The 144,179-nt window shown below is 37.6% G+C and overlaps 4 protein-coding genes and 2 long non-coding RNA genes across 10 annotated transcripts; 5 read left to right on the top strand and 1 right to left on the bottom strand.

The window, feature by feature from the left end:
• The first annotated feature begins 9,002 nt into the window (after nt 1–9,002).
• On the top strand, nt 9,003–10,301 carry otulina (OTU deubiquitinase with linear linkage specificity a). The gene is made up of 3 exons (XM_056737632.1): nt 9,003–9,113; nt 9,340–9,461; nt 9,881–10,301. The coding sequence occupies exons 1-3, from the start codon at nt 9,003–9,005 to the stop codon at nt 10,299–10,301; spliced, it is 654 nt and encodes a 217-aa protein (XP_056593610.1).
• LOC130413360 (fibrous sheath CABYR-binding protein) lies at nt 9,012–22,317 on the top strand. Of its 3 annotated transcripts, none has more exons than XM_056738500.1 (11): nt 9,012–9,113; nt 13,405–13,810; nt 13,906–14,928; nt 15,799–15,975; nt 17,336–17,704; nt 18,011–18,096; nt 18,199–18,305; nt 19,252–19,395; nt 19,929–20,057; nt 20,155–20,424; nt 21,101–22,317. In XM_056738500.1, the coding sequence occupies exons 2-11, from the start codon at nt 13,656–13,658 to the stop codon at nt 21,293–21,295; spliced, it is 2,655 nt and encodes an 884-aa protein (XP_056594478.1). In that variant the 5' UTR covers nt 9,012–9,113; nt 13,405–13,655; the 3' UTR covers nt 21,296–22,317. The 3 variants fall into 3 exon arrangements, with proteins under 3 accessions (XP_056594478.1, XP_056594479.1, XP_056594477.1); XM_056738501.1 differs by lacking the exon at nt 9,012–9,113 and adding an exon at nt 11,460–11,800 and having other exon boundaries at nt 18,014–18,096; XM_056738499.1 differs by lacking the exon at nt 9,012–9,113 and adding an exon at nt 11,461–11,800.
• A 1,964-nt stretch (nt 22,318–24,281) lies between these two features.
• ankha (ANKH inorganic pyrophosphate transport regulator a) lies at nt 24,282–37,223 on the bottom strand. Of its 2 annotated transcripts, none has more exons than XM_056738435.1 (12): nt 36,853–37,223; nt 34,674–34,890; nt 34,344–34,462; nt 33,807–33,890; nt 32,079–32,249; nt 31,804–31,938; nt 31,620–31,712; nt 30,715–30,804; nt 28,525–28,654; nt 28,322–28,445; nt 25,691–25,790; nt 24,282–25,317 (listed from the first exon to the last, which is right to left on the bottom strand). In XM_056738435.1, the coding sequence occupies exons 1-12, from the start codon at nt 36,952–36,954 to the stop codon at nt 25,126–25,128; spliced, it is 1,557 nt and encodes a 518-aa protein (XP_056594413.1). In that variant the 5' UTR covers nt 36,955–37,223; the 3' UTR covers nt 24,282–25,125. The 2 variants fall into 2 exon arrangements, with proteins under 2 accessions (XP_056594413.1, XP_056594412.1); XM_056738434.1 differs by having other exon boundaries at nt 30,715–30,807.
• Nucleotides 37,224–39,759: 2,536 nt separating this feature from the next.
• Nucleotides 39,760–42,815, top strand: myca (MYC proto-oncogene, bHLH transcription factor a). The gene is made up of 3 exons (XM_056739100.1): nt 39,760–40,258; nt 40,660–41,294; nt 41,814–42,815. Exons 2-3 carry the CDS (start codon nt 40,667–40,669, stop codon nt 42,401–42,403), a joined length of 1,218 nt encoding a protein of 405 aa, XP_056595078.1. The 5' UTR covers nt 39,760–40,258; nt 40,660–40,666; the 3' UTR covers nt 42,404–42,815.
• Nucleotides 42,816–43,458: 643 nt separating this feature from the next.
• LOC130413631 (uncharacterized) lies at nt 43,459–66,261 on the top strand. 2 transcript variants are annotated; one of them, XR_008905517.1, is made up of 3 exons: nt 43,474–43,843; nt 61,994–62,226; nt 66,199–66,261. It is a non-coding gene; the product is annotated as an uncharacterized LOC130413631 (long non-coding RNA). The 2 variants fall into 2 exon arrangements; XR_008905516.1 differs by lacking the exon at nt 66,199–66,261 and having other exon boundaries at nt 43,459–43,843; nt 61,994–63,585.
• Nucleotides 66,262–80,019: 13,758 nt separating this feature from the next.
• On the top strand, nt 80,020–87,124 carry LOC130413632 (uncharacterized). Its single transcript, XR_008905518.1, has 3 exons — nt 80,020–80,303; nt 86,709–86,755; nt 86,974–87,124. It is a non-coding gene; the product is annotated as an uncharacterized LOC130413632 (long non-coding RNA).
• The last annotated feature ends 57,055 nt before the right edge of the window (nt 87,125–144,179 follow it).

A 144,179-nucleotide genomic window follows, 5' to 3' on the forward strand; every position in this document is an offset into this window, starting at 1 on the left:
CATTTTATACCTGAAGGGGGAAACGCAAATATGTACTAATAAGCTTACCAAGCAAGTATAGTAATAATGTTTTATAATAATATACAGCCGGAGACAAAATGAAGAGACCATTCCAAATTTTCATTTACCCAGCATTCCTAGATGTACTGTGGCCATTCCTGTCCAGTGTCTGTTGAATTTCAACAAAATCAAAGCTCAGGAGTGGCATAAAGCAATGTGAAAGACTGACTGCATGACAAGACACGTGGAAACTTCTTCTTTGCAGTATTTGAGGTCTGAAAAAATACACAGCATCTTTTCTCTTATTTCAACCTTTTCTCCTGTTGTCATTTTCTGCAAAGAAATGCAAGTACAAACAATATTTTAAAATTTGAGAAATATTATTTAACTAACAATATTTAAGAAATATTGTCAGTAGTTCACAGAATGAAACGAAAATTTGACCTAAACACATACATATATATATATTGTCAACAAGTTTTTAATTAGTTAATACTTAAAAACATTATATACAGTATCAACTTTCTTCAATGACAAAAAACTTGTCATTTATATGTTTTTTTTTCGAGACAGATCAGTACACTATGGTTTCATAAGAGTTGCTTTTAAGAGCATAACTTTTTTATATGCCTATACATTATCTCACTTTTTAAGCAATTCAAAGCCACTTTATTAAGTGATTTGACTCCTGCTCAGAACGTTTGCCTTTAAATTCTCTCCTCTGTAATGTGCCGTCTTTCCACGTAATCGCCGATTCAAAGTATAAGGAGTCACACAGACAACCTTTTCTATTTTGCCGAACAAGCTTTCAATACAGAACTCGCACCGTAAAGCAAAGCGACGGCCCACGGGCTTCCAGGGTCAGCAGCAATTCATTTAGATTTCCATAGGGTCAATAGAGAGAAATCCACGCCAGGGTTATTTCACATCAATATTTCATCTCTTCACTGCAACAGATAACAATAATGAGCCGTCTCTCCAAGAGAAAGAGAGCGAAGCGAGAGCACATTCTCTTCTGAAAGCCTTTTGAAAGTAAACTCTGAAGTTTGAGACGGTTTCTCTTGTCCGTGAAGCCTTTGAAAGCTTGACTGGCTGGCAAATTGAAGAGAGGTAAATAAATAAATATTAATCATAAAGAAGCACACACAACATAAATTATTAATATTAGGCTGAGGACTGATGTTGAAGATGTTTGTGCTGTCCTCTTTTATTCCATCCCACTCTTTGTCGCCTCAAAAGTAGCAGATGTATTTTTAAGTTGCCAGCTAAAAGTTGCCGCATTTGATATTCTTTTGTTTTGTCGTCCCATTTCATCATTTTTTCCATTAGCTCTGTAATGAACGCGCAGAGACGTGCTATTTTTGCAACCATTGTCTTCGGCGTTCAGCCTGAAGCCTTTCAAAAACGATGCCGTGTAAAGCAGCAGGATAACAGAGTACAACAGCTCCGTTTTTTGAGCCAATTACAGGATTCAAGTCAAGTTGTGTTGTTGGGGTATTGAGAGAATGTGTAAAAGATGTAGTTTTGTTTAACCATAGGCTACTACACACAAGCAACATTTTTTTGTCCAAACCTGTTTGCATAACGTTATTAACGCTGCTACAGTATGTATGGAATCTTGCCGAATTATAACTGGCAAACTTGCGTCAATGCACACAAACACCAAAATTGTGTAGACCTGCAGTTCAAGGATGTGAACACCGGTCCAGAAGCACTTTCGTTCCAGTTTCATTTTTTTTCTTTACCTTATGTATATAATTAAATCTAAAATATATTTGTTTAACATTTTGATTAAACCAGCGTTGTTTACATCCTCCCAATAAGTACCGTAACTTTTTAACCTGTTAACTGTTGGAGCCTTTTTTGAGCCTACACATGAAAACGCATGTCGGTACTAAAATGGCGGTAACTCATGAATTCTTTGGAATACAGACTTAGGATGGTCTCCTTTGAAAAAATAAAAGTAGCTAATTATTGCTTAAGAAAACCTCACACACACACACACAAAGTAAAGGTATGTTGTTAGGTTTATTGTAAAAAAATAAATAAAAAAAGTTTATGATTTTCTTTGATTAAAAAATACATTAAGAAAATACGGGTCGCAAGAGGATAACAAAAGCACACTCATTTTAAAAAAGAATCAATTACTCTCCCTACATAAATTATTTTAAAAAACACCAAAGAAATGTGTACAAAGGTTTGTCGTGATTCGATTTGAAATTAAATGCACAATATTGACGCAAACTTAGGTGTCCCGTATACGGAACAGATGACAGTTAACAGGCTACGTAGGTAAATTTGATTACATCAAAATGTAATTTTCCGCATAATCCAAGCTGACATTAATAAAATGTACCGCTTTCAAGATTAGGAGACGTTTTGAACAGTTTTATGTACTTTTGATGTTTTACCTAATTGTTCAATAACAGACGTTTGTTTATGTTTAACCAACAAATACTACAGACTGCAGCTTAAGTCAATAAGCTTTAGTTATATTTTGTATATTTACGACAACGCTGCCGTTTTATTGACCTAAAAAGGCACACAACTATCATTTGAATTCCATTGGGCTTCAAAAAGCAACTTATGTCGTTCTGTCGACAAATCTATTTGGATGGGTTTGTTTTCTCGCCATGCTCCTTCAGCACAAGATGTTTTTCAATCTGCTTTCCTCGATTAAACTTCACTGTTATGAAAAACAGAGGCTTTCTTAAAAGCAGAAGTTCTCGATAATGCAGCATATCTGGATCGATGTGTTGTGGGCAGTGAAAGCAATAATCATCCTCACGCTAGACTTCACGCTGCTTCTCAAAAGCAGAATCCCCTCATATTCAACGGAACACGTTTCTGCTCAACATCCAAGTGTCAGAAATGGCCCTGAGAGAAGAGCCAGGAGGAGAAACATTATGAGATGTCAGCAGCTCAAATGGATTACCGTTCAATTTCATTCAGGACACTCGCGAAAGTGAGCGAGAATTTCGACTGTGTGTACGCGTGCGTGTTCGCGCGATGCAGATGGTTTTAAATTGTCCGTTTTGTTTTTCCATCAGTGGAGAGGTGCTTTCTCGCCTTATCTCCTCAGCAGAAGACGGGCGGCGAGACGATGTTCTTGGAAAATTAACTGTCGCCGTATCCTTCAAACGCGTCCACCGTATCTTGCGCTCAACACGACACAGATTTTTTTCTCGCGCCCGTTGCTTTCCTGCGCATCACGCACGTACACACACTCCGAAGCGCGTTCACAAATATATAGGCACTCAGGCATCTCGGCTGTTTGCGCACACCTTGTTGCCTCCGGAGGGGCAATTACCGATGCTCACAGCCTGTCTGAGGTGTCAGTGGATGGGCTCCCGTCCCAATCCTCTCCCCTTGTCCATCTCTCCTCTCCATTATCAGCAGGGTAAATAATGCCCCCGCGTCTGATGCTGATGGAGATGTGACTGGGACAACAGATCCAATTGCCCTACGCTCCATTTATCTTTAGAGGCGTTTTAGTGTTCAGCGCGTGCCAGAGAAGTCTGATGTGAGGCCAACTGCAGGCCTATATGCGGGATGTGCGACGCAATGCAGAACGGATATTTAATAACCAAGTAATCATAAAAAACAGTGAGATGAGAGATGGTCATCCAAAGAGTTCATTTGACCTACAGTCAAAATTCCCTTGAAATTACTGATAGATGGGTAACTTGTTTTGAACATCTATAAATGGATAAATAGCCCTAAATATTCAATTACTTGGTATTCTTCGGAGCAATATGGGCCAAAAAATGTCAGAAAGGCCCGTGTACAATAGTTAAGGCCCACAGGTGAGATGAAACCATCAAAATATGGTACAAAAAGTCAAAATCATGCAAATAATAATTCATTTAATGTTGCATTACACAAACTTACAAAACAAAGATGAGTCATATTAAGAGTTACTTTCACCAGTCTAATACTTTAGAGTAACGAAACATAAAATAAATGTCAAATTTAGAATGTAATTGAGACTATTTTCTTCATAAATTTACTCCAATGTTGTAGGGTACACTTTTAAATTCAGGTAAAAAAAAATGACATTTACCGTCATTAAATCATCTTTAATAATATGTTTAAATAATTTGAAATATAACCTAATATAAACTCATTTTCCAACAACTTTTTACCAAGAAAAAATTATCAAATAATAAGAATAATAGTGAAAACGGAAATTATACTATGTTTCAGGCTGAATGGTTCCATAAGAAAGCCTTAGCATCCAAATTTTGTTCCACAAAAGGTTCTTTGTTTTGGAAAAAAAAGGTGATTATAAAAAAGAAAGAAACGATTCATATCAGATCTTTCAAATAAATGATTCTTTGGGTAACCAAAGATGTTTTTTCTGTGGCATCGCTGTAAACGACGGTTCGTACCACTTTTTACATGAAGAGTGTATTTTATTGAATATGAATGTAAATGAAAGCATTTGTTGTTTTAAAACAGAATCCATAAGATCCGGGGTAAAGTCTGACATGAGGGAAACTATAATAAAAGATAAGTGGCCATATGACCTGAAGCACAGTGTCTAATGAATCACTTTAAAAGGTCACATGACAAAACATCATATAAAAACATGACATCATGTGACTGAACTCTTTACCTATTCGCTGTTCTAGTTGTTCTAAGTATAAATATGTTTGGATAAAACAGAGACACAATTGTTTGTTTGGACATGATGCTAGCTGAACAGACATGACAGAGTATTGCCTATAGATACAAAGTTTTTCTCCCACACAAACCTTCGCAAATATTCACGGGACAACATTTTTACACATCCACTTCTCCCCTGGGCACATGTGAATAAAACAGAGGACTTTACTATGCCCTGTGTGTTAAAGGGCCCTGCTCCTGTGTTAATGCAGCCATGCCTCCTATGATCTTGTCTTGTGACAGAATGAATAGTTTGTAATGTCTAAGAGGCCGACTTCACATTCATGTTTTCCTATGTGAGACAACAAATGGCCCAAACCCTCCTCCAGAGAGACAGGTTGATAGGAAGTCCTTTCATGGGGGTCCAGCGCTCATTATCGTCCGGCCGCACCCAGCACCTCCAGACTCTCCCGTACCCCTCCGTTCCTCTTCAAACCTTGATGAAACCTTTTTCACACACTCAGGAGAAGAAAATGGCTGCAGGGGAGGAGGAAATCTCCGAGGTGCATTGCACAGAGAGTCCTGGATGTCAACAGGCCCATAATGACACCTGATAGCCCCTGGAAAACACTTATCTCTCTTTCCTCCTTTTTCTTAATTCCCCTCTTTTCCCTTTAGTAGAGTCCTTCTTGGCTCTGCATGCCTCAGACACGGTGCACTCGAAAACATAATTAGAGGTAAAACAGCGACTTTATCCCCATCATCCCTACACGTATTGCCATGCGCTAAGTCCTTTGTTTTTAAAACATCTCTCCTTAAAATTCTCCTTCTCTACCTCCCTTTCGAAAAGCCACTTTAAGGGGGGGGGGGTTGCGAAGGAACGGAGGGAGGAAGAGAGAGAGAAAGTGGAAGCGAGAGAGAAAGAGAAAACGCCAGAGAGTTCCCTCTGCGAGTCGCCAAGGTGCTCTCTAGTCCATTGTGCAGTATGCTGTCAGGTTAAATTAGGGAGTACAGGCTCTGTGAGTGTAAAAAAATCAATACTTGATGGAAGATTGCTCCCCGGAAAATCTGTTTTGATTCCAGGATTAATTCTTGACCAAAGGCTCCGCTGAAATGACATGCCATTAGGCCCGAAAATGAACACATTCGGCAGTGGAAATTGGATGGAAATGTGTCAGGTGATTGCCCCGGCTGCTTGTTTTGTTCTCCTGGAGAGCGAGAGAGGAAGAGAGAGTGCGATGCTGGGGGAAGGTGTGGCGGCAGAAAGCCTCAGATCCGCAGGCCCCTCGGAATCCATTTTCAGGCCCTCGCCTCGGCCCTCCGGAGTATTCTCCCGACCATTGTTGTCCGGTCCTGCAAATGCATTCTGTGCGAGGTGAAATGCATTTGTCCACCGGCTGTGACTCTCCTGTGTGTTCCCTTAAAGCACTAGATGAAGAATAGCCCATCTTAAAATAAAGCAGGGACGTCTTTTCTTTGTCTCTGTGGTGCGGAGGAAAGAAGGGGGAAATGCAATATTGATGAGGGTAATGTGTTTGTCATCGCTTGTAACGGATTTCCAGCACCTGAGTACAAGAAACAACAAACAAGAGCCCGACCCGTGTGTAAAGACAATCCGCTTTGAAAAGTGTGCTTGGGAATTTAAATATAAAATGTAAAAGTTGTATTTATTTAATGCCTAAAAACTTGACAATAAGTGGCTAGACGGTTTAATCGGACACATGTGCCTGGCCCTAAATTAACTTCCGGTTTGTGTTTATAAAATTGTTATACCATTTATTTTATTTTTAATTTATATTAATATTTTATTGTATATTAATTGTATTAAAATAAAACTACTCAACAGTTCTTTGCGGAGATCTACCGGAAGTAAAGTTTGCGCCGCATAACTCTTATTGGCATGATAGGCTACATTTTAATTCATGCATAAAAGATATATGTTACAAAATGGACGACCACAGGGAAAAATTATTAACTAAATAAATGCTCATGAGGTATCACTCATTGTTAACTAATAGCAATATTAACAACCAATAACATATTCACTTTACAAATAAATAGGCCAAGTACAATTTATTTATGAATTTCATTTTTAAGCACTTTAATGTGGTTGTAAATATTGCCATATATAAATAAAAACTATTTTAGTTAAATAAGACATAAATAAATTCTCCAAATGTCTAGAAGTATGAACGTGTGAGTATTCTCTCAGCTATGAAAGTCTACAGTAAGCTTAACCCGCGTGACTTTCCCATTCAGACCCTCTTCACATCACTTGTACTTGGTGGTTTTTCAATTAAGTTTCATCATAGATTCCTGAGAGTTTCGGGCACATGTGATAAATTGGGATTTTCCACACTGATATCACCACTGAATAAAGTGCTTACGCTGGAGAAAAGAACCTTAAATGGGTAGATTTCTACCCACTGAGAAATAGAGGATGATTCTCTTCTCATAAAAGTCTCACCTGCTGAGCCACTTCACTGTTTGAACCATCTTGTAAAATTGGGTCCATTACTAGACATAATTTGTGACAGGAACCAGCACTATTCATTGTTGTGCAGAACGTCATGATGATGACATATGACTCAAGTAGGCTTCTTTTAAAAAGTTGCAAACCTGAGAATGATTTCTGCAACAGTGAAGATAAATTAGAGGTTTTAATTAGCATAATTCTAAAGGTCACAGTAGATTATAGCCCACTCTTTTATTTTGCGTATGTAACATCATTCTTCTCATTCCAGCAGCCAGACGAATTAAGCTTTTCATTTAACGTGACACTTTTTGAATAAATAAAGCTGCTTTCTTAAGTGATGTTGACACTTTAATTAATGTATTGATCTCATAAGGCTTTTGCTAATCTGAAAATTGTTCTATCTTTCAATTTGTCTAATTGGCCTCAGCAGGAGAAAAAGGCAATTACTGTCCGCGCTTTGAATGTGTAATTACTTGTTTACTCTAAATGTTATTATCGGCTATGTTAATATTGATCTGCAATGCCCAGTATCCCTTATTTATTTTTATTGAAATACTTGTATCTAGATAACATTGCATATGCTGTTTTGTATTAGAAAATTATGACATAAACTATATGATTTATTGGACACTGTAGGTAGCTTGGGACTTGAAAGTGCTGAATACTTTCTAGTCTGCAGACGAAACTCAAAACAGTTTGTGTGGATTTAGCGGCATCTAGCGGCAGTGTACTGTAAGAACATACAATGGCGCACAATGGCATGGTCTAACAACTGCAATAAATATACTTGACAGAAATGTAAGGTATACATTTTAATTGTATTTCTGTTTATCAGGAATCCGCTTTGCATTTATTTTGAAATAATAGGCCCTACGTATTTAGTGATATTGTGGTGTAAAATTTTTTTTTTTTAATGAAAATCAAATAAAACGAAGTGTGCCTTTTTTCTTTTGTGGAAAAATGATTGGCGTCAAATATTATCCTGAAGAATGTGAACAGTGCTAAATTTCATATTAGTAAACTTATTGATAAATTTAAAACTTCTGATACAAACAAAACTAATGATCCCAACTATATAATTTTGTTGTTTGGTTACCACAATACTTCAAAATATATTATTTCGTGTTCTGCAGAAGAAAGTCATACAGGTTTGGAATGACACAAATTATTAATAAATTAGTCAATGTCATAATTCTTTGGTGAACTATTCCTTTAAAAAGTATTAGAGAGTCACTGAAAGAAAGCTATCAATTTATTCATCAAAATGATATTCATATCCAAAATGTTTTCCTTGTTTTCTCCTCTTTTGTGAATATTAATACTTAATGCATTTTTTACAAAAGAGTATGCTTATTATTGCTTAAATAAAGTTAATAATTCAAATAATAGTAATAATAATTCCTTGCAAAACTGCAAAATAATTCCATATAATAGAATACCTATTGTGTGGGCTGTTGAAAAATATAATCCTCCTGGTCCAATAGGGGGCATTTATCAATCCTTTTGCATGTTACATTTTTTGGGAGGGGTTGCAAAAATACTTAATTTAAAGGATAAATAACCAACACTTTTGTTGCTAGATAAATAAATACAGAACTTTACATAAAGTTAAGTACTTTTGAAACATTACACAGTACTTTTAGATTTGTTTCATGCTCATCACGTCTCACGTCACAGCATGAATGATATATCCAGCAGGTGGCGATGTGAGGCTTTGATGCGCTCGGGAACTGACAAGAAGAAGAAAACGCATTCATATGCACTCTGATGACGTCAGTCATATGACCATGTGGATGTGAATATGTTTCATGGACCCTGTCAAAGGCCGAAACGAGCATCTTTTACCCATCGGATGCTTTTTGACGTTTAGTTGACGCTTAGCGGGATTTAGCGTTGCGAGCAGTAAATTGTAAACATCATGTCGTGGGTCAAATCAGTGGCATCTAGCGAGGATGTGTTCGACGAGGATGTGGATGATATTAGTCTACTGAACAAAGAATGGAAATGCAACATGGAAAAACGCGCAAAGGTATGTGGACGGTTATTTATCTGGGATGCACATTTCGCAACATGCTGTGGCGAGAGATGTTTTATCAGTCGTTTCCTATTCAAAATGTGTCCATCGTACGTTTGGCAATGTAAGGGTTTTAAAGCCACCCGTGACACACAAAGGGCAACAGTCGGGTTAAAAACTGTGTGTATAGCGAGTGAAAGCAACGCAGTCTAGAAACGACTGCCATGTGGTTTTCTGTCAGGATGGTTTCAGAGATGGCACTGATGCCGGGAAAGCAGCGTCACTGCAGGTTGGTTTCAACATGGGATACAGAGAAGGTGCCACAAAAATGAGAGCCTTCGGTCAGCTCAAAGGAATCATGAGGTAAGCGATTTTATTTTCGTCATGACATTGTTTTGTGAAATATTTGAAATATTTTCACATTTGGAAATGCATTGCATAGGTTAATGCACATTTGGATATGCATTGTGTAGGTTAATGCACATTTTAAAATGCATCGGATAGGTTAATGCACATTTGGAAATGCATTGGATAGGTTAATGCACTTTTGGAAATGCATTGGATAGGTTAATGCACTTTTGGAAATGCATTGGATAGGTTAATGCACATTTGGAAATGCATTGTATAGGTTAATGCAATGTAAGTCGCTTTTGGATAAGCGTCTGCCAAATGCATAAATGTAAATGCATTACACTTATGTGTTGGCTTTTATGTGAATGAACTTTAATTTGGACATTTCATTCATTTTGGACCACGATCACACGTTATTATTTCTTTCGCAGTGCTGTGCGGTGCTGGTGTCATTCCCAGCTCCCCGGAAGCCCGGCTTTGGCATCCGTCACCGATCTGCTCCAGAAACTGGAGATACACGAGGAAGGATTGGTGGAGGTCATGAGGAAAACCCAGGAAAAGCCTCCACCTAGTGTGACTGAAATGATGGATGACATGGAAGACCTAAACGTTGAGCAGAAGAACCATAGTGGACATTCGGACACCTATACCAAAGATGGAGACTTATGTGGGAATGATGGGGGGACAGCTTGCTGTGGCATGGTTGAAGACTCATCAAGGATTGTTTCACAGAAGTCTTCCTCTCTAGCAGACAGTTTTGAGCAGCTACTGAAGTGCTGCTTGGACTTAGTCACAGAATTGGGGCTGCCCGAAGAGCTAAAATGTCACATTCAGCAGATAATAGACAAATGAAGATCTGAGGCAGTTGATGGTGGTGATGATTTCAGCAGTGTCTGTGCTTTACATCCTGTCTGGGCAGGAAACGGGCTACAGTGAGCCTGTGATCAAATAATAAACTGATGGATGACCCAAATTGAGGTGATTTTTATTTTATTTTAGTGCTGTGATTTTGTAGAGTTACACAGTTTTAGTGGAATGGTATCAGTTTGCATACTTTTGCCTCTCCGTGTAATATCAGTAACCTATCGAATTCGCTGAGAGCGTAAAGAGCCTATTAAAAGGGAGGGTTTGCCAAAAATAGAAATTCCTTCATTTATTCACTCGTAAAAATGTCATTCCAAACCTTTATGACTTAATTTCTTTTGCTGAACACACACACAAAAAGTATTCTTCAGTGGCCCTCATTGACTTGCATTGTGAGCACAAAACTACGGAGACATTTCTCAAAATATCCACAGAGGGAAAAAGTCATAAACAGGTTTTGAACGACGCGATGGCGAAATGATGACATCATTTCTATTTTTGTTTGAACTATTCCTTTAGAAGGGTTAGCAGGATATTTAAAAACCAATGCACAAACAACTCAAACTTCAGTTTCTCAAAATAAAGATTCATTACAGTCTAACTCCCTTTGTTTGTATTGTCAAGCACATAAGTGATTAAACAACAATTGTCAATACCTTTGTGGTGAATTATATAAACATTGTATTGATAACACTGTACATATATATTGAGTTACAATGAAAGCATGTTTTACTGAAAATTAAAGCTGTTTATGTAACATTATTATTGCCTCAACGTTGTCTAAAGTTAAGCTTGACACATGATTCAGATATTGTGTAACTATCCTTCTGACAAATAACTTCAGAATAGAACATTTACAGCATTCAGATGGGATTTAATGGTTACAATAGGAACTATAATGGCCTCTGGGGGTTTCCACTTGTTATGTGATGGGTTCTAACAGAACGTGTTAGGAACCAACAGGTCAAACCTCGAATACTTCTGGAATAAGGTGCAAAACACTACATGCATGGATTTGGTTTCCATTGTTGATTCCTAAATTTATTAATAATGGAGTTGCAGTAGGTATTGGGAAATGTCATCACATTTATGAATAAACATTCATCCACAGCCTTTGAATTGGACTAACTCCTAAAGTACACCGGCTGTTTATGCAAGTCCAAGCTGTGTACTGTGTTTGAAATGGGACCTTTAGACTCATATTTCACTTCATTGCTTTAATCTGAGACCCTTTTTTTGTAAAGAATATAGTGAATTAATACACCAAACAAGCCTGGCTCTCTGTTCACCGATTTATTTTTGTTGACACGCATGAATATAACTATCACGAATCTGTGTGGAACCATGAAGTTCTCAGTGTTTGCTAGGAGAGTTTATTCATAGACGGAAACTGAAACAACACACGGTCCATTAATACACGTCAAGCTTCCTGGAGGCGAAAATGGTGGTTTGTCTCGACAAGCAAAGTCGAAAGTCTCCACATTTAGGTAGGAATGATGATTGTTGAGAAACTTACGATGACTTCCGCTCATGATTTGTCGATATGAAGTATCGATTCATTTAACAGAGAATGTTTCGTATGACGATCACGCGCTGCAGTGTCATCATGTTGACAGTTGTGCTTATGGTGTCTTATTAAAATGAATCGGCGTGCTGATTTGCATGTTAAATGTCTTCGTCTTTCTTATAGAGTTGACGTTTAGTGTCTGCTGTTGTAAAGTAAGTTTGTGAATCGACTTCAGATGTGCAACTTTTGCAACATGTCAGCGGTAAACAATGTCTTCAAATCTGTGCCATGCAGCGCAACACTCCCCCGTTCTCAATGTATAACTATACAAACAGCACGTTACAAATACTCAAAAGATTAAATATTGCACCCACAAAACTAACGACGGGAATTACATGTTTATCAATTTACTAGTTAAAGGTCAATGTATGAGTGAAAATCATCATTCAGAAAACATTTGAAATATTTATGAACGCTTGTCATTATAGAGTGCTCGTGACCAGTGTTGGGTGTAACTCGTTACTTAGTAATTAGTTACTGTAATTCAATTACTTTTGTCTTCGTTGTAAAGTTAGGGATTACTCTTATTTTTTCTGTAATTTAATTGGTTACTTTGATGTAATTGAACTTAATACTGTGTAATATATTCAATAGTGGAAATGACATTAGAAGTCTAACTTTTAAATGTATGCTTTGATGTATGCTTCTCACATTTGTATACGTTGATAAGTTAATAAAAATCATTTATGTGGTTATTTATTTATTTTTTAAATTAATTATATAAGCCATTTCATGTCTTTCCTGAATCAATACTAATCAAGGTTGATGTAGGATATAGAAAGTAATTAGTAGTAAGTAATTAAATTATTTTTGGAGGGAGTCATTTGTACAATAATCTAATAACTCTATTGAATATGTAATTAGTAACTAGTCATTGATTACTTTAATAGAGTAACTTTTTAACAGAGTAACCCAACACTGCTCGTGACGTAAGCAACTTTTAGGTTTATCGTCTCTGAATTATTTCGAAATTGAATTATTGTACATATTTACTTAAATGGTCTGTTTTTAGCTAATAACTTTTTCATATACTTTTAATTTGGGTTGTTTTTATCTCAAATGAAAAAACAATACTATTTACTTAAAAAAATAAGTAAAATTCTTCGAACTATAGTGTACGTTTTTTAATCTTACTGTTGTAAATATAGTATACTAGAATTTACTACAGTTTATTAACTTTTCACTGTAGTTAATACTACAGAATACTGTAATATTCTATAGTAATTTAATAATTTTAATGTGTAGTTACTTATAATTTAGTTTAGTTCACTTAATACTACTGTACGTAAATATATATATGACAGATTTTCTACAGTTAATTGACTTTTCCCTGTAGTTAATACTAAGAAATACTGCGATATATTATAGTAATAATATGCTTTTATTGTGTATTTACCATAATTAACAACAGTTTACTAAACACTTTAGTAAATACTACAGTATTTTTTCGTGTTGATTGTATACTTGAACATATTCTGCATAATGTAATATTAATGTTCAGCTTTGTCTGTTTTGTCTCAACAGGTTTGAACAGAAGACCATATACTGCTGTTTAGACTAGCCTTACTCATGCATTTTATTTACAGACACTGCTCAAATGTATCGGTTCGAGATACATAAGATCTTGTCTGGAGACATATTTGTATATGGCTAGTCCCCTGGACGGCTAGTCTTCTTTTTGTCGGCAAGCAGCTTGCACCAGATAACCGGACATCCCTCAGTCTGAACCTAGATAAGTGGATTTATTGCGAGGTATCCTTACATCCTGAGACAATATGGGGAACTGTTGCACGAAATTCTGTGGACAAAAAAACCCGTGTGACCATACGGAGGATGAGACGAAGGGCTTGTTGCACAGCTCTGAGTCAAAGACATCAACCAAGGCAGAAACAGAACCTTGCACCAGTCCCATCTCAGACGAAGAGAAAGGGTAATGTAAAGATTTGGGCATTTTGAAGTTGCTTAAGTGTATTTTTCATAATATGTTTCTCGAAACAATGACATGCGTTTCAAATATTTTAACAGGAATGAGGAAGAAACTAAACCGGAGCTGGATGAATCGGTTACGATTACCAAGCAGCCTGTGGTGGCTGTAACTCTTAAAGCACAAAGTTGTTACTCTTCGCAGATAGTTGTCTTACAAACTGAACATTCTCAGTCATCTGAAGGTCATCCGAATGCTTCGGTCGAAACGACAGAAGCACCTGGAGAAGCCGAATGCTTAGCTAAAGAAACAAAGACTGAAGCTGGGCAAGAAATCCCAAATACTGCAGCTGAAGCCTCAGCGGATGCACCTGCGCAGGCCGTTGTCTCGCAAGCAAAAATGGAACCGGAGGGTCAGCCTGAGTCGCCTGAAAGAGAAGACAACGCACCTGCGGGTGTTTCTGCAACAAGTCCGGACTCAACACCTGCACCTGTTAAAGAGGCACCTGCCGCGGAAACACCTGTTGAGGAGGCGACCTTGCTTGCTCAAACAGAAGCCGAGAAATCTCCTGAGTTAAAAGCACATGTTACAGATGAGAAGAACACACTTCAAACAGTGGAACAACCTTTGAGTGACATCACTGATGTGAAACATGAAGATGTGCAGAACGCAGGAGACGTTTCTGTGACAAACAGCAGCACACGACCTGACTCGCTCACTTCAGGTCAGTCGAATGATTTGGATGCTATTGAGAAAAGCTTTACTACAGTGACTAGTGAAGACATCCCCATAGAATCAGCAGCTATAGTGAAGAAACCTTCAGAAGAAGCCCGTTCTGAAATGGACAAAGTTCTGCAGGAATCCTCTGAAGGTTCTGAAACTCAGGAATATATAGAGCAAGTTTCTTCTCCTGTAGTGGATGTTACTAATGGACTCTCTCCTGATGTTGAGAACGGTCTCGTGAAGGAGTCTGGCAACCTCGGCAATGAGAACGAAACGCATGCGGATGTCACAGTGGTGGAAGAGGTGCCTCAAAAAGAGGACGCAGTCCAGAAACCCAATGATGAACCAGGAGATATTGAGAGTGAAGATCTGCTTTATAAACCATCTACAAATACTGACAGGTAATAAAGAGGAATGAAAACTAGGGTGCATTTTTCCCGGACACGTCCTGGTGTCCGCATGTCAAGTTAAAAAATAGTATAAAATTAACACTTATTTCTCTTGAGACGTATAATCATTGTAGTTTCATTCTTACATTGTAACATAACGGTTGCTTTTCTGAAATAAAACCTGAAGTAATAAACCTCAATGACGTATGTGGTGGACAAATGCGATCTCCGCGAAATCCTGGCCAGGACGTGTCCAGGAAAAAGAGAACGTATGGTATGTATGTAAACAAAGGAAGCAAAACGTGTTAGAATATCTTTAAGGAGCATTTTCGAGGTGTCAGGCAATTTGATTTGTGCTTGTGCACAATATCAATCAAAATCGAGTTATGTGATTAATTCTTCTGCGGACACAAAATAAGATATTTTGAGAAATGTCTCTGTACTTTTGTGTCTATACAATGGAAGTCAACTGGCCATTATTATTCGGTTATCAACATTCTTCAAAATATCTTTGTGTCCTTCAGATGATAAAAAAGTCATACATGTTTAAAATGACATGAGGGTTAATAAATGATGAAAGAATTTTCATTTTTGGGTGATCTATCCCCTAAGACTGAGAGGTCCGTTTCTCTTTAGGAGCCAAACTGTCTAGCATAGTTTTTCTTGATCAAACACACCTGAACCAAACTTATCAAGGTCTACAGGATCACTTGAAAATTACACGCAGGTGTGGTTTATTTGGGTCATTTGTCCCTTCAGGAGCAGGATTGGACAACCATGACCTAACATGACAACAGTATTAACTATTTGCTTTGTTTATAGAAGATTCTCTTACACGTATGAAGTTGATTGGTTTTAATTTAGTTTGTCTTCTGTTACAAGCACTATTGAGGTGGATGTACCTGAAGTTATGAACTCGGTCAAAAACAAAGAGAAGAACGAAAAGATTGCACAGCAGGTTCAAGAGGCCGCAGAACCCACTCAAAATGGCCTGAACTCCACAAGTGCCTCAGAGGCATCCACTCCAGTTGAGAAGACCATATCCTTTGAGCAAAAAAGGTTAGTACAGCATTTAATTCTGGGATTGTCACCACTAGATGGCGCAAAACACTCAGTTTTAAAGTTCTAATGGTGTTTATTGTAGATGTTAGCTTCCTGCGTCAACTCTTTAGGATTATCTTATTTCCATCATTATTTCATTTGTATTGATATTGATATTGATAGCAGAATGATGAATTTACAAAAGGGAAAGTGTTTGTCAAGCCAAGCGAGACACATGTCAAGTTCAAGTAGCACCATTGTGTCACCATTACTTCCAGTTATCACATTGTTGTCTGCTTTGGTGAATGAGTCACTGGAAACAGTATACGTTAGTTGTCTTTATGCTTTGGTCTTCTTCTTGTAGTTACGGTAATGCTGTTTGTAACTTGTATCTTGGTGTGTTATGCCTAAGCTTTGTTTGTTAGGATGTTTTTACAGTTCTCAAGAAAGTTGCTGTCTAAACAACATTCCTGTCATTCCTACTTAAAGAAAAACCTGTATTTGCGGTCGAGAGAGTTTGCAACCCTTAAATATAGTTTAAGGTTAAAGATGAAATGCCCACATGTAGACTTTGTCATTATTTTGTAAATTTGTTTGCAATGTCTGAAAATAATTTAAAATAAAAAATTTATTTCTAGTTTTAACGGTAAGCCTATTGCATCAATTTAAAGAAACACTAAAGAACTTTTGCTCATGATTTCCCCCATGTGGTTGATAAGCGCAATTGTGTGTTACCTGTGTCGTAAGTAATGTCGCTGTATAAGCTTCCACGTGGGCAGTGCAATACACGTGAATTTGTAGAAGTAAGCTGGTGGAACCGCCAAATGCAGAAACATCATTTGGAAACCATGTCACACTCCTTCGCAGGCAGGAAATGAGCGGGGATGTGTGTGCCGACCCGAACACAGAACTTACAGAGAGTGGTTGTAGCCGCTATGAGGCTGCTCAGGTAGCAGTGGCAGTAGAATTTGTCTGGTTAAAAGTTTGTTCTACCTCTGAAATATTTTTTTAAGGTCATTATTTTAAGGATCGTAAAACTACAAAGTATTGCTTTAAATGAAAAGGTGAAAATAAACACCCATGCTCCAAAATGCAAGTTACAGTACTGTTAATGCACACTAGTTTGGGACTTTGTAGGTTGGGTCATTGGTTTAAAGTAATTATACATGTTTGATTATGTTTTCTACAATAAATGTGTATGTTGAAACCTATACCTATTTTAAGGGTGATAAAGATACATATTTTTAAGATATTTGGTGCATACGATATACATGGACCCTTTCCAGATATCATAAGTTACTGCTCATCCAACTGTTTTTAAATTTATGTGCAATTTATGTAAAACAGTTTGTAACCACAGCAAAACGTTTATTTACAGCGAGTCTGTAGCGGTTGAAGCCCCTGAGGTCAAAGGTGAAGTTATTGCACTGAAGGAGGAGATATCACCAGAGCCACACGATGGTAAAGAGCCTGAACCTCAGCAAAGAGAAGAAGAAACGGAAAAGCAGGAGGTGGACATAGAGAAGCAGGATCAGGAAAAGCAAGAAAGGGAAAAGCAAGAACGGGAAGAGGAACAGAAGGAAGATGAAAAGCAGAAAGAGCAAGCTAATGTTGCCGAAGAAAAAGAAGGTGCAGAAAACACTGAGACGCAGAAAGCAGAGATCCTCTTCAGCAGTGAGAAAGTGGAGGTTCGATTGATACCTGTGACCTCGGAGGGGAGCGTGGATGATGTGCACAAGTTGGATGAGTATGAATCACCCTTTCATACAGATGTTCCTACATGCTTCAACAGACTGAAATGCTGTATAAGTTGCTGTTTACATAACTAGACTTTATCATGTTTAGTTTCCGAGAGAACTGAAATCATACCAAACCAAACCCTCATATCACTGAAAACCATTTAGACATGTCTTGCTAAATAATTATAATCCAGAAGTGTTTTGTACGTGTTGCAGCGCATGGTTCTTATTATAGCTCTTCCAAGTAGACTTCTCATGCCCATTTGTCATCTGTGAATATATCGTATGAATAATAGTTCCCCTTTATGTGTCAGAAGTGCAGACCTGTATCTGGGAGAGGAGGAAACTGAATTGGGAGCCAGTAAAGACAAGCCATCCAAAGCAGTGCTGGAGCTCACAAGTATAAATGATTTACTAGTTTGAATCACTGTGTATATTTCCCATTACAATCTCATTGATTGAATGCATTAAAGACAATAAATGGGGGTTCCTTCTCATCTAGTTCCTGGTGTTGAAAGCAGATGTAGTTTAGGTCCAGCAGTGGATATATTGGCCTACAGTGAGAGAGAATGGAAGGGCAACACGGCCAAAAGCACTCTGATCAGGAAGGTGAGAGGAAATCATAATTAGGGATGCATGATAAATAATAAATAAATCAAATAAAATGTTAGCCGATATATTATGCCGATAAATTATGAATGTAGTATGTAGATATTAATGGATCTGTATTAAAAAGGAACAAAACAATGGTGTTTGAAGCAGACTGCCGTCTTGAGACCTGCTAGACAGTTGTGGCTATTTAGAACACCGTTCTGGGTTGCTCTGGAAGAACATAATTATTTTGTTTATTTAATATTTAAGCATTATACCAGAAAATTTTAAAGTTAAAAAATCTTTAATTAGTTCAAAGTTTGCTTGGTAAATGATTTTCAGGGGGGAAAAACATTTCAGTCCCAAAAATCTAATCTAATATTTAGATACTGTAAATCGGCCAATGTATCGGTTATCGGCTTCCAATGTTAAAGAATTATCGGTCAAAATTAACATATCCGTGCATCCCTAATCATAATACGTCAATTTATTATATTATAATATGAAATAGTAAATTAATGTTTTAGTCATGGTGTAAGTAGATGCATATTGTACCCTTAAAGGGACAGTTCACCCAAAAATGAAAATCTACTCACCCTCGAGTTGATCCAAATCTGTATAAATAACATTTTTTTCTGATGAACACATATAAAGATATTTGAAAGAAGAGTACCAAAAAAGTTACCCCAGAACTGTTTGCTGTCCTACATTCTTCAAAATATCTTCTTTTGTGTTCAACAGAACAAAGAAATGTATGAAGCAATTTTTACGACTAAGGTAGTCAATGGTGTCCAAGAACTGTTGGTTACAAGCATTCGTCAAAATATCTTTCTCTGTGTTGATCAGAACAAAGAAATTTAAACAGATTTGGAACTCGAGGGTGAGGAAAGAATTTTCATTTTTGGGTGAACTGTTCCTTTAAATAAAACCTGAAGTATGATTTACTTTCATGTTTGTGATTCAGGGCTATACTGAGATGTCCCGTAGCTTCAACGCTCTGAAGCAGGTGAGAGGTGATAACTACTGTGCCCTACGAGCCACGCTGTACCAGGTGCTGGCAACCAGCACAAAAACGCCCACCTGGCTGCAGGATGAAGACTTCTTGTCGGTAAGCATAACTATGTACTCTTATCGTGGTTGTGTACAGACCATCATGTGAAGGATTGTGTCTTGTTCAATGTCCAACTGTGGTTTATAATCGCTTGGTAGACAAAACATTGGAAAGAAAAAGTTCCAGTGAAAAGAAAAACTAACCGTGAGGTTTTTGTTGGAACAGTTATGTGGTAAATAGACCTTCAATAGTCCACAACTCATTATTAAAGGAACAGTTCTCCCAAAAATGAAAATTCTGTCTCTATTTGCTCAACCTCAAGTCTAAATCTGCATAAATGTCTTTTTTGTGATGAACACAGAGAAAGATATTTGGATGATGCCTCTAAGCAAACAGTTCATATCCACCTTTGACTACCATAATAGGAAAAATTACTTTATAAATGTATTTGTTCTGTTGAACACAAAAGAAGATATTTTGAAGAATATCACTTGACACTTGACTACCATTTTCATTTTTCCTAGTATGGTAGCAATTGATTTGGTCCTGCGCTTTCCAACTCAGTTTAACAAACACTTGGTCCATCTCAGTTGCCAGATATCATTGAAGCTCAGAAGCATCTGATTGGTGGATGGGTGTTTCCCCCAGTATGCACATGGGGAAGCGAAAAGAATTCTGTTGAGAGGCTGAAACATTATCTGGACCTCCTGAAGAAAAAAGTAAGCGTCTTTCATGTTGTTTATTAAGAATTCATGATTACAGTGTGTTTATTCGCTAGATTGTATTTCGTGTATCATATGATGTGTGTTGATTCAGTGGGAGGCAGCAGCAGCCTGTGAGAGTCCGGAGGAGAGGCAGAGTGTGTGCGATCGTGTGTTTCAGGGTGGAGAGGAAGAATATGGTCTTCTGGAAGCGCTGAAGTTTCTGATGCTGGCCAAAGCCATCGAGCTTCACGGCAACATGACGGAGGATCAAGAAGTGCCTGTGTTCTGCTGGCTCCTTTTCGCCCGCGACACGTCAGAAAACCCGCAGACCCTCCTTGCCAATCACTTGAGCCAGATTGGATTCACTGGAGGGGTTGAACAGGTATAATAAACATTCAATCTTGTTTCTTTACTTAAACATGACTTCTTAGAGAACAGAAATTGAAATAAGACAAATATGTAGCTACAGTCACAGTCTGGCAGTTTTCATACAAACACATTTGACTGCAAATTTACTGATTGGTCAATCACAATCAAGCAACGTGTTAAAGTGAGGAAAACAGTGCATCCAACCGAGACAATAGCATCACATGCTTAAATGACAAAATTACATTGTTAAAGGAACAGTTCGCCCCCCAAAAATAAATTTTGCTATCATTTGTCCCAAATCTGTATAAATTTCTTGTTTTGATGAGCACAGAGAAAGATATTTGGAAGAATGCTTATTACCAAACAGTTGTTGGACACCATTGACTACCATAGTAGGAAAATTACTACAATTTTTTTGTTCTGTTGAACACAAGACATTTTGAAGAATGTAGGAAAGCAAACAGTTCTGGGTCACTTTTGACTACAATTGTCATTTTTTCTACTTTGATAGTCAATGGTGGCCAAGAACTGTTTAGTTTCAAGCATTATTCCAAATATCTTTTTCTGTGTTCAACCAAACAAATAGATGTTTACAGGCTTGGAACACGTAGAGAGTATGTTATTCATGACAGAATTTTCATTTGTGGGTGAACTATTCCTTTAAATGTACACATTATTCTGCATTGCAGGTAGAGATGTTTCTATTGGGCTATGCCTTACAGCACACCATCCAAGCCTTTCGTCTGTACATGACCGAAACGGTCGAGTTCGTCACACATTACCCGGACGACCACAAGCAGGAGTGGCCCTGCGTGTGCATTGTAACAGAGGACGACCGCCATTACAACGTCCCTGTCAGGAGGACTGTACAACACCAGCAATGAAGCATCACCGTGACCTAACAACAGAGACCTCGGAGAACACATCTGATCTACGGAGCGGCATGATTTTTTGTTTGTATTTGTTTAGTGGATGAACAGGTTAATGAAGGGAATTTACAGCGCTCGTGTTGAAAGCAGAAGTGCTCAGGTTTTTTCACTTCCAAAAGAATCACACAACTAACACGCTGCCTGTTTGGAAATACTGTGACGCTGGTTTAGAAAGAAAGACGCTTCTTTATTTAACCGTGGGGTTTTTTGTTTATTATGAACTGTTGGAAAACAGTTGGAAATGTGACTTTATCTGTTGTTGCTAAAAATACTAAAACGTTTACAACAATTTTAAAGAATATTAATTCAGAAGAATGTTAGTATGTTGTATGCCAAGGGAATTGAGATGGTGGTCTTATGAAGTCCATTTGATACGTATTTAGTCAAATTTGTATAAAATACCTTGTACAAAATTTCTGAAGATTGGAGGAAATCGTTGGTCATTTCGCTCTTGGAAAATGCCCTGTTTTAAACAGTAAGAGTTTGTTTTCCGTGATTTTGATGTTCACTGCCATGACATGTTTTTCTGTGTAGGCTTTGTGATTATGATTTTAATATCAAATCAGGCTCTATGGAAATGAGCATCAACAGCTACGGTAGTTAGACTGTTATAAAACAATTATGTCATCATGTTATACGTTTACATTGAAGTTCTTAAATGCTGGAAGTGACTTACGGTAACGTTTACAGGCAGCAGCCTCAGACACCAAGGAGTGTTTTAAATGTTAACGTTTAGCTCTTTATGGAGTTAAGCTACAACTACTTGCACAATAAGCCAGAATAAAGTCACAGTATGGCCATTATTTGTATTTGTGCCGTTTTAGTTTTGCTTTTAATTTTCATATTTATAAGCGACAAATTTCAACTTTTGTTGCCTAAAACTTGCTTTGTGATATAGTATTGGTTATGTAAAATGGACACTATTCGAGACCTGAAAGACAAGATCATTTATGGAAATAAAAATAAAATATGACTCACTTCAGTGTTGCAGACTGATTTAAAATAAACAGAAAGGAAGGAACAGCTTGTAAAACATTTATTTTAGAAGCACGTTAATGGTTTTATGATGGACGTTTGCTTACTTGCTAAAATACATCTTGAGGTTTGGCCAATAACACCTAATGATGACTAAAACAAGAGAACAGACAGAAATACGCTACATCCCTTCAAAAGATGTTAGAGCGCTTTGAACACAGAGGTACGTATGCTCAGGCTTATTTCATTGATTATAGTGCCGCCTTCAATACCATTACACCAGACATACTCATCAGGAAACTTCTTCACTTAGTACATCTCTGTACTTGGATTATGGACTTTCTCACAAACCGCCCCCAGTCTGTGAGCCTTGGCCCTCATCTCTCCTCCACCCTCAGTCTCGGGACCGGTTCTCCACAGGGATGTGTACTGGGTCCATTAATTGCTCTAATGCCTCTTTACATACGACTGTACCCCTATACATTCCAACAATAACATTATCAAATTTGCAGATGACACTACACTGATCGGACTCATTGCTGAGGATGAGTCGGTCTATATGGACAAGGTCCGGAAACTGAGGCTGTGGTGCTCTGAAAACAATCTGACACTAAACACAGCAATGTCTCCACTTCCTCCGAGTCCTAAAGAAGAAACATCTGTGTCCACAGCTTCTGGCAACCTATACCGCTCCTCAATAGAGAGATAGTTTTAACATACTGCCTCACAGTGTGGTGAGGTAGAGAATTGCAACCAACGGCTGACTCCTCCCTTTCGAAGCGCGACGGTGACTGACACAGGACTTAAATGTTTTCAAGTTTTCTCTTCTTTGGCAAGGAGATAACATATTTACAAAACAAACTCTGAGCAGTTTGTCTGTTTAGGGCTCCTGTAGAAACAACATGGTGAACTGCATGTAAGAGGACCCGCTGTATGTATAGATAAAAACAGATCATTCTAAGGTAATAAAAACATAACGCTTCAATATATAAGGTCTTTATACACCTCTGAGGACATAGTTGTTTATATCATATTGCATTTCTGTCAATAGATCCTCCAACAAATGACGCACAGCACCTTTAACATTTATCAATGAATTAACTAACATCAACTCAACAATGAGCAATATAGTTCTTGAGCATGTATATCCCGTCAGTATAATTATTTATGTTAATTGCATTAACGTAAAACTAATTAACTAATAGTGATTTATAAAAAATATAAGTAAATGCTGAAATTAACATGAACTGAATTTAATAAACGCTGTAAGTATTGTTCAATGATAACTCACGTTAGCTAATGCATTTACAAATTTTAACAAATACAACCTTATTTAAATGTACCATTAATTCAAAGAGGTCATAAGACACCGCTTAAACAAATATTATTGTTTGTTTTAGATGTATTGCAATGTATCCACACGATTTAAGGTTAAAAACAGTGTATTTTCCACATACCGCGCAAGTTTGTATCTAATCTTTGCCCAGCCTCTCTGTAATGCGCAGATTTTTTCAAAGTGTGGTGTGCTATGATTGGGCCGTTAACTAGTGCGTAGTGATTGGTCCAATACTGCAAGCGTGTGACGGAAATGTAAAGCCTCTTACCATATTTGGAACATCAGGTTCCAAAGCAATTGTACTGACAGGTACGCACACATTACTTGCGTATACATTTGGACGGTCTCACTAACTGACGTAGATTTGTGGGGGTGTGGTTACACAAGGTGTTTCAGGCAGGTCTGGGTGAGCATTCGCTTTTAGATAGAATGCATCTTTTGTTCCGACACTTACATTTTTTAAATTTTACGTGTCATATATATTACAGTAATACATGCATGGGCAACTTATTACACACTAAAGACACAGAAAAACACGTTTTTGCGCCATATGACCCCTTTAATGTTCAATCAATAACCAATTTACATTGATTCAACATTAATGTGAATCAATTATCTTTGTTATCTGGGTACATCTGGGTACGGTCTGAAGATGCAGTCCATGTACAACGCAAATACCTACTGTGCCACCGAAACAAATGAAAATTGTGAATATATATTATGGTCCCAGTAAGTTGAAAAACAAACATACAATTTGGCTAATTCTACAGTAGACAGCATTAGCAGAAACTTTTATTAGATTGGGGCTAACGCTTTCTAAAACCCCCAATAAATACTCCATTCAGAAGAGCATCATCTCTAGCAAAGAGCATTTTGACACATTTGCAAAGTATACAAAACTCTGACTTGAATGGTTTCATGTATAATGAATACAAAAATAAATCATTTGCAATATATAAATCCTTAAAGTCTGTGCCCAGATCAGTACGACAGCTCATAGTAGACTTGTGTATTGTACACTTCAAGGCCAAGGAAAAGTGACATCTTAGGGGGTCAAAGTTCACCAGAGAACAGTTCTGTCACCAAAACATCTTGATGAATACAACAATACATACATTTGGCAAAAAGATGTACAGGCTGCAGAAATTCTGGAAGGCTCCTGTGTAAAGTTGCCTCAGTGCAAACAGATAAGTGCAGGAGTGCATTTTATGTAGACATGTAGTGCATGTGTCATTTTTGGTTATTCTTCCCCATTCGAAAGGTCTGTCGACTGACAGTTCCACTGGAATTCGGGTGTTAAGCAGAGTGTAGAAAGGTAGAAATGTTAATCCTATTAAATAAACGAAACCGCACGACATACTTTATGACCCATTAATAGTCATATCCAGTGTGGACATTCCACCGCTCCAGATATACACTTCTTTGTCCTCTCCGATGAAAAATAGATGTTTATTCTGTTCTCATGTGATCCCTTTTACTTTTCATCCTTCGAATCATTCACCTTCACTTTTATCCTCTCGCTCTCATCTTCTTCTTCCATCATGTTGTTTTCCTCTTCTCCTGCTTCCCTATCATTCCCATCAGCCGCATCTAACCGGGAAGTGACCTCATTCATAGGAATGGAGTTATCTTCCTCTACAACCCTCTCTGCATCTGGGGTTTTCTTCTGCAAAAATAGACAGCAATAAAATACAAACAAATATGCAGAGACTATTATAAGCTTTTGGCATAGATCGTTCTTTTGACTTGCAGAAAATCCCCCCTTTATTCTTTTTAATAGTAAAAATGTAACCCCACGATTATTGTGCTGTTCTTAAATGTTTTATAAATCAAGTAACATTTTTAGTATGAAAACATTTGGAAAGTCTGTATGCTTTGTTAATGACATTTTCAGCATATTGACCAAACAGTCATCAAGGTCAACAATTGGAAGACGGACAAATTTCATCTGCCAAGACTAGTGCTGCAGAAATGACACATTTCACCTTTAAATGTGTGATAGTAGTTTTGATATTTGTAACCGTCAGATGGGTCCTCACCTGTTTTCTGTAGACAAAAAAGGCACCCACTGCGACCATGGTTGACTCTCCTACAAATCCTGCCAGTAAAGACCCAACTCCAAGTGTGGCACCATGTACCCTGAACAATGAAAAAAGCATTTAAGGGATAGTTCAACTGAAATTTTTCATTTCATTCCAAACCTGTATGACTTTTTCCCTTTGAAGAACACAAAAGAAGATATTTTGAAGAATGTTTGTAACCGAACAATACCGACCCCCATTGACACATAACCACAGAGACATTTCTCAAAATATCTTCTTTTGTGTTCCCCTGAGAACACCATATACTGTACAAGTTTTGATTGACATGAGGGTAAAAAATAATGACACATTTCTATTTTTGGGTAAACTGCCACTCTGAGTCATACAAATAGATTGATACAAAATGCATCATTGTTTGTTTTCATCAAAAGAAAACCAGATGATCATCAAAACCATGTAGAACTAACTGTTTGCATTAGTTTTGGAGCTCTGGGTCATAATTCATTCAACAGATGCAGACGGTGAATCACATTTGCATATTTTTTTACTTTCTCTAATATCGATTTGCAGCATGACAGCTAATGAGTTCACACACGTGATCAGAGAATACAGCACACTGATATCTAGCTTGTCTGAATTTCTGATGTATATCCCAGCAGGAGTTTTTTCAGATGGTTTTTGAAAGAGAAAGATATAAAAGAACCACAAGTAATATCATATAAGTAAGATAACCACAAAGTGGCGGAGCTGTAATGTATTTGAGCCTTTTTACACGTGTACATTTATCAAGTGTTTTTCTTTATATTACACTTTTAACTCCACATTAACATTTCATAAAATATTGTTTACGTGTTTTTTCACATTAAATACTTCAAGGTCTAATGTGTACTTTTTTGGAGGAACTATTGACAGAAATGCAATATAATATACATGACTAGATGTTCAGAGGTGACCTTACACAATGAAGCATAGACACCTTACATAATTATGTTTTTATTCACATCACGTCTTGATTACTGTATTGCTTTGTATCTGGCTGTTAACCAGTCTTCATGTCACGCCTTCAAAAAGTACAAAATGTTGCAGCAAAAACAAAAAAGAGGGATCATACATCCCATATTTTAGTCTCCTTACACTCCTTAATGAGCTTATAAACTTAAGTAGCTCACAGAGGCCTTTGAGATCCCAAACCAGTTGATCCTTGAGGCCGTTTTCAGATTGGGATATCATCAACACTATCATCTCTTACACGTGACCCTGGACAACAAAACCATTCTTAAGTAGCATGGGAACATTTCTAGTAGTCGCCAAAAATACAATGTATGGGTGAAAATTACCGATTTATCTTTTATGCAAAAAATCATTAGGATATTAAGTAAAGATTATGTTCCATTAAGATATTTGATAAATTTCCTAGTGTAAGTGTATAAAAACTTTACGTTGGTGAGTGGATGGCCTGATACAGTGCCTCAGATTAACAACTTCAAAGGCGATTTTCTCAATATTTATCTTTCTTTGCACCCTCAGATTCCAGCTTTGTAAACAGTTGTTGTTCCACCAGAAAGTGTCCTATCCTGACAAACCATATATCAATAGACAGCTTATTTCTTTAGCTTTCAGATGACGTAGACATTTAAAAAAATTGACCCTTAAGACTGGTTCTGTCGTCCAAGGTCACACCTGTTTTATTGAAGGAAATATATCATAATCAGCTAAAATGCATGCGAAGGTCACTTTACTTCCTCATCAAGTGTGCACCCGGGTCCGTCTTGCTTTCATATTCAGTTCGAACTCATACCAACTCCTTCAAGTAGTCTCGGGTTCGGTAGACAGGTGCGCAGACGGGTTAGCTTGAAACCTATCAGATTAGCGATTTTCCATGCGATCCGCGCACCGTTCCGAATTAAACTTTAAGTGTGTAAGACACCAGAAACTCCTCAGTCACGCTTAAAAGCAAATGAGATTATGCTTTTTCAGTCACTGCTCCAAAATTGTGTAATGGTTTACCTATGTCTATTGGAATGTCTACCTCTGTAATCATGTTTAAAACTGGCCTGAAGACATATTTGTTTGATGAGACTTTTACTAATATGTTAATTCGTTTTCAGGACTTGATGTTTTATACTTTTACAATCATTTTATTTGGCTTACATAGTTGAGTATTTTTTTCTCTTGTTTTCATTTGTTCGCTTCGATTTTATATTATATTACTTTATGGAATTATACAGCACATTATTACACTCTGTGGCTTTGAAGGTGCTATATAAATAACACTTTGATCGATTGATTTCCTTAGAATGAGCTTTTCTATCTACATACACCGCGGGCCCCCTTCATGGAGTTCGCCATATTTCTTCTACAGTAGCCCTAAACGGACAAACTGCCGTTCAGAACACGATTTCGCAAATACTTTATCTTCGGCAAATAAGCGAAAATGTGACAACAATTTAGTACTATGTCAGCCACCTTAGTGCTTCGAAAGGGAGGAGGGAGGGGTGGATCCTTGAGAGTAAAAATACTCAAGTACTACACCTCTGCAATGGTGTAATCTGCGTGCTTTGTTTAGCATCAGATGTGAACCTCGACAGGGAATGATGTCATATACAGTGAAGAGTGGTGTGTACTTACCCCAAATAAGGTAGAACCAGAAGGCTTGTGATGAGCACAATAATGCGCAGGACAGAACTGGGCGCCAACACAAAGGTTTTCTTCAATGTCATTAACCAGCCTGTCAGCTGAGCTCGAACCGTCACTGCATAACACAAACAAAACATCACATCATATGATAGGCAATGAAATGAACATTAGATCAAACAATAATCTAATGGTACCTGGAAAAGGGAAGAAGGAAAATATTCTTAGTGGAATGATGCAGAGTTGTGCAAACTCCAGGTCGACTCCAATGACATAAACCAAGATGAGCTCCGAGAGACGAGGGGTCCAGAATATAATGAAACAAAGCTGAGAATCAGACAACAAAACATTATTTTAAAACCAGAACTGTGCATTTAAATTGAAACGCAAATGTGCACGTCACATGCATAATGTCAAGAGCTTATTTTTTCCGCTCTTTTGTAATGTGGATTGTTATTTTGGATGTGCGTGTTTGTGCCTTGTTGAAAGAGATTCCAGTATGATCGGATTATACAATTCTCTCACGCCAAGTCTGTTTGACGCCCTCCCAATGGGCATGCCCCGCTTTTGGCACAAGAATTGAATCTGCCGCAGGCCTGATGTACTTGTTTACAGTGTGGTATCCTCCACCTTTGATCAGGTTAACTCAGGTTAACTCTGTCTTTCCTGACCCCCGGTCCTGGCCACAAATATTGAGCTAGTAAAATTTGTTCTTTTCACACGCCCCACAAACCAAAACAAACACCCTGAACAAGCTTTATCTACGGGTGTGTAGTTTGGCATGTATTTCCAGCCTTAAAATGCTTAACATAGAAACAGAACAACAATGCAAACTGAACCTGGCTTATAAAGCCAAACTATGAAGTTTGAGGGTTTTTGAGGTTGGACCTGGGCATTTGAAGCATTTTTGTATTTTGGTTTACAAACCCAACTAAGGCAATCTGTTGTTTGTTGGTTTGTTAACAAAAATGATATACTATTATATGTCAGATAACTTGTTTTTCTTCACTATCATCTTGAAACAAGAGAGCAGCCAGGAGAGCAGCCAAACATCTTCAGGTTGTTTTTAACATCGTCTTCACTGGAGGTGCAGGTGTGAGATTATCATTCTGTAGAGAGCGTGTGAAACATCTGCCAACATGTCCTGTTCATTTCCATTTAATTGAATCCTCCATCTCATAATTACCAAACAAGCATCTACAAGTCACTCCATTGAAAAAAAATGCCATGGACAGCATTAAAATCAGGTTTATGATGTTTGCCTGTTCACAGCATGGATAAACAGTTTGTCTGCAAATCTCAGAAAATAGTTTTATTTGATTTCACACAATGTTCTTGTGTGATCAAAAAAGCTTTACCATGTGTGCAACATCTGTGACCAGTTGAACTTAAATGATATTTCACTACCAAATCTAAATTTCCCCATGTCTTATTCACCCTCAAAGTCATACGGAACTGAATATGGTTTTCTTCTTGTAGAATAATGCAGTCGGATTTATAATACCATGTATCATTTTGCTTCCAAGAGGTAGAATGGGAGTGAGCGGGTGTTGATTTTTTGAAGCTCCAAAAAGTGCATCTATCGATCAAAGAACTGCTAAACATGGCTCTGTGGTCTTAACACGGTCTTCTGAAGCGAATCCATGTGTTTGTTTAAGGGAAATATCCATATTGACAGCGCTATTAACGTTCATGTCTAGCATGGGAATAATTTATAATTTATGTTATGTACTTTAGTTCCCATGTTTTCAGTAAACCAACCAAAAACTGACAGTGGAAAATGTATTGTGGAACTGATTAATCACGATTAATCGATTTGACAGCCCTTGCAAATTAACAGAAATAAATACTGTCAAATATGTAATCGCGATTAATCGCATCCAGAATAAAAGTAAGTGTCTACATTACTTTTATGTCTGTGTACTGTGCATATTATTTTCTATTTATAAACACAAACACATACATGTATATATTTACAAAAAATAAAGATGAATGAAGGTTTATATATAATTTAAATTATTGGTAAATATAAATAAATACATAAAATTGTGTATATTTTTGTGTTTATAAATACAAAATTATTATGCACAGTACACAGACATATTATGTAAACACAAACTTTTGTTCTGAATGTGATTAATCACGATTAATCGTTTGGCAGGCCTTCATGCTGTACAAGAAATGCTGACCAGTCATAGGATAAAAAAAGCAATTTTCATGGATGTTATGCACCACACAGCAATGAGCACATCAAATTAATACATTTCTTTATAGAGATATGTAAATGTACAATGTTTAACCCAAAATCTTGAGTTTGAAAAGACATGATATTTGTCACCTAGCAAGCCATATTATACATTATCATTGAAATGGTTTGTAAATCTTACCGTTAAAGAAATAAGAAAGCAGCCGAGAGTAAATCTCTTGATGTGGGATTTGGTGACCTGCTGACCCGCGGCTATCTTGTTGTTTGGAGTCTTCTGTTAAACAAGTACAAATTCAGATCTAGCCACCGACAAACAAATAAAAGAAATACAGACAATGTATCCTCCTTGTGTGGAAAAACCGGTTTTAAAATAGATAAAAACAAAAAGCAAAGCAATGCTTTTAATTCAATACCACCTGACATGAATCTAAACAACAAAGAACAAAAACCAAGCAGTCAGAAGAACAAAGAGCACTAAATCCTTCACTTAAACTCGGTGAAAACATGACGGCTCTTGCAGCCACAAAGAGGTGACATTGGTTATGTCTACAAGCAATAGGAAGCAAAACCCAAACAAGTTAAATCCGATTTGGTAAGACTTTTAAAACCACTAGCACCGAATTTTCGACTAGTATGTAATTACAGATGTGAAGGACGCATCATCTTACGTGGAACTCTTTTTTTGGGTGTTGACTAAAGAACGTTCCAAAGCCTCAAACCAAAATGTGTTGCTGTGGTCGGTATTAAAATGAAAGATACAAATTCTTTATATAAAAAGACAGTGATACAGCAGGTTAGACAACATTCTTGAGAAAGTGTGTGGTGCTTGCCTGTGCAAAACTCGCTGTGGCAATGCTTGGACGTCCATGGTGCTTGCCAAGCCACTGCTATGCAATTGCTAACATGTTCTAAATGGTTGTTTAGCTCCTCAACAGGCTTCACGATTTGAAGAATCATTCATGCCCGCTGCACCAAAAAAACAGGTTTCGCTGCCTTACAATAAAAAAAACCCTTTCTGGTAAGTAACAAAATGACATGTCATGATCTCGCCCATATTGAATAGCCTGAGATTAACAGATTACCCACCTTATCAAAAGCTGGATAGACGGCTCGTAGCTCTGTTAACCAGCCGTAGGGCATGTGACCAACTGGATATGTGGCTGTGAGGACAGCAACCGCCTAGAAACACACACCAACATTTTTTATAGTTTAAACAGTTTGTCTTGTGTTATGATGACTGTCCCACGTACCGACGCCCATCGTTGCTCACTTCAATCGATGCTGCACTGCCATTAAGGTCCCGAGAGACGAACAGGTTGACGATTGGTCTACTGATGCGCTGGGTGGCCAAAATGAGGGCAAGCGGCCACCAGAAACTGAGCATCCCTCTTACTGTGGCATCTCCCTGGAAATGACAACCACACATTCATTACTGTAGCAAAAATGTATGAAAATCATGTTTTAAAAACCAGCTGTTGTTCTTTTATAAGTTATATAAAGTATCTGAATGGTGGCTTGTGGAGCATAGGTGTTTGACAAATGTACCCCTTGATCGACGCTGATTGTTTCAGGGATGCTGTTGTGGACGTTACAGTAGTAGCCCAGTCCAACGATAATGAAGCGCACTAGAGTTCCCATATACAGAGAGACGATGGGAATAAGAAGAGGTTCTAAACACTCCAGGTTACTTTGGAGAAGGATTGCCACAAATATTATCTGCAGGAAGAGAGATCAAAGAAATGTTAAAAAAATCAGTCTTACACATGCAATGTACCTGTTCTTTTAATTTTCATTTATTTATTTCATTTAAGGTAAATGCTACCATTTTTATTTATCAGACCACCATCCGATTTAAGGTTTGTTCCACAAGAGTGCTAAACTAATAGTACTGGTGATTACCAAAAAGGTCTTATGTTCCTGTAAAGGTTAACCCACCAGAATTTGTAAGCTCTATAGACAGTTTCAAAGCAACAACATTAACGAACGTTACTGCATATGCATGCGAATCCAGTACACATATGCAAAGAGTGTCTGTAGATTATTTCTGATAACAGGTAAAGGAAACCCAGAAAAAACGTTACTTGGAAAAATTGCCTCTCTAATATTTTGAATGTAGGCTGCGATACCAAGCTCAACAGCTAGATGTCAATGTCCCATGCGTTTTCTTTAACTCTTTCGCCGCCATTGACGAGTTATCTCGTAATTAAAAAAAAACGCTTCCCGCCAAAGACGAGTAATTATGGCAATCAGTGTTTGTAGTGTTGTACAGCAGGTGGCGCTTTTACACACCACTGGGAAAAAGTACAGAATCCCAGAACCTAGAACGTATATATTTTAGCGGTTTTTAATGATTGTTCTGAGTGTAATCTGGGCGGAATCTTTGACAAAAAACGTCAATTTTCTCAGCTGTTTAATCAAAATGATGCATTTTTGAAGAAACCTAGCCACATCTACGGAGTGATAAAAAACGAACAAATTAATTAGTTAAAGGGGTGATTCGCCGGAAACACGTGTTTTTCTTTGTCTTTGGTATGTTTTTTTACGTTGCCCATGCATGTATTCGAGACGTAAAATTGCAAAAATGTAATTGTCGGAACAAAAGAGCAAAGAGGAGATACAAACATGCACGGTATGTGGAAAATACAGCGTTTTTAACCTTCAATCATGTACACACATTGTATTACATCTAAAGCAAACATTAATATTAGTTTTAGCCACGTCAAATGACCCCTTTAAATGCGACAAAAAATACAGGACCCATTCAACAAATTGTTTATTTAATAAAATTAAGATTTAAAAAAACTTGTATTTAATACAATTATTATAGAATAAAATAATAAGATATATTAAATTTTAACATAAATTAAAATAAATATATATATATATATATTATTAGACACTAGCCAAGTAGACCGGAAGTTAAGTGAGCTCCAGGCGCGCGACTGGTGAAAAAGTCTAAAGTCAAAGTAGTATTTTTAATGCTTCCAATTTTTTTTGATTTAGCTGTGCTTTCCTTCTAAAAACCTTGTATGCCCATATTTTGTCAACTTACTTTTACTGAAATTTTACAATAAAACTTTTATTGAAAAACGAAATAAGACGGACAACAAACATTATAACACAAATAAATAAAAGATCTTTGGATTTTCCCTTACTTTCAAAATTTTTAGTTTGTGGTTCATGTGGTTCAACAAACATTCTTTGGCAGTCTTGACTCTTGAAGTCTTGATGTTTTATGTTTTTTTAGATACCAGAGAACATTGTTATTGTTACCTGTGCAACAACATCAGAAATGGAGGCAGACCCCACCAGCAGGCTGTACTTGTGCTTTAACAGGATGCCAGCGTGAATCCACGCCTTTGAGGAAATAAAAAACAGGACACAATCAAAAGTCAAACCCAAGAAACCACAAGTATCAACTAAACCTACTATTGAGAATACCATGCTTCCATAATGCAAGGTAGCCTTAACTTTTCCTTTCAGTGTGATGAACCAGACACACAGTAATATAAGACACAATTAAAAATGGAATAAACATAATAAAAAAGCAAACATTTTGAATGCATTTTATGACTAAAATAATTGGATATCGCTCATTGGGAGGTCATGTCATACAACTTTATGGTTTCAATTCATATTGTGGCATTAAAAATGTAGAGTAATATGTGTACAGTATATGCTGTTGTGTGCAGTAAGCAACATTCATAGTGTACGCTGCAGTAAAGTGTTATGTGATACCTGTAATCGTCTGGTCAGACATTTTTAGCCTCCCTCACCCTGTACAGGTTATTAATAGAGCTTCTGACTTACCATTGCATCTAATATGGGAAATACTGCCAGGTACAAAAAAGCCCTTCTCGTCTTGCTTCCCACTGATTCATCCACATGATGGAGCTTATTGATAATGTAGTAGCCCAGATCCGTGTAAGCTAGGGAAAATATGTCAATTATTTTTTGTTTGTGTGGTTTTTGATTACAGTTCAAATAGTGTTTTATTTTATTTTCTTATAACGCAACTGAATTTCCAAATTCGCTAAGTGTGAAAATAAATTCTTGTACATTTTGGGAATCAAAAAGATTTGATTATTTGATTATTAATTATGTTTGAATCATGAACATTTTCTTTAAAAACAGACACACCTATAAGGACATGAAGCACTACAGCAATGATTCCTGCCACGACCATGCACAGGATGGCCTTCATTCTGTCTTTTCTGCTGTTGACAAACACGAGTCCCACATTTTTGAAGTCGCTCATGGGTCCCGTGAAGAACTTCATGAGTGAGTACGCCAGACCATAGCTGGCCAACATCTCCACTTTGTCCTCCTTCACAGCAGCTATACCTCTGTTCAGAGCCTGCAAACATAACCAGGTTAAGTATTATTGTCGGATTTTAATCTGAAAGTACAGAGTAACTAGAGTTTTCAACCTAAAGCACGAGATACTGTATTAGTAATGCTTTCCTCAGAAAGAACCTTTAAATGCTTACTATTATTAAATGCATTATGACTCAATTCGGTGGAAAAAGCTGACAAAATGTCTAAAAAGAGTTTGCAGTCCATTACCTCAAAAAAATAAAATGATGTGTTTGTGAGGATGTGTGTTGTTTGTTATAGAAGTACATAAGTTATACAATGAACAGATAGTAAGATGACAAAACAAATATGAACATTGAAATTCCATTTTTAGCTATTTGTGTAAAGGTCTATAAGAGCAAGCACCAGAAAAATAATAAATTCGCTCCTATAAATACACTTACATGAAACTAATCCTTACCACTCTCCTCTCATTATATGCACACATACCTAATAAGCCTGTCACTGTCACCTTGACACATGTAGAGGACACAGACCACTGTTCATGGCTGAATGTAAAAAGCTACAAACTAATGTTAACTAATGTTACAACCGTCTTTCTGCACAGCTGAATTAACTACAACAACATAATTCAGTCGAACCTGACATGCAAATTGTTAACTATTAGCGGCTAGATTCTGTACAGCCAGACCTGACCCACTGGTCAAGCCGGATTTCTGACAAGCCACTACTTCACCTTTTGAAACGTTCAGATTCTTGCCAGACGTCTCTTTAAGGTCCAGTTTGTGAAATTTAGTGGCATCTAGGGCTGAGGTTGCTAATTGCAACCAATGCCTCACTCCACCGCTCAAAGCTCCCTACGGTGGCTGACACAGAACTAAGATGTCATCACATTTTTGCTTCTTTGCTTAAGGAGACGATGTATTTAAGAAACGCCCTCTATAGAGCAGTTTGACAATTTAGGGCTACTGTAGAAACAACATGGGGAATTCCATGCAACCCACGATGTATGTAGATAGAAATAGCTCATTCTAAGGTAATAAAAACATAACGCTTCATTATGTAAGGTCTTTATACACTTCTGAAGATTATATAAATGATGTATATTATATTGCATTTCTGATCCTCCAATAAATGTAGGCCTATTTTTCAGTATAAAAGCATATTGATGAGTCAGACGTACCGTATGGAGATATAATCAAATGAACAATTCTAAAAAAAGCTCCTATTGTGTCTAGATTTGCATTTATTACCGCAGTAAACAGTGCTAATTTCAGTGCTTACATTGCATGTGCAGTATAATGGTTTTTGGGCACGTCTGTAGCCTAAATTTACCCTCAATTCATAACTGTATAAATATTTCACTGCATGCATCACGTTTCACTGACACACTGGCATTCGAATTATCCTCTGACTCAACCGCAAAATCTCAGCCTGTAATTCACTTCACCTTTTTTCATTAGAAAGGAGTGGCAGTCATTGTGTAAGTTATGTAAGGGACATATTCATATACACTTTAGAAATTACACAGAAATGATTTTCTTTATTTTGCAGTCTGAAAAATCAACCTTTTGCGTTTAATTATTGTAAATCTAGTATGATGAGACGCCAGAGATTGAACCAAAATTTCCTCACGCAATGCTAAAGAAGACAAACATCTGAAAAACAAGATAAAACGGGCACATACCTCATTGGAAATCATTTTACCCCAAGTGACCTTTTCACCCCAAGTGAACAAGGGCAATCTTATTTAAGTATAGTTACAAGTTATTTACCTAAGGATACTATGATAGTTCATGGTTCCTTGCTGGATCTGAACCTATTCTGAAAACCAACACAGGTGTCCAACACACCACCTAATATTACTCATTACAATCTTTATGGTCAGATATTATCCGTGCTTTTGAATTCTACCACAACATCGCCTACTGTTCCTCCAGTACAAATCAAGTCGTTTGCCAACATATGTGATACCTCCAAAATCTGAATAATTTAATCTTACCTGTTCTCCGAAATCAATGGCTATATTAGTAATGGCCAGTGGCAGCAGAAAGCGCATAAGTGGCCAGTACGCAGTTCGGGTAAGACAGTCCATACTGATCATATGTTATCAAGGCATTCGCTGAAGAGTAACAGTGATCGGCACCAGTCTCATCGCTGTCTGAAGTTAAACTGGAAAGAGTGGAGTCATTGTCATCTGTACTGTCATTCCCAGCGTGCCCGTGCAGGAGGAGACATACGAAGGTCACCTAATCATTTCATCATGCCATGTCACAAAAGGCGGATGTCTGACACTGCCATAGTTCTGCGTTTTATTATAAGACTTGAAACATGCCAGACAGAAGGACTTTGTCGGCTGTGCGAGTATCTCTGTGTTATTTATTCTCGAGCCGACTCAGAGCGCAGACACACGTGGGGCGTCACAACACATTCCTTCTCCAGATGTTTACGTCATACGCTTTTTAAATCAAACGAGATTATTATTTATTATAATACTTTACTGTGTGTACTAATACATTTCAGATAGAACTACATGTCAAAAATGTTTTAATAATATGTTTAAATGCTTTGCCGCAGGTCTACTTAATGAATCTCTGCTGCCCTCTGCCGGACGTTTGTCTAGGAGACCGGTGACAGATTAAACTTTCTCATCTAAGAAACTTGCCATGTTGTTATATGAAACACAGATTTATTACTTTTTTTTAATAAAACACAAACATAGGCAGAATAAAATAAATAAAAACTCAATGTGAGTATTTCATTTACTTTTTATTGAGCAGGCTATTTTATATTGTATTTAAATCAGTGTAGCGAATTAGATTAGATTCGATTAGATTCAATTTTATTGTCATTACACATATACAAGTACAGTGTAACGAAATGTAGTTTAGGTCTAACCAGAAGTGCAATTAGCAAGTGCAGGATATACAGTGTGAATAAATACAGAATACAATATTAGGGAAATACTATACAGTGGGCATGTACTATGAAAAAAAACTTTACAGAAGGAATGTTCTATGAAAATATGACAGTCGGTATGTACCATGAACAATATATAAAGAAGGCTATATACTGTGAACATTAATGTGCAGGTGGTTATGAACAGATAACAATTAGACTATACAATAGTGCAAGTGATTTAAGTGTGCATTAATTATAGACATAGCTATTAAAGTTGCAGTTGCAGTAGATGAGTTGATGCGGTTATTAAAGGTACGGTGCAGAATATGAGTAAATGCGGTTATTAAGGTTACAGGGCAGTATATGAGTTAATGCAGTTAATAGAGTTACAGTGCAGTAGATAAGTTAGTGCAGTTATTGAAGTTACAGTGCAGTAGATGAGTTAATGCAGTTAATGCATTATTGAAGTTATAGTGCAGTAGATGAGTAGATACAGTTAATAGAGTTACAGTGCAGTAGATAAGTTAGTGCAGTTATTGAATTTACAGTGCAGTAGATGAGTTAATGCAGTTAGTGCAGTTATTGCAGTTATAGTGCAGTAGATGAGTAGATGCAGTTAATAGAGTTACAGTGCAGTAGATAAGTTAGTGCAGTTATTGAAGTTACAGTGCAGTAGATGAGTTAATGCAGTTATTGCAGTTATAGTGCAGTAAATGAGTAGATGCTGTTAATAGAGTTACAGTGCAGTAGATGAGTTAATGCAGTTAATAGAGTTACAGTGCAGTAGATGATTTAATGCAGTTATTGAAGTTATAGTGCAGTAGATGAGTAGATGCAGTTAATAGAGTTACAGTGCAGTAGCTAAGTTAATGCAGTTATTGAAGTTACAGTGCAGTAGATGAGTTAATAACGCTATTGAAGTTCCATTCCATTCCATTTTCTACCGCTTATCCGAACTACCTCGGGTCACGGGGAGCCTGCGCCTATCTCAGGAGTCATCGGGCATCAAGGCAGGATACACCCTGGATGGAGTGCCAACCCATTGGCCACCCTACGGACAATTTTTTCCAGAGATGCCAATGCTATTGAAGTTATAGTGCAGTAATTAAATGATTTATATTTGCATTAAACCGTTTCTTTTTCAGGAAGCTCATTGCCATAGAATGTTAAAATGCGACACAAGTATTGTTTCGTATTTTTTATACTCAACTATATCTAAAAACATTGATATTTAATAATAATAATAATAATAAATTTACTAATCAAGAATAGTATTTTATTAAAAAAATGACAATTTTACAATGTAAAAAATACATTATTTTATTTATCACGGTATTGATCACATGTAACAGCAGATGGCGCAACACACCAATGCATCTTTAAAATCTATTCTGCATGCATAAAATCCTTTGAAGTCCTGTCTTCAGTGGTCTCAGGGACCACAGGGGCACAAGTTCTCTGTTCACGTGTCTTTAAATACAATACAGGGCGAAATGCAGTAACATTTGACAGTATAACTACAGTGTTGTGTTTTTCGGACTGCTTCTGAAGTACAGCCCAGAATATTTAGTCCCAGCCGGGAGAAGTGTGGATATTTAAGTGGAAGACTTGTAACTAGGTTCAATAACATTTCCCCCTAAATGACATGAATGAATGATTTCGGAAAGCTTTTAAAAACAGCCTATTCATGGAAAAGAAATCCCCCGTGCATAAATCACACGGACATCAAAATTCGTGAATTTAATTGTATTGTTTGCATTATTAGCTCACTGACGTTAAAGCACCACTACTTTCCGTTGCATTGTACACTATACTGTGCCTGCAACTTATTTTTGACCAATATTATAATAGCGGTATTACAACAGTGGTTTCTATTGTTTTATTCTTGTTTTCCAACAGCATGAACTCTTATACACGACGGTTCCTAAACCTACTTATGTTTCCACTAACCATGTGTCACTCCTTAAGCATAAAATGCTCCACCACTCCCCAACGTCAATGAGGTTTAGACCATGCCCACAATCCTTGTTCCGCTGACATATTTGATCCTCCGCGACAAAATAGTCCCTCATTTAACGAATTCAGACATTAAAATCGCTAACTTATTAAACAGTTATGTTTACTCAGAAAACATTGTTTATTTTTCTTACAATCGACCTACGGTCCCAAAAATGCGTTTTACGCTTTAACTCGTGAAACTAGTTTGTTTGCGTTTGGCGGGAAAACTACGCAGCCATACGTCAGTGGGCGCTATTCGAGCTGCTGAACTTATTCATCCTGCAACTGTCACACAGCCTATCAGTCTGTCCTGCATGTGAGAGGCGAACGAGCGCGTACTGTTCATCACATTGTACACCCCCTGGCATTTGACCACAACTCTGACTTCACTTATGCTGCAAGGGAACGGAGGAAATTATTGGATTTTACTTGCGCCTTGTATTTTTGCATCTTTTCCTTGCGTCGAGTCTACAACTCAGCCATTCCGAAACTGCATTTTTTAATACACGGTAAGAATCCAGCATGTTCTATTTTGCAAGTCTCTTGAAGACTTCAAGCACATTTTTGGTTTTTAGAGGTTAATATTACAGACATTGGTTATTCAAGAAGTGATAGCCTGCCAAGGTTTTAAGAGTTAACGTTACTGCTTTGTGAAAGCAAAGATGCGTTTAAATGTTTAGTTGTAACACACCGGCTTCGACGTGCAACGTCAGTCGCTCCCATTTCTACACATGTTGACATTCATGTGCGTTTGATGTCTGCTGTGTCTATTCATATCTACAAACGTATTTAATTTTGTACATATTATGCACAAACCAAACCTGTGCACTTCGTAATGTGCGTTGGTGATGATGTCGTTGAACGCTGTCACTCGCGCGTTATAATAATTTTATCTCGTTTTCTTCACCAGTGTCAAAATGCCGGTGAGCGCGAGTTTGGCGTATAAAAACTACGATTACGACTACGACTCCATCCAGCCCTATTTCTACTTCGACAACGACGATGAGGATTTCTATCATCAGCAGCAAGGACAGACTCAACCTCCGGCTCCCAGCGAGGACATTTGGAAGAAATTCGAGCTGCTGCCCACGCCGCCCCTCTCGCCCAGCCGGAGACAGTCGCTCTCCACCGCGGACCAGCTGGAGATGGTCAGCGAGTTTTTGGGGGACGACGTGGTGAACCAGAGCTTCATCTGCGACGCGGACTACTCCCAGTCCTTCATCAAGTCCATCATCATCCAGGATTGCATGTGGAGCGGCTTTTCTGCCGCCGCCAAGTTGGAGAAAGTGGTTTCGGAGAGACTGGCGTCCCTGCACGCTGCCAGAAAGGAATTATTGTCGGACAGTACGGATAGCGCCTCAAATCGTCTCAATGCGAGTTACTTGCAGGATCTGAGCACATCTGCATCAGAATGCATTGACCCGTCGGTGGTATTCCCGTATCCTCTAACCGAGTCACCTAAATCGTGCAAGGTTACCCCATCACAGCCCATGCTGGTATTGGACACCCCACCGAACAGCTCGAGCAGTAGTGGGAGCGATTCAGGTGTGTTTTGCATTCGTGACCTTATTGTCATTATTCATATTTTATATAGAAATACCAAATGCATGATCGTGGTTTGTTTAGTGGGTTACTGCATGCACGGGTTAGATTTGCCCTCCAAATTTCTCAATTTACTATCCACGACCTTGTAATGGCAGTTATGGGAGGTGTGGCGGGACTTTGTCCTTTTTCGGAGACTTTGATGACACGTTTTGAAAGCGTGGAGTCTTGCAATGGGTGATCGGTGAAAGTGGTGGTTGTATATTCTGTCTCCGCACCCTCCCTGCCGGACCCCCAGCCTCGAGACAAGTCAGAACTGTAGGAAAGGCTGCGGTGTTCAAATATCAGCTGAGAGGGGAAAAGTGGGCGGGAACTGGAATGCAGAGATTCCCCCACCCCACCCTTTGTGGAAAGTCACTTGCCAAATTCCGTCATATTCCCACAGCTTTAGAATATGGGTAATTCATAAAGCGCAAAAGTTTTGCGCTGTAATTGACTGTTTCTCTTTATTTTTTATTGCAGAGGATGAAGAGGAGGAGGATGAGGAGGAAGAAGAAGAAGAGGAGGATGATGAGGTGGAAGAAGAAGAGGAAGAAATTGATGTGGTGACGGTGGAGAAGCGCCACAAAAGAAGCGGGACCGAGGTGTCCGAATCGAGGTATCCCAGTCCCCTGGTCCTGAAACGCTGCCACGTCTCCACCCACCAGCACAACTACGCCGCACACCCCTCCACGCGGAACGAACAGCCCGCCGTCAAGAGGCTACGGCTGGAGGCCAGCGCAGTGGTCAACAGCAACAGGCACCCGAAACAACGCAAGTGCACGAGTCCACGGACGTCAGATTCAGAGGACAACGACAAACGCAGGACTCACAATGTACTGGAGCGCCAGCGCAGAAACGAACTGAAGCTCAGCTTTTTCGCGTTACGGGATGAGATCCCTGATGTTGCGAATAACGAGAAAGCCGCCAAAGTGGTGATCCTAAAGAAAGCGACAGAATGCATCCACAGCATGCAGAAGGATGAACAGAGGTTGCTGTCAATCAAAGAACAGCTGAGGCGAAAAAGTGAACAGTTAAAGTACAGGCTGCAGCAGCTGCGGAGTTCACATTAATGAATCAAGTTGAAAAGACTTTAAAGACACCCCCCAGCTTTTTTATGCAAGTTAAGGACTGTTGCTGTGTATAGTTGTGATGTTGCATGTTCAATGCATTTTTCTTTTGGCTGTTGTCGGTTTTTTCAATGTTCAGAACTGCCACAGTTTCCAATTTAAAGTGGTTAAATAAAATAATTTGTATTTAAGTCATTTATTTTTATTAATAAAATAAGAAAATATGGGGATACACAACCCTAAAGTAAAATTTGTTTTATATGTTTTTGTACATAACGGATTAATATTTCCTAAGAAAGTTATTTTTGGATCTGTATCAGCTATGTGTTCTCATCAGCCATATATTTGTTTCACTATATGGTTTTTTTATGTTTTCACGATTCCTAATCATAAATGCATTTCTTTCTAAACTTGACTCTTCGTCTCTGTTTTACTCTTCAACAGGTGAACTTGTAGTTTTTCAATCCTAGGTCTATTCTATTCAATTTTTCAAAGAGACTTTGGCTCGATTCAAAGAGATTAAATATTCGCCTTGCTTTGCCAAAATATGCTCTAAGCCTGTTTTCCGCGTCATGCTTATCATTTCAGGGATTCTCCCAGCCAGTCATAAAGGTCAGTTTACCTAAGTTGTCACCCATGTAACATGCAATCTGTTACTGCAAATGCTGGCAAGCATCCATGATTCACAATGAAAAATACACAGCCATGCATCATAGGCTATACTACACTATACTACAATACAAACGACATTTATACATAATGCCTCAGTAGAGTAGAGTAAATGCAAAGATTATTTGACAATGTTGTCTGGAAATCTAGCAGAGAGATATTTGAGAGCAAGATTAACTATTTACAGGTGATTAACCATATAGTGCCACACCCACGTGTAAAGCTGACTCACATGCTCAATCTAGTGTAGAACTTGGGTTCATGGGGTTCGCATCTGTCATGCATGTGGCAAAGCTCTGCTAATGCATGTGTGACGGGTTGATTCACCGAGAATGAGATGCTGAAAACCACTCTCAAATCAGTGCAGCATGCAACACCGCAGGTATGAATGTTGACGCATGTGTGGTAAATAACGGCAGTGCGTTATATTTGGCAGAGATTTGTGAGAGGCACGTCTGAGCTTCCGTAGACGATTCGTGCATCCTTTAAGGACCGCGCTCGTCACAGCACGCATTCTGCATTGACACTCTCTGGGAAATGTGGCGTTTGCAAACTACGTTGTGCGTGGGTCTGTTTCCACCGCCGTGATTTCCCCCGGCAGCCCTGTTTTAGGGCAGCATGACGTCACCGACTGTATCTGACTGTACGCAGCGCGTGCCGCGGAGCGCGTGCTCCGAGCACATGGAAAAGGGCTCGAGACGGAGTGGCCAAAGAATAACTCCACACCTGAAACGGAATATCAATAAGAATGCATTCAGATCTGAGGCAATATGGGTAAGACTATTTCACATTTCAGTGGGTTATAACGATTTCTGTGTGTGTTTCAATTGTTTATTTATTGATGCATATAATCGATGCTTTGACAATAGGGCATATGCATGGTATTAGATGCATGTGTTTTCTTACTGGGTTTTATAATTCATATTCACATTATCCATAAATATTAACTGTAGGCCTATATTAGTTTAACGTAGACCTGTCTCCTGAAATAGAAAACATCTTTCATTTGTCTTAGGACTTTCTATATGCAAAGTCGAAAATAAAGGCTATTATTTTTCTTTAAAAATATATTTTTCTTCATCCAGATTTAACATTATATTTTATTTTGAAACTCATATCTATGATACTGAACTTGCTGTCCGTTATCTACGATTCTGTGCATATTATGCAATATAAAACCCTTGTTCCAGTGAAATATTGAAATATCTTTGACAGACATCAGGAATCATTTTGTCTAAAATATCAAATAAATGAAGTATTTGTTGTTAATAAACACCAGCACAGCGTTGCTCGAGTCAAAATGTTATTTTGTCTACGTGTGACTTCATAAAGAGTTTGTGTCGAGCTGTATTTCACCAATACACCTTAAATATTTTATATTAAATGATTCGGTGCTCTAAAATGTTAAAAAGATTATAAGATCTTTAAAGTCTGCATTGCACGCATCCACAGTTCAGGAATCTGCGTTCAGCATCCACAAACCGTACAGTACAGAATGTGCTAATAAATATTTGCATCAGGTCTCACAGAATATCTTCAGGTTTTTGTAAGTGTGAACAGGTATATGCTTAGATGCTGTGTATAGATCGGTAGCGCTCAGACTAGTTGTGCACATTTATTCTTCAATATTGAAGTATTAAACGGTTGCATATGATGTCTATACCACATTTGTTAGTCTGAGATTTGGTTTGTTAAAGGTCTGTTAAAGCAGAAGTATTTTGAGGCTGTTCTTGAAGAAAAAAAGACTTTGGTTTCCTGGCTTATCCTTATTCAGGGTCACATGGTTCCCCTTGGCAATGGCAGCACATGTTTGGCTGAGGGAGGCAGACCACACACTAATACACAGTCAAGGTCCCTGCAGGGCTCAGAGGATTAGTCTGAGACAGAGGTATATCCTGAGCTCAGCGAAGACCACATTTAACAGTCCAAATTGCTTTTGTAAGGAAGTGTTTAGCGAAAACAAATGCTCGGGGGTCTCAGAAATAGAAAGATAAAGCTGTTGTGCATAAATCACCATCCACAAATGCAAATAACAGACATTAGTAGACATAACAGCTTTACATTTCACAAATACAGATTTATTTAGATATGTGCAGTGTGACCTGCTGAATTATTGTTCTTCTCGGTGTATGTGGTGAACATATGAATGTCTTATGACGCTCCAGGATCCAATTGTATTTCCATGTGATGTGAGATGTATTCCTAGCATGGAGCCACCAAATTGAGAATATAATTCCAGATTTTTTTGGTGAAGGTTCAGATTCACAGACAGACGGCCTCTCCATAAATCATATTATGAGTGAAACAATGACCTGCACTGTTTGTCAGTGTCTATTGCACATTGATTTGTGGTTTGTGCCTACTAAGAGGTTTTAGCAGCGCAGTCTCCAAAAACTCTGCTGAACCGCAGTTTAAATAAATTGGATCCATCAGCTGTAAAGCTGTAAGAGAGGGTGGAACAGACTCCTTTGGCAATACAGAGACAGGCCTGTTTTCCCTCTTTGGATGCTTTTCCATGTGTTATGTAATCCTTCCCCGGTTTTGGAGGTCTCTACTGCGGCGGAGATCTGAGCTCTCTGTCAGTATTAGTCTTTTCGTCTTCTCTGTTAACCTCTTCCCCCTAAGTAAGGCCCCTGTAAACAATAACATCACTTCCTGTTGACATCACTTTTCAGCCCGCCTATAACCGAATTACCACACGCTTTCTGCCATTTCTCTTTGCCAAGTTCAGATCTCCCTGTTTCTGTTCTTCTATCTGCTTCCTAACATGTCCGTGTTAAACTACAAGTAGGGCTGGACTATATTGGTGTGTATCTCAATTTGGATTAAAGTTAAGTTTTGTTTTTCAGAAGAACAAATCATTATAACCAAACTTTTTGCACAGCAAAAATGTTGTTAAACATTATCGAGGCATAATTGTTGCAGTTTTCCACTACATTTACAAAAGGCTGAATATTTTTTACTTAATATGCATTAGTATAACAATGCATTGTGGCGCAATGTGTTCCTGTAGCTCAGTAGTCAAGGACTGCATAAGTAACGCAAAGGTCATGTGTTTAATCCCCAGGCAACAATCATACATATAAAAAAATTATAGCTTGAATGCACATGAAGTCACTTTGGATGAAAGCATCTGCCAAATGTATAGATGTTAATGAATGTAAAAATTGAAGTATACTGGTGAGACAAGAAATGTCTAATGACATGCACATAATCATTGCGATTTTCCCATTGTTTCAAAACTTTATATAGCCCAGCCCTGCTTTCTTTCTTTCTTTCTTTCTTTCTTTCTCTCTCTCTCAGTTACTCTATCCCTTTTCTCACTGTTTCCATCAGACGGCAGCGGTGGCGACGGCGTCTGTGTTTTCCCTGGCCCTGTTGACCCCATGCTGTCAACCTGCCAAGCGGCTTTCTGCTTTCTCTCTTTCGTGTTTGCTTGCGTTCACAGAGTGCATTCTGGGAATAAAAAAAAACACAGCGCTGGAAAACTAAGCCCCTTAGATTTACACACTTTAAGAGACATGTTGAGACCACCAAAGATCAGTCCTGCTCATTTACAGTCCGGGCGGCAAAGGCACCTCTGTGAATATTTAAGCAGATCTCCCCAAGACAAACACGCAGACGCATGCATGCGAGAAAATCACACACCTCAACAGCTGTTGTTGTCTGTAATGCCAGACTCTGACTCTGCAGACAAAAGGAAAAACACAGGAAAAGTTGATCAAATCTCATTGGGCTGACTTGTACTACTGTACCATCTTAAAATGCAGAGACAACTTTAGATGGGACGTTTATAGGCTGATTTACCCAAACAGTGTTGCTGTGTGGTGCTGTCAAAACAATTCATCAATGCAACATTGGCTCAACCAATGGCCTTGGTCTGTAGGCGGGCTTTCCATACAATGGCAAACATGGAGCGCTGAGGAAAACTGTTTGAAAATAATAATTATTTCTGTAATAAGTGATGCATTTGGTGATGCCCGTGTAGATTAAACACCTTGGCTTTGATCCTGTCTCTTCAGATTCCAAATAAACGTGCTTGTTTTCAAAATTATAGACCGAAATACAGTCATATACCCTTTACTGTGTGCACTATGATGTGTCAGTACTTTGCAGCGGAGACTATTTATGTCTGTCTCAGGTTTAAATGAAAGAGTGTTTGTATATGCAATAGGTACCTTAGTGTAAAGGATGACTGTTGAATGTAAGCTGCTGAAGACTTAGTATAGACTAGCGCTTGTGACAGTATGGAAGCAGCTCAAACTGAATCCAACACGCACACAACAAGCGGCCCCAATTCCAGGCAATATGGACATTTCTAAGAAGTAATAACTAGCTATTAAAATGAAAAGCGTTGAGGTGAATTTGTTGGTCAGTCATGACGTCAATTTGTAGGCCAACCTAGAAGGCTAATTTACATGAAATTCCCTTTTAAATTTTAATGGGTTTTTAGAATCACTTTTGAGTTAAAGGTATAGTTCACACAAAAATGAAAATTCTGTAATTATTTATTTACCCTCGTCATTTTTAACCTGTATGACTTTTTCTGCAGAACACAAAAGAAGAGATTTTGAAGAATGTTGATAACCTACAATGGACTTCTATTGTATGGACACAAAACCAATACAAGTCAATGGGTGCCATCAGTTTTTGTTAAAGCACAAGCAGATTGCCCATAGGGATGCACCGATACTACTTTTTCCTTTCCGATCCGATTTCGATATCTGAATTCTGCGTATCGGCCGATTACGATTCTGATCCGATACTAGCACTGTTTTTCATGATCAAAGTAGACTTGCATATTTTAACTTTTATTGCCAGAGATGAATAGTTAAGCATGTTTACTTTCAAGTACATTTTAAACTATCTGTACTTTATCAGAGTACTTTGGACAAAAAATGCTTTCCTACAGTATGAATCACATCATACTTATTCCACTACAGTCCATAAATAAATTGTTTTTTTTTTACTTTAAATCCATAAGTACATTAAAATCTACCATTTTCCTTTACTTAAGTATTTTTACTTAAAAGTATGATTTTTTTAAATGTAATTAAGTGCTGTATTAAACTTAAAAATACAAACAAAACAAAAATGTGGTCTCATAAAGCACAGATACTTACAAAATATTTAACAAATAAATCTCTGTTTATTACACAAAGCTATCACATTATAAAAGTGTCCAAACTCGCTCATGCACATCCTGGACACAAAATGATGCGCTTAATACATTCGCTTCTACGTTATTTAAAGTCATGCGCATTGGACGCAGAATGATGCGCTTAAAGCACCCGCTTCACTCACGAGCATGATGTGAGAGATGATCCTGTTGTCGCGGGGATCTTTGCTTCCCAAGTTCAAAACAGTTATAACACAAAGAGAATATATATGTTATGTGTTTAAATCATAGAAAATTGAATCCATCCTAAAGTTTAAAGTTATGTATGAATGACGCATAACATAGACCGCTTCCAGTGCTTGAATCTAATAACATTACACTCAGCGAGTACCGTCTCCGGCAAAATGTGTTTTAAACAAAACCACCCTCTATTATCTAGTGATTATTAAGAATATTGAAAACATTGGAACGAGAAACATCCTGACTGTTCCCGGTGTTATGCTGAAAAATGCACCCCTGCCAGATTATGCACCCCCTCATCCCCACAATGGTTAGGGTTAGGATTAGGTGTTAGGGGAGGGGTTAGGATTAGGTGTGGGAAGGGGAGTGGTTAGAATTAGCCAACCAGACAGCGTGTGTTTGAAGGGGGTGCTTAATCTGGCAGGGGTGCATTTTTCGGCACAACACCGGACATGAACCGCATGGGGCGAGTGAAACAAAGTCATATGTCGATCCGATACTCTGGATCGGAATTGGGGCCGATCCGGGTCTTTTTTGCTGGATCGGGTATCGGACTGACGGGTTCTCTTTAGTCCGATCCGTTGCGATACCCGTGGATGTTACTATAAAGCTTCATAAAGGACTAACTATCAGGAAATTACCATAAACGTTGTCATGCACTGTTTTCGATGTCATGTATTTCGATAGCTTTATGCGAGGAATAAACCAATATAGCATAATTATAAAACTCTGACCTCCGCTGGTGCGGTAAGCTGTCAATCTCAATCCAGCATGAGTGTGTCCGGTGTTGTGCCGAAAAATGCACCCCTGCCAACACTTGTTTTTTTGACAAGTTGATCATGTTTAAGCACGAGAAGCCTGTATGTCTAACATTGTAAATAAGTCAGAATGAATGAAACACCATTGCATGCCCGCTTTAATAACATTCTTCAAAACATCTTCTTTTGTGTTCTGCAGAAGAAAGAAAGCCAAACAGGTTTGAAAAGAATAAAGGGTGGGTAAATGATGACAGAATTTTCATTCTTTTGGGTGAACTACCCCTTTAAATATGGTTAACATTACAGGAAAATATATTCGTTAGTTTTAGTTTAAAAACATAAATGACACTCAACCATACTTCATATTATATTCCTGAAAATGTTGAGTTAAAATTTTTTTTTTTTGCATAAACTGTTAAAAACTGTAATATTCTGCCAGCTAGATCCCCAGAAAAATAGTTTTTTACATAAAATTACATGAATATATTTTTCAATTTTCAGTTTCTAATTTCTGAAATTTATTTCCAGAAAAAAAACGTTAAATAAAAAGATGTGCAAAGAAAAATTATGTTTTTACATTATTTTGTTTACATAAAATAACATGAATATATTTCTAATTTCTGTATAAAAAATGTTACCGCTTTTCAAATATATTTGACAAGACTCTAAAATAAAACAGTCAAACGCTGTAAATGTTTTTTTGTCTGAATTTACTCTTGATATCTGCACAGTAGCCTGTATTAATTGAAATTAGCTGTAGGTCATTCTGATTGGCTGCTAAGCACCCATAGAGGCGTGTCATAGTGATTTGCATTGATAATGAAAGTTATCACAACGGAAAAAGCCTCCATAGATAACAAAGTGCAATCTATAGTAAAGATATAAATAAGACTGTAAACCACATGTCGTCATTAAAGAGTGGGTTACACACCAACATCTCTATGCCGGATGAACCAACTGTAAGTTGACAAATGAAACAATAAAAGAAAAAAGAAAGAAAAAAGAGATGCTGTGGATTTCAAAATATCAAATGTTTAGAAATTCAAAGCCGGTTGTATTCAGGTGACCCTTTGCCCACATGGGCACACTGCTCACTTAAAGAGCTCGGCATTTCTCAGATTCAGAGCGTGAGTCAAAGGAGCATAAGCCAACAGCTGCACTAAATGAAAAGAGAGGGATTCAAAAAGCCATAGAAAAATGGTGGGCTGGTCTCGCTGGCCCATTTTCCAGCTTCTGTTAATTTGTGAGTCATTGCTACTACAAACAGCGTGTTTGTTTTCCTGCCAACACACTGCATGCCAGGGCAACAGACACAAGCGCAGGAAGAAGCGCACGCTGACACGCTCACACAATGTTGAACCAAAGAGTTATTCAAATCCAAACTGTACGAATGCCCTACATAGATGCCATGCTGCCGTGCCCTAAACTTCAGAGGTGGGGTTGTTGAACAGGATATATGAATGTTTGATCCATTTGGAGAGATTAGATATTAAACACGTGGGCGTTTGATTGTTGTGTAACATGGAGCGGAAGGAGATAATTTGTGTACTTTTCTCACGGCCAATAAATCATTAATAAAATATGAATATCTACTTAGTTTGAATATGAATCAGATGCATGAGAATGTCAACAAGTGCCTTCTCTGTATCAGGAAAACCGGCTTTTGATTGTTGTTTTGTAATTTCTACCTGGGTGTGCTCTGCTTTTACTGCTTGTTTGGTAAGGAAAACGTCACTTTTGTTTTCACTCACATTTTAGTTCAGGGATATCAGCAAACTACAAGTACAAAATTGAATGTGACTTGACAAGGATTGTTAGTGCTATCGACGCAAATAAAATATATTTACCTGTATTTTAATGGTCAGTATATTGATTCATTTTATGTCTATTTTAAAATATTTAAATATATTCTTATTATATTACAATATGTTGAATAATACACTAGGAACTACCGATTTTCATATATTGAATAATATCATGTACAAACGCATTCTATTACAGTTAATAGCATCACTGTAGACCACAACTCCCTAGCATTGTGGTTTTATGTTTTGTGCATTTACATTTTCTTTAAGGATGTGTTTACAAAGATGCTTTATTATTAACATTCACACATAAATGACTCATGTTAACCAACCTTCCAATTGGTGACATTTTCTAACACTGCCTAGGTAGTTATCAACAGTTAGTCTTAGTAAACACCAGGGGAAATTAAACAAATGCCCCAGACAGCATGTAGCTCATTGTGTTAATTAAGAGGACCAATTTAATTTGTTTGTTTGGGTAGGAATGAAGGAGAGAGAGATTTTTCATGGTGTTGCGGATGGACACCCACACTGGGGATTTGCCAGGTCACCATACAGTATGAAAGCATAAGACAACATCAATTCAGTCGAAATATTGCTCAAATATTGATATTTCACGTTACAATTAAGTTGTATTTGTTAACATTAGTAAATGCATTAGCTAACATGAAGTTACATTGAATAATAACATTTATTAATCTTTCTTAATGTTAGTTAGTTGATGTAAATACAATACCTATGTTAGTTCATTGTGCACTAACTAATGTTAACATATACAACATTAGAATTTAAAATAGGGCTGTCAAGCGATTAATCACGATTATTCGGAAATTAATTGTAGGATAAAAGTTTGTGTTTTACTGTGCAAATTAATTTTGTTTTAATAAACACATACATGTATACATATTTAGGATATATGCATTCATTTACATTTATAAATGTTTATTTAATTTTGCATTTTTTAAATTTAATATATGCATGTACGTGTATGTGTTTATAAAAAAAATATGCACAGTTCACAGAAATATTTGACACTTTTATACTGGATGCGATTAGTTGCGAATAATTGTTTGACGATCCTAGTTTAAAAATGTATTTGTTAATGCTGAAATTAACATGAACTATTACAAAAGTCCTGTAGAAGGATTGTTCATGATTGGTTCATGTTAGCTAAAGCATTCACTAATGTTTATACATATAATATAGTTAATATAGCGTCACCAATATTTCTGACATCAAAAAGTCTTTGAAGATAATGCTGAAAGATTTCTTGCAGTATTTGTTCAGTATCATCTTGTAGTGTATGTTCAGGAATGTTGACATTGGAAACTTGACCCTGCGAGCGTGACTCGAAAGTGACAGTTACAGAGGTATGCAAATAAGGATCAGATTTTCTCCTGTTTATCCGTATGGAAATATAGTCACCTCAGTTCACACGACCAGTGCAGTCTGATTCATGAACCATCGACTCTTACGAACAGGTTCTTTTTCAAACTCATAAGATTTGCGTTTGAATCAGTTTAATGATGCTCGTCGAATCACGTTCTTTAGGTCTCGACCTATTCACTCTCTCTTGAGGGCAGATTATGTGAGGTTTACCCTTAAGTCTATAGTGAATGCCTGCTGTTTAACCTAAAACAGTCATGAGTATTCCCGTAAGGCTTAAAATGAAAGATTAAATCATGAGTCAAAACAGTGGGATCAAAGCCTGATTAGATAAATCATGTTAGACTTCGGCTATTGATGTGGTAATTCCCAAACTGCCATTTAAGTATAGATTTTCCCTTCTTTAATGTAAGTTCAATAGTTTGGCTTTATTGAAAGTTCAGTGCGATTATGGTCTAATCTTTCGGGACCATATTGAGTTCAGAGCTTTCTATCTTTTTGAGGCGTCACATCTGAATTGGAGGGAACAGATTCTGATGTGCCGCTTCTGAGGGTTGCTTCTGCCTGCTCAGTTTTCCCCTCAGCTTTTTCATGACACAGAGGGATTCATTACCCATTTCATTAGTCCCGCTGAGAGAACAGCCACCATATGGAGGAAGATGGTCTCTGTAGGATCTCAGTGTTCCCTTTAGGGATGGGACTGGATGGTCATCTTCATACACCAACTGGGTAGTTTATCAGGGAGTTCAACTATTTCATCTCTATAAGGGTATAAACTTTTGTTGAGTACTACAGTGCTAAGAACCATCGTTGATATTAAGCTTATATATTTGATTTGTGGAATATTAGTGAGATACCAATATCATATAGAGGGTCTACGTGCAGATCCAGACAGACGCCTAGGCTTGTAATGTCACGTCTCACACTGTTTCTTGCTTCTTGTGCTGTAAGTGTTATATTCTCAAGTTAAAAATAATGACATTTTCAAAGTATCTTTTAACCCTTGCGTTTTCTTTTATTCTGTACCCTGTTTAGCTCCTGTTTAACATGTATGGACTTGTATGCCGCTATTCATTTCTGAATTAAGATCTAATCCAAAAATACAAATCTGGTCATCATTTATTCACCCGCATGTGGTTCAAAACCTGCATGTGACTCTTCCTTCAGTGTAACACAAAGACAATGCTTCGAAAAATGTATTTTCTGTCCATAATCAATGGAACTCAATGGGGCCAATGTTGTTCGGTTGCCAACATTCTTCAAAATATCTTCTTTTATGTTCTGCAGAACAAAGAAAGTCATATTGGTTGGGAATGACATGAGAGTGAGTAAATGATGATTTTCATTTTTGGGTGAACTATCTCTGTAACATCTCCGGTTAATTCGTTTGACAGAAATCCATTCTCTGTCGCTCCCTACAGGCAGACAGTCCCCTATGTCAGAGTAAATCTGCTGGTATTTGAGTTCATGGAGACCAGACTATATCCTTACATGACCAGTACATCTGCACTCTCAATATAAACAGACTGAGTGTTCTGCAAGCCTTCTCTGTCTATATAATATTCATGGTGACAATACATCTACCGGATGTTTTACCACAATGGGCTTCCATAATGTTGCAAACAATCTGATGATGGAGCTCAAGCTAGTTTTGACTCTTAAAGGTTTAAGGACATCTTTGGAAAACACCCATTGGCTTAATAGTTATCTTTTCAACGCAATAAATGTAATAAATCTGGAATTGGCCAATAATTACTAAACACTTCATCAACCATCGAACATTTGAACGTAATGAATCATGTCTTGCAAACAAATGGCTCTACCCAAACTCATTCCATTGGTTGAGCCAATGTGTGTCAGGTTGGCCAGGATGCTTGAACAAACAGAGCAATGTTTTGATAGCATCACAAAGCCACCGTGTTTACATCATACATTCAATCAACCTGAAAATGTTTACTTAGTTGTCTTTGGGCATGAAGCTGAAAGAGGGGAACTCTTTTAAGCATGTTGTCCAGTAAAATGTTCTTCAACATGTAAATGGTGATATAACCAACCTTACGATTTAACCAACAGATTGTTAACCTATCGGATTTGCTCTGTGGGTTGTAAAGGTTTTGGTTAGGGTGTTGGTTTCTACTGTTTCTATTCAGTTAATTGTCGTAAAACCATTCTAGAGGTTGATCCATCCAAAGCTTATTTTTCATAACCAGCGACAGGACGTAACAGGTGGGAGGTCAGAAGTCACTCGGCAGGGGTTCGACAGGGTCAAAGAAGTCAGAGGAAAAAAGACTGATGGGACATAAACATTTGGAGCTTCTCGGCATGACAGTTGTGGGAGAGATTATGCTCAAGGACGAAAGAGTGAGGAGCAATAAAGAAATCGAGCCGCATGCTATCGTGTCTTCACACAAGCAAACAGGAGGTGAGTGGGAAGACACAAAAAGAGAGAAACCGGGAACTATGGCTTTCATATCTGAATTTCTGTCTTGTTAGGACTTGTCCATGTCAATTGTTCTATTCAGTCAAACAGAGTACAGACGGATCCTTGACAACTCGGTTTAGCAAAAAACTGTATGTCAGCTGCTCTGAGGACACTTGCCACATAGTAAAGTCCTATTGAAGTCTTTGTCAGCAAGTCAGTATGTTCTTTTCATAAAATACCATAATCCATTGAGTCAGTGCATTCCTCAATAATGGATCTACAAATCGAATTAACTTCTTATCTCTGAAACAACATGTCTACAGATACTGTAAAAGGTTCTCTACAGAGGGAGCTATTATGTACCAATACAAGGAATATAGTATTTTTCCATTAAATCTAATACTACTGCAAATATATAATAAACCCCTCACCCCACCTCCCTGATTTGCTAATAAGCTCTTTATAAGGACAAAAAGCAATCCTGAATGACAAATAGGAATCAGTAAGTGCATGAATTTTACATGAAAGTACCAAATACAAAATGTTCTTTGGACATTTATTATGAAACATGAAAAGATGGTCATGTTTTTGACATATTCTATGGATTACCTTGGAGTACCATATACATGGTGAAATATGGTAATTATTCAGGACAACAGTATGTTTTAAATACATTGTCATACAGTATCTGATACGATCATTCAACCTGAACTCACTCACGCGAATTTGTAACTATTTTATGAGGTGGCTAAGGCATATGAATTCGTACTATGTTAAAGGTCCATTGTGTAATTTTTGCGGGATCTATTGACAGAAATGCAATATAAAATGCATAACCATGTGTTCAGAGGTGTATAAAGCCCTTACATAAGGAAGTGTTATGTTTTTATTACCTTAGATGAGCTAATTCTATCTACATACACCATACATCTACACACACCGTGGGTTGCATGGAATTCGCCATGTTGTTGCTACAGAAGATCTAAAGGGACGAATTGCTCTACAGAGCGCATTTCGTAAAAATGAAACAACATTATATTATCTAATATCTAAATATTATCTCCTTCGGCAGAGAAGCAAAAACGTGACGATATTTTAGTCCTGTGTCAACCACCGTAGTGCTTCGAAAGGGCGGGGTGAGCGATGGAGTGACCCGTTGACTGCCATTCGCAACTTCACCGCTGGATGCCGCTAAATTTCATAAACGGGACCTTAAATTGTACAAAAACATACAATTAGAAAAATGCAAAACTGAAGCCCCTCCCCTAAACTTACTAAAACGTTCAAATAAGATCTGTCAAATTCATTCAAATAAGTCATCTCATGAAATAGTTACGAATTCCTGTAAGATTGTTTTGGAACATTGCATCATATCTTTAAAATGATAAAATTAAGTGTAAAATTATAAAAATATATTCGTTTAAGAAAGGGTTTAGGTTATATAAAAACCAATACTGTTCATTATTGTAAAGATTAATAAAAGGAATAGCTGGGCAAACATTTGTTGTTCATATGTTTGTTCTTTAACGTTTATTATTGATTTACCGTCTGTTTAATATTTGAGATCGGTTAGGTAACAGATTTCTATTGATGTTGAATCACTTCATGTGCAGACAGAGACCATCAGTAGTGTATTTAATGCTTCATCTTCTTTCATTGTAAGTCCTTAAATCTCTTCCCCGACTGCAAAATGTTTAAGACCGACTAAAACTAGTCTGCATGGATCCTGTCAAAAGAGCAAGTTGGGGGAAGACGTTCCCCCATGCCCCGAAAAGGAGGCAAAGAATTGGTGGCACTCAATGGAAGATGTGCGAGACCAACCTGGTGGTCTGGCAGTCATCACAACCCAAGAGGTGTTTTGTCTAAAAGTCTCCCCTTCGGCGGCCCCTTCAGCGTCTCTCAACTTTAAACAAACAGAGACACCTCATGTAAATATTTAGTGCTCTTGTGCTGCGTTCAAAGGCTTTTGGAGAAATGAATGAAGTATATTCACCCCACTCACCTCTAAACAGAAGAGTTACACAAATGCTTAGAGGAGAGAGAGGCGTCGGATGAATTACAGTGGTGAATATTTGTGCAAACAAGTGAAACGATGAATTATGCTGTAACTTCTTTGATCAGAGTCGGTGAGTAATGTATTCACTTTATCTTTGTTAGCATACATTTTTGATATTCAGACTTTCTTTTCGGTCACAGTGATTGTCAGAGTGTAAAGTGAAGTCTTAATTTCTCTTCAAACATTGTGTGTGTGTTCTCTGTGTGTGGGTTGAGCTACACTCCCTGATAGAGTCTTGGACCTCAATGACCCTGTTGATCTGTTGACCTCTCGGTTGCTGACTCGCTCTGACAGGAAGAGATTCCTTAATTTTTCATTGCCGAAGAGGAAGTGATGAGTTTGTTCAAATCTAAAAAGAAAATGAAGGACTTGAGATCATTGAGATATGATTGTAATTGCCAGTAATTTAGAGTATTTTTCTCCTCATCCGATTTGAGCAAGCAATAATTTTTTTTTATCATTATGAGATTAAACTTGTTATATTTCTAGAATAAAGTCAAAATGACAAGAATTTAATTTGTTGCATTATGAGATTCAAGTTGTAGTTATTTAAAGCTTTTGTTTGCTTTGTTCTCAAAATATTAAGACTTTAATCTCATAATCATTTTTACGAATCATTTTAATTATTAGATAGTAAAGTGTAAACAAAACGTTGTTTGTTTGAGCCACATCAAACAACTCTCCAGATGATTGCAATGTTGCTTTAACCAATGACGTAAGGATGGGGAGGGGCTACCTATATATCCAGCCAACGGATGATGGGGAGAGTGTTCAAAAGAATTGTTCAAATCCATTATTTTTGCTATTCCGTTTGGTCCTGACACAGAAGTTACACACACACACTCATATAATAAATCCATCACATAACATCTGTTAGAAATCAGATATGCATATCTGCGTGATGACACTGGTTTGAAATAACTTTACAAAGCACTTTTAAAAAAGGTTCTGAGGTCAGGACGCACTCGAAATAGAACAGTAACACCAGCCCAGCCCAAAACTACAGTGAAGCATAGCATCTGTGGTCCTAGATTGTTGTCTCTGAATTCCATGTATTTTTACTTTTTTATGCTGACACGCTCTAACTCTGCGTAGAGAAATGAGATGTATTTGTATGAACGTGTGTTAAATCTCTTTTATATATACCGTAGACATCACTATTTCACCCCATACATTGTGCAGACGTTTTCTTGATGATCTATCTTTATACGATTGTTTTTTTAATGTTCTGTATTTTTTGGCTAATTTTTGTCTGTATCGCTAATGGTACGTGTGCAGTGGTTTGCATGTCCAGACCATCAGTTACTGGCTTCTTGCCTTTTTCCATCAGCTGACGAAGAAACACTTAAATGGAAATTGGCCTGACATCAAATACTTTTATTTGGAACATTCCTAACAGCTAGCCTATAATAACTATATTTCAGGCCGAATTTAGTAATTATTGTTCTGCAGAACATTTCAGAGTGTTCTTGCATTAATTTGTTTCTGGCAAAAAAAGTTTTATAACGCCGTCTTCAAAACTGACAGGAGGCAATGAAGTGAGAAATCACCTGGAACATTATCTTCCAAAACACTGACCAACTAACCTGCTTTTCACAGAGGATGATATCAGTAATCTGTCACGTTTTGTCACCTCTCAGCCTGTACTCTGTTGTCGGAGGCGGATAAAGCAAACGACTTAAAACGCTGTGCCAACATATTGCATAAATCATGAAAAGGGATGAATTTATTTAGCGTGATGCGTAGATAAAAGAACTTGCCCCATTGGGAAAGTGTAATGACTAATGATTGAAAATAAATGTAAGTGCATACTCATTCTTTCACCTGCTCTGGTTATCTACATTGTTCCGTTTTACAGTCATAAAGGTTGATTAGTCATCACACAACTGATAAGTTATTGATGTGGTTGACTAGTTTAGATGTTTTTTGCAGCCATGCCTCCAATTTAAATTCATACATTTAAGGAATTAGATCAGTTCGGTGCACAAGCCCTGTGTGCACAGTATTATGCTTCAGTGTACTTTAGACACTCCTACTGTACACTTAACTCTACTGTACTGTGGACCCTACAATTTTACATATCACAACTGCCTGTGATATAGTGTTAAGGAACGTTTACATTATAATGATAATTTTAATTATAACTATATTTGCATCCACACCAGCGGACGATGACATTATGTTTATTTTAAGCCTGCACATTCCAGTGTTCCCAGTCACTAAAATAAATGTAGATGACCTGCTGCAGATCCTTTCGTTTTCATTCTCGAACATCTTTCCTCCAAAATATTCTCTCTGAAGGCTGAAGGTTCGATCGTGTCCGGGATGTAATGCATATATTGTGCCAGCTTGCTTTTACTCATAAGCGTTACATAATATAATATCCCGCAATAAACACACCGCTTTCTGACCGCCACTGTCATTAATTCAGACCAGAGCCATTGGGAGAGAGTTTCGTCAACTCCGTTGTCTCCAATCGAACTGTTTTTTTCACAGCCATGACGGTTCATGGAGCCTCTCAATAGTTCGTAAAGGTTACTAGTAACGCATGGAGCTGCAGCTAAACAGACAGATTGTGGCAAACTTTTAAAAGATGCAAGTCGTTTAATGAATAAAAAAATGAAATAAATAAAGCATTTAAAGAGAAATCATAACTTCCTGGAACTATCTGAAGGCTCCATGAATCACGTGACACGCAAACATTTTCTTCCATTTGTCGCAACTCTTTCTACCCCCCCACAAACTGTTGGACTGTATGTTTTATCAAATTGTTCTGAATGTGATCAAAACGCTATTATTCTTTTCATCATCATTATAGTTGTGATGTAAACCACCCTATTCTCTTTATTTTTTTATAGTTATATATTTCTAGTGTAATAATGTAAATGGCCCTTTACACCGTCCAAAGTATGAACTTTCACTTAGACTGACAGGAAGTTGCACGTCTTTCTTCGCAACAGCTTCTTCAAAGATGGGAAAGTCTTTGTAGAGGCGTAGATTGTTTAGACATTTCAGAAGTGTAGAAGTTCATGAATGTCTCAGCACACTTCAACAGTTAAAAGAACTGTTGGGACAGTTATTAGTGGTGTTTTCTATGAAAGTGTCAGTTATACTATCTCTATATCTCTGCATTAGGTGTTTGGTGAAAAAAAGTGGTTGAGACCTCCCCAATCATATAGAAAATATCTTAGAGACTTGGGGTGGGCTCTTTGGCTTTGCGAAGAACTACCCGCCCACCCAGTAACACATTAAAACACAAAGATCAACTTTAAGAGATAGTTTACCCCAAAAAATTATGTTATATTTATTAACTCATTATTTACATTCAAAACCTGTATCTGACTCATTCTTCTGTGGAACACAAAAGAAGATATTTTGGGAAATGTCTCAGTTGTTTTGTGTCCATATAATGGAAGTCAATGGGGGCCAGTGTTGTTCGGTTACCAGGATATAATCACGGTCTGTAATCACATACTGATGCAGAAAACTAAAACCTTGAATGCAAAAGACCCTCCCCCCAAAACATCTCAGTATTACTCTAACCAACCCAGCTCTATTCAGGCAATGCACCTGTTGCGTGACATGCCTGTCCAAGTTTAACGCCACTAATTTATAGGCTGCAGCTGCATATATGACTCGCGTCTTTTAAACGAACAGCGAGACCAGTTGTTGAGTCCCAGTAGTCAACAGTTGACACACTATGTAACTACGACATCTCACCTTGTGATGGATGAAACCGAACTTGCCTCCTTGTGATATGCAGAACAACATAAAGCAAAAATAAACATTTAGTTTATTACAAAAATCTAAATTCCGTCATCATTTACTCACCTTAGTATTGATTCAAACATGGCTTTATGGCTTTCTTTTCATGTGGAGCACAAAATGATATATTAGGTGAAATGTTAGTGAACGACCGCCTCGGTCCACATTCACTTCCATTGCATGAGAAAAGAGGAGCGTTAAAGGGATAGTTCACTCAAAATTTTAATTATGTCATCATTTACTCAACCTCATGTCATTTCAAACATGTCTATTTCTTCTGCCGAACACAAGAGAAGATATTTTGAAGAATGTCGAGGGCTGTACCCATTCACTTCCATTGTATGAATGCAAAACCAAAAGAACGTTCTTCAAAATATCTTCTTCAGAATTTTCAATTTTGGGTGAAATCCCTTTAATTTTATTCAAAATCTCTCCTCTTGTGGTCCACTGAAGCATGAAAGTCGAATGTGGGTGAATAAATCATGACAAAACTTTGACCTCTTCAGGATTTCTTCAACTATGTTGGCTCACACAATTGTTTTTGTGTGTCATAACATATGACTAATCCAGCTATTATATATATTACAGTCTCATAGTCATCTTTCTAAACATCTTCTCAAGGTCTTTGTTATACAGTCTCAATTTATAAAGCACAAACTTAATTGTAGCATGTGTTAACCTGTCACAGAATTCCAAGAGGAAGATGTCAGCCTGACTCACTGTATGTTTAATTGAAGTCACTTTCAAAAGCTTTCACGCTAAATAACAGTGATTCCCAAAAACGTTTTCTCATTTCTCATAATTAGTAAGGTGAAGCTCATGCTGGATCTCCTTGGGCTTGTTCACATGCTTGTCTCGACATCTAAAACAACTTAAATACTCGCTGATGTGCGTTTATGCACTTCGAGTGAGTCTTGACAAACCTGTTCAAGCATTTAGGCAGTCGGAAACATCTCAGGTCAGATAGAGTAATTAGAGGAAAACATATTAAAGATTAGATGAAACCTCGCATTAGCGTCCCCGCCTGACTCATATTAGAGTAAACATAGCATAATTTCGCTCATAACTGTCGCAGATGAGATAGTGGTAAGATTTCAAAGACTGCAATTGCTTTAAGAAAAAGTAAACGAAACTCTGACTGGAAATCACCTAAAGCTGAAGAAACGCTTTTCACTTCAATTTGCATCTAGAACCGTATAGTTTTTCCACAAGCAAAAATGCTCTGTATAAAAGACGTTATTCGAAGGTCCTCCTCCTAATGCATGCTGGGATTTCTATAAACCTAATTAGTGGACACACTGTGTTTTAGGATCACTTAGTCATCCCCATTCTTCCCCATAAACTGATTACTTTCCTCCCTCATTTCCTCACAGACCTTCACAACAGCTGCCAGTCAGCCTGCCGGTCTATCGGATGCCTGAAACCGGAGCCACAAACGAATGCCAAAGTTTTGAGGAAAAGACCTACATGCTTTGCCCCCCGTGATTTAACAGCTCCCTGTCATCAAAGTCAATGATGCTGCTTTGCTGTGAAGAGATGAGGAGCTGCTGCTGTTGTCTGCAGACAGCTGGGCTTTTACACAGAGAGCGTAAAGATGTGGAGAAGGGTAAGGATGTTTTGAGTTACTCTGAATTCATCGTTACACATCTGTGAATCCAATTTTTTCTACATGTATATTTGACGTTTAATGTTGATGCAACTGTAGTTTCAACATCTGTTTTTCTTTGTCACATATTCTTTGTTTAATAGTAAAGATTTGACCATTGTAACATTACCATTGATCATTATAATGGAACATATTCCTTGTGTCAGTTTCACAGTGTCAAAAATAAATCAATGTTGTAAGTTAAAGGGACAGTTCACCCAAAAATTTAAATTCTATTAAAAACATAGGAAGATATTTGGTAACCAAACAGTTCTTGACCACCATTGACTACCATAGTAGGAAAAATGATGGTAGTCAAAAGTGCCCGAGAAGAGTTTGCTTTCCTACATTCCTCAAAATATATTGTTTTGTGTTCTACAGAAGACATTTTTTCCTACTATGGTAGTCAACGTGACCAAATTTGGTTACAAGCATTCTTCCAAATATCTTTCTCTGCGTTCATCCGATTAAAGACATTTATAGAGATTTGGAACAATTTGTGGGCGAATAAATGAAGGCTGATTTTTTGGGGGATGAAATGTTCCTTTAATGCTGATTCAAATACATAAGTATTAAATTCCCAATGTTCAAATTCTCAGAATACAATTTTAGTATAACATCAAATAAACTTTCTGTAATTCACTTTGAATCGTAAGTTTATTATATTAACAAAATATATATTAGCCACTGGTCATCCTGTTTCTTATGTGACCCAGTCTGTGAAAACCATGTTTTAAAATGTATATCTGAGATAACAAGCATCAAGGTTTAATTTTAATCATTAATTTCACTATGATTTCAATCTTTGACATGTTCTGACTCAGTCAATGTTAAAAGTTCTTTACATTACGTAGGAATTTCTTTTACATTATGTTTTAAACAGCAAATCACAAACAAATGACTTTAGCTGGGTGTTTACAGAGGGCGTCACATATGTCCAGTTGATAACACAACTAAAGCTATTGTTTCCATTACAATAATTGACAAGAATGACAGGTGGATGACGTTTCTATACATCTCAAAAGCACCAAATATTTATTTATTCATTAATCATAGTTTGTTTTAAATATTTTCTATCGTACGGTTTTCTACAGGATGCCTTCAACAAAGATTTGCTCTCAAAGCTTTTTGTAAACAACTCCACCCCCTGTACCTTTTCTTTACATACAGTACGTCTCATGTCTATTGTACATAGTAATTCTTCTGTAAATGTTTATTTCTTATTCAAGTTATGTTGAATATGTTATTTTATTCTGTCTTTTTGTGTCCCTTCATGTTACTGAAGTGTGTCCATCAATAAAGGTCTTTCTGATGCGAAAATATGTTTCCTTGACATTCATATAAGTACTCTCGTAACCCTCTTTAAGGATGTCACGGATTTGATTTCTGAAGGCCTGTGCGAGTGCCCCGTGGTCCATCTGACTCCGGGGTGAATGAGCAGCGAGCTGATGAATGAGACCTTCCTCATCATTGATGGTGCTCCATTACACTCGCCTGACTTTGATTGGACGGGACAGAGCGGAGCGCATTCCTGTCCTCTCACGTTTCGGTTAGGGGATTTTGCCGAAAGACGATTCGACAAACAGCTTGCCGCGAATGGCTGACTCTCGTGTTTCACGGAACGGTTTCATGTTGGATCAATCCCGGCCGCCTCACACATACGTCGCTTAGTCCTTCCAAAGTCTTTCACAAAAGCCCCTGCTATAGGGGTTTACGAATGAGTTTTAAGATAAAAAAACTTTTCACTAAGCTTCATACGGACGTGATGCTGACCTGACGGAACTGGTGTCAGGAACCACACAGAACAGAAAAGTTCATTACGCTGCAGTTGTGAGCTAAATTTGTACTCCAAAATCAACGCATCTTGTTGGAAACCGTTTCCAAGTATGCAAATGAATCCTTGTGAAAATTTGCTATGGTGATTACAAAAATGTTTCCAGAGTTTATGTTTATAGAAGTTACAGGTCCTCTGGAATACGCACACGATAAATCACAATTTAGAATAAAAACAGCATGTACAGTCTAAATAAAACAGAATATGATCTTTTTTCTTGTGGTCATGTTTAGTTGGAATGTGCAAACAGAACCTATCAGCATTCATCCAGGAACACTTGTGCTTCATTCCAGTGTAACACTTTATACATCATGTACTCTGACATGTCACATGGGTGGGAATGTGCTTTCCATAGCAAGAGGGAACGGGAAAGGTTTTTTATACAAGACCGTGAGAAAGGAAGTGTTTAATCCATCTGCATGTGGTCCCCCTTCACTTAATTGTTTTATATATACGATTGCATCGGAAGATATAAAATAGGTGTGTTGGAGGCCAGACTCAAACCTCCATTAAGAGCACCATAGCCCAATATATGTGGCAACGTCGGCATCAATTGGAATAAAAATGTTACGGTCGAATAGAAATGCTAAGTGAGTTTTACACAGTTCAGTATACATTTTACCACCAAATCTTTGAGTGACTCAACTTGGAACGGCTGCAGCTCAATCTGTAATAGCTTATCTTTGATACTCAGTTGGCATCCGACATCAATGTTTTCAAAAGAAAAGCTATTGGTGGTCTTCTGCTTCTTGTTACTCTTTATCTACCACAATGACCTCAAATTCAGTGAATTCAGTGAAATTCAACGCTTAACAAATTCAGATTGTCTAATAAACTCAAACATTTCCCATTCAGTTCTTCAATGACCAAACTATCTGAGTCATACTGTTAAGATTTATTTTTGCTTCATATTCTTACTGCGCCAACTATCTTATTTGTCTCTTTATGTCCAAAGGAACTAATCTTAAACTAGGATGATGATTAAAAGAAAACGAGAGCAATTACAGAACAGTGACTTAACCCTTTGTGAATTATTGTTCGGATAAACCAATACATAAGCAGTTGGCTTAGAGAGGAACAGTACAATTCTGTCTTCATTTACTTACCCTCAATTTGTTCCAAAACCGTATCAATTAATTTGTTCTGCTGAACACAGAGAGAGATATTTGGAAGAATGCTTGTAACCAAACAGTTCTTTGCCACCATCGACTACCATAGTAGGAATATTTGCCTTATACATGTCTTTGTTCTGTTTTTGAAGTATGTAGAAAAGCAAACAGTTCTTGGGCACATTTGACTACCATTGTCATTTTTCCTGTGTTCATCAGAACAAAGAAATTCATACAGTTTTATAACAACTTGAGGGTGAGTAAACGTGACAGAATTTGAATTTTTAGGTGTTTAAATCTTTTCGTACATCTTGTAGCATCTAGTCTACTAAAAATCCTTTTTTGCTATCAATCTATACTGTAAGTCAGACACATTTTAATGATACCATTGACTTCAATACAATGATTCTCAATATCCACCCCACTGTACAATCGGCGCACAGTAGAATATTCGAGATGTATGTGTGCAAGTGTGTGCGTGTGAATGTGTCGAGCTAGTCCTTTTTTGAAAGAGCCTCTGCCCTTTTTACACATTCCTGCCAAAACCTCATAACCATCCCAAGAATACCCTCCAGCTAGCATGTCTGTGCAACACTATCTCTCCAGCGGCAACGCATTCACACCCCTCAGGCCCTCACGTGCACATGCTGTCACGGCATAGAACTTAAACTGCAAGCAGCGCGTGTTTTATGTATGACAGAAAAATCTATCATTTCTATTGATAAATAAATATGTCGTATCATCCCTCCTTTTCATAACATATTTAGAAATCCAACTTATGAACCGATTTACCTATGTACTTGATTACATAAATGTGCAATTTTAATGCGAGGAGAATATTTCAAGCTTTATGAATCTTTCACTGTGTATAAATGATACACCGACCTTCTCGATGTCAATACCTCAAGGAAAATTGTATTCCTCATTCTTAAGTTTTTGTGTTTGATTCTATTACAAGTCATTAAAATGTCTCACTATACCCTCTTACAGTCCATTTAAGGAACAATGGAGCCAAGGCAGCCCACACCGTCGTCAATACGGTCTTGTCTTTAAATGAATGACAATCTAATTAATGAATGGAAAATATGTGAATGGAATAAGTATCAGCATGAGGTGAGTCCCCCTATAGGACCACCAGGTTTACAATGGAAGATTCTGCACTGTCAACATTGTACGCTAATGATAACAATATTCTGCTAACACTAAACATCTGTCAGCAGATTGAGTCCATGCTACCGGGCGTCTTGAGGAAGTAATGGTGGGCTGGCATTTACTCAAACTTGAAGGGCTGCACATTCAAATTTATTCTGAAAAGAATAAAAAAATGAACATTCCTTTAAGTATACTGTCATCACTTGTGTTATCAGTGTACTTGAGAGATTTGTTGTGTGTGCAGTGTAAATAGCTTTATTGATTATATCAGATTCAATCATGAGTTCAGAGTTAAGCCCCCGTTTTCCAGATGTACTGTACGTATACTGTAAGAGACATCAAAAGCCTTATTGTGTTTCTCCTTGTTGTAAAGTAATAAAACGTAATGAATGCCTACTCGCCTATATTGAAGTTTGAGGTTTATAGCGCGGCGGTTTGTTTTATTGTACAGTTATCTGATCAGGTGGCAAATGAGTCTTTGATATTTTGTCTATGATGGTTTGGAATGTATGACACTCTTTTTATACAGTAACATTATAAGTCACAGCTTTAAAAGAAATGTTTACGCAAAAATGTTCAAATGTGCACAAAACTGATTTTTAACTAATGATGAGGAATAACAAGATATTAATATTAACAAGATGCGCCACTGAATGGCGAAGAATGCAACGCTCAAAATGGCCGCTCTAGCGAAGAAAATCCCGCCTTCCAGTAAAATGAGCCAATCGTCAATAAGTAAAGACTGACGATTCTCTGGCTCTCTTCAGAGCCATTGATAGAAGATGCAGTAGATGAGGTGACCTCGAAAAAGGTCATTTTTAGCGCAAATTAAGCTTATGACACAGTTCAAGACCCGTTAATTATTGATCGGCAATATGCTGTTTAATTTAGATTTTTGCATGTGATTTTAGAAATACATGCCATTCCCCATTCAAGTAGATTGGACTGTGGAGTGCTACGACGTAAATAGCTGCCCACAGGCATTGAAAAACAGCTACCATGTGGCACGACTTCCGTAAACGGAGTTTGGGTAATAATCAATACAAATTATAGCAACCTTATATTATTGGGATTGTTCACCCAAAACAACATTTTCTGTCAAAATCGATTTGCTTTCATGTGATTCGAAACCTGTATGTGACTCCTTCTTTAGTGGAACACCAAAGAAGCTATTTTGGACACGGCGCGATGCGACACTGCAAAAAAAGAAATAACACATCAGAACCCATTAATATGTAAAAAAAATTGTCCACACTGGAGGCAGCGGGATGCGACAAACCGTGTGTCGTGTCGGGTCCGGTATAGACACGGTGTTAGTGGTTTTGTGTCCATAGAATGGAAATCAATGAGCTAATGTTGTTTGGTTATCAACATTCTTCGAAATATCTTCTTTTGTTTTCTGCAGAAGAAAGTCATACAGGTTTGAATTGATATGAGGTTGAAGGAGTGACCTTTGCGTCATGCTTGATGTTGGAACAACAAGAACATTCAATATGAAATCACCTTTTGTGTACTCAATAAAAGAAAGTCATACAGGTTTGGAACAACCAAACAAACACCGACAGGATTACTTTCTCTTTCTTTTTTGGGTGTGCTATTCCTTTAATTTGAGGTTGCCAAGAGCGATAACAAATGACTCCCAGTCTCACAGTAGAATCTTTGTGTGAGAAATCAGTTTCTCACTGGCTGTACAGCACATAGAGTTACAGCAGCAAGTTCCTTAACAACCTGTTAAAGCGGTTTAAAGCGGTTTCATGACAGGACATGTTTAAGTGAGCAGTAATTTCTGAGATCAACTTTCCCTTTAGTCTCTCTCTCTCCCTCTCTCTTTAACTGCAATTAGAGATGAAAGTGCTTGATAATAGGCTGCCAGGATGTTGAAAGACAGCAGCAGCTGATTCCCAAGAGCAACACCTGTGTTTAGACAAAACATGTGATGTTGATTGACATTTACTCTCAAGCGTAATAGATGAGGAGAGATGCTTTGTTTGAGATTGTGTACCATTGTCTTGTCACAAAAAAAAACTAATATATTTTTGATTGAATTTGAACTTACGGTCTTCAAAAAATACTTCTCTGTTTCACAAAATATCAAAAGCCAAAATTCTCCTTCAAATTGTTAAAATAAGAAAGGAACGGTTCTTTTGGGCACAAAAATGGTTGTTGCTTCTATGGCAGTGATTGTTCTTTGAATTAGTATTCTGCAATGCAATAGCTTTAAACACAGAATTGAGCAAGGAAATCGTAAGGAAATGTCACTGCAAAAATATTTGTATGTTTATTTCTCTTCTTGTTTCACATCCTTTTTGACAGCGTCTTCTCTTCATGACCCAGCCACTCCCCATCCGTAGGAACACTGTTTCAAAATGTCTAGATCTGCACTGGTCAACAAAATGTGTATTCATCACACAAATGTTTATATTAAGAAATCGAGGTCATGAGGTACATGTCATAGTTGCCTAGAATCAGCTATTTAAAAAGGAGCAAAACACACAAAGTGTCTTGAAAGCATCGCCGCTGATTTATAGCAATATCAAAAGTCATTGTGAAAGAAATGAATTATTCTCATCTTCCCTGGATAGAATACATGTACTGAGACTGAAACATGTTTTGCTTTTATAACTATGAACAGACAACGTTTGTCTGGCACCATGCATTTGTCTTCATACTGCCAGCTTCTCAAAGAGTAATATTGTCATAATTCAGTTCCATTGGTGTCTGTCATAGGCACAAATTTTCCCGGAAAGCCCATATATGAAATATGAAGGAATGTGTGTTTTGCATAACAGTTTTTAGCCTCTGGCAATAAGATGTTTTAAATATTTGCTCACCTGCTTCAAAGCACTTGACGTTTTTTTATTGGGTCAAAACACTAATAAAACTAGAACGGTTTGCATGTTCTTTTTAGCAGGTGTTAAAACTTTCCCCAGTAGTGTCCCATTTTCAGAAAGACCTTAAGTGTAACTTTTCAATACGTCCCACGTATTTGGTTTATATCTAAAAACTCCTGTCCTCATAGAGAGATGTTTCAATGGTCTTGATTGCTTTTTAAGAGAGCGCTAGGGGACGTGCCAATCCAAAACGTCCGTGGCAGCTACAGCGTTCATATCACAACGGTAAACATCTCCACTGAACACAGACAACACTTTAGGGAGAATTCAAATGGGTCCTACGGTCAAAAGCAAATTTGAATCATCGGTCATCGTATCAGTCATGACTAGATCTTTATTACATGGGATTGTGTATCAGTGTCAAGGATGCACATGGATTTACAGTGAATTCAGTATTAATAATTTTATTCAGATATGCCTGAGACAACTTCTGTTTTTCGCTCTCACTTAAAGGACCATCTCTAGTATGTTGAGAAATCTTGTTTTCCAGTCAATGATTTAAAATTCTAGATGATTCTAGAGAAGCACAAGGATGTAAAAGAGGATATGAATTGCATAATCAGGTTTACTGGAAGTTTATGGGGGTGTGTGTTTTTGTTTTGTTCATGTGTGTGAAATACAGTTTGTGCAGGAGTTTGTCTGTACCTGCATTGTTTCATCGCATCATTTGCTGCATGCCTCGGATGCCTCAGTTTCTGTCATTTTTCAACACCATCTTAAGATTTTTTTTATAACTGTAATGTTTGTAAATAATGACTCAAATGTTTCTGTGTCAAATCGAATGAATGCATTGCTGACAGGAATTGGTCTGTCTGCGTGATCCTTTTAGCTTCTGCATGCACCATTATCTCTGTTTAGATCTTTTCTTGACACACAAATGTTGAATTGGAATTGTTATCTTGCACATGTACACAACGTTCACACATCAAAATGCATTTTTGTCACTTGATACACGTTCATCCACTTCTATCCACAGAATATCTGAAAAACAATGCACGCTAAAATGTGGCGAAAGTTTTAAAGGAGACGCAAATACACACTACTGCCCTCCACAGTTAGTCAGAGTTCTTGTGAAAGGAAGATCTAGTTAGCGGTATGACATGATTTATTACTTGTTTTTGACCGCAGGACCCATTCGAATATCCCCTAATGTAGTGTCTGTGGTCCTAACTGTTGTGATAAAGCAGCTGTGCCCACAGACGTGTTTGCAAGTTTTCTTGATTTTGGTTTCTTGGATTCACTCTCACTAATGCTCACCATGAAGACCACACTCAAACCCCTTCCTCGGGTCTTCTTAAATAAGCTAATCTTTTAAGGTATTAAAAAGTTTGTCGATGTCAGAAATCAAAGAGTTTAATTGAAAATGCCTTTTGAAGATAATTTGCTTTGAACTAAAATGTCTATCTACACTACGCTCTTCAAAATATAGGTGCTTCTTCACAGCACTGCCATAGAAGAACCAAGGTTCTTTAAAGAACCATCTCTTTCTTGCCTTTTTATAACCCAATGAACCTTTTTTAGCCACAAAGACACTTTTGTGAAACAGAAAGTTTCTTTAGACGTTAAAGGGTCTTTATGGAATCATTGAGACAAAAAAGGTTCTTCGATGGCATCATGAAGTACCTTATTTTCCAAAGTGATCATTTAAATTTGATGTATTTGTATAACATACTTTTTAATACACTCTTAAAAGTAAAGCTCCTTAAAAGGTTCTTCACAGCGATGCCATAGACTTTTTTCAAACGGGGGGTTGACACCCCTAGTGGTCCGTGGCGTTATTGCAGGGGGTTCGTAGAACCCTTAAAAAAAATGAAGGTTATTATCTTGCATTTAGGGTTTGAAATAACACCACCATATGCAGATATAAATCTACCGGGTCTACTATTCTGGTCAAATTAATTGCCAAATTGACTGGTTTCTCGTGTTCATAATTTATGTTCACTTACTTTGCACGGAAGGTTCATGTAAACCACATCGTATTTATACAGCCTGTTCTGCAGCTTCTGCGCTTTTCTGACTCAAACATACCTGGAGGCCTTCTCGTGTGTGAAAGTGTGCATGTGCAAACAGCAATCTTGGTTAGATCACTCGTCTGTTTCCGACACCTGACACCGGACCGATTGGCCAACCAGATCGGTTGTAAGGAATGCGTAAGGTAAGGTGCACGTCAGGGCAAGTTGGGTGACTCAAAGGAATGCCACACACTATATATATCAAATATTATATATCAAATATTATATACATACATTATAAAATGGTTACTTATAACAGTAACTGATCAGTATTGGTTGGTGTAAGTCCTTGTTGACCAGTTAATGTCAAAAGAATAAACTGCAGAAAAGTACATTTGTTTATTCTGTTGGAAATACTGTAATGGAATGTTTTGGAGACCTAATTGTAATTATTGTGTCATTTTAATGCAATTGAAAACCATTGTAGTTTTAAGCTAGGGTTACATTTGTTGACTTAACAAATAAAACATTTTTGACTTTACTAACTTTTTATTTTCCTCATTTAGTGGAAAATGTTGTTGTGCTGGGGAAAGAAAATGGGATGGGGCATGAGCGCAGGGGTTGGGGGTCCATAAGGCAGGTTTGAGATATGATGGGGTCCAGTTCTCAAAAAAGGTTGAGAACCACTGCGTTTTTTTTAGTTCCACAAAGAACCATTCAGTCAAAGGTTCTTTAAAGTACCATCCATTTGACTGATTTTCTCACCAACTCCTTCATAACATCACTATTTGACAGAGGTCTTGAACATACAATGGGGTATATGCACACGGACTGATGGTGTCCTCCAGCTAATATCTCTGCCAGCTCGGTTACATCCGGCGCCATAGGGAACAATGGCGATTCGCTTCAGGATGCACATACGATTGCGATCAACAACCTGAGTCTATTTATTCAAACGCTTCGCTATACGTCGACAACCAAAAAGAAGAAGCACTTCAGGCTATCCGTTTCATCAACAAGTATGAATAAAGTCAGTGAACTTTTGCATTTTGCATTTACTAGAGGCATGATCACAGAGGCACTTCACAATGCTCACCCGTATTGCTGTCGGTTGCTGAAATTTGAACGTTTTCTTACTAAACACGTCATTATCACTTGGTGAAAAATCCCCTTAACTGGGATAAAAAATCCCACTGATCTATAAGAAAGCTGTAGTCCTTGTCTATAAAACCCACGTTACATTCTGGTTCGTCCATTGTTTTAAAACTCATGGGGATTCGATGTGTTAATTCCAGGAGATTAAGTTTTGTACTGACGTAATGCATGAATGCATCCTATATGAACATCCTCTAACTCGCATGGAAACATCCACTCCTCTTGGTCATGCCTTCAAATGTTCTCCATGTTACTTGCCTCATGTTTTATTAAAAATGCTTGAAGAGTAAAAGACATGAAAGTCATAGCGTTAACATGTTACATGATCAAAAATGTGTGAACAGAAAGTAGAGCAAAGAACACAGTGTATACTCATTCAGATTCCAGTGGCTCAAATAGGGGTTTTGAACAACTTCTCTGTAACATCTAGGGCTCTCCCCTTTTCCTTCTCACTTTGACTAATGATTACAGTAAATAGATGACTGCCCACTTTGTGCTTCTAGGGGATGTCCCAAGTAACTGGAAACTAAATGAAGTGAAACTGACCACAATAGATAAAAAATAGACAAAAAAGTTGCATTAAAACGTATTGTTAAGTTTGTACAAGATGCAGACTATATTCTTAAGTACGAGTTTGGCTGAAAATCAGCATTGTGTTTATTATGCAATGTATAGCTCATCACATTTTTGGTTAATTTAGTTATTCCTGTACCATATTTTTAAACCCAAAAGCAAATATTGTTGCACAAACTTGTTATAAAGGCATAATAACAACCCATGGACCTTGTTATTAATGCAGTGGTTCTTAACCTTGTTGGAGGTACTGAACCCCACCAGTTTCACCGAACCCTTCTTAATTGGAAAAATAAAATGTGTTTTTTTTCAAATTCAAAACATAGGTATATATTTTACTGGTGCACAAAATGAACCGTGCATCACTGCGTTCAAAGAACAAAACCATTAAAACATGATTTTCAGACAAAAACATAACAATGAATATTTACTGCAAATCAGTGTGACTTCTGCTGTTGCCTTTCAGAGACCAGTTCAGAAATGCGCGGCTTCACCTTGGCAAGTGCCACTCTCATGTCATTTTCGCAAAAAAGTCTGATCCTTTTCTTCTTTTTTATGTCCAGCATCCTCGAAAAGGATTGCTCGCAAAGATATGTTGGAACAAACGGTATGAAAATCTCCAGAGCTTTCTTAGCAATAAAAGGGTGCTTTTCCATTTGTTGACACCAAAACGTTGAGAGCGTTGTTGTTCTGAAGAGTTGCTGTTGAACCTGGCTCTGCTGAATTTCAATGATTTCATCGAGGTATTCATCATTGACATCTGTTGTCTCAACACTATACGTGAACGGCTGTCTCACCCATGCTGGATATGACTCTCTTGTAGGGAAGTATCCGTCGAGAGACTTTGCAAGCTCATCTAAGTGCGTGGCAATTGCTTGCTTCAGTTCCGCGGGAACAGAAATGTCTCCGATTCCAGATACATCTTCGATCTTACTTACACAGTCGTCTAGCAGGGGAAAGTTTGCGAAGTTATCGTTCTCTGTTCGTTGTTTCCAGCCTTCAGCTTTTCTTCCGCTTCGATGATGTTGACTCCACCGCCCTGCATCTGTTGATTGAGATGATTGAGAGCTGCGAAGATATCAGCCATGTACGCTAAAATGAGAATGAACTCAGAATTTTTTAAGCAATCTGCATGACAATGTGGGTTCTCTTGTAAAAACAGGACTAATTCCACACGCACGGCAAAAACACGATTCAACACCTGTCCCCGGGATAACCACCGAACGTTAGAATGGTACAGAAGTACCTCGAATTCAGAGCCCATTTCTTTGCGATGCCTCAGAGCACTATTTCGCACTTAGTTCTCGCATTCCACTACAATTTTTAATACTTCTGCCAGTTTTGGAGGCAAGGTTTTTGTTGCCAACGCATGCCTGTGCAGAATACAATGCGTAACAATGATGTGTTGTGCATCGGCTATCACTAGCGCACCAAAACCAGACTTTCTTCCCAGCATGACGGGAGCTCCGTCCGAACAAACTGCAGAAACCCTATCCCACGAAAGATTGTTATCTTTGAAGAAGTCATCCACAAGTTTCTTCACATCGGCTGCCTTAGTTGTTGTTGTAAGAGGCTTACAAAATAAAAAATCTTCCTTTATCACGTCGTCTTTCACATAGCGCACGAATACAGCAAGCTGGCTTAGATTGAAAACGTCTGTGGTCTCGTCGAGTTGAAGGCTGAATTTTGCCAGGCTTAAGATCAGATCCGCAACTACTTGAGCCAAGATGTCTTTGCTCACGTCCTCTATTCTGTCGCTGATGATGTCATTTGAAAGAGGAATTTGGGATAACTTGACTTCAGCCGCTTTCCCAGCATGATATTCGCCATCTTCAACACAGCTGGTTTTATAAGTGTTTCACCAATGGTGTGTGGTTTGCCCTGCTTTGCGATCAGGTAAGCAACTTCCTACGATGCTGTGAGGGTCGGTTTGTTGATGGGTACAAAGCCGAGAACAGCAGAGTAGCCTTTTCATCGAATCTGACTCCACTGTTATGTTTCCTGTGTGAACGGTTGATGTACGGAGGCCATTTACGGGTGAGTCATGCAGGTTAGACCTGTTTCAGGATATGAGATTAACTGTTAGTTAGTACGTGGTTTGCCACGGTACACAGACTTCTGTAAATGCACAGGTTAGTGGACTTGAGAAACTGAACGTGCGTCACATGTGACTGAGAGATTCGACAAAGCCAACAACAAAAGCAACTGTTTTTCATTAGCATTCAACAGCAATTCTTTTGTGTGTACATGTTATTTCTTTGGCTTTAATGTGTATTTATCTACAGATTTATGAATACTTAATCTGGATCCATATCATTCAAGGTGTCTTTTATCAGCCATTCTGCATCATCAGATGTGAAGAGATGATGTATTTGTACCCCATGAAATCAAAATGACGGATTTTACTAAGTGTTTCAACTTAAAAACCTCTAAATCCCAGTTTACTTTTTGCAGACATATCCATGCAAAACTTTAGGCTATCGCTTCTGGAAAACAAAATATCACAAAAAATGCCAAAACAAAACCAAACACACTGATCAAAATTATTCATTGAACACCTAATGAGACGTTGCCTAAAGCAACATACAGCCTAAATCATTTCACCTCCATACTGAAGACAAAAGAAAGTCATTAATTCAGATGCAGTAGTCAAAGATCACTATTAAGGTTACAATTCTTAAAAACAGAACGAATGACTGCAGAAATCTAGCAACAGAGTGATTCATGGTAGAATGGCAACGCTTGTTGTACATCCCATGTTCAGGGTTATAACACCTGGGGCGGCTTCAAAACGCTCGATTTTTGCATTACATGAAACACCTGTCCTGTTACATGCTTGAGCGGATCCTGTTTAGAAACCACTTTCTCCTGTCAGCCTAATGTGACTGTGAGAAGAAGAAAAACGGTCAATCGCCCTCAAGGTCCTATTTGTTTGGAAACAGTTGGTAGAGAAAGTGAGTCAGACAACGAGGAGAACGAAAGCAAGATTCTTTGTCTTAGTACCCAGAGGAAGCTAAAATCTGCACTCGCAATCCATGTTGCCCTCACATGGACAGCTGTGACATGAAACAGGTGCTGGAATGACTAAGAGTTTATTCTTCTGACACCTCTCTCTCTCCCTCTCGCTCTCTTTCCTTCAAACTCTTTGTGATAGTTTAAGGATTAAAGAAAGTAGCCTTACTCAAATCTCGCCAAATGTTAGCACTCAAGCAAAGCTTACAAGCTTGCTGAACCCAGCAAACAGTCCTTAGAGAACTGAGTCAGGTAGATGAAATGCACCATGACAGCCTTGAAAATGTGGACCTGAAGTTTGAGATGATTGTACGTTTAAGACCACACTGTAAATATAATCACTCATTACATGCGCTGGAGTACTTGATTCTCATTGGCCGGTTGAAATCGACATTTTAGGGTTTGTTATTTCCAGAAAACAAAACTTATAACACATGGTCATTTGGGTACCGCTGGTTATCTCAAAGGCAATAGGAAGGTTTGTGTTTGTTTTAAAGGTGGCTCAGTCTGTGAAGACCCAGCTAGTCAATTTTTGTGATTTAGTATTTTCTATATAAAATCCACCTAAATAATGTACGTTTCTGTACAAATATAACCTTGATATCTTTAATATTTACTGAGTAAGAACATGTCAAAGATTGAAATCATAGTCATATTAAAGAGACAGTCCACCCAAAAATTAAAATACCTGTATAAAACCTTCATACATTTCTTTGTTCTGATTTACACAAAGAAAGATATTTGGAAAAATGTTATCAACTGACATTTCTGGGACATCATTGACTACTATGGTAGGAAAAATAAAAATGGTAGTCAAAGGTGCCCCAGAACTGTCAGCTATATACTTTGTGTTCATCATTTGGGGTTGAATATCCCTTTAATAGTGGAAATCATTGGAAACGTAAGCCTGGTTTTCACAGAATAGGTCACAAATGATTTCAAAGCAATATTTCTTGTCCAAAAATGTACGGATGTGGTAAAGTCTCTTTCTTCTGGAGAAACCATGAAATATCCTGCTCTATTCTTTACAATGCCAAACACTTGGTCATTGTGACCAAGTGTTCACTTGGGTCAGATTTTAGACCCTGACAGCAAATGGTCTCTGTATGCACTTTATGTCGATTGATCACTCTGAATTTACCTAAAATATAATAAAGAGAAGCAGAAATAACAATGCATTGTGTTTAAGGAAGGAAACACTGGTCTTATTGTATGGCAGAATGCTCAAAATCATTTTATGAGGCTGTTAGATATTCTCCTGCTTGCTTCCCTGTGTTGTTTACCGCAGGCCCTGAGGCGGTGCGTTTGAAGACTGTGTCGAGGTCAATGTTCTTGTGTTTGTGAGGTTGACCTGCTTTAATGTATAACTATATCACCAATAGCAGTAGGCAGCGAGTTTACAATCCAACAGTGTCACAAACACGATCATGGACCGTGTGCGACCTAAAAGAGTCTAAACGCTCACAAAAACAATCCCATGATTCAGAGCAGGATCATGTGCTGTTTACTCAAGCTTTTCTCTATAACTTTAACAACCATGTTGATATGCAGCAGCCGGATATGCACTGCTTTGATCCTGCACACGATGAAGTGTTGCTTTTGGTTGACAACATGATTAAATTTAGTATAGGAAATGTTTTATGAAAAGCCCAACTGATAAAAGCGATCAGTTATGAAAACCACTTGTGGGATCAAAATGGCCAAAAACTCCAAAAACAGAAACTTCTCTAAAACAAATTGTGAGCACTTATTTTTGTTCTACATCGAAAACAATGATAAGTAAAAAAGAGAGGAAACTGAATAGGTTACACTTTATTGTCAGTTTAAGACATTAAACAGACTATATATCTTGTCAACTAACTCTCATTGTAAAGTATCTAAAATGGATTATCGAAATAAAGGGTAACCAAGCAATCATGCAAATTTGATCAACTTCCAGACTCTTCAACAGAAAGAGCATTTTCATTTTTTTTGCACAGCACACTTTTTTGTACTGATAAACAGTGTAGGAAATAGGACTTTACGAATCATTCTCATACCACGTCGGTGTGGTCTCGGATTCAACTCTCAGAAACATATGGGGATTTTTGACATTCTATTTTCTTTTCAGTGTTGAAACAGTGTCTGTATACTCATCACCTGATCATGACCCATAGAAAGGAAAGAGTATCTCATTTCAGTTGTTCAATTGTTTCTTTTGGCAGACTTTAAACCGATCAAATTAAAGGATATAAATGATTTGTCTGTGCTACATCCTGATGTTTAATTTTGGTGAGTTAGGCACTTACATATCTTCCCTTTTAAAACCCATGTGCTGAACTGAAAGCCTCAAATACATGGTTCCTCATAAGCAAGTTATCCGTTGAAGAAATGTTCATTCATAAATCTCTTTTTTAGCAGACTACAGTTCTTCAAATCCCACACTAAAAAACGAAACATTCAACTGACGGTGCTACTCGATTAGAAATAAAACCTTGTCATAAACACATTTATAGACAGACACTAAGCATAATAGATATCACCATTTGTTCTTTCTATGATAAAAGTTAAATATACATTGTTTTCAGCATTTCAGATTTCTCAAGAAGCGATGGAGGAATTGAAAGTAGCTCAAACATAATTATCTGTTGTTTGTTAACTTCAAATAGTAACTCTTAATGTCTAGCAAGTTATGTAAAAAGGTTTAATAGCATGCAGAAGCTATATATGGTCATGTTAAAATCATTCAGACACACTTGTATTCTGAATGGACGTGGTTGCTACAATTTACGTCTCCTGAGGTGCAATAGTATCGGTTTGGCTTTGAGTCATTAAACCAAGCTGTTGAGGCCACTGGTTACCCTATATATTCATGCGAAAAGAGATTTGAAACTATACAACACATGAGCCAATAGGAGTGAATGACAGAAGACAGGAAGTACAAAACGGTTGTCGTTATTTCTCTCAAGGTTATGTTAAGAAAGTAGCTGCGGCAGAATAAATGTAAAGTATATACAGTACTAATAATAAGTTTGTGGTGTTGTATTTCCTCTGAGTTGTGAGTGTGAGCAGCTCTTAACTAGTTGTCAATGGTGCGATATAAATAGCGCTGGCCCATTAAGCCTCAATACATCTTTATCAGCTAATCGTCAATTACTTGCAGGACAGAATATCACTCATTTAATCTTGTTATGTCACAGACTAATGCCTGCTACATAAAGCTAAGCTTTGTCTGTGCTTAGATTGACAGACTGATTCAAGTTCTTCTCTATACTGTATGTGCGTCGCAAGCCGGTTCTTCACCGGCAAATAAAACATACATCTGACTCAAGTTCATGATGTCATTATCTTTCTCCTCAAAAACGACTTTCCAACTTTGACGGTTCATATTGACCTACAGCTGTCAAAAACAGGTGAGAAGTTCTCTTCTGGAAGCTTCTGACATACAGTAGTTGACCTCACTGACCGTGCCGTGAACTGATTGACCACCGGCAGCTGTTAAAAAGAGTTTTGGTGGAGCAGGCCAACAGCCCGCTTGGCGAAGAGCGTTCCAAGATTCTCCACTCCCTTCTCCATGCCAGCTGAACAGGCAGATACCTGCTCCTCCCGTTCCTACACATCCACCCGTATGTGAGAGCTAATCCTGGAATTACGCACGGTTTCCTCTCTGTGCTCCTTCATTCACCTTTTTCTTTGCATCCTTCTTAATATTTTCCGCTGAAACGCTTCACTTGGATTGCACAGATGAATAATAACACTGGGGTTGTAAGACATCCGGCTGTATCACTTACACTTTTATTCTCACTGATGTTGTATTCAGAAAAGCTGCATAAGTAATCGTAATTCAAAATGCAAGAATAATCATCATTAGTTTCACAGCAAACAGATTCGAAACAACGTAAAGCCAAACATTGTTTTCATTTTTGAACTAGAACTGTTTGGATTCGTTTTGATCCTTCTGTAACAAATTAAGGGACAAGTGCTTGAAATTTAGTGCTATCTAGCGGTGAGGTTGCAAATTGCAACCAACGGTCCCACCCCTCCCATTCGAAGCAGTACAGCGGCTGACAAAGCACTAAGAAACGCATTCCGAAAAGGTGAATTCCATGTAAGGGGACCCGCAGTGTATGTAGATAGAAGTAGCTCATTCTAAGGAGATAAAAACATAACGCTTCATAATCCTCCAAAAAACTACACATTGGACCTTTAATTCTTTATGAAATTCTATAACATGATACTTATTGAAAGTTGGATACTATTTCAACTGGATTACTGTACAGTTTTACTTGAAAACCAGAGAGTATTTCTGATTTCCCAACAAAAACAACAAGAAGCGAGAAAGGCATAACTGTGGGAAGAGAAGCAAACAACAGATGAAACGGTAGGTAACTGTAAAATCTTCTCATTTCACCACTTTCACCATGTTAGGCGTGCTTGTTGTTCACAACTTTTGTCTTTGCATTTCTTTTGGCATGTGGGCTCTAACCAAAGAAAATGTCACACTTTCCAATGTTAAGAAACATCATTTGTAGGCTACCTTTTATTCTGCTCTTTTTCTGAAAAAAAAACATCGGCTGAAATTTGAACTTTAGAAACATGTAGTGGGCTCAATTCTGTTATTAAAAAGACTTAGGCGAGCTGACATTTTGAAAAATCTGTTGATATTTTACAGTGTTGGCGTTTTGATTTGAGGTCGAAGTTACATCCACACTTCACCAGCAGTGGAAAACCGCTGTCAGCATGTCACTATACATTTCTAATCGAGCGGGTGGGCAGATGGGAACTTTTGTGTGATTTTTTGCTCTTTGCACTTTTCTCCGGCTCTGCCGACGGTTTGTACCAGTTTGCGCATCACAGAAAGTGACTCTACTTTCCCGTTTATCAGATACCAAAAGAAACATGCCCATAAACAAATAAATTAGGACAATACCACATCTACACTACAAACACCGCAATGTGAACTCCTGCAAACAAGGAGTAGAAAATAATGACGAGCAAAAACTACAAGCCCAATATAAGATAAGACATGAAAAGACAGGTAAGTAAAACAACCCACATCCTGGTGTAGTGGTTTACATAGCTCGCTTACTTTCTCTTTTTTTCTCATTTTTCCCCGTCGCTCAGCCTTTCTCATTAGGACCGTAGGGTCGTGTGGTGCTTCTCATCACTAAAGTGAAGGGGAGGGGCTAACAAACGTGTCTGTTTACACAGATGGCATCGTTTATGTGCTATAATTGACAAGAATACAAGTGGGAGAGGGTAGGAAGAACAACACTCAGGTGGAGGGGTTATAAAAACACAAGTGTGTGCAAGTGTGAATGTTAGTTTAGGAACGAGAAAAGACAAATGACGAAATACAGTATCCTCTCAGAAACAGAACAAATAGCGCTCTACCATGTCAACATTGTACAAGCCTGAACATTGGATAGAAATAATTACATAAAAAAATCACATTTCTTAAAAAAAAAAAACGTGAGCTCGCCCATGAAAAATGTTGTGCCATGATGCTAAAAGTCAAACTAGGACTTTATCAAACTTATATTTATTTTTGTCTGTAAGTTAGCATAATATGTAATTTAGCGTATGTAAGTTAGCAAAAGCACATCACAAAATATAACGAAATTTCACTAAAACAAAAAATGTTAAGTTCACTGCCAACGTAGTGAAGAAAACTATACAGAACTTCCTGTGGTTGTATTTCATCGTCACTAGAATGGATCTCAAAGTGAAGGAAGTCTGCATTACCTAAAAAAATGCTACTTCACACTATCAGCTTCCTCGTGCTAAACCTGTCTTCATTTCTCTCAGCGAGATAAACCCTTCGCACCTTTCATCTCATTATAGTAAACCCAACAGACTGACGCGGTACGGCGGTTAAAACTGCTCTCGTTCAAACCGTGGTGCCTCTGAGCAGCTCTGCCTGCAAATGCTGTGAATGTACTAACCGTGTGAGTTTCTAAGAACTTAGGGGCCCTATAGCTGTAAGATCAACCCTAGTGTCACCTAAAATAGAGCTGTGGTTTTGTGTCTACATTAGTGTCCTCGATAAAACACATTTTAAAAGACATCATCAACCACGCTTTCAGCTCAAGCACTGTTGCCTACGTCCCAAGCAGACGTAATCGGAGTCGTGATAAGATGTGATGATAGGGTTCACTGGAACGCTGCCAGAACATTGACTTCAGTCAATTGACACGTCAAACTCGATTTTTGCAAGATTCTCTGGAAAAAAAAGACAGGGCTGTCTCATGATACGGTTTCGCTTGTAGTGTTTAATCATCCGCAAGGTACAAATCCAGCATCTGAACAGGCCACTTCGAGGTTTTATTATGTTTGAAGCACTTACTATGAAAGTTGGTGCACATCAAGGTTTGCATAGACAATAGAGAAGATTTTGGCGAGTGTTTGACCCAACAGACAAGTCATTTACGTTTTGATGGCGGTCTGCTTAAAAATACAGCCTAAATCAGTTTCAAAAAGCTCACCGAAAGTATCACCAGATAATATTTGCCTACATACAGCATATCCCTGCTGAAAAGCCAAATAGAAAATTGTATGGATTTAATACTTGTATTAGAAACTATAATGTTGTCTACTTGTATGTGATGAATTCTATTCGTTTGGTGATATCTGACAGAAGGGAACCATTAAATCCTATAAGATAACTGGACAAAACTTCACAGCTAAGGACCAGCTTAAACCAGCAGAGACCAGCAAACTAGCATCAAAACATACCAAACCAGCATATGTAGTTTTTTTCAACAGGGATTGCATTCTTTTTCTATGTCCTTGCAACGCATTAAAGAATTCATAACATTTTCTGATAGAGCGTAAACTTGAAATTCATACTGGACAATAAATGAAGAATCTGCCATAGCAAGAACCACCAACAAGCTAAAGATCAGGTCTGTGTCGTGTAGCTAAAGCCCAGAAGGTGAATTAAAAACAGTATTTTCACCGACTTGTGAATAAATCGTCGCAGGTACGAGCGAGAGACTGTGCAGTACTTGCGAGTCTAACAGTGTGACGTTTGTCACTCACCAAACTTTGTGCCTTGCCAGTTTCAAGGCATAATGAAAAACCGTTCGAGTAATAGCAAATCTGTGACACTTGTGTGTCTGTGGGAAGATTTTTGAGTGTGTTGTCTTATGTCTTTTGTTGCTCGTGTCTGTTATTTTGGCTAAGCCAGACACCCATGTGGCTTACTTGGAGGTGAGGAAAAGAGAGAAAGTGTAAATGAGAGGGAGTTTGGCCGATAATGCGGGGAACGGAACATGCTGCATGTCCCTTTCCTCTCCCTGCTGTCATTTACATCATTACGCCTCCAAATTTGACTTTTTTTAAGTGAGAACTCGGATAATATTTGCAGAGAGGAGCTCCTAAGAGGCTGTCTGAGAAACCACCTGTGGTTTGACTCTTTACATGATATAAGCTTTGCGGGACTTACCCAGCCAGTTAAACTGGGCAGAAGCGATGATGAAAAGAAATCTTCATTTGCATGAAGAAAATTGAAGCTGATAAGTGCTATGGTCTCTCTTTTGTCAGCAACTAAGAGGCAGGAAATCAAAGTAGTCCTTGTGAGATCAGCTAACATGATCGAGAGGATACGTGCAAAGACTTAATCATTTAGGAAGTTGAAAGTTATAGAAACTAGCTGTTAAACTGAGATAAACAGAGATGTTATAGTATTATTATTAAGATTATTATTAAACATGGATATAAATGCCTTTGCATTACATTACGAAATAAACCAAAGTGACATTTAATTAAAACGAAGAACATTTAACAACCACCATTTCAAACAAAAGATTTAAGAAAAAGATGTTTTGACAACTTTCTGGTTGTAAAAGATTGGAAAGTGTCCATAGTAACTGTGATGAACTACACCTGTGGTTACTTTTTGCTAAGACACCTGTGTGAACTCCAGGGAAACATCACACATTCTATTAAAATGGCATTGGAACCAGCTGGTTAAAAGTCATTGCAAAAACAGCACGAAAATTAAAGTTATTATTTGTTTGAAGAAGCCATTTTGTTTGATATTTGGTGATCTACAGTATAACATTCAATACACAGTGTTCAGTAAAGCACTTTATAGGTTTGGAAAGTCACATAGGTTTGGTACGATATAAGAGTCAGTAAATAATGAAAGAAAATGTTCATTCTGGGGTGAACTGTCCCTTTAAATGTGCTGAAGTTGATTCCACTTAATAGTCACGGCATTCATGACAAAGCATTTTAATGCAATTCTCTTTTATGTTCATCACTAAACACTTCCAACCCTGTGAAAGCGCATAAACACAGGGATCTTAAAAGCCAGAGGTATGCGTCTATGTGTGTTGGGCTGTCTGCCCGTGTGCTGTTCTGTGGTGCTGTGGAATACCTGTGGGTTCAGACTCGCATAGCTCTGAGGCTCTGTGACGTCAGCTCCTCTACCACCCATTCTTTCCCCACCGAACACTAAAAGCCCCAGATCGTAAAAAAGCCTTAAATTGGTCGCAACTGTTGGCACTCTGTCTCTCTCTCTCTTTGAATTTTTGTTTGACTTGACAGTCCATGAAAAATTCACACAAATGGCATTGTTAGCCAGAACCACATGAGCTCCCACACACACAGCTTAAAGGGCAATGGGTGCATTTGTTTCATTTAACGTAATGAAGAAAAAAAACAGGGGGCATCAATGAATAGTGTAATTACAAACATTGTGCATATATTTATAGTAAGTGGTTAGGCATATCCCACATCATTTCTGTGGGTGGATTTTTCTGTTTCTGATGGGCCCTGTATGCCTAATATTAAAATAACTATGTTTACCAGGCTTTTCGTGTCTCATATCGTTGCTGTCACACTCAAACCTCGTATCTCCAAAACTGGCATTTGACAAATAAAAAAGAAAGAATGACAAAATAGCTTTTTTCAATAAATAAACCATGTGTTAGCAAAGTTAGCACACTGTTTTCAATACGTTTTATTAAAGCACCAATGTGGGTATTTTAGCAATATCTAGTGGTGAGGTTGTGAATTACAACCAACTGCTCACTTCAACCCCCTCCTCTCGCTTTGGAAGCACTTTGGCGGGTGACACAAAAATAAGTTGTCGCCAAAGAGTTCTTCTTTGCCGAAGAAAGGAATTGTAAATCTAACAAAACGAAAAAAAAAACGTGCAATCAGAAGTTTCTTTTCACAGTTATTGAAATAAATGTGTCATCGAGGGTGTTGAACCATGAGCAGATTGAAAGCTTGCATCTTTGTCTCTATTAGTTACAAATGTAACTCTTTGTTTATTTGTTTTCATGAGTTAGTGATTATAAAGGTTGTGGCTCACGATCACGAGCCGCTACGAGGGCTGAATGAGTAACTCTTTCTACTCTGACAGAGCAGCTCTGTGAAGACGGGCAGAAGGGAAAATTTGGTAACGAGGGGGTCTTCCACCATTAGCAGACAAGAGACATCTGTCGGCTTTATGGTACTGATAGAAACATCCAAACTCCACATAAATCCAACTGTAATTTTTAATTATGACCCTCACGGGAAACGTCCATCATTACATGAAAATACAATGCGACCCATTGAGTGACCCTACAATAAATCTTTTTAAAACCAAAACGTATCTATGTTGAGCGAAAATGTCGCTCTGTTTTCACATCTTAAATTTGAAGCATTCTTTTAGAAATAAGTGTAAAATAACTGATAATATATACGTAGAGTAATATACAGTGATACTTAATGGAAAAATAGCCACACAAATTCTGCTATCGTTTACTTGTTAAATGCATGTAAAAATAGATGCAAAATATTTTTGAAACGGAAAGATGAAAAAAATGCATGAAAATTATTTATTTAAAAATGTAAAAATAAACAGAATAGAGGAAAACAGGCTTTATATTGAGTGGCGGATGTATCTCACTGCACTGCACTTATTGTTCATTGTATTAAACAGGAAATCAAACAGCTGATGGACTTTCTTTACTCTAGGCTGATGTCAGCTTTACTCTAGTTTAGAGCCACCCTCACACACCACACACAGCCCATTTCATTAAAGAAACAGTAGCCTAACAATGACATCATTGTAAAAGCTCCTGGGATGAGAGTGCACTCACACACTCAGACACACACATTCAAACACACACTTACACACAAACGCTTCCGGCTTGTAGGGCATCCTGCCCTGACTTTGCTGTAAATCTGCTGTGTGTCTTAGCAGGAAGTTTCTCTATTCGTTGACAGACACACACAGCTGCAGCCACACACACACACACATTCACACGCCACGATTTCAAACAGTCATGAATTTCTTAAGAAGGCATCCAGCATGATAAGACAACGTTTCAGTGGTTTTGCTTTTGATAAAACTAACAAATTGAATTCTTGGGTTGTGACTGTAGTACATGATTCTTGCAGATCACTGTTGGATTCAAAGTTCACATTTACGACACTGTTAACATGGTCAAAACATGGGATTCTGATTATCTCGGTCCATATAGTCTTGTCTATTATTCTCCTGATGTGTCTGGGTTTAAATCTTGAGCACCCCACTGCATTTGAGATTTAGACATATAATTGCGTTGCACACAATTGAATATTGTCTGGAAAATCCCTGATTTTCAAAATCTGCTTTCTGGCCTTTATAGCCATTTTTTCTTTTTGTTACGGTTAATGGTTTCTTAAAGAAAAACAAAAAAAAATGTCTGCACATTTTCTATTTAATATGATGCTATATTAAATTACTTTAGATTTACATTAAATTGTATAACTTTTTATTCAAATTTAACATTCATCTCTACAGACTTCATTCTGCTGGTGACATCGTAAAAAAAGAATCAACCACATACAGTAAGTGATATAAGCATGGTTATGTAACACACTTTACTTATTGCTTTATAACAATTTTATAGAAATCGCTTATTTCTTTAATAAACTTTTCGTGTCAGGGATCGACTGCATATGTTTGCATTTGTGTATTTTTGCGTGTGTGCATTAAAGAGAAAGTTCTGTGACGAAGCATTATGTGTTTAAATAATCCGTGCTTACTTTGGGAAATCATCCTGCAGTTTTGAAGAGAAGAATGAGCGTGCGTGAGCTCCATGTGCCCTCCGCTCTTGGCATGCTGTTTTCCTGGAACTCCTAAACTCGAGAAGGAGCCCTCAGGAGCCGGGCCTTCGGGTCTAGCGGTTCCCCGAGGTTAATATTCAACAAGTCCACACATCGGCAGGATGGAAAGAGGCGGGAGAGAAGTGCACAGAGAGAGATGTGGCACATTCCGTGGATTCCACATAAGCGTTTCCAGGGGCCAGAGTTATGAATGGTGCTACTGAGAATGGTTAGCTAATGCATTCATGCGTATGCACACTCTTGAATAGTTGTATCGTAGTTATATCACGGCAGGTAAACCACAGAATCTGGCCTTGGGTCTGTGCAGAAACTACTTTGGAAATGCCACAACATAGATGGGCTTGTTACGACAGAATCAATTTCTCCAGAATCAAGTCATCAGATTGTTCTTTGGCCACTTTTTACGCTCGGATCAAAATCTTGTTTATCTGTTGTACAGACTTCACATTCTGAAGGACGTCCCCTCATTGCACATACAGAAGATTCCATGAAATTTCTAACTGCTCTAACGGGCCTTTGGAGCACAGCCACCAATGACGGCAGATATTAGGTAACGGAGACTCGATATGTGTGAGTCAAATCAGCTGTGTGGAGAACCTCCTTGACCTGTGCTCTCCTTTGTTTGAGCTCTTTTTGATGTTGATGTTGTTTACCCATAACTTCAGTGTGACAGTGACCCTCAGTGGACAGCTCAGATCTTGGCTGGATTGTACAGAAGTTCAATGGCAACTTTCTGATCACCTTAAAGTGAGGGAATAAAACTCTGAGATTAAAGGGAGGTTATATGCTTGTGTAGAATTCAGTCATTTCATCATAAACAAACACAAAAGAAGATATTCGGAAGAATGTCAGTAACCAAACAGATTTACTGCCATAGTAGGAAAAATAAATACTATGGGAGTCAATGGTGGGTAAGATCTGTTTAGTTCCTGACATTTTTCCAAATATCGTCCTTTTACTATTCATTTAAATACTTTTTTTATAAAAAAACAACCTGATCTCAAGGTACTTGGTTACTATTTTATGAGGCGGCTAATTCATGTGAATCCATTGTATTCATTCATTGTAAATCGTACAAAAACACATGATTATTATTAACACTAAATATTGAACGTCACTAAGCAAATCGCACTAAAACGTATAAGATCATACGTATTAGCCACCTTGTAAAATAGTCACAAATAAAATAGGTACGAATTCTGGTGAGACTGTGATATACAAATCAAAGTAAGATTGGGATTTTCAAAATACTCAGAACAGTAAAGGTTTGCTTAAGATTTGAAGACACTGGTCTCCAAATTTGTAAATTAAATACGCTTGAAATGAATTTGTCTAACAGATGGAATAGCTCTGACCCATAACTGTTCGTCATCAGATGAACTGAACAGGAAAATTGCATTCGCCTTTAGACTCCACTGCGTTGAACTTGGCGCATGCACTAGCAGGCATCGAGTGTGAAATCTACCAAACAATGCACAATATGTTTATTTATTCACAATATATGTCTGCCATCTGTGAACGCAAAGCCCCGGTGGCAAGATATACAATGACAGATGCTGTTACATATATGAGGACATGATGAAACCCACGCAATGCATAGAGACAGACCCAACTTAAGCAGATTCATGACTGTGGACATCTGGGTTTTGGGAAATTTGAGTTGCCTTTCGCACAGCTCAATTAGGCGGTAAAGGAGGAGCCCAACACAAAGGGTACATGATCCATGGAAAAGCTTCTCTGTGTCTTTCCAAGAAGATTTAGCAGAGCGAGTTCTCGTACTGACTATAGTGCGGCAGCTGAGGTGTCTGGCCCAAATTAACGGAGAGCTACATACAAGTAAATCCAAAATCAACCCAATTGAGACTACAAAAAAAGATTTTTAGAGGAATGATATTAACAGTATATCCATTTTTAAGTAATACCATTCTATTAAATAAATAAACAATGGGAACAGGAATAACAGGATCTTAATCTGAATAGATTCATTTCTCCTTGATTTGTGCTTCTGTATTTTTCAGATCCATTGCACCATCGAGCATCTGAACATGACAATAGGCCTCACAGACAGTGTGAACGCCATTCAAGATGCCCGGTCTTTGCAGCCTGTCGAGATGTGAGCCATCTGTCATTCACCCTTCCTCAACAAATGGCATTGCCCGCTTCACGTGCGACTTTGAGCCCATATGGCACATTCTGTCTTCTAGGAACAAGACTTGGAAAATGGAAGCTAATGCACGAAAACTGAAAGAAGGTACAGCATGGTTAAATTAACAACTTATTAAATTAAGTTACAGTATATTAAGTTATCTTTTAATAGGATTTAGGCTCGAAACATCACTTTACATTTGTTCTGGAAGATTTATTTAGAAAAATGTGCTTGAGCGCTGTGTTGATACTGAGAGGATTCAGTGAAGACGTACGGGGGTCATGGCCAGGTGAAATTTTACCGCCCGGCGCAATGACATCACAGTAACTCCATAATCCTCTTACATGGGCACTGAAGTCATGAGACTGCACCTGTCACCTTCTGCTGTGGATTGACTGACAGCAGGGGTTATTCTAAAGATAATAGGCATTTGTCAACCCGGTTCAGATTTATTTTGAGGGTCTCTGTACTGATTGTTTTCAATAATCATAATGAAAAGAAGAATCAGAATCCCAAGGAACTTTATTGCCAAGTATGTTTCAAGACACAAGGTTGTATTGTGGTTTGTAAGGTACACATTGTATTTCTTACGATGCACAGTTTCCAGTGTGCAATGTGATGGACAGTGAGTAGTAAGAGCTTTTAAATGTTCAGGCTGAGTATAGCCTGCAAGAAAAACTATTCTTGTGTCTTTCTGTTCTGGTGGTCAGTGCGCTGTAGCGCCGTCTAGATGGCAACAGTTCGAAGAGGGGTGAGTGGGGTCCAAAATTATTTTCTTAGCCTTTTTTCTCTTTCTGGAGGTGTAAAGATCTTGGAGGTTGGGGCACCAGTAACCCTCTCAGAAGTCCTTAGTGTTCGTTGTAGTCTCTTAATGTCGGATTTAGTACCTGATTCAAACCAGACATTTATGGATGAGCATAGGACAGACTTGATGATGGCCGAGTAGAACTGTGTGATTAGCTCCAGTGGCATGTTGAATTTCCTCAGCTGGCGAAGGATGTACAACCTCTGCTGGGCTTTTTAGCGATGGATTTTATGTGAGTGTCCCCCTTCAGGTCCTGAGAGATGGATGTGCCCGGGAACCTGAAGTCCTGAAGTCCCCGATCATCTCCACTGTTTTGAGCGTGTTGAGCTCCAGGTTGTTGTGATTGCACAAGACAGCCACTTCTGCAACTTCCTGTCTGTTAGCAGACTCTTCTCCATTGTGGATGAGGCTGATGATGGTAGTGTCTTCTGCAAATTTCCGGAGCTTGAGAGGAGTCTTCTGCAGTGCAATCGTTTGTATACAGGGAGAAGAGCAGTGGGGAGAGCACGCAACCCTGAGGGGCACCAGTGCTGATACTACGTCTGTCAATGTATTGTAGAACATAATGCAGCTCCATGTTGACTGCATCATAAACAGACCTGTTTGCTCTGTAGGCAAACTGAAGAGGATCCAGCAAGAGTCCAGTGATGTCCTTCAGGTAGGCCAGAACCAGACTCTCAAATGACTTCCTAACCACAGGCGGGAGAGCGACAGTCCAGTGACTTGGGATTTTTTGGGGACCGGAACAGTAGTGGAGCGTTTGAAGCATTGGGTAACTTTGCACAGCTCCAGAGATCTGTTGAAGATCTCTGTGAAGATGATCGCCAGTTGGTTAGCGCAGACTTTTAAACAGGTAGGTGAAACACCGTCTGGGCCTGGAGCTTTCTATGTCTTCTGCTTCTTGAACATCTGCTTCTTCTGACCTCTACACATACCTTAAGTGAAGGTAGAATGGTGGGGGAAGAAGTAGGGGGGGTTGCGTGAATGTGTGAAGTGCAGATCAGAGCGGGTGTGGAGTGCGAGTCTGGTTATTTCAAATCGGCAGTAAAACACATTCAGACCGTCAGCCAGTTGTTGATTCTCCACAGACTGTGGGGGTGGTGTCCTGTAATTGGTGGTGTTCTAGAGACCAGTCCATGCTGACGCCGGGTCATTAGCCGAAAAAAGTTTTTTCAGATTTTCAGAGTTGTCATTTTTAGCTACTCTGATCTCCTTTGTTAGTCTGTTCCTGGCCTGGTTGTACAATATTTTACCCACACTTTTAAAAATATCCTCTTTGGTGTGACGAAGCTTTTTGAGTTTCCCAGTAAACCATGATTTATCATTATTAAATGACAAGAATATCCTGGTAGGAATGCGCAATCCTCACAGAAACTGATTTATGAAGTCACAGTCCCTGTGAGCTCATCCAGATCTGTGGCTGTAGCTTCAAAGAAACTCCAATCAGTGCAAACGAAACAGGCTTGTAAATCCTGCTCTGCTTCATAAGTCCATCTTTTTACAGTCTTGGTTACAGGTTTCAGTTTCTGCCTGTAGGTCGGTATGAGATGAACTAGACAGTGATCAGTGACGCCCAAAACTTCTTGGGTGACAGAGTGATATGCATCCTTAATAGTAGTGTAACAAGGATCCAATATATTCCTGTCTCTGGTGGGATATGTAATGAGCTGTTTGTATTTTGTCAGTTCACGGGAGAGATTTGCTTTGTTAAATCACCAAGTCTGTTCTAATGCAGTGTTTATTATAAATGATTTATTTGTGCAGGTCATTATTTTTTACTGTTTATGTGCACTCATATTGTCTCTTCAAAACATTAACCTCCCTCGCTACATTAAATCTCTTCTCTGCTTGACGTATCTCACTATATTGACCGACCAATGGCCAGGCTTTCAACTTCCACTTCCCAAACGAAGAAAACAAGTCGTACAGTTTTCCAAAAGCCGTTTCACTCAGATGTCCACCTTTACACGATACAACAGTAATATATGCAAACGTACTTAGTAAAAGTAAAAAAAATGTATGCAACATCCTTCATTTTTATTACAATTTTCATGCTGTCAGTCTTTCACATTGCTGTCGGATGACTTTATGTCACTCCTGAGGTTTGGTTTTGTTGAAATTCAACAGACGCTGGACTGGACACAATACATCTAAATGCTGAAGAAATGAATGGTCTCTCAAATTTTTCCACGGCTGTACATCACAATACAAAAAACATAATCGCAACGTCCGTTTCATGCCAAATATAACCCTGAATAAAGAGAGCGAGAATGACAGAGTGGGAGAGAAATTGATTTATTGGAGAGAAACACTAAAACATCCTCAAGCTAAAGAAAAACAAGAGGAAGAGGACAAGAGAGAGAGAGCAAGGCGGATAAGGTTCAGACAGTGAGACAAAGAGACTAAACATAAAACAGTGGCACTAAATATATAAGAAAGGACATAAATCTTTTTTTTTTTGCAGTCGTCATACCGTTTTTAATGATATAAACTCAGCAATAAATGAATACTGCTGGTTCTTGAGGACTTTTTCTGAACATGTACACGATGTACTAATGATGATATATCTTTAATAATACAATTTTCCATCTTATTTAAAGATAATAACTTAAACTCCTCACTAAAGCACCACTTACTGAGATGGTCATTAATAACAGTCCACTCTTATCTGGTTTATATGATGTATGCATAACCTCCCGCTGTCCATGTCTATAACAATCTCTCTGTTAGAAAAGAGATACTGTGCTCGGTGGACGGAGGGTATATCGGCTGTTCTATACATCAGTGCAGCTGTTGTGGTTCTCACCTAAGCGATTTCAGGGACGTCAAAGTGAATTTCACAAGACGGACGAGAGCACCGAGTACTGAAGCCAGCGCAGGGTGTAAAACACAACCCGGTCACTCTAATCTCCACAATCTCACACTGTCCGCCACATTTCTCACTTGGTCACTGGAAAAAAACATCTCTTATACTGTGCACGGAATATAAAGGGTTAGCTCAACCGAATATCCATTCTGTCATCGTTTTAACCTCTATGCCCTTCTTTCGTCCATCCAACACAAAATAAGTCATTTTATTACGGTTTATGTGATGGCTTTTAAGCGTTACTTAGCATATTCATATTTTAAGGCCACATTCCCTCAGTCATTCCAAGAACAGAGATAAAAAGTATTTTAGCAATAAAACCTGTTAAAGGCCTGGCAGCGTGCCTTAAAATCTCTTCAACTGAATAAGCAATTTCAGTCAGTCCATTTACCGCGAGGATAAAAAGCTCTCCAAGGGCAATTCAGATGTGAAGATGCTGATTACTGCTCGATACGGAGCACAGATCATAAGCTAAGCATCCTCCGCATTTCATTTTCTTTTCTAATGAAATGACTTTAGTCAACTAAATAACATTGCATTGCATTGTGTGGTGTCTCAAATGTATGTTTATTGAATATCTAAGCCCATTTGAGATGATCACCGGCATTATCTGCGAATGTTACAACTGTGTGTGTGTGTGTGTGTGTGTGTGTGAGAAAAGGCAGTCTGCTTGTGTTTATCACATCCTTCACCCTCCCATTTATCCTGCAAGGTCTTTATTGCATGTGTGCACTTGTCAGATGCCGGCCGGGCAGTCAGGGACACGCGTGTTGTGATACTGACCCCGGGGCCCTCAACAAACAGTGACCAAGTGCAGTCACAGGTCAAACCTCGTTTGTTACATGAAAGCCAACAGATAACTGATCGGTTGAGAGAGCAGACTTTATGGTTGTTTGCTAAACAGAGTTGCATGATACTACAACATCTGTGATCAAATGTTGATATTTTGTGTATATATATATATATATATATGACCGGTCAAAAGTTTAGGACCACTTGTCCTGATGTTAAAACTCTTTAATCTCATGGTGTGTTTCAATGTTGAAAATGTCTTTTGAAGACAAAAATATAATCATGCAACATAGCATAAACTGAATATTTCTTTCATAAGTAAACCACATATTTATTAATTTGACTAATTGAATATTTTATTGTTTTCTACATATTTATTTACTTAAACCAAATAATGAAAGAAGCAGGAAATTAGAGCTCAGCACAGATCGAAATTACTTCAAAACTGTTTGAAAAGCGTACCAGACTTCGTGTCGTACCAGACGACACGAAGCAGGATGCTAAAATGCCGTAATAATATCCTAGACACTAAAAAATTCTCAAATGAGACACAAACTGTCATTTTATGGAAAATTGCGCTTTTTATTGTTGGAGTAGTTTTTTTAGGTTGCCAAATAAATGTGAAAAATAAGCTGTTTCTACTGAATATTGGGCCGGCACTGGACATTTGGAGGCCCTAGGCTAAATTTATTTTGGCGGCCCCTCACAGCACCCCCATCCCCTCCACCTTTCAGAATAAATAAAGTATTTTATTACACTTTAAAAATGTAGCAATTTTAACAAGTTAATAATATTTAAAGTCTGTTTCTATTTGAAACTGCTATAAAAAAATTAGGGCAGCAGAGATACATTTTTTTTGGTTATTTCTTTTTCCAGCAACAGAAGCTTAACTTATATAAGACGCACAAAAAGACGCAATAGAGAATTTGCCTGTAGCCTTGCGCTGTATGAGAACTGGCGTCTGTGTGCGCACTTCAAATGAGAAATCGATAGAAAGTTTAAATGTGCAAGCGTTTTAAAACATGTAAAAATATCAATCTTTCGTGATGACAAACAATGGAAATGACTGTAAAAGAGATAAGCGGGGACAAGACTTAAGCAGACTGCTACATATATGCATTCGAAAAACTGTTGCAGTAGTTTGACGTTATGTGTGTCAACGTTGGAGACACTTTACAGTTATGGAGGCCCCAATACCAAGCCCGAGGCCCTAGGCACTTGCCTGCTCTGCCTATTGGTAGCGCCGGCCCTGGCTTAATCTAAATCTGCAAAGCTAAAATAAATGATGCATCTTTAAATATTTTACTTTTATGTAAATAAAAATCAAGAAATAATAAATAAAATAAACGCTTAATTGCATTTGATGACTCATCTTGTAATACAGATTTTGGACCAAACAAATGTTGTCTAGACCACAGCGCTTTAATTTATTTATTTTGGATGCTTTTTTTCAGAACATAATTCCTAGTTACAATTGATAATAAATGACTTTGATGGTTAAACTATTACTCTAAAATGTGAAAAAATATAAACAAAGAATGAGTTAATGCTAAACTTATAAAAACCTATATAATACAGCTTTGTGTAATAGACAAAAAGACACATTTCCTTCAACATAGCTTTCCAATTTTATTCTCCAAAAAAAAATTATTGTATAAAATAATGGTTCCGTCCATAATATTTATGTTTGGATGTAATATGATGTAATTTTGCCACATACTGATATCTTACGAAAAACGTTTTAGTGACAATTATAATGAACAATGGATAAAAAAAAAAGAGTGAATCTGGGTCAAACCAGTTTCAAACCAGTAGGAAAGAAGTCGGATGGGCAAGAGATGAAAGGATAAATACTACACCTCAAGTTGAACTTGTCTTTGAGAAAGCAACAGATGCTGGTTAAACATTACACTACTACGAATCTGTGAGTGTTTATCTCTGGGTTTATAGGAACGTGTTTGTTCAACTTGTCACACAAAGAAAGTACACATCTTAAAAGGAGACAAATCAATAAACAAACACAGGCTTAATTCACGGACTGTTAAGGTTCCTGAAGTGGTGTTAAAATTGTTTTTATTAATCTATCTATATCCAATTGTATACAAATCTTTGATGACTCATGTTGCACTGCATAAATGTGTCCAATCAAATTGTCTCTATTTTCACTATCAAAAAGACAAAACGTCCCATTCCAAGAAGTCTGTGCCCGTCAAATGATTTCATGGGTTCTTTAAAAGCAGTTTACTGTGAGTTAAACTCTACCATATTAAGTACATTTAAAAGCTATTGAACCACGCTCAGTCGAGTCATTTAAACTGTAATAAGTGGAAAGTGTAATTTAGAGTGTATTTGGCCAAATTGAAGGCCATTTTTGTTTTCTCCAGAGGAAACCCTTTTGTTCAGGACAACTTCTCTCTCACATTACTGCTTGTTTTCTCATCTTCCTTTCACCATCATCCCTCTATCATTTTTTGAAGTTCCTCTCCCTCCATCCGTTTGGTTTCTTGTCTCCATTTCACCACCGCCCTTCATTCCATCTCCAGGCATCATGAATAATAAATTGAAAATATGGTTTCATAGAGGATTGGAGTGAGACTGAAATAAATCAATATTGTGTGACCTGCATGTGCATGCATTTCTCTGCAGGGTCCAGACTTCTGCACACAGAACCCACTGCAGATCTCTGAACCTTCTTTATCAATAATGTATGTCAAAATGAGACAACCAGGCATTAAATTTGACCTTGGTTAATAATTAATGATGAGCTATAGCGCTGCATTGGGGTCCGCCTTCTCCTTGGGTGGGCAATGCAATAGTCTTTGTTCCTTTTATCAGAGTAGATTAAAGTGAGAGAGACGAAAAGAGAGATTTTGAGGCTTTGAGTGAGCGAGTGGGTGAGCAGGAGAGTAAGAGTTATTAATGGGGTTTAATTGCCATGGCTACAGTCCACTCAGACAGAGAATAGGCTTTGTGTATGTTGGAGTATTTGCATGTGTATGTCTGCATGTAAACAAGGTAAAGAAGACTACAATCTCCTGCATTGATTTGCATAATATATCTTTGAAATAAAATCAGTTTTTGCTTGGATGACGTCAATAAGCTTTGTAGCCATCCAAATGCTAACACTGTAAAACTTTACAAAATGAACTTTTAGCAGATATGTATCCACTGTTTCCAAATCATTTTCAGTGGAAATTGCTACAGAAAGGTCAATTTTGTCCTGTCGACGGTTTCAGCGGCAACAACATAAACAAACATTATGTGACCAAACTTAATTTCTGGTCGACCTTTGCAAAGAATCAAGAACTGTTACATAGTTTCAATTTAATTTAATAGAACTAATATGCAATAAAAGATTAATGTAGACGAATGTTAGTATAAATTCGATATAAAATAAATTGTTGTATTATCACCAATATGTTAACTTTGAGCCAGGCTTGTGCGTCTGATGAAATGTCTATAGAAGTGGTAAATTAACGTTGTGATTTCACTCTGTTATCATTACATAAGAATATTGAATAAATACATTTATTCATTGTAATAAATAATCAATGTAATTCATTTCTTTCTTTAAAATGTTATAATTGTTTTTCTTAAAAAACAGACTTATGACGTATGCAGCCGACAAATGCTGCCTCTGGAGGATGCAGCCTTGAAAATGAGACAGCTAGTTTATGTTGTGACTAAGTGTGTAACAAGATAACTTTTGTGTTATTTTGAGGGGAAATGTGCTTTTTATCGTTTTAGTTATTTTAAGTCATTTTCAAGTTCCTAAAACAAATAAATGTGAACAGTAAACTAAAGCTGTTTCTAGAGAAGATACCAGTGTTATCTGAAAAGAGCTAAATCTAGCAATAAGTGCATAGGTGAATTGTATGTATATTTCTCTTTCACTTTCAGTAAAACGAAAACAAAAAAATTGAAAAGTAATCAATTAATCACATTTGATGATTCATCTTGCACTTCCGATTTTCGACAAATAAATGCCCTCTATAGACCATTTCAGAAAACGTAAACAAAGCCGGTCCAACTCTGGTCCAGAAGAACTTCCTGTTTCAATTTTTGAACACTGCAAAAACGTTTGAATAGAATACAACCAACAGAACATTTAGAGCCGAATCAAAATGTTAAACGGATATCTTTAAGATTTAATTATACAGTATATGTATGATTTAGACTTCTGAGATAGGCGCAGGCTCCCCGTGACCCGAGGTAGTTCGGATAAGCGGTAGAAAATGGAATGGAATGGAATGTATGATTTAAAAAATATAATAAAACCGGAAGTGCTTCTGGACCAGTGTTATCTTCCAAAGTAGTCTATAACAAAAACGTCCCTCATCCTAAAATCCCCTATTGTATAAATGGACAGCAGTTATTAAAAGCCTTGTTAATCCCATTACTCCATTTACATTCCAAAAATAAAAATAAATAATAGAAACCATAAAAGGCACAAAGCAAGTAGATAACGTATACACTGGATCTGTGTTACTACGCACTTCCTGTGACTAAGTAAAATGATGTTGTTGTTTCATACAAACGCAGCAGCCGTTATGCCACGTATGCAGTGTAGACTCGTACTTTATTGCATTAGATGACCCTCTCTCGCTCCCTCTCTATCTGCTGCTAGGGAAACAATGCTTTTGACATTTAGTACGTTGGGTCATGTCCCTGACGCATGCTCCTGTTTATTTGGGTTTGTTATTGGACCAGATGACTCACTCTTTCCCTTGCACAACGCAGCATCAGTTGCCACGGTAACCAGCCAGGACTGATTGATCCAACACAGAAAACGTAAAGGTCTACACGCATCATGAAGACAACAGGTGAATCGCCACCAAGCCAAATGACTCTCTCGACTTGAAGACAGTCCCTGCACCTTATTCATTTGTTACGTTGTGACCTATTAATGACATTTAAATATAATCAAGGTGTTGGTGAAATTGATTTTGAAATGAGCCGATGCAGACAGTGCTGTTTGTCCACATCCTTAATTGTCAGTCGTCGCAACAGTTGTTGTCGGGTCATTCATTCAAACTGGAAAGTCACTGTACATGTATATTTTATGACAATGTGCATTTCCTTGGAACCGAACCCCTGGAGATATGTAAGAGCCCAATAATTGAGATAAAAAATTAAGAAAAACTTTCTAACTTGCCAAAAGTAATGTTGCTTTCTTTTGCCATCAGCACATGATGTATTCTGTATATGTAGATATGCCAAATTCTTCCCAGGAAATGTACCTTGCTCAACAACCACAAATTTTACTGTTATGCTTTAGATATGCAAACTGCATCAAGATGTTCTTTTATTTAGTTTTGTCTATTAAAGATGAAGAGTTACCATTTTTCCCACACAGTAAGCAGAAATGCCTAAGCAAACCCAGTCGCCATGTTGTGTGAACTCCCACCAAAAACACAGAGGTTCCCGCTGGCGTCTGCCCAAAAGTTTTGATGAATTAAAACACTCTTTTGTCTGGGTCAACGCAGTCTTTGGTCTTTTAATGAGGATATCACCAGTAAGGTCTATTTTTAAGAAGACTAATGAAGAGGCCGTTAAGTTCAATGTACCATAATGAGGTACAGATTGTTCAGGGATGCTTTTCTTTTTTTTTTGCCGTTGTGTTTAACTCCCACAATTTAATGAAATCACCCTGCAGTCTGGCTTTTTATTTTCTTAAAATCAATAAATCTGTTTTCATATTGGTATGTGAAACCTGGAAAAGTGCTGGGAAATCCATAGTTCCAGTGGTTTGACACGCTACACTGTACAAAAAACGAAATTACCTTAAACAAATCTATAGTCGCATTTAATAAAACTTTTATAAAATTCATTTGAAAAAAAAATGACAAATATATGAATAAGTGTATAGACAATTTACAGGTAAACTACTTCATCTTCTAATACGATAAGGTAACAGTTATAAAGCTGTAATCCATGATTGGGAATCCCACTGGATTAAAGGTAAAGGTAAAGGTAAAAACAACTCCCAATAAAAATACAATAATGAACCAGACTTTCTAACACAAAATATTAGAGAGAGGAGATAAGTTTAGATTGATACAGGAGTGGTTTCTTGGACAGGGTTTATAAGCCTCTTGATCGAATACAACTTCCACTGACATATCTCAAGATATATCATTGTGATTTGTTTGTCCTAAAATGCACACAGTAAGGTTTGTCAGTAAAGTATGTTTTTAAAAACAATTTACATATCCTATTTTAACTAAGGCCTAGTTCTGGTTTAAGCTAAACCCTTTCCAGGAAACTGGAAACTGATATTTTAAAGTAATTCTCGTAAAAAAAGAATTTGCATAAATGTAAAAGCTATACTATTTTAAAAACAGCTGAGAGCAGCTTCACTAAGTATCTCCCCGATTTTTAAGTATTATGATAAGAAAAAGTTGCTTGCAGTTCGGTTTGTTTTAAGCTAAAAAAAGGCAGGTGGTCAATAGATGTCAGATGCAACAGAATGCACACTGTGTTCCTATCAGTTATACTACAATGGTATTTAACTGCCTACATCGAGCGACTGCAACATGTCTATAAACCTGACGCCTTCAACATCAAAACAATAATTCAATTTATACCAACGTCAAGCCATTGACTAGCCCGACACTGATAAAACCAGATGCGTAAATCAATGCAGCATCAGCCTAGCGAACCTCTAATGACAGGAAACAGTTAAGTTTCGACATACACTTAAGGAAATCACAAAATCATCAAGGAAATGAACGGTGACCCTCTCGTCGTTCCCCGCTTTCTAGCCTGCATCTCTAATCCATCTCTTTGTCTCTGGGGGAGACCAGTTAGGCCATCATTCTGACTGCTTTTTAATGGACACATAAAACAGCAAGATTTAATAGCCCACCGGAACTGAGTATCTGAGAGCCCCTGACTGCTCTCATATATGATTTCAAGGGGTCAGACAGAGGGGAATTCAAAGCATCTCAATCCACACAGAGACAAATTAGGTTCGAATGAGAAGAAAGTGCGTTCAGATTCCACTGAAGCATCAAACCGTTATTAAACAGCTTCACTTCAATATAATACCTGTGGATTGGTCATGTTATCGGTATGTACTGTATTTGTGAATGACTAAGACAATGTTTGAAATGATAAATGTTTTCATTAAAGAGTAATATCATTTAACATCACTGTAAAAAAAAAATCTGGCCTAAACTCAACATTTTCTAGTGACTGAAGGGCCCATTTACTTCTATTGTATAGATACAAAATGAACTGTATGGTTACCAACGTTCCTCAAAATATCTTATTTTGTGTTCTGCAGAAGGTTAAAAATGACAAGAGGGTTAGTAAATGATGACCTTTTAAAAGGTTGTAGGTTTTCACAAGATTCAGAGTGTTTTTGTAATTTACTAATAATAAAATGCAATCCGAAATATTATGTCAACACATTCCAACAAAATGATCTCAAATCAGATATTGAAAACAAATTCATCCTTCGTGTACAATCAAATCATTGCATATATTATTCTTTCATGTATTATTAAATAATTTATATAGTCAGCACAGAAGGCTGTGCTGTGTAAAGTCCAGATGGAGATAGATCTCCAGAGGCTTCATTAGCTGTCATGATAGCATGAGACACAGGTGAGGAATGTCTTTCACTCATTCTGACAGAGGCAATGAGCTCCATCATTTACCGACACCACACCAATCAATCATGACTGTGTCTTAGTCACTCATAGCAAAGAAATAAGTTGCAAACAAAAACACGACCCCTATTCTGATACGTCCATTTGTGAAAACGAAGTAGTGACCTAACAACATTATTACGGGTAGTATTTGTGTACAAAATTTGCATGTTCCTTTCTCAAATTTGGGTATTTTGGTACAATTAGAAACACAAATCGTTCAGCTGCTTTGAAATAAAGAGCTCATCACTTATACTCTCCACAGCTGTCTGCATACTGGCCCAGCGACAGCTTTTTCTATTTAATGCTATTTATTTCTAACTAATTGCCCAATAACTGCAGATTAAGGGTCCGCAGAGTGACCTGCCAGCGGAAGGGATTTGGATTACAAACGAAAGTCACAAAAGGCAAATGATTTTAGGAGAGGGTCATTATGGTGGAACGGCGGCCGTTAAGGATTTGCGTCATTTGTTTACACAAGACTATAAGCTTACAGGATAACAGAGAGGGAAAAAAAGAGGAAAGAGGCGACAGGCGGCTGGTGTTGGAGAACCGAAACAGGTGGGAGAGTTTTCACAGATTGGGCTACAGAAGGCGGGAAGGAGAAGGAACCGCTGCGGGGTGTACAGCACACACACACTCTCTCACACACACACTCTCTCACACGCACACACACACTATCTCAAACACACCCACACACACACTCTCTCACACGCACACACACACACACTCTCTCACACAAGCACGCACGCGCTGGAAAAAGCAGGTGCCTGTCAGCTGCAAAACAGCGATGAAGTGATTAACTGGTGGCACCAAAATGAATGACAAAAAGTATATCAAAAACTTTTAAAGGTAATAATAAATATAAAAATTCTTTATTATTTTTTAAAAGAACAATATTATTCAAAAGTATTCAAATAAATTTTAACATACAAACGCTAAACACGCAGGAACACAGTGTCATGTACTAATTATAACTAATATCGTTTGAATTAATTATTCATATAATAGCTGTTTTATTATTATTAATAATATGTATTATAATTATTCATATAATTAATGATTGCTATTAATTGGTCACATAAAAATATGTTAACTGCATAGACACAATGCAGTTAACAATTAGATTTAAATTAAAAGCACAAGTCAAAGAATTGGCCCATAAATGTCTTATTTATGGCCGTCTCTGCACATTAAGCTGGGGCAGGGGAAGGATTTTAACAGAAAAAAATGAGCTTTAAAAGTAGCGAGAAAGTATATAAAATGGATATAGCTGTGCAGACCTTTAAAAATCTTTCCACTTAAAAAAAAGAAGGAATAACATTAAAACAAAGGTCTCAGCTGCTGAAGTATCCAGCTGAACAGCTGGTGCCAAGAACAAGGTTGGATGACAGAGTGTTTTCAGTTTGGACTGGAAATGTGCCAGTACCATCCAGCCTCACTCAGGGACGAACGCCAACCAACAGCGAAGGCCTTCAGTAAGATTATATAACTGACTTCCATTGGAACACTAGAGGATTCAGACCTCAGCGGTTTGGAGAAAGAAACAATATGCTTTTAATTTACTAACCCCAGTACCGTTTGGATAGAAACCGTACAGCCCGAGACGCTATAAAAAGCGAAGGGACAAGACTCCCACCATTTCTCCCCTTAAAAAAGGAAACAACTTTCCTTTCTTTACCGCTTTTTTGAGGTGCGTTGAGGAAATATCTGCTTCACTCCATTTACCAGTTGACTCTTTGAAAGATAAGTTAATTTATCCGTAACATGGGAATCATTTACAAAGAAAACAAGCGTCGGGACTTTTTTAGACTCTACAGAGATTAAATTATTGTAAAGATAAAGCGCAGATGATTGATAATCACCGTTATAGTAATCGCAGGAAGCCTCAAAGCCTTTGTGACCTCACGCAAAGACTTTCTGAATGCCGACTCGTTCGCCTTCATCAATCTGAGCCGCTCACAGACAAATTGCTCTCCTCCTGCGTGTTACTCTCAGAGCCATGGTGAGGTTAATGAAAACACCACAGCATGGCAGCCCCGATCATGCACCAGCAGACCCCCAGAAATGATTTCCAGCCTTACGGCATAGTTGAGCCCCGGCCAAACCTCCCACTAGACACAAGTTCCAGCCATCGGCTCAATGTACAGAAATAACATTTGTACTGCTTGCATGTTTAATGCCCCAGAAAATGCCCCTTTCATTTAGTCGGCTTTTAAATCACTGCTATAATGTACAGTAGGTCGAAACCGCTCACGGTGTAGGTCGTGATGTAGCCAGACTGGAGTCTTTGACATTTACAGATTTATTATATTTTCTCACACTGAGATAACGGAGTTGTTGTTTTATACACTAATTTGGCCACATGCAGGAGAAGAAAGAGGTTTGATTTGCTGTGTTTAAGTGGGTGATTTTGAGTAGTGATATATCATGCACGCCGGCTCTTATGGCCCGTTAATAGAAGAACACACTCCCAATTTATTTTAAAGATGTCCATATTTTTTTCACTTTTGACTAAGTATTTTGAAATGTAAAATGCCATTAGTTTAAATAAGTGATTTTGTAAAAGGAAATGTTGTGTTGATCTAAACACTAAGAGCACTTTGATTATGGAATAAACTTTAAAAAAAAATCAGAAAAAACAAGCAGAATTCAACAATTACCCAAAAACATGCTCAAGCCATTTGCTAACAATTTGCAAGATTGAAAAACACAAACTGGCGTCTCCGGTTCAATTAAAAAATGGAATTAAAAATAGCATTAAGCATGTTGATAGAGCCACAGCTATATAAGTCAACTGAAAAGTGTTATTTTTTGATAGTTGTCTCCCGTACAGTAGCTCAATATGTGCCAATGGCATCATAACCTTTTAGTTCTCAAAGGTCATGTGACCCGATATCACATGACTAATGCTGTGGTCACACTAGGCTTTTCGTTCCCTTGACGTTCGTTCATTCATGAACATTAGAAAGTGTTTGGTGTTTGGTGAACTCTGACCTACAAATTCGCATCACGTGAAGACGTGTGACCACCAATACACCATGCAGCAACCTTTTGAATGTGAGAAAATGCTGATAATATAATACAGCCCAAATTGTGTACAATACAGCTTAAAAATAATGAAATGCTTATGATGTGTGAATCATTTTAGTTATTTTTTTAAACTGTCCAGATACGCCAGGCATTGTGTGGAGACTTTGCCTTCTAAAAGTTCCTGAGCCATATTTTCAGTGAAAATCAACTAATTTAAGTTATTTACACTAGTTCTAGTAAACTATAGGGAAAGATGTTTTAAGTTTCTCCTTTTGTACATGTGGAAGTTAAAAAGTCAAATGGGAAGTGCAAGTCAACATATTTACATTTTTTGTGTGAAATTTTCCTTTTGAAAAGAAAGACTGGAGGCCATTTTACATTGGAAGGACAATGACGTTCAAACTGTGCTAAATTGTGTTCGCTAGTTATGACCTTCTCAGTCCAGACAGATGCTCTTCCTGCACATCACAATTTATAATTCAGGAAAAAGTGACAGGAGCTAGGGGTGGCGGATGTGTCGCCGTCTCACCACAGAGGTCACGACCGGGATATGAATGCCACAAAATGATTACTGTGAGTAACTGAGAAGGAAGCAGCAAATTACCCCTCTGCTTTTAGAAACGGTAGAGCGAGGTAGCCATTACCAAAAGGGTTGCGATACGGGTTAATAGCTCTTTCAGACAGAATGATGACACCTCTAAAGTAAAGTTTATCTGGAACAGCTGCGGATGATCTAGCAGCCACACTGAAGGGCTAATGACAGTGCACAGAGAGCAAGAGACGTGTCAAGGGTCATCCTGTGTTTTATCACGACCTACCATGACCTGAAATCCACATCCATTCTTTAAAGCTTTAAATTGTTATATGTGAAGTCACAGATCAGTTCAATTATTATGATTTGCTGCTACTGTTTAATAATAAGGCTATCAACCCATTAGGAAACAATAATGGCACAATGGAGATCTTCGTTAAATTGTTTCTCGAACAGTAATAAGACTTAACTAAACACTAATCTCTTTTTGACAAAACAGGTCAAAATAATAGTTGAGATGCTCTGTATTTTTCAACTACTGTAAAGAAAACAAGTTCATGTTCACTTTTAAGCAGGGCCGGTTCTAAACATTTGGAGGCCCTAAGCAACATTTATTTAGGAGGCCCCTCACGGCACCCCCATCACCTCCACCTTTTAGAATAAATAAAGTTTTTTAATATACTTTAACAATGTACCTATTTAAACAAGTAAATGATATTATAAAAAAATCTGTTTCAATATGAAATTATTTTAAATAAAATTATTGGGCAGTCCAGCAGTTTAATGTTTTTGTTATTTTTTCCAATAATTTTACAGTAACGCAGTCATTACTTTTCCACTCTTTTGGATGAATTTAGCCAACTGTATATATTTCAATGACTTAAAATCAGTCAGATGCAAAAAAGTGTTTATTCTCTTCATACATTCAGACTGAGACTATCCCAATGGGTTATTACTTTTGTCTTTTGCCGCCTGTCTTGGCTGGAGGACAGTGTATAGGGATAATGTAGGTGTGTTCCACTTCACTTCAAAAGAATGAAAGAATGACAGACTATTTAGGCCAATGAAGGTGTTGACATTTTCTTATTTCACCATTTGATTGTGCTATCAGTTAGAGTGGGTTATTTAACAGTCCAGTAGCATTTTAACAAAGAATAATGTAGAAATGAAACACCTCTTCTTCACTGAATGAAATAAACACTGACTTAAAATAAAGATACAAAACAATGTTTCCTTAACATTTACGACAACAACAGCAGCAGGTTATCGTCTGTAAGGGATATGTAATACTGTTTTCTGAGAATAGACAGACAGTGTGATCAGAACACGACGCAAGGCAAGGCAAAATGTATTTCTATAGCACGTTTAAAACAGCGCCAGCAGACCAAAGTGCTGTACAATAAAACATCGGTTCGCAGACAAAATTACACTGAAATACAGAAAATTAAATACAGTACACATACAATGATAATAGATTGAAAAGCCAAAGAGAAAAAGTAACTTTTAAGATGAGATTTAAAACTTCCAATCGAAAAAGCACGATCTCCTTTTAGTGTCAGACGCGATCGAGGCACAGAGAGAATCATACTATTAGAACACCATAGGGCATTTCCTAAGGGAAAGGAGATCTGTAATATATTCAGGAGCTTAGAGAAATTGCTTTTAGACTTGCGCTGTATGAGAATGGTGTCTGTGCGCACACTTTGAGTGAGAAATCCATAGAAAGTTTAAATGGTTAAAACGAGTGAACATAATCATCTTTTGTGATGACAAACAACGCCAAAGACTGTAAAAGAGATATGTGGTTACATATGTCACGCAACTCCAGATGCATGTAGTTTGATGTTATGTACGTCAAAGTTGGAGACAGGTTACAGTTATGGAGGCCCCACCTCCAAGCCCGAGGCCCTAGGCAACTTAAGGAATATTTGTACATGCATTTAGGAGAAGTTCAACGACTTCTTGTTCTGTGACAACCTTGATTTTTATCACAGATATGTGTCCTGTCATGCTGTCTGTCTTTCACATTGCTGTTTGATTTTGTTGAAATTCAACAGACAATGGACTGAACAGCCACAATACATCTAGAAATGCTGATTAATTTGGAATGGTCTCTTCATTTTTCCCACATCTGTGTATACAGTATATGACCTAAAAATTAATGTTACAACACAGCGCATAGAGCTTAATGAAGAGTTGAATGGTCTTTGTACACAGACAGACACAAGCGAACAAAGAGTCTCTTACATGTGCATCCATCTGCATCTTCTCATTGGATGATAAGAGTCTCTTTCTCCTGCATGTCTAAACATGTCCTCCATAGTAAAGCAGGACACTACAGAGGGATCTGAGCCTCATTACTGATCTGTGTTTACATCTTCATAAAATCATCTTCATTAAATGTAGTATCAGGGATGAGAACTGCAACCTTTAGATCATTAAAGGAGCCGTTCAAGAAATGCTTTAACAACAAGATAGTTCACCCGAAAATGAAAATTTTAAACCTGTATGAGTTTCTTTCTTCTGCAGAACACAAAAGAGGAAATTGTAGAGAATGCTCTAATGGCGGTTCCCATTCACTTCTATTGGAGACAAAACCAATGCAAGTCAATGGGGACCAATGTTTTTCTGTTACCAACGTTAAAATATCTTATGAAACATCTGCAGGTGTAGAATAACACGAGGGAATGATGTAAACAAACTATTATAAATGATGATGAGTAAATGATGACTGTATTTATATTTTTTCTTCAAACTGTCCCTTTGAAGAGCCATGTTGTTCTTTTTGCAGTTAAACCATGGTTACTACAATGTAAGCATGGTTTTGCTATCGTAGCCATAGTTCATCCAATAGAGAATGTAGCTATGTCACGCCGAGTCGAATGCTGCGCCATCTTGGGAGGATGGCTGCTAGTGCGTTCAATGCAGTGTTTTGTATTTCAAATTAGGAGAATATAACCAGGTAGGTCGGTTGTGTTAAAAACTACAATAGTCATTCAGGAAGAGCCCCTGGATCTTTCACTTTTGATTTCTCCATATATCAAACAAAACAAGTAATGGTACATCTAAAACCAATAACAGCAATGGAGGATGATCCTCCCAAGATGGCCGCGCCACTGCAACATACAACATATGGAGCGAACTCAGCTTCACATTCTCTATATTGAGAGAAAAACTGTAGTTACAAATGATTATCAATCCGTCAAAAAACTTTTTTACATCACTTTTCCAATGGTAAAACTAGCTAGTTTTCATAAAGTCTGTCAATTTATTCATTTAAATAACTATCATAATTGTCAATATCTTTTAAGGGAATTCACAAAAGTAAAAAAAACTCTTAACAACACTCTATTAACAACATACATCAACAAGGAATCTATTTAAGCAAGGAAAACCTTGGCAGTCATAGTATATACAATATAAAAAAAGGAGACTTTTGCTTGTCTACTACATAAACAGTCCGAATATACAATATATCAGCTTTCAATTTTGATATAATATTCGGTTTGATAAAACGCTTGTATGATCACTATATGATCTTCCCTTGTTCTATACTCGTGCACATTATATAAAACATTCAGTAGTTATACTTCCATTGCTAAAAAAAAATCTCCCTAGTGCAGAATCCATCCCAACCATTACAAACACTGCGGTTGCATTAAGTTGCAGAACTGCAAACTTGACCATTAGGAGAGCAGTATGTCCCCTTCGCTTGTGTGAAGGTCCTATAAAATTGTAAATCTTGAAAATGACCAACATAAAAATGCTTTAATGGTGGCTTAGACTGTCGAAATAGGACATCCATCTGATCGAAAGAGTCAAAACAAAATCAGTGCCATGCATATCTTTGCATGTGAATATGTAGAACTATGCCACACTTGCATTGACTCCTTTTTTCCCAAACCAGTTTAGTTTGTTTAATAAATGAACTTTTAAAGACGGAGCATGTCTGGTCCTAAAATCATCTGCATATTCATGAATGACCTTCATGTTAGCGTTTCTATTTAGAATGCATAGTATTAGGTTCATCTGTTTATCCTCAGTCTGAGAACACGAAAGGTAGTGTCACAACATCTCAGCTAGCTGATGTTTTGACCGCCGGTAATTCGCTTGTTATCGGAGTGCCGCGTTCGACTGTCTGGCATCGACAATGCTGCAGATATAAATCAACGATCATGAGAATAATTAATGTCAGCAGTTTAATATGGCAGACTCGTCCACTGCTAGAAAGCTGATAAAATCTGCGCATACAAAACGCTGGATCCTGTCTTCTTTAATTGAAAGATCAACCAGGGCCATGAATCATGGGATGTGGAGGCCAGCCAGACCACCAGATCTTGGCATCTGTCTGCTCGTGTCATGGGTGTCAGCCACATCATCACAAATGAAGATAAAATAGACTGAAGGGTAGGTTTTATAAATAAATACAGTAGTAGTACAATGGTGCAGAGATGATATTGGATGGTTTCCTATAAATGTCATTTATTTCGTAAATGGGAAAACAAATACAAATTTTACCATGGAAAAGTTTGATTGTTAGTGCAAGAGGGCATGTCCAAACATTCCTATTAAAACGATACAGTGTTTACAAAAACGTTGGACAACACTCATAAATCACTCATAAGATATAAAAAGGTTCAAGATACAGAGTCAAATTAATAAAGAAATCCTTTCTTTAAATCTTAAAACAAATCTCTCTCTCGCTCGCTCTCTGACAGTTAATCTGTTTGGGGGCTGATCTGCCACCATGTGCCAGCTGCTCTCTTGGCAACAATGGCGTTTCTGTTGCCATGGTGATGCTCACTCAAGCCTGATCGTGAGGGATCAAGGACTGGCATGATGCCAATGCGGCGAGAAAGTGCGGGTCACTCTCTTTGCACGTTTGTTAAGGAGGTGTGTAGTGAAGCACAGGTGTATGGATGGCTCTGTGTGCAGTCATTTGTGTTTGTGTTGTGTGAATGTGTCAGCTGCTCTCTGGGCAGGCGTTGGGCAGGCGTTTCCCCGTGTACAGCATGAATCTCTCTTTGTCTGAAAGGGTTCGAATTTCATTTTAGGCATCAAACAAACACAAAAAAATATTCTGAAAAACATGGGAAACTAAACCGTTCTGGACCACGACTGACAACCATAGTAGTTTTTCTACTACAGTATTCATATGCCCCAGAACTGTTCGTTTACAAACATTCTACCAAATATATTTCTGTGTGTTAAGGAGAACAGGTCAATATTGTATACATTTATGCAAATTCAAACAGGTTTGGGACAACTTAAGGGGGACTTAATGATGACAGAACTGTCATTTTGGGGTAAACTATCCCTTTAACACTTATTAGTATCGTACAGAAGTCTGTCATGTCTTTGAGGTACACCACGGGTCCCCTTGCATGGAATTCACCATGATGTTTCTACAGTAACCCTAAATGGACAAACTGCTCTACAGAGCGTGTTTCGTAAAAACGTCATCTCCTTCGACAAATAGGCGAAAACATTACGTCAACTTGACGATGAGAACTTCGAAAGGGACGGATGAGCTTTGGAGTGAGCCATTGGTAGCAATTCGCATGTGCACAGGCTAGCAAACGTCTCGCATAAGCTCCGCCCCAGAAAATCCATTGGATCGTTCTACTGGAAGGCGGGGCTCTCTTCATTAGAGCGGCCATATTGAGCGTTGCATTCCCCTGCATTCTTTGTAATGGCAGTGCAGCATCGTGTTAATATATATTGACTTTGATTTCATACACTGGACCTTTAACTAACCAGAGCCATGTTGGATTTCCATTCTCTCTGCCACAACCAGCTGTTCCAACCACTGTCCATCTGTGTGTTTGTTTAAAGAAAGAAAAGAGTTTATCCAATAGTTCCAGAATTTATGACTAAAGGGGAATTTTTACCCAGAATCAATTGCGCCTGCTTATAACATTTATTTGCATAGGGCGTCTGCATTGTTGAAGCATTTGATTCACTGAAGGAATTATGCAAATCAGGTAATGTTTAAACGCGCCCCAAAACTTGGCAGTTTGCACGCCATCTTACAGGTAGTGAAAAATGTATCAGACTACTGCTTTATACTTTACCGTATAGCTTTTATGAATCCAGACAGTTATAGGTGGATTGCACTTGGTAAGTGAATAAGTCACAGGTTATACAGCTAAATTGTTCTAAAATGCAAACTAGTATACAAAATACAAGTATGCAACGGATAAAACTGTCAAATGACAGTTTATAAGTCCACCTTTTGAAACGTGGCAGGCAGAAGATAGCAGACGAGAGGCTTTTCATGTCAGAGATGGTTCAGCCTTTTAAAAGCGATTGTGGTGACATAGCCAGACAGGAAGGAAGCGCCGACGTGGTTCTGTTGCCCTAGAAACCAGGTGATATGCACTCAGGGTCTGTTTGGTGAATGACATAATAATTTCCATGACACTTGACAGAGGCTGACATCAAAAGCGGAGGTAAGCGGAAAAGTGGAGAAAACAAACTTTTTATCATTTCAAATGTTTTAACAGCACATAAAGTGTTTGTTTAACTTCTAAAGAAAGGTAACAACTGAATAGAGATTATTTCTGACAAGAATGTGATATCATTTTCCAAATCGGAATGGAAATTCCCTCTTTATGTCTGGGATATATATACCGTATGAAACAAGGGATATACATTTAAAATTTCTCGGCAAGATGTATCCTCAGCCTCTAATTCATACAACATATACTACAATTCTTTATGCAGCTTTTTTCAAGCCTGTCTGCTTAAATTGAGTTTAACTTCATGCTGTGATCAAAGAATCTGAAAAACTCTGTTTGAGATAGAGGTATTCAAATGATTCAGAACTCATTTTATTTCCATACTGTGATGCATTTCAGAATTAAATGAGAAAAAGTAAAGAGCGTGCCTTGATTTTCATCTTGCCAAAAGCTATAAAATCTTGAAAATAAGGCGTTTTATGCCAGAATGACGGCAGATCCTAATGTAAGTTATGCTTACTTTTCAAGTAATTCGTTTTAAAAGCCATTAAATGACTGCATTAACTTTTGGCAAGTACTTAGAAAAACGGCATTACCTACAACAGTAGCTGAAATTAAACAATGTCTATTTATTTGAACCTCTTGTTCTTTGGAATAACACGTACTGTATCCACTTTTTACATTTTTTTACTTCATATATTACGTTTTCTTTAGGATGTTAGATCAGATAGCATAAATAGGGTTACATTATATCATCAAAAATATTATTATTTGACTTTTTGTCCCCTGAAGGAACATAAACATATTTTGATTCTCATAAATCTCGCTTTTTGATGTTCTTAATGATATTTTTGTTTTCTTTGATGTAAGTGTCCAGAACATCTTATCATTGATTTAAAGAACTGCACCATCGTGTTTTATACACTTTATACACAGTATTAAATGTGTGCCAACATATACAACAATTTATAACTTTCCCAACTTTACGCTCTTGTACACATATACTGTATCAGGTAAATGAAGTCTTTGTGAAGCAGTCTTTTATATCCGCTCATGTCGAAAGATAATAAAGCGCTGATAAACGGAGCATGTAGAATTTCAAAATATGACATGGGCCACACGAGTCAGATAAGCATGAAAGGTCAATGCGATCCAATAGAGTCAATAGATGGTTTAAAGGTTATACCTGTAAAGTGATTTAGCGTCAACTCTGTAAAGAAATACACTCAGGGACAGTTCACCCAATAATGAAGTTCTGTCTCTTGTCATTCCACATCTGTATGACTTACTTTCTTCCGCAGAACAAAAAAGAAGATATTTTATGTTGGTAACCAAAAACAGCGGTACCCACTTACTATTGTATGAACACAAAACCAATGCAAGTAAATAGGGACCACCATTGCTTGGCTACCAACATTCTTCAAAATACTGTAGACTGTTTGAACACATATCGTGAAGCTTAACTCGATATGATAACTTGTCAATTAGGCAACATGCCAACACAACAAGACACATTTTGTTCTCCTAAAGTGGTGAACAGTTTCCTCTTGTTGATTTCATCACTAAAATACCAAATCCTCTTCCACTTTCTCCAGCTCGCCCTTCCCCGTCATCCCATTACAGCAGCCGATGGTAAAGCTGTCCATTATTAATGAACCACACCAGCCACATGTACATGCCGCATTTAAGTGTTCTGTTGCTGAGCCAAAATAGCCTGCCCCGGGGCCTTTCAGCAGACAGCATCTTCCTAAGGAAGGAAACTCAGACCCCCTTCCCTCAGCGTAATGCAGCCCAGCTGTTTTCACCACAGATAGGGGCCGACGGGAGGGAGGCAGACTCAAAGAGACTAATTCCCACTTAGCCAGCACTTATGCCAAGATTTATTGTTTCCTGGTAAGGGAGGTCTGATTAAGAGCCGGGCCCGGTGTGGCAAACCTAATTCTGATAAGCGCGGGGAGGATCAGGACGAACAGTATCAGATTTAGACTGATGTCGTGACCCAGTTAAAGCCCTCGGAGGAAGAACCGTAGGACCGGGTAACGGACGATTCAGTCAGAAATCCTGAATTTGTTAAGGTTGGCCAGCGGGATTCCAGTTTCAATAACACACCCTGTGGTATCGCCAAAAGACGGATTTCTAATAGGGTTAAGAGATGCCCCATTGAGAACCTAATAACAGAGACTCTTGTGCATTGAAGTGCAGCATCCTTCACAAAAGAATGAGTTTGAGCAGGTGATGCGTCTCTTATTATCACACATCCAGGCGTCAACGCGAAAACGTATGAGTCTACATGATGAAGAGGATGAATATTATGGCGTGGTGAGGGAATGTACAGTAGATTATGCAGGTGCATAGAGTACCAGATTTAAAATGAATACTGAATCTCTATCCTGGTCATAATATAAGATCACCCCAAAAGGAAAAATCTGTCACCATTTACTCTTGACATTTCAAACCTGTTTGACTTTCAATCTTCTGCGGAACACAAAAGAAGATATTTTGAAGAATGTTGGTAACCGAAAACCGTTGAAACCAGAATGACTCCTAAGGATGAATTGTTTTGCCTTTGACCAGAGCCGTGCTTTTTTGCAGTATGTAAAATCAGAATTAAGATTTTTGACTGGCTAACGAAACGGATAAAAAAATCCAAGATGTGTCGGAGCCGATGGTCGACTGGTTTGTGCTCCTACATATGGCGCTAGTGCGTCCCATGTTCGAATCCCGGCTCGTGGTCGTTTCCCCGACCCCAACCCCTTCTCTCTCATCCACTTCGCTTCCTGTTCTCTCTAAAATCACTGTCTATCCAATAAAGGCAAAACACCAAAAACAAACTCTTAAAAAAAAAAAAAAATACTAGACGTTTACATTGATAAAAGAACCTGATCCAGAATATCACTTTACTAATATCGACTCTATTGCATTGCACTAAAAACATTGGAACAACCAGTGATATGTGAAAAGTTTTTGACAAACACCCTATACTGTACGTATACTTATTTATTTCATACAATGAAGATGATTTTGTAACTTTGATATTGGTGTAAAATGATACAATAAAGATTTATCTGAGTTTGAACAGCTGCTCCTTTTTCTGCAGACAGAAAGGACAAAGTTCACCATGACGCAAACAGTCACTTATTTTTAGATTTGTATTTTTATTTTAAATTTATAGCAGTATTTTCTTTACAAGTTTCCTTCTCCTGTATTACTCAGTTTCTAAAAATAAAATGAAAAAATAAGGTCATTAAAGATGGCACATGGGCTTAAAATGGCACAGTTACGAGTTTACTGTCCGAAAGAGCACTCTTATAAATTACACTATTTTCCTTGGATCCACTTTTGACTCTTTTGATCCAAAAACATGTTCCTGTTCCTATTCACAGAGCAGGAAAACCCAAATCATTTATCGTACAGATTGGAATCTCTGCCAAAATCAAACCGCTCTTGGGCGAGCAAGTGATAAAGATGATGCACGTATATTTGAGAGACTAATGAAAAACTGTCCTCGATGTGACATATTAACACAGCTCTAATCTAAAAAGACGCTGTGATTATTTTTAAATCTCTCACCGCCAAAACTGTGAAATGGATTACACACTGAAACAAGGGCCGAAGCCGTCAATCACGCACCTCCTCTGTAATCCGTGTCTCCTGAGGGCCTGGCGGGAACAGTAGAAGGGGAGGTTATCACTAGAAGAGGATCACCCCCCTTTTTTCTTGCCTTGTTACCTACACCTCTCCAACCTCCAGGGTTCATCTTGTGAGGTCTGAGTGGTCCAAACATTGCACTCTGACGCCCCCTAAAGAGCTGAGAGGATTAGATGAGAGAGAGAGAGAGAGAGAGAGAGAGACGCAAACAGTAGCCTGAGACCAATCAGACCTGATGAATCTCTTCCTCTGTAGACGGTCACCATAAGGCGAAAGGGGAACGAGGTCACTGATGAAGACACTTGGAGTTGGATTTAGCCTAAAAAGGAGAGAAGAGAAATAAGATATAAGATGTTTAATGTGGGTTTTATTGTTTTTATAGTGTGAAAAGGGACTAGCATGTTTAATATATACAGTTATTATAAGTATTTTTAAAATATTATGTTGGGATTCGATCCAAAATGTTGTTCTTTGGTTGTTGCACTTGAGATATTTATAAATCTTACTTTTTCCTTCTTTAATTCTACTACTTCAACCATGAAATAAAAAGATTGAAGAACGCGACTGTTTATTTCAAATCATGGAAAAAACATAGTTGTGGAATAAATTTTCATAGGTAAAATAAAATAGTTTTCATATGTTATTATATATCTGTGTCCCCCAATTTAATTTATGAATAAAAATATATTTTTTGTTTGCTATTATTTTGCAGAAAATTAACAACAGAGTTTAAAGGACAAAAAATATGCATTGTTTTCGGATTAAGTTCAATCTTGGACAACACAATACTAATGAAAAAATGCACAAATGATGTAGTGATGTAATAAGCCTGATTTTCTTCACATTCTCCATGCATTTTTTGGATTCTCTTAGTCTTTCACATTGGTGTTGATTGACTTCATGTCATTCCTGAGGTTTGTTTCTATTGAAATTCACACAAGACATGCAAAAAAGATGATTAAAGGTAAAACTGGAGGGGTCACTTAAGGGTACAAAGTATAATCCATAGACAGACATGCAATATAATATACATAACTGTCTTCAGAGGTGTAAAAAGACCTTACATAATTAAGCGTTATGCTTTTATTACCTTAGAATAAACTATTTCTATCTACATAAATAAATCATTTGTTATCTCCTTCAGCAAAGAAGTGGAACTTTTAGGGTGTTGCCAAAAAGCTTAAATGCTCTCCTACTTGTAAGTCACTTTGGATAAAAGCGTCTGCCAAATGAATTAATGTAAATGTAAAACGCAACAACTTCTTTGTTCTGTGCTGCCTCCGTAGTGCTTTGAAAGGAGGGATTGAGTGAGCCAATGGTGGCAATTCGCCACCTCACCACCAGATGCTGCTAAATTTCATACACTGGACCTTTAACTTTTTCTGAGGCTGTATTAACAACTCTCATGCACTTTCGAGTTCACTAATCAAAGTAAGTTTGTGACAGTGACCAGGAGATATTTTTCACACATAAGAATAGTCCTACAACATTATCAAATGACGCTGAAATAACATTATAGTGATAAAACAAAGGCATCAATGCACAGTCTGAAATATGATTTTGCTATATAATCTGTTATAAATGCTGAAATAGCATGTTAGGTCTAAACCAGTTGAATATATTAAAAGACTTTCCTCAATTGCAGATACTGCTATAAATATAAACACATTACAGTCCAGTTCATCTAACGTCTGAATTAGCTGCATTGATTTTTTGCTTATATTGATCAATAACACTGATGCTGGAATTAGTTATTTTCTGGCATCATGACTCTCGAGCAGATACAGTTAAAAGGAAGGATGAATACATTAAGCTTCGACTGCTTCCACAATATTGATCCGTAGACTTTTTGCTGCCACAGTGTGTGTCTCTGCGAAAACCAGATCAGTCCATTCCTGTGTCAGCCTTTGGTGAAACTGCCTTCCAAGATCACAGTTGAGATATCTTTGAACTGTTTCCCCTAAACAATGATATGAAAAGCATAAGAAATGTACTCTTTTATTAGCCAGAAGATTCTATGACGTTCTTAGTTGTGTCTCATTACAGTATAAACTTGTCTCAGGAATAATTGACATACGAGAAAAAGAAAAACATACAAATTTGAATCCTGTTAAATGCATAATAAGAATACAGCTATAAAATGTATAATCTGATATTTAATCTGAAGTCTTAAATATAACTAGGAGGAATTTTAATGGTCTCCGAAACTTTGAAAAAGCAACCTCTAAGCAATACAATTTTCCTCGGCATGGGACATAGTCATGACCTGCACGTGCACAATAGAACATTCAGATTTTTTCTACATAATAAATGATACCGCTAGCCTTTCTACAAACCCCAGAATCAACCCTAATATGCCCGCATTCCTCTCTCAGTAGGAGCTGTCATTCTACGTGGACATTGTCCCGCACAAGAACCGCTAATGTCCAGTCCACTCTACTCCGTTTGTCTAACTCGTGAATGGAAACACAATGGCACTCCTGGTGGCTCCCGCCTTCTGAGGGCCGATCGGGGTCCGATTTGCCTCAGTTTGGGGCACCGATTTTAGGAACAAAAGTGGTCTAAATGGGGGGGCCTTCTTGTGGAGAGGTCCTCAGGTCAAGGCCTGAGCTACCGCTAACAGGCTATTCCTCCACTTCAGGGTCCCGACTGGGAAGAAGACAGAGAAGTTCTGACAAAAGGATGAAAGGGACCTTCTGAGAGCATTTGTCTTTAAGGAAGTGATGGCCATGAATGGTGACAGTGTCTGAATGAAGACTCTTGAGGTGTGATGTACGCCTTGTTAGTGTGCATTGTGGAGACGGCGGGGGGTAGAGCGGTGTGACGGCCCATTTTTTTCCCAGGAGGAACTCATCCTTCAAGATGGCAAGACACGCTATCAGAAACCTCCAACGTAATCATCACGGTTCCCTCCGGGGCGATCAGAGGACCCTGGGGATTCTTTGACAGCACGTGGGTCTCTTGGAAAGGGAGAGAAATCAAATCGCAGTTTGCGTAATGCGGTGCGTTCCACGCTCTCTTTGGGAGTCCGAGGATTGATGAATGTTCATTGTCTTGACAGAATATCCATCAGGATCCTTTCATGGTCATGCTAGGAGACGAGTGTTCTCTCTTTCTTTTGTTGGTGGGGTCTTTAGAGAGGATAATAGCTACTCATCTAATTGGTGTAGGAGCAAAATAAAGGCAAAAACGTCTATTGCACATTCCAAAAGGCACTTTTGTCTTGTTTTAAGGGTGCTTGACACACACATGCACTTTTGAAGTACCCGGAGACAAATGGCTGTGTTTGTTTAACGCAGGAAGGATTTGTATTAATCTGTTTTTGGTTATGTACAGTTCATTCAACTGTTTGAATCTTTTCAACTGATGGACATTTATAAGACTCTGTTGTTATGACAACAAGGCCGGATGAGTCAAGGTTTTAAAACATCTATATGTGATTGTGTTTCACTGTAATACTAGGTATTGGGGAAAATATTTTGTCAACTGCATGAACGTAACAGGACTAATATTAATGCATTTGGCAGATGCTTTAATCTTAATCCGTATTTTTGGATTTTCAAAAATTCCCTCTGAGAACCGAACGCCGAATTTTGCTGTCATGATAAACTTTGCCATCAGTCCAAATGAAAGAATTCTGCGTACTTAAATACTTTTGAAAATTTAATTTAAACTTTTAAAATGATTAAATACTTAATTTAAAAAACATGACTAAGAAACAAAACATTTGTATAAAGCTACAGTACGTGTTTTAAATGGCATAAAATATTTATAGTTTTACTTTAATATCAAAATTCCAAACCAATGATAAAATGTCAGCAAACTACATTTTTTATGTTGGAATAATTATATCAGATAAAGTTCTCATCCTGTCACAGTTTAGTCATTCTTTATTCTCAAAGCATGCTTAATAATTTAGCAAGAAGACATCATCATACATCTCCGCTATACTAAGGGACTGTGTTAATTTGCAGAGCGAATAAGATATATGACTAAATGGATTTGAACCTAGAGAAGCTCTCAGCTGATCTAATATGTCAGCGCTTTAAGCATAGTCTAGGTCGCTCGACCATCTGGAGAAAGAGGCAAAGGCTTTAAGCAGATTTATTCTAGTGTCTTCTTCAAGATTATATCACTAACATATGCGAAGGAAACATGGGGGAGTGTCTCAGACTCATACATCATTTACTCTGTGTACTTTCTTAATGTGTTTCATACTTAGACAATTTGATGTAACTTAATATTCTGGGAAAATAACCATTTAAAGGTAAAGTGTTCTGTTTAATAATTATATGAAATAAATAAACATAAAAATGCTCTCTTTCCAAGTTTAATATTCAGAAACACATTATACACTATAAAAAAGGTGCATCATGATACCATAGATAGAAGAACCATTTTTGACTGGATTTCATAATAAACCTTTAACATCAGAAGAATATGTAGTGGAAAAAGGTCCTTTCGAATAAAAAAAGTACGAAAAAAAATAGTTCTTCAATGGCATCGCTGTTAAGAGTCTTTTGTACTGTAGCAGTTTTTTTTCACCAGATAAGCAAACTACTGTGGCACTTCATTATTTTAGTTGAATCCATTCACTGAATCCATCATGCAATGATTCTGTCTTACCGCTTTAACCACAAACATAAGAAAGATTATGTTTTATATTTGTGCCGACCTTGTGAAGGCAGCAGAAACGGGCTTTCCTCACGAGAAGATTTACTCGAAATGAAACATTCCAGCAGGGTTAATTTTTACCTGAGGGGTCACTCAAAATCCATACAACATATGTTTGCAGGAGGTCACTATTGCTTGCAACAATACAACGAAAAAGCATGTTCTTTTGAAAAAAACATGTCCAGAAACGGAATGACATACTTCTCTTTTATGAAATGACATCATGAAATATGCAGACATGTCTGAAAATCTAACTGTAGAAAGACGTTTAATCTGAAAAGCTTTTCGCTTGGTAAAATAAATCTGATTCAAAAGTACATCTGTTTTATTCATTATTTCTAGATTAAAGACACAAATGAAGCATATTAAAGGAGAAGTTCACCTTCAAAATGAAAATTCTGTAACCATTTACACACCCAAACCTGTATGACTTCCTTCCGCAGAACACAAAAGAAGATATTTTGTAGAATGTTGGAAACCGAACAGCACAGCCCCCCATTCAGTTCTATTCTAACCAACATTCTTCAAAATATCTTCTCTTGTATTCTGCGGAAGTAAGAAAGTCATACAGGATTGAAAAGACAAGGGGGTGTGTAAATGATGACAGAATTATAATTTTGAAGGTGAACTACCCCTTTAAAGCTACACTGTTGATGGTTAAGAGACCCCCCTCATATGATTGTAAAGAGTGTTGTGCAAAGAAAAAGCCTAAAGGTGCTTCACGATGCCTCATAAAAGGTACTTTGTGGCGAAAGAAGTTTCTTCAGATTATAAAAGTGAAAAAATAGATGATTCTTAAAAGAACTTTTAACTGAATCGTTCTTTGTGGAAAGAAAGTGCTTCTTCTATGGCATCGCTGTGAAGAACCTTTTGTACACCCTCATTTTTAAAAGTGTAGCCAAGTAAAACTAAACGTAAATATTTCTCAAAATACGTATACAGCACCACAACCACTGTGACCAATCGTCTACTATTCCTATCGAAAATAAATCCTTAGCTTTGTATACTGTGGTGTGCCATATGAGACCATTTCTATTGCACTTTAGTTGCCATTATGTTGTTCCAATTGCTTCCGTTGTTTACCTCATTTGTAAGTCGCTTTGGATAAAAACGTCTGTTAAATGACTAAATGTAAATGTAAACATGGGTCATGGTAATCACATCGAATTGTGACTAGAATGAAACTCAGGAACCAATAACCATTAAAGTATATTAATAAGAAATAATGGCATGCCATATTTCCGGACCTTTACTAACCTGTCAAACTATGTTTAAATATTCAGGGTTGTGTCCAACGTAATGTACAGTACAGCGTACAAACGGGATCAGTGGAATGCTATTCCTTACCACAGTCAATGCGTTTGACACATGCCACATTAAAAATGATGTAAAACATGTTTGCAGAAATTCAAGTACAACAGAATAGCAGGTAATTCCACACTAAAGCTCAGCCGAGGAGCTGCCCTTTGTTTTTGACATTATGTCTTGTTTATTGTGCAAAACATTGTGAAGTGTGTCTTATAAACTCTACAATTATCCGTATTCATTCAAATGTGCAAAACTAAAATAGCAAATAGATAACTTGCATCTCTTTCAAACAATATCTGAGAAATATTTAAAGCTTGGTTTAGCTCTGTTTGTATGCTTTAAACGTCTGTGTAAAGTAACAGCCCACGCAATGTTCCCTGTAATCTACAAGCAGCTGATTCTTATTGGTGTGATGAGTTTCCCAGTGAGTAAGCATCTTTTTGCTGGTTGGCGGTCCGGATTAAACAAACCTAAAGAATGCCTGTGACTAAAGTATGTGAATGCAGATGGATATCCGCAACTCTTTGGGTGTACTAAAGACACTTGTCTAGACTGTAATTAGGTTCAACTTAAATAGTGTGTTTTATAGCTCGCTCAAGAAGGTGCCCATGTGTGTCTGAGCTCAGAAAGCTACTTGGGCAAGATAGCAGTAGAGCCAACCATATGCATTTCAGGAAATGCCTGCTGGGTGCTGTGTTGTGGGAGGCCTCGGTTTACATGTGGCCAAAATCTGGATGAAAAAGCTGTTCCTGTTCTGGCTCTAGAAATGCACGCAGTGATAAGCATGTTTCACCGAGATGATTGTGTAGAACACTACGTACTTTTTATCATTTACATTTTGAGTGGCACAGCGTTGTTAGCCTGGTCTCACAGGAATTCATCACTATTTTACTGATTCAATTTGTACATTGTGAATCATATAAAAATGTATGATTATTAAAAAAATGGCTTACTGAACCCCCTTCCCTAAACTCAACCCTAAAGCTAACTTTACTGGTGCAAATGCAGATCATACAAAAAACATACAAATAAGATTGTAGCCTACAAATTATCCATCTTAAAATAGTTAAATGGATTCTGTTATTCCCTTTCAAACGCACATTGCAATATTTAAAAATGAAAAAAGAACGAAGTCAACAGAGATATTAATTTGTTACAGTATTATGAGATTGAAGTCATAATATTTTGAGAACAGCATATGCAGTGGATGTTTTGAGAATAAAGTCATTACAATATGAAAATAAATGAATTGGACCAATTCAAATCTGATCCTGTGTGTTGTTAGCTGCAGGTGTTACTCATTAAGCTTCAAAAGGGACTAACTATTATGAGACAACCGTAAAAGTTCATGCACTGTATTTTTTTGTTAAGTTTTATTGTTTGCACAATGTAAAAAATATTCATGTTTAAAAACGAAAAATACTGTGCTGGCGAGGGAAAAAACCTCAAGGGCTTATATAAAGCCTCCACCAAGACAAAATAAATAATATTACTAATAACAGCAGCAACAACAACAACAATTACTATTATCATTACAACTATCATTATAGCAATCATTAACATTACTATTACAAAAAATGTCATTCGATAAGTTTATGTAGGAACAAACTCTGACCTCCGCTCGTGCTTATCTGTCAATCTGCAGTCAGCATGCAAAAGTGTTCGGTGACAGTCAGGACGTTACTCTTTCCAAGATGTTCCAATGTTTCTGATATTCTTCATAATCACTAGATAATAGATAATAGTTTGTTTAAAATAATTGTATTTTGCTGGAGCTGGTACTCATTGATCATTAAAGTTAGTTCAAAGCACTGGAAGCGATCTAAATATTGTGCCTGATTCTCTTTTAAACCTCAGATTATAAAAGGCTGTGTAAACTGTTCTATTAATTGAATGCACAACATATTAAACACATAACATATCTTTAAAATGTTATGAAGAAGGGGAGCCCCTGATTCACACGGGATTAAGATCACAGTCAATCTCTGCAATTATTACAAATGACTAGAGGTCCCCAGGTAATACAAAATCAATAATAATCAATTGATCTGTAAGCAATATTGATGCATAGTACAAATATGTTTTACTCACACAAGATTTCTGCGCCATTCCTATCGGATCCCAAATTGACGGCACAGCACTGCTTTTTAATTTTAGTCTCTCCGCAAATCCAGTGTCTACCTGTGCCTTGTTCACAAAGGAATCTGCTCAGAAATGAATGGAACGTCTTTAAAAATTTAATTGTTAAAATTATTAATGTCGGAATCAGAAGGAAGGTTATGAAGCGACAGTGTTTTTGCACAACCAGTCACTGACTTCACAATATTTTGCGACCGTCAGCAGCAGCTGCGGATGTCTCGGGATGGCTCATCCTTGCTCGCTATGAATGCTATGCAACACCGGTGGTTGATTGATTTGCGTCAGAGTACATGCACGCTAGCATTAACACGCACGTACATTTCAACTAACATCCGCTTGCCAAATAGATGCTACTATCCCAATCGACCTAAAACTTTGACCAAACATAACTTTTCGAAGAATTAAATAGCTTATTTTATTTCAAACCATTGCTATATGCATATTGTGATTTACACATTTGCGTCATTTCGATATATTGCACAGCCCTACTTTCCATAATCAGGTAAGTGTAGGGTTCGTTCTCCACAATGGAGTAATGTCATGCCTATAACACTGTGAATGAAAACACAAATGTAGGCTTTTACTCAACTCAACACAAGTATAGTGCAAACCTTAACTCTCTATTAATGAACAAAAACATAATAGAGAATCTGTATCCTGCAATTTATGTTACTTTTGATGGAAATGGGGATCTAAAAACTCACAGCACAACGTCATATTGTACTTAATCTTACGTCCAGGCAGCAAGAACGTTAGTTAAAAAACATTTCTACAAAAGTTTCTTCGTAGCCTAAACTGAATCCCCACAGATAGGTAAATCTACCCTCAGTTAATCTAGAGCTACTGTAGTGCTGTTTCGGGGCCTACACAAACTGGGTTACGTAGCTTCTCAAAGCCAGTTTGCCCTTGATAGCATGCTAATCAGTCTCTGCTGTAAAGCTCCGGGATCAAAACGGCATCAGTCAAGCGAACTTCCTGGAGCAAGATTCACCAACCTGTCACATTCAATCATGACAACTCCCACTAGTTTAATCCACAGCGAACATATCAATAATGTTGAATCATGCTACACATTACTAATGAATGGAGACACCAAGGGGAGTGTTAGCAATGCAAGGGGATGATCACACCAAATAGCCAAATCTCTACAAAGAAATGAAGATCTTTTTTTACTACTGTTGGTCAAAAAAGCGTCAACATTATTGACAATAATCATGATTATCAACTAAGATTATTCTTAAAACTATGTGTTAATACTACACATGATATATAATGCAACGCAAGAATCTAGTAACTAGGTGGAACCATTTTACATTTTGCTTTAAAGGGATAGCTCGCCCCAAAATAAAAATTCTGTCATTATTTACTCAACCCCTAGTTATTCCAAACTGGTCTAAAATGTGTTGTTCCGCTGAACACAAAAAGAGATATTTAGAAGAAAGTTTGTATCCAAACAGTTCAGGCTACCATTGACTTCTATACTAGGGCACACATTACAATGGTACTAAATCCTGCCCCAGAACTATTTAGTATCCCTTATTCTACAAAATAACTTTTTTTGTTTAACAAAGAATTGTATACAGTTTTAGAACAACTTGAGGGTGATTAAATGGTAACATAATTTTCATTTTAGCTGAACAATCACTTTAAGATTACATAATTTACACAATTGGCCAAAAAAAATGAATTTGATTGAAACTACCATTTATTTATTTTTATATTACAAAGATATCGCATTCAAACTGTGAATTCTTTTGGGCATGATAATTGTGTTGTGAAAATCTGATTGTGACGCCCTACAGTATCAAAAAGCTGTAAAAACCAAAAGGCTTCTTCTCATCGTCCATCTTATCTTAAGGAAAACCAAACTACATAATATTTGCGTGTATTGTACAGTAAATTCAGATATTGTGCACATTAAGATTGTGGCATAAATGTCGACTGACAGAAGCGACTGTAGTATTTCTGTCCAGTGCTTCTGAACTAATTAGAGTTGACTTACTGAACCTACTGCACAGATACACTGGTATCCACTAATGAAACCTTGAAAGTCTTAATGAAACCCTGAAGTCTTTTGTTATATGGGAACTATAGCATAACTAATTGAATTTCCCCTGGTACCACTCCAACAAATGACCATGTCACAGACCTCTCGGAGAAAATGTGGCAGCCTTAAGATGTGCTTTAATTGAGGTGGACGGAGGAACAATGACAGCACTTTTATTCCCAAACAGCACATGAGCCGAGGGAGGCCTTTTATAAGAAGGGTCACAAGGGTATAGTACAGCATCCATCCATCTATCTATGGCCAGACGGGATACAGTATACTGTGTAATGAGAGCAGTGATTGTCTCTTGTGTTGTGCCACATAGATGCAAGTAGGCATTTTTGGTTTATTACTAAGTATTTAGAAACGTTTACAGGTTGCAAGTTTTATGTTCCAAGTAGACTAAGTTGTAAAGGTTGTAACGAGTGTTGATAATATGGTTCTTTCCTAACGGATAATATGCATGATGGGGGGTGATTAGAAGAGGTGACAGGCCAACAAATTATCAACAATTACTATAACAAGTGGGGCACGTACTGGAAGTGTCCAGAGCTCTCAAAAATCTCCTCTCGATGTATCATGAAGGCTCGAACATCCTTCAGTAATGAGTAGATTGACTTAAATGAAACCAAAGTAGAAAAAGTCACTGTAAAATCGTTCCTATTTTCAAATATATTAGCAATAAATCAGAATTTAGATAAGCTTTTAATTAATAGAACAACTACCCGAAGATCATGATACTTATTAAAGCATCTGTCATCAACTGAAAACATCCTTACAAGAGAAAAATATATGGGAATATAATGGAAAGTATAAAGCAAAAAGAATGTTCCCATGTATTGGAACCAAATGCTTATATATTAAAAATGATTGAATGTACTGTATTGACAATTATTACACAGCTTTTTTGAATGCTTGATTCTGATTGGCCAATCGTGACATTCCAAGAGTTGCTCTTTTCAAATAACAACCGCTCAATACTAATAACACCCTGTAACACGGATGCTGAAAAATCATTTTGAGAGGGGCAGTTTAATATTTCACAAAAATATGTCTTTTGATAACGTATATGACATTATATTTACAAATGGTTAAACCAATTTGCCTGTTCGTGATGTTTGAACGTCGTTTCTTACTTTGAAACCAAAAGTAAACGACTTTTCCTTGTGGAAGGTCTGCATTCGGTAAAAATGAGCTAATAAAATATTTTAAATTCACATTTTATCTCCAGTTATTTTTCTCATGTGGCAAGTAGCCGTTTTATATAGGATAATGTACAAGCAGCCGGCAGTTATCGCGAAATAAGCCCCCTTCCGTGTCATACAAGACCCACCGCTTCTGTTTCAGCGGCAACAACATAAACAAATGTTATTTGGCCTAAATTTAACTTCCAGTAGATCCGCAAAGAATCGATCAATGTTGGGTAGTTTTGTTGTAATTTAATAAAATCTAATAAGATTTTAAATATAAATTAAATATTAAATAAATGTTATATTATAACCAAACACAGACCGGAAGTCATCTTGAGTCAGGCTTGAGCATCCGATGAAACAGTCTATAAACATATTTTTTTTTTGTGTAATGCCGCGGTCAGACTTTTGACTTTTGTTTGAACAAAATTTTCTTGTACAGCGCTGGAAAAATATGCAGGAGCGATTCCTCCATCTTTCATATTTCTGTAGTGAGAGGTCACGATGTGACGTTTTGATCTTCTTTTGGGCTCACGCATTCACGTTGATGCGAATTTGCAGGTCAGAGTTCACCAAACTTGAACTTTGCTACGCAGGGAAATGCGAAATATCTTTGTACCGGCTTGTGTTCCTGGTCTATTGCATTCGCGTGCGTATGAATGGAAGTCAATAGAGCAAAAAGGCAAGCGTGACCTGGGCATAAGTGTACAAATGCAGTAGATTATTTGCAATAGATTATATGTCACAGCACACTTGAGTAAAAATAAAACCTCTGATAAAACTATTTTTAAGCATTTTACTAACTTTTTTATTTATTTTTACTAAATTTATCAATTTATGACAGATCTTAAGGGCTCCCTAGCTTCTTCTTCGGGGCAAAGGTCATATTATTCTAATTAGCCCCTTGACTTTATCCTCTAATTAAAAAAGTATTATCTGTCTGTACAGTGTATTTTAAATAATGATTGTTTTCATGAAATTTATTTATGCTCTGCATTACACTATATTTAAGCTTTTAGCATACACTTATCTGAAGCACTTTACAAAATATGAAAAAACAAATGATTACTTTTAGAGAGGCAATAATATCAGAAATCTAGTATTGTATACTTTCAATTTGTCAAAGGATTTTTTAAACCGAGCAAAAGAGCCTCATTATTAGAGTATTTGTGGAAGTATTAAGTGGCTTCATTCACATGCTGGTTTAACTCCAGAAGATACATTTTGTTTGATGGAGTAATCACATCAGTGTCATTGGTAAGGATTGAACTGCACATATGTTGACTTTTTCAGTTGCCAAATATAACCATATTTTTATGTTGGACAATGGAAATATTTGTACATGTGGGTTAAATGAAGCGGCGGAAGTTTATGGTCACGGCACATACTGTACATTTAAATAGTCTAATGCAAGTATACAGTATGTACTGTAAAGTGCAGTGGATAACTGTATAATATACAGTGCCTTTACTGTATTTAGTATACAGTATATGTACAATATCTAATACCTGAAATGAAGCTAAAATGTTAAAAACATGACGCAAAATTATTAAGAAATATTTAAGATGCTATTGGAAGTCATCCATCAAACAACCATATTACTTTATACTGAGAAAGGTAGTTTTATTAAATTTTCCTTCATGGTACATGCCTTCCTCTGAATCTTGCTTTTTTAAAGCGGGTGTAACACACGTGGTTTCTGTCAATCTCATATTAATCTTGAGCACCTATAGAGTAGTATTGCATACTTCATACCTTCCAAGAGTATTTAGTTTGATCACATTTATAAAAGATACAGTTTTACAATTGTTTCGGCAAAAAAACATCAGTTTCAGTCACAGCATGTGGTTCATGTCCGGCATCTTTTAGTACTGGAACGGCTCCATAAATCAGTTTCAAACAATCTCTGAATCCAGCGTTATATCCACCGTTTATATAACATTCATCACCCAAATGCAGTGAACAACAAACACCTGAACTTCGCAAACGTATGCTCTCTCTCTCTCCTGCTTACAAGTGAAAGTGACGTCTGCGCATGCTCCTTCTCATGCTCTCCTGTGGCGGTGCCGCGTGCCATTCCGGGAGAATTGTCCAATAACGGACTAAGAAAGGTTATTGCGAAACAGTTTTATAAGTTCGGAAAAAACTTTCCGAAATCTGTACCATCGCTGGGGGATTGTGTCGAGCACAGAAATATTATGTGATACGCCCAACTAGTTTTTTGACAAGTTGGCCATGTTAAGCATGAGAAGACAGCATGTTTTACATTGTGAAGAAGTCAGAATGCATCACACATCGTTCCAGGGCCGCTTTAAAAACTTTCTTTTCTTCCCAAATACCTTTTGTTTAGTTGAGATTGCATTCAACAGTAAGCTTATACTCCCGTTAATAAATATCCAGGGTTATTTTCATGCTACACATTCCGATGTCTTTCTCTTTATGTCACAGACATCCATCAAATCGACTGTGACTTTTTCAAGAATGTCTTCCACAAGCATCCCAGATGATTATGACACAAAGATAAATGTACACTAATGTATCTTCCAACGTTCTGCTTAGAAAAACAATGAGAATCACCGTCACTGTTGAGCTGTGACAAAGCAATTGCTAATGTTGCATAAGGCCATTTGGAGGGTGTTAAAGCTATGCAGTAGTTGAGCAAGACAGAGGCCTACTTTGCAGTCTCCTCGGGCAACATTCCCAGATCTCTCTCTTTATCCTCTTTCTACCATCTGCTAGGTGATCTTTCCTGTTTTGTTACACAATCACGCTATATCACGTGCGGGCGCGGTTTATGACTTATGTACTTACTGTCTAGGCGAGAAACGCACAAGGTTGAAAGAAAGATGACATAGTGAGCAAGAAAGTGAAAAACGTTCATGCTGGAGGGTAAAGGATGAACAAGCTTGTAAAAAAGGAACTTTTCTCAGCAGATAATGAGATAAAAGGAGTGTTGCTTTTTGCAAAGGAATTTGCCAGTAAAAATATTATTTATCATGACAGCTATGGTCAGACCTTCAATTTGATTGACAGACAGCATTTCAAGAGTTCCGATTTCACAATCTTCGTACCATTAGCATAGATCCAACGTTCAAAAAATCATTAAGTATTCGAAGAAACCACACCAGTCTCTGGTTGAAACTGTTGCATAAAAACCAAAATGTCAAACCAAAATCATCATGTGTGACCTTAACCCTACATGCATGCGGCTAAGCAGGATTTCAAAACTATCCGTTCAGTGTTTCTTTTTTATTAAATATTTTATAATTTACAACGCAGATGTCCAGCATTGCAAAAAATGTTGTAATTCAGCCATAGAAAGAAAGCTTTTAAAAATGTAGGCCTGACTCACTTTGTAGGATGTTTTGCAAGCAAACCAGTGGTGTATTACATGGCGAAACTCCTACTTATGGGATCAACCAGGCTTCATGTTAACTTTCTGTATCAAAGATCAAAGACAGAGTCTAGACAAGAGTTTAGAAGTCAGAGTTGAGAGTCGTTTATACATTGTGTATGGTCATGCCTGGTTTATTGGTAAGGACAGAAAATCCCAGACCTGCATGGTTGCCTCATTCAGAACTGTGTGTGACGATGATCCATTGCCTGTTTTTACTAACAGATCCTGTTGTGTCAGCAGTGTTTTCAAACGCTTGGTCTTTTGTCAAAGTGTGCAGCAGAACAGACATGGGTCAAACATCACTGACACAACACAACCGGAAAAATGGGAGCGAAAAACTGTGCACTTTTGTACACAACCATGCATGCCAACCTGATCAACTATTGTATGATTTTTATGATTTAAATCATTATCCGAAAAAAGCAATACTTAAGACTCTCCCCCAACCACACCCCTAAGCCTAACCATCATTCATGCAAAAGCAAATCAGACTGCAAATAAGACTGTACAAAATTATATAAATCCGCCATATCTTAAAATTATTACCAGTTCCCATGAGATTGTGTTGGGCAGGCACAGACACACAAGCCAACTTTTACACTATCAATTATCCATGTTACACTTGTGTATGCTGTGGTCCCAAAAAGTAATTTCATTCTTAAATGTCACTGCATTAAATGACAAAATATTAAACCAAGAGCCATTTTCAACATTGAAGTTTAACCAAATTACATTTGTTTGGTGTTCAAAATTGATCTTACATAGTCTATTTTTTTCCTACTATGGAAGTCAATGGGTGCTGCCAACTGTCTGATTACCAACATTTTTCAAAATATCTTCTTTTGTGTTAAACAGAAGAAAGAAACTCATACAGTTTTGGGACAACTTGAGGGTGAGGAAATTATAGCAATTTTCATTTTTGGGTGAACTATACCTTTAAGAATGATGATACTATATGAATATGGTACCTGGAGCACAGGTTTTATCAGCTGACTGTCTTTTGTTGTTTATAATAAATTGGAATGTTGATAACACAGCACAAACACTCGGTCACATCATCATTCAGATCACTGCAAGGGGGCAGGAGATCGCCGGTCCTGCGCTGACATTGACGATCTATGCTAGGCATGAAAGTTCTGTCATAAAACGATGTTGTTACGTATCCTCATGTTTTTTAAGTGGGTATACGGAAATCCTTTGACTTTCCTAGAGGGTGTACGGCGTATACCTGCGTATCACGTAGACTACACCACTGTGTGCAATCCCCTGGGATCGAACAAGTTGCTTGCGCTATGCTCTAACCACTGAGACACAGGAAAGCGTAACATATGAGATATCAAACTTAATGCGTACAGTAATAGTTCACCCAAAAATGAAAATTCTGTCATCATTTAATCACCCATTCATTTTAAACCTATCTGACTTTCTTTTACTGCAAAACACAAAGTACATTTTTAAGGAAGCTGGTAACCGAACAGCAGCGGCACCCAATGATCATACAAAACCAATGCAAGTGAATTTTGAACATTCTTCATAATACATTTTTTGTGTTTAGCAGAAGAAAACAAGTCATACAGGTTTTGATAAACTATCACTTGTGACTACAACACCAGCTGCTCAGAAGTTATTTTAAATGACTCTTAAAATGATAGAGAAAAATTGTTTGTTTACAATAGATAACACTTGGTTTGACATTTAGTTTAATTTTATTCATACATATTGGGGAAGTGCAAACTATTTTAAAGTATTTGTACGAAACATTTGGGTTTCAGAACACCTGAAACAATCAATATGTCCACAAACAATTTCTAGATCTTGTCATACTGTTTATAATTTCTATTTATGTGCGTGTGATCAGGGTGATGTGGATGAGAACTGTGGGAGGGTCTTGTACCACAGAAGTCACTTTGGTTCAACAGTTCTGACTTTAATCCTATTAGAGCTTTTCAAAACTCCTGCGTCCACTCAGATGTGCAGATAGAAAGGGCCTGGCAGCTTTTGTGTGTAAATTCCACCTGTAAGGGGGTTAGGAAAAAAGAAGGGAAAGACCGAAAGAGCAAAATTATACATGTTTCTCCTGCCCTCACTTCATTAGAGTCTACGAAAGATGTTTTCCCAGCTTGTAGATCAGGGGAAAACATCTTCTTTTATAACATTTCTAACAAACAGATAATAATAACAATTAATAACAAGTTTTATTACTAAAATGAATAATAATATTTAATATAAATATTAAAAATAAATAAATATCATAAACTTCTTAATAAATCATAATACATAATTTAATTCAAAGAACTACAGAAGAATACACTGCAAAAAATGAAGCTCTGAAATAAGTATTTTTTTCTTTTTTTTCCAGTAAAAATGTCTTGAAATCAAGAAGCATTTTCTTCGTGAACAAAATAAGTCTTGTTTTTAGTAAAAAAATGAAATTTCGGTGAATTTGTGCTTCAAACAAGCAAAAATATATCTTGAATTAAGGTTAACCACTTAGTCACTCAATTCAAGATAATTCTTACCCCTAAATCAGATTTTTTTTGCTTGCTTTAGGCACAATTTCACTGAAATTTCTTTTCTTTTTTTTTACTCAAAACAAGACTTATTTTCTTAGGTCCGTTTCCTCATCAAGAAAATTCATCTTGATTCAAGAATATTAAGAAATTTCTACTGGAAAACGAGAAAAAAAGTCAAATTAAGAAAGTAATTTGCTTTAATGTATGCTTTAAAGAGTGCAACTAAAAACGTTTTTCTAATGCCGTTATGCTAAAAAATCGATTTTTGTTGTTAAAAATGAATCCATCCAGTTTGTTTTGGCAGAATAACCTTCTTGTCAATAACTAATTTCTGTCTGCTTTCACAGCAATGAAAAGATGCCTGTCCAAACAGCTGAAGAAGATGAAACGGCCTTTCAAAACATAGAAACTGGAATGGAGTGGACACAGCACAGTAACGTCCTGTGTAATTCGAACAATCCTCAAGTTTATGCACTGTGTCAAAAGAAATATACAATCCTTTCTGCTTCGTATCGTGTTACTGTCCTTGAAAGGACAGCTGTTCCTTCAGAGGGTGAGATACAGTGTGTGGCTTCAGCTCTCAAATACATAACACTATATTGTGTATTGGATTTCCACACAGTTACTGTAGATGTTGAACGGATTTCCCGGAAACCAAACGAGTAGCATTACAGGAGCCAGTCATTCCTCTTGTGACCAAAAACTGGGCTTTAGTCTCAGGAAAGCCTGAAAGCCAGTTACGCTTGTCACAATGGATAAAGTCTTGCGTCAATTCATTTCGCAACAAAATGAAGTTGCTTGAGGTAAACCAGTTGAAAGGGTTGAAAACCAAACAGTAATGTCAGCAATATTCAATTCCAAGAATGTTTAAAGGCCTTTTATTGACAATCAAAGTCCAGCTCAGCGGTTTTGCAGCCAGTGCATAGTGTGAATGATGTAACTTTATCAAGCAGACTCTAATGTAAGACTTCCAACCTTAATTGGCGGTAGAACAAGATCCCCAGAGACTGGCTCGTACCCTGTCAACACATTCCACAGCTCCAGGCTTCTGCCAATGCCTGGCCTGGTCAACCCCGGCACCAGCCAGCTCAACAGCTTTTATAGGAGTTTGTCTTGAAGTATGGGCATTTTAATTTCCCAAGGGTTTATGTTTATTGAAACTAACAGAATTATTGAAAAAATGTGTGTTTATGATTTGCATTCAAATCTATGCAAGTGAAAAGAAGTCTTTCATTTTATTCCACAAATGTTTTAGTCAACAAATGTACCCAATACATAACTTTCATTTTGATGTGTTTCAGGTTTTGAGACACATCATTTTTTTTGGATAGAGAACATGAGAGAGACTTTCTTTTGGCCCAATCTAATAAAAAAATAGGGCTTTCATATCGATTTATCTTGAACATTTAAATAAATGTTTGTGTTCATATTATATATGTGTGTGTGTCGTGAATATTTATATGTGTCTATACACCAACATACATTTAAATAGTTAAGAAATATTTGTAATATTATATCTACACATCATGTAAACTCTCTTTAAATTGGAATATATATATATTCATGTAAATGTTTGCTATAGACATGTATGTGTGTGCACATACAAGTAGAAAAAGTAAGAGACCCTTTCAGAGACCGTTTTACTGATTTTAAAATGTACTATTTAACCGTGTGTGTTTATGTAAAATTATCGTTTCTGTTCCATTTTTGTTCCGTACTAACAACACTTCTGCCAAATTTAAAATCATAATATTCTTTCTTTTTGCATTTATTTGCATAAATTAAAACTGGAGGAACAGTTCAAAAAAACAGATGCTCTGTCATTTTTCAGACCTCAAATATCACAAATAAAACAAGTTCATGTTCACGTTTAAGCATACACCAGTAATATTTGAACATGTATTTAGGAAAAGCCCAAAAAAATGGTTTTTGTGACAACCTGATTATTATATGTTTGATTTTGTTGAAATTCAACAGACTGTGGACTGGACTGACCACAATACATCTATAAATGCTGATTTGAAATGATCATTTGGAATGGTCTCCAATGACTTGCAACGCATTGTAACTTTTGTTTCTGACTACGTGCAATCCCCTAGGATCGAGCCCATGACCTTGGCATAGTGCCATGCTCTTACCACTGAGCCACAGGAAAGCCAATCACATTCATTTTGGAATCAATTCAATTGTGATTAATCGATTTGACAGTCCTAAAAAAAACGATGTTCGAGATAGAATATTCAAAATGTTAAGCGCAAAAACAAACATGTATTAAATTAACAAGTTAAATTATTATTAAATTAGCAAATTAATGCTGTTTAAGTGAAGCCTGTCATCTGTTTAGAAGGCAATTGTAATGAATGGCAACACATTAATCCAACCCACGTTGAAGAGATTGTGCTACCACCCTTTTGAAATTGCACACCTTGCAAACGATGTTTTTTTTTATTAATATCGGTTTTCTGAAAACCAAACCATTCATCATCCAAGTCATCATCGAGTGGCTCTTTGTCACTTGTTGTCATAATTTTGATGACAAGTTACCTTCTGCGTATATGATACAAATGGGGGAAAGTAAATTGCTTTTATTAGTGTTGATTTTGGCACATGAATGTAATTTAATATTAAAATATATTCTCTTACTTTTTATCTGATTTCTCAATCATTTTTATTATTTCAATAATATCCCAATAAATTATCAATTTCCAGATCCTAATTTCAGATGCGATAAAAACACTTTCTTTGGTTCAAAAGTGACTGAAAATGACAGAATTCTCCTGTGAAGCATATTAATCAAGTGTTAGACATTTTGATGAACAACATTAATTAAACAAGTCAGCATGTGAAAATTGTGTTTTATTTTCTTCATGTCCATAGGGACGAGGCACCCAAATATATCACAACGTCACAACTTTCTCATCAAAAAACCTTGGAAGAAACCAGACTTGCATATATAATCCATGTCAGAAAAATGATGGTTGGCACACAGACACACATTCCCTGGTCAGCATGTAGCCATGCATCAGCCTGTGACTCGTTTAGAGGGCAATTTTAATGAATGGCAACACATTTATCTAGCGCACGCACTTATATATAATTGAAAATTCACATTTGTCCCCATCTGTTGAGATTTAAAGTAACAAATTAGCTCCAAGCATTAAACGCATGACCTGAATTGGCAAAACTAAATTAGAGTTGACCTCATTGATATGCCAGACGGCTCAATAAATGAAGTCATTTTAGACTCGTTATGTTGTGTGTAGATAGTCAAGTCTGTTTGTGCCTCCTGTAATTTTGTTGAACTATAGCTTTGTGTGTAAGTGTGTGCTTCTCACTGGGGTGTGAATGAATGTGTGTGCATCTCTGGCTAGTGAGCGCAACATTTCTCACACTCTTTCAATAAATCAGCCTGTGTCATATTCGACAGATGTGTCCTAACATAGCAAGTTACGGTTCTTCCTCTGATTCCAAGAAGCACTTAGCCCCCTTTCCTTGTTCTTTGAAGAGGAACATGTTTCAGACATGGATACAGTGGCCAGCATTGAACACACATTCATTGTCATTGATTCTCATCACACACATACACTGCCGGTCTGTCTCAGGTGTTATGGCTCAGGGCATTTTTTGAAGGAGAAGATTTTATTTCCAGGAATCATTTTCGCTGGCACAGATCCAAAGGGCACCATCAGCGTTCGGTGATGTAATGCTGCAAAGATTGTTGGGTAGAGGTATGCTATGGTACCAAAGTCAGTGTGGGGACCGCAAAAGTATGAGTATGACTGAAGTTTTTTTTTTAAGAATATGGACCATTATGGATCTGACAATTCTGACTATGTAAAACTGTTATTTAAAAACCAAAAACTTCACCTGGGTTTTTAAACCACCAAATATCAACATCGTTCTGATGAGCACTGTGAAAACCTTCGGTAAAAAGACCGCTTTGAAAAGTAATAGCGTGAAGCTATTTTAACAGCAGGGCCTGTTAAAAAGATCCAATGACAGACCTTTACAGTCCAAAATATTACTACTAACACATATTTATAACACATCTCCTAAATCACACGCGCACACTACATTTTCTGCGATTTACCATGTTTGGAAACCCCTTAAACAACTGATAAAAATCCCCTCAAAATTATCTGTGGAGCAGTTGTCTAAAGCCTCACTTAACCAGAAACTGATAATGCAATGCAGCGTGAGTATACAATACATTCTAACAACAGGCCTTGTGCATGAACGCTGTAATTCACAACACATGTGCACCGTGATTATAACATTACTGTGTTTTGGACCGAGTTAGGTGATTCACAGGGAATGATTTTAATAAAAGAGAGAAAAAAGCCTTCCCTCCTTTTATGTTAATGTCTAACCACCGTTACTGTGCGAGTCTGAACCACAGACACTTAGCATAATGCTAATGAGGTGTCGACTGAGGACTTCAAGGAATTATGAGTATAGCGCGAAGCCTCGGCCGTGAAAAAAAGCAGATTTGGCATGGAATGAAAGGAAAACTACATCACTCAGCTAAGCTGCCTGTACGCAAGGTCTTTAGGGAGGAAATGTCTTTATCGCTAATTAGAAAATAACAGCGCTAGCGCCACGGACAGCAGTTTCTGGTGTCCTAGTAACTAATACCGTACTACAAATTACACAAGAAAGGTAGCAGGAAGTGACTAACAAATTTTCCCAGCAGGCAACAGAAAGATGCCTGTTGACTTGTGCTTGCATGAGGTATCCTCAATGGGTGACTCAAATGAAGTGCATCTTTTAAATTATTTTATAGTAGATGACTGGATTTTCCTTTTCCAGAAGGAAATACCAGTGCCCACAAGAGAATACAGATGCTTTAACATTTTGACACTCAGCATGTTGTAAAGTCAATAAATATAAAATGGTTAATAATAAAGTAGACAAGGTCAAACATAATTTGGTATGCAAACACGATGTAAAATAGAAGACTAATAAAAATGTAATATGCAAAATGTATTACAATGTCACTGTTGCCACGTTGGTTACATTGAACATTCAAATCAATGTCATACAATGTGATTGCATTTTTAACTTCGCAAAGCTTCAAACCATACGAAAAAAAACATGGTACAAAAAAGTTTTAAAAAGAGAAAGATCAAATGTTCTTCAAACCGGCAACAGTAAGCATATAATGATAATTTAGCAATATTTTTAGCTGTAAGGTAAAGTTTCGTGGAAAATGTCCCTTTGAGGTCCTATATCCCACGTAAAGTTAAATAAACATTACCATGTGTCCAATTATGTGACACCAAAAATTTCGGGGAAAAACTAACAATGAAGAAAAATCTTATATAGAAAGTAACAAATATCAATACATTAATAATATAAATATTGACAATATAAAATATATATATTATTGACAATTTATCTAAATGTTTGCTGTTACACCATAGGACAGATGGTTTGGTTTATCTGTCAACTACCCAAGTTACCTGCATTTTTATTTTTCAAACAGAGATGGCGATATCGAGACAAGAGATTCCAGATTTCCATTTACTCTTCCCAACCCCAGTGTTTATAAACATTTGAGAGCCAGCTCCAGCATTTTTGACAATTTTCTCAAAACTTTAATGCCCCCCAGATAATTTCTTCTATTTGAATATATAGAATATGCACTTTTGTCCACCTGGAAAACAACATAAGTAAACTCAAAACTATCCCGGTGCACAACTGTGGGAATAATGCTTTCCTATAGCTCAGTGGTATGAGCATTTACCTATGTAAAATATATAGGATAAAGCAATGTAAGTCGCTTTTGACAAAAGTGTTTGCCAAATGCCTAAATGTAAATGTAAATGTAATGTTGCGTGTCCTAATAAAATATAATAAATTGATATGTTGCCACAATTATATTTTTGTCAACAAAAGTCATTTCAAACATTTAAGCATACCTAGAGATAATTTGAAACCATTCAGGCAATTGTTTCCAAAAAATTTAACAGCATGTATAATTAAGTTTTTTTATAGAAGATATCAAATGTATCCACTGTATAAAAGTAAAAGGATGGAAAGCTAAAAAAAACTTGTCAATAGTGTGAAAGTTTGTCGTAAATGACGGAAAATCTTGTCAATGGCAGCGAAAGAGATAAGGCTGAACTAACTAACTAATCCACAAAATTACTATAAAGTGGTTCAGTCTGAATTACACTCAGAAGTTTAATATTCAGGGATCATGGTTAATACTGTAAAACACTCCTAACCAGAATATATGATGAATATTAATACAGTGCTGTCATGCATTCTTTTATAAATAAATATAAGCATACAATAGTATGTTAATTGTTTTATCTTTAGTACATAACAAAAGGTAACAATTGAATTTTAATGTATACCTGAAATAAACATTCTACACCTCCTATAACAACATCTGTTTATATAGGGCTGCAAAGAGTTATATATGCACTCTGGCTGACCGCGACATGATGGCTTCTGTTTGCAATAAGTACTTTGTGGGCCTTTCACATTTACCTTTAAACCAACTCCTTTGATGTATTACAACCCTTCCCCTCCGCAATATACTTATAAAACACAATATGCTTTTCTTCTCAGACTCTTTGTCAAGCAGGAGCGCAGAATTGGGAACCTTAAGCAGAGCCCCCTGCAAAGGCCCCTTTATTTCATAAAGCAGTGGAATTCTCCTAAATGAAGGGAAAAGCTCTCACTTCTCCCGTAAACGACACAACTGGGCCATTAACAATCTCTGCTCAAACAGCCTCCAACCAAAGTAAATAGCCTCGATTGCTGGTTAATTTATTAGAGACAAGTTGGGTGCTGAGATCAAACGGGTCGCGGTCGCTTCCAGCACCTCCGCTGCAATGAATTTGCTGACCCCGCAGCCCTCAGCATATTTGTACGGGGCATGTGAGAGCCAAAGAGAAGAGATTGAGTGAAAGCGAGAGGGAGAGGATTGACGAGGTACCCAAGGGAGAGACGCATGTGGTTCGGGTTTACAGTTTTTTTGCCTTTTAATGTTAAGTCTCTTTTTGATCAAGCAAGGTCGTGAGCTACTGTTACATGCTAACACGGAAACAGAGCGGTTGGGGAAGTGAGCCATAATGATGGTGTCAGGTTAGCTGAGAGAAAGCAATTATTGGTTGATAAAAGCACACAAAAATAAAAGCTCATGTGGTATTATCAGCTAATTTGGTTAATACAAGGCCAACATGCCGGAAACATTAACATAGGGCTGAAAGATCATTGGGAAAAGTTTACTTCAGCATATTTATTACACTTTACAAGCTAATCAATATAATCTGCCGCTGTTGAACCTCGTTGCAACATCGTATTACTCCACCCCAAAAATGAAAAATGTCTGATCTCCCCATGATGATGTTTTGTGCCTGCTTTTAAACACATTAATATGGTGAAGATTGTATTTAATCAATTATGGGGGGCACAAAACGTTACCACGAGAAAGATGTGATTAATCATGCAGTCCTGCCTTACATACAGAGTGGAGACAAACATGCAAACGCAATTACTGACAATCCAAATCCATAAAGTTGACCAATGGCCTATTCATTCAGGCCTAGCCGTAAAGCTGCTCGACACAATTCATAATCACGGTTATTTTGCCCAAAATTGAGATCGTGATTATTTAACACGATTAGGGTACGATCACACAGAACGTGCTTTCATGTTCAAAAATGAGAGACGCGTTGTGATGCTCTTTTGATGACTTTGAAAAGAGCAGCACACAGCTTTTTTGTATGTTGCTAGGTAAAACAAAACAACAAGTTTCTCCTCAATGTCTCGCGGCGTTCCGAACATCTGTAAACTTCCGTTGCCACAAGGGAAGCCCCTCCTCTCCACTCATTCGATTGGACAATGAAAAAAAGCACATGACGTCAAGTGCTTTTGAGTTTTTTTTTCGCCTAAAACGCGAGGCACAGCAGGCGGCAACGCAAAACGCTTAATTGTTTACGCATAATTGTTTACCTCAACTTTTTTTGTAATTTTCGATTAATCGCACAGGCCTACCTAGCCACAAAGGGATAGGTCACCCAAAATAACAATTTATTCACCCTCATGTCATTCAAAAATAACACAAAAGAAGATATTTTGAGAAATCTCTCAGTGCTTTTGGGTCCATAATAATAGCCAATAGGCCCAATGTTGTTTCTTCTTCTTCCTCATCTTATTTTGTGTTGTGCAGAAGAAGAAAAAGTCATACAGGTTTGCAGTGACACGAGAGTAGAATTTTCATCTTTGGGTGAACTATCCCTTTCTAAATCAACTGGTTTCATGAGTGTTAATTGATGGATTGTTGGCAGAAAGACACACATACACATCCAGAAATTATACGGAGGCTGGAACCCTAGAACATTAATCATTTTCATAAAGGAATACATCTGATGGAAACAGGTGTGTGAATAATGTAACAAACCATTTTCCTCACCTCAGGGAAAGGAATTTAATTTTACTCGCTTAACTTCAAGGGATAAATCAGTGTACAGGCCAGGGGCGTTTCTACATTTTTTAATATAAGGGGGCTCAGGCCCCAATGAGAGTATACAGTAAATATGAATTAATGCACACACCTTGTGATTTTCACTCCACTCTGTGCCGCTGTGGACTGAAGAACGCTCTTAATAACACAGCCTGACGCTGTTTTCATAATAAGAGTTTTAAGGGACCTAAAGTGATCTTGATTCATGTACATAATGAATCTTATTTTAGGGGGACAAGGCAGACATTTAGAGTTGCTAACGCCCACCCAAAAGGGCCACTGGTACTAAAAGACACAATATTTATTAATATTAAGGCAGTTTCATATACATTTTTTCCAGTTGTTAACCTGTATTATATTTTAGCATAACGGATGTCCATAAAACAAACTGACAAAGTACTGGCAGAAAATGACAAGCACATTTGCCGTAATTGTTTTACAGTGTGTGGCAAGATCATGTCTAAACCTACTGTACACATACTGTAACATCAGAGGCTATATAACACTGATTACATGGTTTCTTCAGAACCCTGTGGCTGTTTGAAGTGTATTTGCATGAAATACGATTAATGTACAGTCAGTCCATTCATTCATGTATTCTCTACACCAATTACACCAAGCCTATTGTCAGTCGGCCAGCATCACAAAATGAACCCCTTAACATTTAGAGGATTTAAGATTTACCAGAATAAAGTATTAAAGAACTGTAAAATATATTGTTAAAATACATATATTTACATTTGTTGTTCTGTGGTACAAGAAAGCGTAAAATATTAAAGAGTACATAACTAGGGATTTTTATGGTCCTACATTGGATTGAGTGTCCAACAACAAATCCATGTACATAGGTGTAAAAACACTATTTTTTCGTTTATTATGACTCTTAAATGGTTCGTTCCGCAATTCATCCGTCTAATCCCCTCCTTTCCGCTAGCCTAGTCTGATGTGATTGGGCAGATTGTCTATTCTGCTGTGATTGGTCTACCGCGAATGAGGCTCGCGAGCGACAGTGTCTGGGGGAGATAAGGGAAGTTTTCGCGGGCAGTCCTAGCAAAACGTAGACGGGGACTATATGTATTGACATAAATCTCGGCGGTTTGCGAATCGGATTCAGAGTCCCTTTTTTCCAAGCCAATAACTTTGTTTTACAACTCGGCAGACTGCTTACTTTCAAACACGGCAACATCACGCACTGCAAGAAATGTCATTTTAGTGATCTCGTGTTATGTACTCTTTAAAAGCCAAATGGGTTCATGCAATTGTTACTTCAACTGATAAGGGATCGACTGACTCTACATTGTGTGTAGTTTGAAAGTAAAAATTTAAAGCATACCTAAGCAATCACTAAAAATCCTTACAGCAGGACTTGTCTGCATCTTCAAATGGACTTTTATGGGGTCATATTTGTTTAACCACCGGCACTATGCTGGTATTGATTGTACAAAATTACACCTATAAAACATCTTCCACTCCTACTGCAACAAAGTCTTTTAAATGTTTTATTACCAAGTGCTGTCATTTACAGCCGGCAGGTGAGCACAGAAAAGAGCAATGAACACTGAACGATTTCGCCAGAGGCATCAGGGGTAGTACCTAAACCACAGCATATCATCACAATCGTAATTGGACTGTCTTTTTAAATTAGACTTTTTTAATGACCCTCATTCAGAAACCTGTCTGATACCACCTCAAGCCAGGCCTGAGGGAAGTTTGGCAGAGAACGAGTCAGCTGAGGACCCCAGAACTGTTGTAAATTACCCAAAACTACCAGAGGAATGCCGACAGTAAAAATTCCAGAAAACAGCTGGAATGATGGGAGACTTAATATGGTTCGACCATATGTGGACAAGATGGGGAAATGAAGCATTTCTCTTACACTGGCCCAGAAAATAAGACACGTACTCTGTTCTGGATCTCCAGATCCCCTCGCCGCTGTTCAATATCAAAGCCCTTTGTCCCTCTGCTTTCATGCTTATTCACTCTCTTTGTGCTGGAAAGATTTCAGTAATAGGTAACAGTACTTATATGGTGATCCTTCTGCAGTGGAGTGCTTTAGTGAGGATTTCGTTGGAAGCATGCTGCAGCGCTTTTGAAATTGAGGTCTTCGGATTCTTGATGCGGCGTGCGGTGTAACCTTTTCATCTAAATCTGTTCTTTTCAGATGGCGTGTAGCATTTGAAGCAATGTTTTCTTCCAATTTCTGAGCGTATCCTATAATAAGATTTCTCCACATGTTCTTTAAGGGTAAAATGTTTATGGATGACTAACTACTACATGCACAAGGTCAAGGTTTGAATACCTACAGTCTTTTAGTTAAGTAGCCTACAGTAAAACCGGCAGGGAAAATTAAAGGGAAAACACACAGCTGATTCTGTCCCTGACTTTATTATAATTTTGACCGCATAATAACCGTGAAATATCTCTAGCAACGGTTTGATATTCATGCACTGTGCTCTCTCAGCAAAACCTCATCAGCATATCCCAACGTGGATCTCATCAAATATACAGTCTTGAAATAAATAAATAATCGATCATTTGCACAGCAGTTGCTTATAAATAGTGTTCAGATCACAGCAAATAACAATTAACGGTTTTTAAAGAGCGAACCTTTGCAAAACACATTCGAGCCAAACTCATTATTCCACAAATCTCTTGACATGAAGCTAAACAGATGGTGAATTATGTTCCTTCCACACTTATCCAGTTATTACACTTCTTTAAAAGCATCCTCTGTTTTTATCTTCAGCCCTATTAAGATTTCTCCTGCTCAATTTAATACTATTCACATCAAATAGATCTGAAAGGGTACACAGTCAATTAGCGTCCACCTTCCCATACGCCCCTAGTTTTCCAGCCTGAACTATAAAAGACACATGTGTTTGCCCAGACTAACCCCTATTTCCATCTTCTGCACTTTCTCATTACATGCTTTATAATGGTTTGTGTAAAGTCAAACCATTTGTTGGCCTTCAGTGGATTCCATGACCATGTCACAGCGACTCTGTTTAGGGAGGGGAAACAGGAGGTACGGTGTTAACACAGTTGGACTGTTACCGAGACCTTTGAGGAGAACCGGTCAGACGGGAGAGGAGTGGAGGAAATAGTCTGAACGTGAGGTGTAATTACAGCCATAAATATTAACCCACACAGTCTCACAATCTTGAAGTAAAGACATGCTCAAACACACATGAGAAACATATAAAACACACTGTCGCTTCAAGAACGCGGGAGGTGCTTTTGGGGAATTTTCCTTCAATTTCACGGGTGTGGAGACAAAAACTGCGAATGGTATTAGGACGGCTTTGGATCAGTTTAACAGAGCAGAACCTAAAAGTAAAAGAGGTGAAAAGAAGAAGGTCATAGAAAGTAAATCGGGTGATTAGAGAAAGAGACTGACACACATGCACAGAAACATTGCATGCGATTTGCACCATTAGGGGCTTATTTTCTAGATTTTACC

The sequence above is a fragment of the Triplophysa dalaica genome, chromosome 23 (assembly GCF_015846415.1).
Source record: "Triplophysa dalaica isolate WHDGS20190420 chromosome 23, ASM1584641v1, whole genome shotgun sequence".
Classification (NCBI taxonomy): Eukaryota; Metazoa; Chordata; class Actinopteri; order Cypriniformes; family Nemacheilidae; genus Triplophysa; species Triplophysa dalaica.

What these genes read in the sequence shown, in the direction of transcription:
- otulina (XM_056737632.1), top strand. Translation starts at nt 9,003, where the DNA reads ATGTCGTGGGTCAAATCAGTGGCATCTAGCGAGGATGTGTTCGACGAG. An exon ending in ACATGGAAAAACGCGCAAAG is followed by an intron (nt 9,114 to 9,339) that starts GTATGTGGACGG and finishes GTTTTCTGTCAG; the next exon opens with GATGGTTTCAGAGATGGCAC. An exon ending in CAGCTCAAAGGAATCATGAG is followed by an intron (nt 9,462 to 9,880) that starts GTAAGCGATTTT and finishes TTTCTTTCGCAG; the next exon opens with TGCTGTGCGGTGCTGGTGTC.
- LOC130413360 (XM_056738500.1), top strand. Translation starts at nt 13,656, where the DNA reads ATGGGGAACTGTTGCACGAAATTCTGTGGACAAAAAAACCCGTGTGAC. An exon ending in ATATCCTTTGAGCAAAAAAG is followed by an intron (nt 15,976 to 17,335) that starts GTTAGTACAGCA and finishes GTTTATTTACAG; the next exon opens with CGAGTCTGTAGCGGTTGAAG. An exon ending in AAAGCACTCTGATCAGGAAG is followed by an intron (nt 18,306 to 19,251) that starts GTGAGAGGAAAT and finishes TTTGTGATTCAG; the next exon opens with GGCTATACTGAGATGTCCCG.
- ankha (XM_056738434.1), bottom strand. Translation starts at nt 36,954, where the DNA reads ATGATCAGTATGGACTGTCTTACCCGAACTGCGTACTGGCCACTTATG. An exon ending in CAATCAGCGTCGATCAAGGG is followed by an intron (nt 31,939 to 32,078) that starts GTACATTTGTCA and finishes TGTCATTTCCAG; the next exon opens with GGAGATGCCACAGTAAGAGG. An exon ending in GCTTTCTTATTTCTTTAACG is followed by an intron (nt 28,655 to 30,714) that starts GTAAGATTTACA and finishes TCTGATTCTCAG; the next exon opens with CTTTGTTTCATTATATTCTG.
- myca (XM_056739100.1), top strand. Translation starts at nt 40,667, where the DNA reads ATGCCGGTGAGCGCGAGTTTGGCGTATAAAAACTACGATTACGACTAC. An exon ending in CAGTAGTGGGAGCGATTCAG is followed by an intron (nt 41,295 to 41,813) that starts GTGTGTTTTGCA and finishes TTTTTATTGCAG; the next exon opens with AGGATGAAGAGGAGGAGGAT.